Here is a 119799-nt window from a genome sequence, read left to right as displayed (position 1 = left end):
CGTAACCAGCCTAAATATCGGGTAACAGCAAAGCACCCGATGTTTACCTTGGTTACCCGATATTTACCTTGGTTACGGGCCTACACCGCTTAGCGCTGGCTCCTTGCACCGTAACCAGGGTAAATATCGGGTAACCAACCAAAGCTGGTGACGTGTGCAGGGAGCCAGAGAGCATGCGCAGCGAAATCCGACGGATCTCGCTGCTCAAAAAACGTTACATGCTGCGTTCCCCCCGCCCGGCGGTCAGTCGTTCCACGACTGATCAGTCGGGCGGAGGGTGCAACGCAGCATCATCAGTCACAATCCGCTGCTCATACAAGTCTATGGGAGCAGCGGAATCCGCTAAACGGATTCCGTTGTTTACAAGAGCAGCGGATTGTGACTGATAGATTTTAGCGGAAATGTGAACTTAGCCTTAAGCACCCTTTAGACTCTATAGCCGACACTATACAGTAGGTAGTGTAGCTGGAACGAGCCTTTCATCAATATTACTAGCAGCATTATTTAGACACTGATACATTAAAGAGCACTTTTGTATCCAAATCATTGCTTACACTATTATACGGGCACTGTAGCTGACACCTTTGTTTGGGCATTATTGCTGGTGATACTGTTATAGGAAGACTGTACAATATAGCTGACACTGTGATTTGGAGACTATTAATGACAATGCTATTGGAAACTTACTGCTGGTACTATCATATAGGCAGTATGGCTGATATTGATATATAGAGACTATTGCTGCATAGTTACATAGGTTGAAAAATGACCTAGGTCCATGTAGTTCAACCTTCCTCCACCAATTCTACATTTTTGTAATTAAGTCTTTTATAACCAATGTGCCGCCCCCACACCCGCAGCAGCCGGGCTGCTTGGATCCGGACCCGCTGTGTGGCTTGAGGGATCCTCCGGACCCGGGGGTCACGCGGAGACGCCGAATGAAAAGGGGGACGTATTAGTACGGCCTTGGCCGTATTCGGTTTGTGACGCCACCCACGGTGTGTGGTGAAGTGAGACACACCGCTGCTGTTGTGAGATACCCGGGGGAGATGTAGTGGCAGACGGATGTTAACCCCTTCGTGGGTAGGGATGGTTGCCCCAGGACCCAGTGTCTCTGTGCAGGGTATGACGATGACAGGGGATTGCGCGCCCGGACGGACCAGGGGATGTTTGGTTACTCACAATTAAATGAATCACACGAGTATTTTGGGAAACCAAGGTGCTGGTGGCCGGCCACCGCGGCCAGTTGTACTCTGGTCCCCCACCCGAGCTGGTGGTCGCCGTCTTTTCGTCTGCACTAGTTGTGGTTGTGTGTTTAGACTTCCCGGTATGGAACATGGGAGTCCGATCCCGGCTTTCTGTGTGCCTGAGGAGCCGTGCCCGCTGACGCTGACCCGTGGGATCTATGGGCTCTGGCGGTTGCCCTATACCTCTCTATGGGTGGTTGTCTGCTTTTAGGACTTTGGTTGGGACAGGACCTGTAATCCTGCCCTCAATCGGTTGATTAGCTAGGCCATTGGTTCCGGTCCTGGCTTCAATGTCTAAGTACCCCTCTGTGCACGGTTTCCGGTCGGGTCTCCGTGTCGGTACCGGCAGGCTCCAACCCTGTCCCGGTCCACCTCGGATCTGCCGAGCCATATTCCCGATTCCTGCTGACGGAGACCACCATCTGCGACCTAGCCAAGGTACCAGGGCTCCGACCCTGGCACCGTCCAACTTGAACTTCTCCTCCACTGGAGCTACACCTAGCTCCAGCCTCCACTCCTCTCCACTTGAACTACCACTTCAATCCAAAGCTTAACTACTTCTTTTCCCGCCCCGGGCTGTCTAGACCCCTAGGTGGGCGTTTCCTAACCGCCTGGTCGCGCCCACTGGTGTGTCTGTCTTGCCCTAAGGGAGGTGACTAGGGTTTCAGATCGGCTGTATGTGACCTAGGTGAGGGAAGGTGTTTTGCGGGGGCCTAATGTGTGACTACCTGGTTTTGCCAGGGCGTCACACCAACAATGTTATGTGCACTGAGGAAATCATCCAGCCCTTTTTTAAAAGCTGTTATAGTATCTGCTATTACTACTGTAGCACCCACGGGGCAAGGGGTTAACTGTTTACTCGTTGGCGGGCTTGGTGATGTCGGGTCTGGGGATGTCACGGGTGGCCCTGCCCGGCCTCGTGACCCTGAGGCGTACAATAAAATGAAAGGGGGGAATGATGATGGTTCAGGATTTGTCTCGTGACTCCCCCTCCGGTATGCAGCCAGGGAATAGCCACCGCTGCTGTCGCTGTCCTCCGGGGCAGATGGTTTTAGCAGCTAAGATGTTTCTGCTCCCCACAGGTGGAGCGGGCACCGGGGAGGATGTTGAGGGGAGTAGTTATGGCTGGCGCCGAAGCGCGGGGCGCCGGCAAGGACAGGCGGGCACAGTTTCTGCAGTTTTCAAGTTTCTGTACTCACAGTTCCAGTTCGTCCGGGAGATACCAGTCACCGCCATGATGGGCCCAGTCGATCCTGAGCAATTTGAGGTCACCGCCGGTGTTCCCACTGTGAGTCCTTTCTGGTCGGGGTCCCTCCAATCCCAAAGTCTATGTGGAATATGGAACAGGCTGCGGGTGTTTCCTGTACTCTCCGAAAACCCCGGAATCCTGTGTAGCTGTAGAGCTGTCCTATAGCGCTCCCAGAAGTGTGAGGTAAAATAAGATTGGACAGAGGTCCTGACTGTGTCTCTCACTCCAAGCTGTGCCCGGGGTAAACTGCCCAAGTGTGAAGATGCTCCTTCCCTTTTCCCTATGTGGTGCCCGCCCCCCAGGTGATTGTCCTAGTGACCGGGAAAATCCCATGCTTCATGATGGCCACCACCCTATCTACCCCAGACCATCCCCCCAGTGGGAAAGCACCTAACTGTGTTTGGTGTGTGAATGTGAGAAAGACCAGTGATTAACCTGTCCTTACCCGGGATGAGTACTACATCTTAAAGGAGATGCAGTACCCTATGGCTACTGAAGCCTCAGGGGCGCCACACTACCTCTTGTGGTAGGGCATTTCACAGTCTGACTGCTCTAACTGTAAAGAACCCTTTCCTATTTAGCTGCCAGAATCGCTTTTCTTCCACTCACAGTGGAATACCCCCTGGTCCTTAGTATTATCTTTGGAAGGAAAAAGTCATGTGCCAGTCCTTTATATTGACCACACATGTATTTATACATATAAATAAGATCTCCTCTTAGATGTCTTTTTTTCTAAGCTAAACAAATCCAACTTTTACAACCTCTCATCATATAGGAGGCCTTCCCATTCCTTGTAATAATCTAGTTGTCTGCCTTTGAACTGACTGTCTTCTTAATATCCTTTTTAAAATGTGGAGCCCAAAACTGGATCCCTTATCCAGAAGTGATTTATAGAGAGGTAACAATATGTTTGGAGCACAGGATCTAATCTCTTTTTTTATACACCTTAAAATCTTGTTTGCTTTTGCAGCTGCTGCTTTACATTGAGTGCTGCTGCTCAGCTTACTTGTAACCAGAATTCCCCAGTAATTCTCCTGTTCTGTAGTTCTGAGCTTACTTCCATTTAATGTATATGCAGTAATAGGATTGCTCCGTCCTAGCTGCATTACCTTACATCTATCAACATTAAATCTCATTTGCCAAGTATCTGCCCATTCTGACATTTTATCCAAATCGTTTTGTAATATTGTACTCTCAGGGTCTGTTTTTAATATCCTACATAGTTTGGTGTCATCAGCAAAGACTGACACTTTACTATCAATCTCATCCACAAGGTCATTAATAAAGAGATTAAATACTATAAAATGGGTAATTGCTTACATTATTATTTTAAGGCTATTGCTGGTACTATTATATGGGCAGGGTTACTAGTACTGTAATATGGAGACTATTGTGGATATTATTATATGGGCATTGTGGCTGCCACTGTTATTTGGAGAGTATTGCTGGTATTATTATATGGGCAGTTTGACTGGTATTTTAAGGGTACGCTCACATAGCCATCTATAGATTCTCTCATGCGAGAGATTCTTGCCAATTAAGCAAATGACACTCGGTTCAAACTCTGATCAGAGTGTGAGCTGAATGTCATTTACTGTGATCCAATTCTCTCACAGGTAAGAATCGGAGCACAGGTGGGAGAAGATGGAGAACTTAATTTCTCCATCTTCTTCCATTGTCTGTGTTAGTGTATATCAGACGGCATTTATAAAACATCAGCGCAGTCCGATAGTTTGTACTCACTCATGGACTTGAATGGGTGCACGCCGTCTGATATATGCTGCCAATCGCAGCATGCTGCAATTTCTTTCTAATACCGAATCGATGAAGGAAGGCATGAATGCCAGGCTGCATGGGCATCACGCTCATTCGCCAAGGATGTGACGGGTGTGACTTCAACTGGGGTGCACAACACTTACTGGTTTCTTCAGGCTGATGCCCATGGTCCTCGTCTTAGACAAAATATTAACCCAAGGAACAACAGAGTTCACTTGGGAACCAAACTTGTTCAGTTTATTCTACACATTGTTATGACAGACATGACTTTGCTACTTTCTGGTGTACTCTTTCTCAACCTGTCCCCCGATATCTTGGAATTCATCCTCAAGCTGCCGGGTGTTACGGGGGACTGGCAGATTAGGATAAGGTGGTGTATATCTCAATCGCCAGTCGGGGTCCACCGTGCTCCCAGATGATAAAGAAGCTGCTGGCAACCCGTAGGTCAGGCGGATAATACAGAGCTGGGCGGCTCTGAAATAATATGAACCTGATCCAAGTTAGGTGTCATTTGGACCAGGACTATTGAGAACCCTGTTCATGCCACAGAATCCACAAACCCCAGACAGGAACTCCCCGGTTAACACCACAGGGGTCCTTGCTTACACTGTCCGTGCGCATAGGGTGCACACTGAGACAGTCGGCGCCGCAGCCCAGTTAACTCCAATGGACTGCCCAAGCAGGACTGAACAGTAGGACAGTAGCGTGAAAGCTGACTCTGAGTGTGCTGAGCCGCAGGTGTTGGCGCAACAAGCACCAATCGCCTAGCCCTGCCTACCGCTCCTACACGAAGGCTGTAGCCGCAATGGGCTCTAAGCATAAGCATGAGCTCAGAGCATATGTGAAGACTGCGCACCTCCATGCAGTCTCTATGCTCTTTTATCACCTAGGGTCTGCCCCAAACACAGTGTGAACCACAATGGTGCCTCCAGGGGCCAAAAGCGGAGTGCCACATCATCAGTAACATCACCAACGGCCTATCCGGAACCGCCACATCATTGATGACACAATGGCAGCCCTGCCCCAAACACCCTACCAGTCATTGTATGATGACCAATGGTGGAGTGCCAGGTCATAGGGGCGGGCCTCCGCGAGCCAGTCCAAAGTGGCCACATCATCAGTACACTTGACGCTGTCCAGCCTATCAGGGCCTGCCACCTCACGGACATGCCCAGTGAAGCCCTTACCGACTTAGCCTCTGATGCACTAAGTGCCTGAGCATGCTCAGTAGCCTGAACAATCAACTTAGCCTCGGAAATCAGACTATCAGCCTGAGCATGCTCAGTAGGCACAACACAGGACTTGGACACAGAACGAAGTCCAAGTACCTGAGAAAAGAGGCTTTTCGCACTAAGTGTAGGAGCATGCTCTGTAGCCTGAACTGAGGACTTAGGGGCACTTTGCACACTGCGACATCGCAGGTGCGATGTCGGTGGGGTCAAATTGAAAATGACGCACTTCCGGCATCGCATGCGACATCGCAGTGTGTAAAGGCTGGATGATACGATTAACGAGCGCAAAAGCATCGTAATCGTATCATCGGTGCAGCGTCGGCGTAATCCATGATTACGCTGACGCGACGGTCCGATGTTGTTCCTCGCTCCTGCGGCAGCACACATCGCTGTGTGTGAAGTCGCAGGAGCGAGGAACGTCTCCTACCGGCCTCACTGCGGCTTCCGTAGGATATGCGGAAGGAAGGAGGTGTGCAGGATGTTTACATCCCGCTCATCTCCGCCCCTCCGCTCTGATTGGCCGCCTGCCGTGTGACGTCGCAGTGACGCCGCACGACCCGCCCCCTTAACAAGGAGGCGGGTCGCCGGCCACAGGGACGTCGCACGGCAGGTGAGTGTGTGTGTGAAGCTGGCGTAGCGATAACTTTCGCTACGCCAGCTATCACCACATATCGCTGCTGCGACGGGGGCGGGCACTATCGCACTCGGCATCGCAGCATCGGGCTGCGATGTCGTAGTGTGCAAAGCCCGCCTTAGACTCAGAAATGGCACTATCAAGCTGAGCATGCTTCCAAGGCGAAACACTGGACTTTGGCTCTGGCTGGGAAAAATTAGCACGCGCATGCGTCCTAGCCACCTCTCCACACTTACACATGGAGGAATAAGCAGCCAGCTGGACGACCCGAGGCATGGCTAAAAATGGCAGCTGCCACCTGGGCGTAGCAGAAACCACAGCAGGCTGCTTGCAGCTATGGTGGTGCTGATTCGTAACACCAGATCTGCGCCTCAGTTTCCCCTTTTCCTTACACTTTCGTCCGCTTCTGGACCCCGACAGTTTAGTCACACAACTTCCCTGAGCCCGCTAGAGTGAGCCATAGGCTCCAGGCCTCACGTAGCCATCTCAGGGTTCCCTGACTGGCCTTGACACTGTAGCCACATCTACTCTTACTTAAACTGAAACCCACTTGCCATCTGTTACTTCTCCTCTACCTCAACGTAACCCTATGTTATCTAACATCTAATCACCACTGCTCCAGCCCAACCGCAAGGTAGCGCCCGCTGGCAAATGGCCTCGGTTATGCTACATTGAGAACCTACACTCTGCTAGCGGCATTTACATGTTAACACAGATTTATAAAAACATCATATAATACATTTAATAAAAAACACCTTTCGCAGTACAGGTAGACAGCATATAGCATAAAACAGCGTAGGGACTCGACCACCTCTACATCGGCATGAGAAATAAAAGCACTGGTCGGCGCTGCCCCATAGTGTAGCATGGGAGCAATTGCTATCTCATAAAACATTGAATAGCACTTGGCTGTGTTGTACGCTATTGTGAGCACAGTGTAAGATGTAGTCCATGGCTTGAAATATTATTTGGGAAGGTTATGTGCAGACTATTACTGGTTTTATTGTATGCCTATAAATGCACTTTATGAAAAATCTTCATACAATGATCACTCGCACCATTTTATGGATTAGAGTCTCTATAGCAGGGATTGGCTTTGCATTGCTTTCTCCTAGGGTTACAGTGATAACAAGAAACCTTTGTACTGTTATTACTGGTAGACTAATTCCATTGACTGCTGTGGGTGCAGGACGTCTGTGCTAGCTGTGTGTGACTACCGGCTGGAATCCCAATAGTGTGTGTGTGTGTATATAGTATTGATTCAGTCTGCGTGAATGTGGGATGACTATACACTGTGTACACTAAGTGTGAAGATTGCAGGTTTGTGTTGTGTCTCGTAGCTAACTTCCAGTTCTTCGCTGTGTTGCATATCATCCCTAATCATGCTATTTTGGATCTTGCTTGCTCTGTTCTTGTCTATTGTGTTGTTGTATTCTTACTTGCGGCTCTATTATGGATGGGGGAGTATCTTTAAGGAAGAAAGTATCCAGCCCCCAAGACCTCTAGTCATTGACAAGAAAACACGAGACAAGGTTCTTAAACAAGGTAAGTCATTTGTGACATCCCATATTAAATGCATTGTAAGGATATCATATTTATGTTGTTTTTTTACATAAAGTCTTTTTTATTTGTATACAGTTGTGATGTAAATTAAAGTTTAAAAGTAAGAATATACACCATATATGTTATCTAAAGGTTAACCTGTAGTTAAACATGGCATCTGATCTGCTATGTCATATAACAGAAGTAGGTGAGGACTCGGAGTCAGTTTTCTGAGAAAACATTTATTATATTATACTTATTTAAATAACCTGTCTTCTTGGATCAGAGGTCCAGGGGGTCCCAATCATTGATTGCATAAATATCCATATATAGGGAAGTCAGTCCCAGATTAGGATTGCCCACTGGACCTCTACGCCAAGAAAGCAGGAATTCAACTAAATAAATACAAGTGATACTAAATTGTCTCCCACAAAACCTTATATTAATGTTATCACCTACTTTTGCACTATAGCCTGTTTCCAGAATACTAGACAGCATTTTCATGATAACATGTCCCCGTCACAAAACTTTTCTCATTACGGATTATTTAAGGTCGTTTTTCACAAACTAACCGGACTAATGAGTGTTTGTAAGAACACTTGTTCTTGATCATTGGACTGTGTAAATATGGCAAGCAGTCAGTCAACAAACGAACAATTTTAATGCGGCCTACAAATCATCACTGATCGGCAGTGTAGCACATCTTCTGGTTTAAACAAGAGATGCGCTGCCAACAATATGCCAATCACATTAAAGGGGATTTCTGGTTGCAATAAGTCATCTCCTCTCCACAGGAATGAGGATTAATGGGCATCTCAATGGGGAGTTTTATCCGCAACACAAGATGAAGCAGAAGGTCGGATGACTGACCACCACTTCATTAATTCCCTATGGGGCTGCCGGAAACAGCTGTGTGCTGTGCTCGGCAACCACATGAGGAATGAATGGAGCACATGTGATACATAAGCACCGCCACTCCATTATTATGGGAGAAAAGTTCACTATTCTGCCGATCGCGGCAGGTCTGAACTCTTGGAGACTCACCTATCAACAAATAACCTATACTTAGCATAACTTGTTTTAACTGGACAACCTAATCAATGGTGGTATATTATTATACATAATGCATCAACCCATGTATAAAGGCCTCTAAAACAAGTCCCAATTGACTTATTATATTGACTATTCCACGCCAATGGCTAAGAACCTGTCCATGTAATCTTATTTTTACCCAATTACATGGATAGATTTCTCTGAGTCGCTGAGATCAGATGATTATTGCCAGTCTGGCTCTTGATTGATGATAATAGGTGAGTTTGTTGAAGGAAACCGCAGCCAGACCAACATTTGTATGGGCAGAAAGGTCCCCTAGAATTGGATCTGATCTGAGAGGATACTACATGACATGCAGAGTCAAGGAGTACCAAATATACAAGACCCTTTAGACATCCCTAAAAACATTTGTACTAGATATAGATGAGTCCATAATTCCATAATCATGAATTTTGTCAAAGTGGTTCTCAACCCTTATATTTAAAAAAAAAAAAAACAGCTTCAAATGTTCAAGAATAAACTACACTACTCACAAAAGTTAGGGATATTTGGCTTTCAAGTAAAATTTCAGGATGATCTTAAAATGCTCTCTAATCTTTTCAGGTGACCTTAATGTGACCTCTAATCTTATGGATGCACATGTCCAACTGTTCAATGTGTCAGTACTTTTTCCACAACTTTCTGTTGTCTAACAAGGAGCTTAATGGCAAAATTCACAACAGGGAAACACAGACAGAGAGAGAGAGAGACTAACATCGACAGAGAGAGACCGACATTGGCAGAGAGAGAGAGACCGACAGACAGAGAGAGCGACCAACATCGATAGACAGAGACCGACAGAGAGAGAGACCGACAGAGAGAGAGAGACCGATAAATCGCCAAATAAATTTTGGAGTTCAATTAGAATTGGTGTTTAAACAGTCCTCCTCATCATGCTGTTCTCATTTTGACATCATGAGGCCAAGATGACACCTAACAATTGATCCACACTACCTTGACATTGTGAGGCTTCAAGCAGGATATTCTCAGAAAGAAGTGGCCACTGAGCTTAGGGTGCTTTCAGACATCCGGTTTTTGCCGTCAGGCACAATCCGGCGAATACCGGATAAAACGGATCCGGCGCCGGATGTGTTTTTATCCTTATTGAATTATATTAGTGCCAGATTGTGCCTGATGCCCTTGCGTTTCATCTGGCGTGCGCTCGATCCGGCGAAATTTCTGTGTCCAGCTGCCGGAAAGGACGCACAAGGGAACATTTTTGGTCACCAGCAAAAAAAACGCACCGCGCCAGATCCGGCGCCGTGCGTCGTGTTGTAAAATGAAAGCCTATGGGCGCCGGATCCGTCGTAATGCGGTAAAAAACGCATTCCACCGATGGATCCAGTTTTTTTAACTGAGCATGCTCAGATGTGTAAATTCCTTTCTGGTTAAAAAATATCTCTCTCTTTCTCTCTGTCTATCGGTCTCTCTCAGTTGGTCTCTCTCTCTATCTCTCTGTCGGTCTCTCTCTCTCTATCGATGTTGGTCTCTCTGTCTGTCGGTCTCTCTCTCTCTGCCAATGTCGGTCTCTCTCTCTCTCTCTCTGTCGATGTTAGTCTCTCTCTCTCTGTCTGTCAGTTGGTCTCTCCCTCTCACCCCCTCTCTCATACTCACCAATCACCGGAGCGGCGTGGCGCTGCACAGCTGTCACAAAGCTCCCATGGCTTCTCCTGCTTTGAAAATGCCGGCCGCTCATTATTCCATCTCGTATTCCCTGCTTACCCCACCCACCGGCGCCTATGATTGGTTGCAGTCAGACGAGCCCCCATACTGAGTGACAGATGTATCACTGCAACCAATCAATCACAGCTGTTGGTGGGTCTAAATATTGCAGTAAAATAAATAATTAAAAAAAAATGGCGTGCGGTCCCCCCAATTTTGATACCAGCCAAGGTAAATCCACATGGCTGAGGGCTGGTATTCTCAAGATGGGGAGCCCCACGTTATGGGGAGCCCCCCAGCCTAAAAATATCAGCCAGCAGCCACCCAGAAATGCCGCATCCATTAGATCTGACAGTCCCGAGACTCTACCCGGCTCATCACGAATTGCCCTGGTGCGGTGGCAATCGGGGTAATAAGGAGTTAATGGCAGCCCATAGCTGCCACTAAGTCCTTGCTTAGTGATGGCAGGTGTCTATGAGACACCCCTCCATCACTAAACTGTAGTGAAAGTAAATAAATACAAACACTAAAAAATCCTTTATTTGAAATAAAAGACAAAAAAACAAATACTCTCTTTCACCACTTTATTAAAATTCCCAAATACCCCTCCAGGTCCGACTTAATCCACATGAGGTCCCACGACGCGTTCAGCTCTGCTAAATCGGAAGCTGACAGGAGCGGCCGTAGAACACTGCCGCTCACTGTGAGCTCCATGGAGCAACAGAAGTGAGTCACGCTGTCAGCGGTGACGTCACTCAGGTTACCCGCGGCCACAGCTGAATTCTCAGTACAAACTGCTACAATGGATCAGGTTTTGTTACCGGATCTGTCGCATCAGTTTTACTTCAATCTGTGACGGATCCGTTGCATCAGGCACAAACCGGATTGTGCCTGACGGCAAAAACCGAATGTGTGAAAGCACCCTTAGAGTGTCATCAGCAGGTGGCAACAGAGATACAGAGAGACTGGAAGAGTCACAGAAAGGCATAGAAGTAGACTTCCTTTGGCCACGCCCCACACTGATGACCGCTTCATTGTGAACAATGCCCTTCGGAACTGGATGATGAATGCAACCCAACTCCATTCACATTTAAGGTAGGTGAGAGACACCTGAGTGTCACGTCAGACCAGTCAAAACCATTTACATCAGCATGGTCTGCATGCTAGTTGACCTGCAAGAATAGCTGACCACACCACCAGACACAGGAGTCTTTGTCTTGCATGAGCCAGGAAGCATCTATGCTGGATGAGGGACCAGTAGGCCTCAGTGATGTTCATTGATGAAAGCGGATTCACGCAGAGCAAAAATGATGGTCGGCAATGATTTTGGGGACATCAAAGTAGAGTGCTATGCTTCAGACACTGTTGTAACCAGATGAGCCTTAGGTGGTGATGATGCTTCAGTGTGGGCAGGTGTGTTTAGTCAATACAGAACTGCCCTGCACTTTGTGAATGGTACAGTTATAAGCCCCTAGTACTTTTATAACATCATTAATGAAGTTATTGTGCCTCTACATAAAGAGTACAGGCCTAATTTCATCTTCATGGATGACGATGCTCCAGCTCACCAAGGTCGCATCATTAGAGAACGGCTGCTGAAGACTGGAGTACCTCAATCGGCATGGCCTGGACTTTCTCCAGACCTGAACCCCATAGAAAACCTATAGGATCAACTGAGTTGCCATTTAGAGGCTCGTAACTCAGTTGCCTCAATGACCTGAAAGCCGGCCTTCAAGAAGAGTGGGATGCCATGCCTGAGCAGACAATAACTCCACTTGTGAACAGAATGGAGACATCGTTGTCAAGCTGTAATTGATGCTCAAGGCCATATGACAAGTTATTGAGACAGTGACATTTTTATCAATTTTTTACTTTTTTATTTGCTTTTATTTCAATAAATTGTTTGCGATGAGGGAATCACCATTGCATGCTATAATTATATGCCCTACTTTCTTGATAAAATATCACTGTAGTGTGATCTTTATATATTTTCCATAAATTTCACCTGAAAGCCATCTATCCCTAATATTTTGTGTGTAGAGTATGTTCAACTATTCCTTCTTCAGATGATTGCCGGGGAAAGAGGTAAGTTTTGTTTAGTTACTGTAATTATTCTCACAAAGAGTCGTATAGCATAAAGCTGCATCAATTCTAGAGCATAAATTTTCCAGGATGAGTGACTGAAGAAAATATATAAGATGCCAGAATCCCTTGTCTTCCAAGTATTTATTTCATAGTATATTTGTACATTCGGTTCTCTGCTCTGTGTCTAGCACAGGATTCTCCCAGGACAAAATCCCACCCATCCTAGATGCACTGGTTATTGGAAGTGGTGTTGGAGGCCTATCGGCAGCTGCTGTGCTTGCAAAGGCTGGAAAAAGAGTCCTTGTATTGGAGCAACATGATCAAGCAGGGGGCAGTTGTCACACGTTCCAAGAGCATGGCTATGAGTTTGACGTGGGTGAGTACCTTAGTAGTCTAAACACTGGTAAAATTATGCCTTTGTGCTATTTATAATTCCACAAAAGTTCAGAAGTTTTAGCTTTTTTGAGTATCCTTTTGACTTAAAACTTTTAAATTTTGATGGTATATTGAGTTTACTTTTACCAACACTGTCTGACATTGGATAGGTCTCCACTATGTCGGACAGATGCACGAAGGAGGAATGTTGAGGGTGATAATGGACCAGTTAACGGATGGACAACTTCAGTGGAACCGTTTGGGAGATCAGTATGACTCAATTATCATAGGTCATAAGGTGTACCGACTTTATGCAGGAAAACATGAATTTGCAAATACCCTAAAGAAGCAGTTTCCAGGAGAAGAGGAAGCCATTGACAAATTTGTCACTTTGATGAAGGTGAGGATTAATTGATGCTATATTAATGAATATACAGATTTTCACAGATATGATAAGAAACAGCAGTTTCTCAAATTAATCTCTATGCTAAGGAGAAGCTTTTTCCAAACATTAAATTTTGATGGTCATGTTATGCCTTAATGTTATGCCTTAAATTCCTTATGCCATTAGATTAATCAGCAATGAAGATATTTCTTTGATATTATTATTTATAGATTATAGCACCATTTATTCCATGGTACTTTACATGTCAAAAAGGGGTATATATAATAAAAACAAGTACAATACTCATGAACAATACAAGGAACAGACAGGTACAGGAGGAGAGAGGTCCCTGCCCTTGAAAACTCACAGCCTGCAAGATATGGATGAGGATACAGTAAGTGAGAGTAGAGCTGGTTGTGCAACAGGATAGTGGAATTAGGGTTACTGCGGTTGTGGGCTTGTCGGGAGATTTAGATATTCAGGTTCCTTCTGAAGGTTTCTATGTTGGGGTAGAGAGTTCCAGAGTAGGGGAGGATGGACGAAATAAATCTTGTATACAATTGTGGGAAGAGAAGATAAAAGAGGAGAAGAGAAGGAGATCTTGTAAGGATCGGAGGTTGCGTGCAAGTAAGTAACGGGAGACTGGGTCACAAATGTATGAAGGAGACAGGTTGCGGATGGCTTTGTATGCCATGACTAGGGTTTTGAACTGGAGTCTTTGGGCAGTGGGAAGCCAGTGAAAGGATTGGCAGAGAGGAGAGGCTGGGGAATAGCGGGGGACAGATTGATTAGTCAGCCAGGAGAGTTTATGATAGATTGAATGGGTGCTGAGTGCTAGAAGGGAGGCCACAAAGAAAGAGGTTGCAGTAGTCGAGGTAGAAGATGATGACTAGTGTTTGTTCAGATTCTTGGTTAAGGTTTGTATTGATCCAGGAAATATTATTGAGTTAGAGTCAGCATGAGGTGGAAAAGGCTTGTGTCACATGAGAATTTGTCCAAACTTCACCGACTGTCATGGCAGCATTTAGTGCTGTTAAAATTGCAGATTCTGATACTCCATCCAATGGTTTCTCTGGTGTCTGGGAACAACACAGGCAGACTCGGGCATTGACCTGTTGTGTGCTAATTCATAGGCAGGCTAGCAAGAGTTAATCTCTGCTGGTCTGTATGCTCCATTGATTACATGTTGTTGAGAGGCGCATTACATCTGCTCCCCTCCTATTTATGCTGATGGAAACCTTCCACACATGCTAGCTATAGTTTATTCTATGTTGGTCTGTGACTTGTGGTGCTTCAGACTTACTGGTGAAATTTGTGCTCATTGCTTAGTGTAGTTGTGGAGTTTTCCCCTGTTGTTTTGTAGCTTCCTCCCTACTTTTGTGTTTCCTCCTGAACCTCGTATTGTCTTTACCTTTCCGTGTGCATGCTGTGTGAAAGAGTTTTGGTTTTACCTTGTCTGTCTTTATCTGTGAGTTTCATCACACTCCTGTCCCATCCCTCCCTGGGGGATAAGGGGGGGGCAGGGAAAATCAGCTCAGGACTGGTAAAGAGCAGGGCCAGGTAGAAGACTCAGGCTTCTCCACCCCCAGGAGTATTCCTGAGGTTAGGGATAGCATAAGGTCGCCCAGTTTGAGGTACAGCTTATAAGTCCTGGTTTCCCGCTATCCCATTGTCATCATGACAGCTTGGATATGTGGCTTGAAGAAGATAGCATAGTTGAGGGTTACCCTGAGGCAGCAAGCTTGCGTGACTCGGAAGAGTGACTGTCATTGACATAGGTCTGTTGGGGGCATTGCGTGAGATGGGTGAAAGATGATAAATTCTGTTTTGGCCATGTTAATTTTTTAGAAATCAAGCAGGCAAAAAAGATTAAATAGTAGACAGACATTGTGGGATTCTGGTTAGTAAGGAGGTGATCTGTGTGTCATCGGCATAGAGATTATACTGAAAGCCATAGGACTATATGAACTGTCCTAGGCTGAAGGTGTAGATGGAGAAGAGCAGGAGTCAAAGAAATGAACCTTGAGGGACAACGAAAGATAGGGGGTGAGATGAGGAGGTGGTATGTGAGTGGGAGACACTGAATGTCCAGTCTGTTAGGTATGAAGAGATCTAAGCGAGGGCCAAGTGCGTGATACCAAGAGATAAGAGAATCTGTCATAGGAGGGAATGGTCCATTGTGTCCAGGGCAGAGGACAGGTTCAGGAGGAGGAGCACAGAGAAATGTCGCTTGGCTTTGGCAGTTAGTAGGTCATTGGTGACTTTATTTAGGGCAGTTACAGTTGAATGATGAAGTCTTAAGACAAATTGTCAAAGAGGGCACAGGAGGAGAGATTGAAACACATTTCAAGATGAACATGTTTTTTCTGTAGTTGTAAGGCATAGGGGAGAAGTCATATGGGTGATAGCTGGACACAGAGAATTGGTCAAAGAAGGGCTTGAGGATAGGTGAGACCAAGGCATGATTAAATCATGAGGGGAAGACACCAAGAGATGGGTTAGGGTTGGTATGAAGACTGTGGTGAGGTTGGGAATGAGGTGGGATGGGAGTGAGTCAAGTGCATAGGTGGTGAAATGTGGAAAGTAGAGAGGAAAGTTTATCTTTTGTCATGGCAGAAAAGTTGGTTTTGGAGGAAGAGGGCTGAGTGGTTATGAGGAGGGGCTGTAGGGACTGTAGGCCAATGCTTTTTCTGATGTCAATCTTCTGTTTGAAGAATGAGGCAAAGTCTTCAGCTGAAATCAGGAGGTCCTGGGGGCAGAGGAGATAATTGAAAGTATTGAATAGCTGTTTAGGGCTGTGAAATAGGGAAGATATGAGAGATTAAAAGTAGGTATGTTTTGCAGCTGTGAGTTTGGGTTTGAAAGTGGTGAGGAACTGTTTGTATGTGATGAAATGCTCATTGGAAAAGGATCTCTTCCATCTTTGCTCAGCAACGCTGGAAGTCCATTCTTTAGTTAGGCTGGTGTGCCAGAGTTGATTGTTGGTTGTGTGAGTTTTGGTAGCATTCATTAGGTGGGTTGCCGATTTGAGAGCTGCAGTGATTGTGGTATTATATAAACTGGCAGCAGCATCTGCATTGTGTAAGGAACCTGTATCTGCAAGAGTGAAGAGGGACTCAGAGAGAGTGTGAATCAAGGTGTTTGAGATTTATACAAAGAAGTGTAAGATAGTGGGGTGGGGATTGTGCACTTGGAAAGGAGAAAGAATAAAATATGAGTAGGTTGTGATCAAGCGAATGAAGATGAGGTCCAGTATGTGGCCATCTTTGTGGGTGGCAGTAGAGGACCATTGAGTGAGGCCAAAGAAGGAAGATAGTGTTACATGTTTAAAGACAGCTGACTGGGACATATCAATGTTGAAGTCACCCATGATGATAGTATGGATGTTAGTGGAAAGGTGTAATACTTATTCTATGTTCTGAGGATTTCGATAGCGTAGGGCAATGACAATCAGAGACGAGTTCCGGGTACAAGATGTTTTATAGTATGCAACCACGGTAGATACAGAACAACACAGCAACACAATAACACATGCAATACTTTCCGGAATCGACGCGGAGGGAATTCCCGGGGCCACGCACCGGACTCCCCCAGGGAGACCACCAGAGCGAACCCCTATACAGGGACTGTCTGGCAATCTACCCCGGAAGGCCTAAGTGCGCAGCAGCCGGGATAAGGAGCAAGCGGTAAAGTCAATGAGTGTCCGTACGGGAAATGTTTGTCCAGAATGGTTACGAACCAATAGAGAACCAGGCGGAGTGCTGACCGAAGATGGTAAACAGAATCCGGGCACAGCCTTGAAGAGCCGGGTACAGTCCAGAGTCAATCGGTAGGTAGTCTTTTAGGGGAATCCAGAGGCAATCAGGAATAAGCAGCAACACAGCAGGAGCACACAGCAGGCAGTATACTCAGGCACTGGACTGGACTTAGAGGCGGCCTTTTAAGCAGCTGGACAGGAAGTAGGGCAACAGAACGGTAACCTCCATGTTAACCGAGGGCAAGGGCAATCAAAAGAGAACTGGAAAACCTGGAAACCTGACATTACTCCCCCCCCCCAGAGACGGCCTCAGGACGGATCAGGGCCAGGTTTGTCCGGGTACCGTCGATGAAACTGAGCGATCTTCCGGGGTGCCCGAATGTTACCCACCGGTTCCCAGGAATCGTCCTCGGGGGCGTACCCCTGCCAACGTACCAGATACTGAAGCCGACGACGATGGAGCCGGGAGTCAATAATGTCCTCGACGACGAACTGCTCCTCGCCGTCGACCATCACAGGCAGAGGAGGAGGCACGACACGACCATGAAACATATTAGGGGAAACGGGTTTGAGGAGAGACACATGAAAAACCGGGTGTACCTTTAGATGGTGCGGTAACCGTAGCCGACAGGCCACAGGGCTCACGATCCCGGTGATCTTAAATGGACCGATGAATTTCTGTCCCAGCTTCTGCGAAGGAACACCCAATCTAAGGTTTTTGGTGGATAACCATACAGAGTCCCCTACCTTATACATGGGTGCCGGTTTCCGGTGAGCGTCCGCTGACCTCTTGTAACGCTCCTGGGCCGTAGCCACCGTGTCCTTCAGAACCTCCAGATTTTGTCGAAGCTCTGAAACTCTGTCCTCCACCGCCGGTACTGAAACCGCAACCGGGGACCTAGGCAACACATTCGGATGGTAACCCAAGTTGGCAAAAAAGGGAGTTACCTTAGTGGAGCTGCTCTGAGTGTTGTTATAGGAGAACTCCGCCAACGGAAGCATCTTCAACCAATCGTCTTGGAGATGGCTGACGTAACATCGAAGGTATTGTTCCAGGGTTTGATTCGTCCGTTCGGTTTGCCCATTAGTCTGAGGATGGTATGCAGAAGACAAACAGACATCAATCTGGAGTGCCGTACAAAAGCCTTTCCAGAACCTAGACGTAAACTGCACGCCCCGGTCAGAGATGATCTCATCTGGTACCCCATGCAAACGGAATACGTTCTGGATCACTAAATCCACTGTCTCTGCGGCTGAGGGAAGACCGGTACACGGAATGAAGTGAGCAGCTTTAGTTAATCGATCCACCACCACTAAGATGGTATTGTGCCCGCCAGAGACTGGCAACTCTACAATAAAATCCATGGAGATAGACCCCCAAGGGCGAGATGGCACGGGTAACGGTTGGAGGAGTCCCGTAGGAGCCACACGAGGGACCTTGCACCGGGCACAAACCACGCAGGAGTGGACATAGTCCTTCACATCCTTCAAACAGGTAGGCCACCAGAAAAAACGGCTTAGAAATTCCTGCGTCTTCTGTACCCCCCTATGACCAGCCAACACGGAGTCATGGACCAACTTGAGAACCCGAAGTCTTACGGCCTCCGGGACATAAATGCGTCGTTCTCTCAACCACACACCATTCCGAAGAACAAGAGTTACATCATTCGGGGGGGCAGCAAGAAATACATCACCATCATAGGCCAGCTTGATGTCCTTCCATAAGTCCTGATCCTGGATCACTCCAACGAAATTGGCATCCGATAACACGGTCTGAGACGGGGTTCCAGGCACGGAGTCCACGGCATGGATTCGGGACAAGGCATCGGCTTTCCCATTACGTGAACCTGGACGGTATGTAACGACAAAATTGAATTGGTTAAGAAATAGGCTCCAACGGGCTTGCCGTGGAGACAGGCACCTGGCAGACTTAAGAAATTCCAGATTACGATGATCTGTGAGTACTATCACTTGCTGCGCGGCTCCCTGTAAGTGGTGTCTCCATTCCTTGAAAGCGGAAATAATCGCCAATAATTCCTTATCCGCAATGTCGTAGTTCCTTTCTGCAGGGGACAACCAGCGGGAAAAGAAGGCACACGGATGCAGGAGACTCTTGTCCCCGGTCCTTTGAGAAAGAATGGCCCCTAATGCGTAGTCAGAAGCGTCGACCTCCACGATGAAGGGAAGTGCGGGATTCGGATGTACTAGTATGGGTGCTGAGGTAAAACATCCCTTGAGACGATGGAACGCTTCCTGGGCCTGGGCGGACCATACAAACTTCTGTCCTTTCTTAGTCAACAGAGTGATGGGACGAACAATCTCTGAAAAGTTACGGATAAAGCGTCGGTAAAAGTTGGCAAAACCGACAAAGCGTTGTACCTCTTTGATGTTTCCCGGTTCCGGCCAGTCTAGAATTGCTTGTATCTTGCTAGACTCCATGTTCAGCCCCTGAGGAGAGATGACATAACCTAAGAATTGTATTTGTGAGCAGTGGAACTCGCATTTCTCCAGTTTAATGTACAGGTGGTTTTCCCTCAGCCGGGTAAGTACGGTCTTGACGTGCTCCTGGTGTTCCTGGAGAGAATCAGAAAAGATTAGAATATCATCCAGATAGATCACCATGAATTGGTCCATGATATCCCTAAAAATATCATTAACTAGATGTTGAAATGCCGCAGGAGCGTTACAAAGTCCAAAAGGCATCACTAAATACTCAAAATGTCCGTACCGACATCGGAACGCGGTCTTCCACTCGTCTCCGGGACGTATACGAAGCAGATTATATGCCCCACGGAGGTCCAATTTGGTGAATATTTTTGCCTGTTGGACCCTCTCCAATAGCTCCGGAATCAACGGTAACGGATACCGGTTCCGGATGGTTATTTTATTCAGTTCCCGGTAGTCAATACAGGGTCTCATAGTCCCCTCTTTCTTTTTCACGAAAAAGATGGGTGCCCCTGCGGGTGAGGTAGACGGGCGAATAAATCCCTTGGCCAGGCTTTCATCAATATACTCCTTTAGGGCTTCTAGCTCAGGTGCCGCCAACGGGTAAACATGACCAAACGGGATCTCTGCCCCTGGGAGTAAGTCTATGGGGCAATCATACGGTCTATGCGGAGGAAGCCGATCGGCCTTTCTTTTGTCGCATATGTCAGCGAAGTCACGATAAACCGGGGGTAAAACAGGTACCTGTACCGTGCCTTCTGCATGTGGTGTTACCGGAACCGGAACAGTTGGACAAATGGCCGAACCACTCTGCGGTGGGAAGGATATTTCCTTAGTTTCCCAATCGATGACCGGATTTGTAGACCGTAGCCACGGAATACCTAAAATAATCGGAAAATGTGGAGAAGAGATCATCATGAAAATAAGGGTCTCCTGCTGACCTGGTTTCATCACGCATTCTAGTGGTACTGTTTCCCGATCCACTGGTCCAGAGGTTAACGGAGATCCGTCTACCGTCTCCATGGTAACCGGTGAGGATCTTTGCTGAGTTCGGATACCGTGTTTTCTGGCAAAAGAAAAGTCCATGAAATTTCCCCCTGCCCCAGAGTCTATCATTGCAGAGGTAGGAATTAGCTGTCCCTCCCACCGGATCTGAATGGGGAGTGAACAATGGGTATATTTCCCTTCTGAGTCCTTCGGTGAGGTAGACATTACCGTCAAGGGAAATACCGCATCCAAGTGTCCACTTGCCTCAGAGATATCAGACTCTGCGTCCGTGTTGTCACACTCTGCCATGGCTGCCAATACCTTATTTGGGCGATTCGGACGTTTCGGGCAGTCGATTAAGAAATGGTCCGATTGACCGCAGTAGAAACACAAACGCTCACGGAGCCGGTGTTCACGACGTTCGTTGGTCTCTCGTCTTTGCAGAGAGTCCACTTGCATAGGAACGTCCTCGGCCTCCCGTGGCGTCCTGAGAGCGGGTTCTCTGGAAGGAAACGTATTATTATTTACACGGTTTATAGCTGCCCATTTTTCCTGTCTACGTTCCGTCAAACGGGTATCTATGCGCACACAGTGCTGGAGAAACAGGTCAAAATCCCCTGGGGATTCAGAACGGGCTAACTCGTCCTTGATGGTACCGGACAAGCCTTTTCTGAAAACGGACAATAATGCATTGTTTCCCCAGTCGGTGTCTACCACTAACCTCTGGAACTCAGTGGCGTATTCAACGACAGAACGCTTTCCCTGACGTAAGGAAAGGAGAGCCGATTCAGCGGTAGCACGGCGATTCGGAACATCAAACATTTGTGCCATTGCGTTCAGGAAGTCATCTAGGTGATTTAAACGGATGTCCCGGTTCTCTATCATAGGATTAGCCCAAGCCAGTGCTCGTGAGGTTAATAACATGATGATACATAACACCTTTGACCGGTCAGAACGGTAATAATCAGCATGTACATCGAAAAACAGTATACATTGGTTAACAAATCCACGGAACTGACTACGATCACCATTGAAACGGAATGGGGGTAACCTAGGCATACCGGCAGCTGATACGGACGCAGTGGGGACGGCTTCCTGAGCCTCCACTCTGACTTGCAAATCCTGTATAGCCGGACCCAGTACCTGGTGATCATGGCCCAGCTGCGCCTCCACATCTCTAAGCTTAGTCTGCACCACCTCCATCTCCTGCTGCAGGGAGTTAATCATGGAGAACAGCTGATCTACTCGTGTCTCAGTCATTGCCCCAGCGAAATCCTCTAATGGCCTGAGTATAATGTAATACTTATTCTATGTTCTGAGGATTTCGATAGCGTAGGGCAATGACAATCAGAGACGAGTTCCGGGTACAAGATGTTTTATAGTATGCAACCACGGTAGATACAGAACAACACAGCAACACAATAACACATGCAATACTTTCCGGAATCGACGCGGAGGGAATTCCCGGGGCCACGCACCGGACTCCCCCAGGGAGACCACCAGAGCGAACCCCTATACAGGGACTGTCTGGCAATCTACCCCGGAAGGCCTAAGTGCGCAGCAGCCGGGATAAGGAGCAAGCGGTAAAGTCAATGAGTGTCCGTACGGGAAATGTTTGTCCAGAATGGTTACGAACCAATAGAGAACCAGGCGGAGTGCTGACCGAAGATGGTAAACAGAATCCGGGCACAGCCTTGAAGAGCCGGGTACAGTCCAGAGTCAATCGGTAGGTAGTCTTTTAGGGGAATCCAGAGGCAATCAGGAATAAGCAGCAACACAGCAGGAGCACACAGCAGGCAGTATACTCAGGCACTGGACTGGACTTAGAGGCGGCCTTTTAAGCAGCTGGACAGGAAGTAGGGCAACAGAACGGTAACCTCCATGTTAACCGAGGGCAAGGGCAATCAAAAGAGAACTGGAAAACCTGGAAACCTGACAAAAGGAAGTAGACAGGTGGTTAAGTGATCAAAAAGTTGGTGGTTGGCCTTGTAGAGCGCTAAATGACATTTAGTTGGAGTTTGGAGGGGGAGTAGATGCGAACAGAGTGCACCTCAAAAGAAGGGAGTGTAAAGGAGGGTTGCAGTGGAATTAGGGTGAAGGAGCAGTTATCAGACAATAGAAAACCAACTCCTACCACATGCATTTAAGTATTGTCAGGAACGTCCAACTTTCTTCTCATGTCTGCTCACATTGACACATATTATGGCACATTTAGATTATGTGCATTTCTCATAAAGATAGACAATGCAGCTATCAAAAGGCATTTTGTGGGTCTGGGACTTAGATTTTTTCAGGTCTCAAGAGTGGTGTAAACTAAGGCTAAAGCGGGCTTTACACGCTGCGATCTCGCTAGCGAGATCGCAAGTGATCGTACCCGCCACCGTCAGTTGTGCGACACGGGCATATCGCTGCCCGTGTTGCACAACCTCGCTTACCCCGTCACACGCACTTACCTGCCGTGCGACATCGCTCTGGCCGGCGACCCACCTCCTTCCTAAGGGGGCGGGTCGTGCGGCGTAACAGCGACGTCACACGGCAGGCGGCCAATAGAAGCGGAGGGGCGGAGATGAGCGGGATGTAACATCCTGCCCACCTCCTTCCTTCCGCATTGCCGATGGAGGCAGGTAAGGAGATGTTCGTTGCTCCTGCGGTGTCACACATAGCGATGTGTGCTGCCACAGGAACGAGGAACAACATCGCTAACATCCTGATAACGATTTTTTGTTTCAGGATGACCTCTCCACGGCAAACGATTTTGCCCTCTTTTGCGATCGTTTAATGTGTTTAATGTTTAATGTGACCGGATGTGCGTCACAAACAATGTGACCCTGACGATTATTCATTAACGATATCGTAGTGTGTAAAGCCCGCTTATGTTCACACACTGCATCTTTTGCTGCATTTTTGGTGCATTTTTGAGGTCACAAAGATGCACCTAAATGCATGCATTTCCTTCTCCTAGTAAAGTCTATAAGATTTCTATTTTGTTGTCTACATAGTGCATCTTTTTTTGGCTGCATCTTGGCTGCGTTTTTGAAGATGTAGCATGTCAATTCTTTTTGCGTTTTTGCCAGCGCTTTTGAGCCCTTCCAATCAATAGATTTGATTTAAACAATGCATTTGGTAAAATGCGATAAAAACACATTCGGTTTTTGATGCGTTTTTGCCGCAAGTGCGTTTTTTTGGGCCAAAATGTCTGCATCTTTGTAGTTATTATTTGGCCTTCTTAAAACTCCCATATGCATTATATGTATAACTGGCTGTAGTACCCGGGCGTTGCCCGGGATAGTAACTGTCCCTCTGTCTCTCTCCCAGTCTTTGTCTTTCTGTGTCTGTCTGTAATGCTGCCACCAGGGGTAGCCAGAGCTCTGCAGCAGACGACACTACACAGAGCAATGAGAACCAGGAAGGAAATGCACAGCGTTCTCATACACTGCCTAATCAGCACAGCTGAGAGGCAGAACTGCAGGGTATGTGAGGAATAGTCAGACAGGCTGGGTCAAACACCATACGGGCAGAAGCAGGACCGGAGGAGCAAGCAGAAGCGAAGTCAAAGTCAGGCTAAGGTCAGTGCCGGAGGAAGCAACTGAGTGGGGAATAGGAGGGGGGACACAGGACAGGAGGGACAACCAGGGGACAGAACACAGACAAGGGCACGGGGGGCACAGGAACAGACAGATCAGGATATCACTCACAGGACCAGCAATCACAGGCAAAGCAGAGCTAAGCTTATAGCCGGCGCTGGTTCACTGGAAGTGTCAGCTTTTAAGGCATCCAGGGGCTGGAAGTGAGGCCCGAGAGAAGGCTCCGCCCCCTAGCCATGTGGATAGGGAGGCGAATCATGACATGTCTGTGTATGTCTCTTTCTGTCTGTCTCTCGCTATCTCTATTTGTCTCTCTCTATCTGTCTGTCTGTCTCTCTCTATCTCCCCGTCTGTCTCTTTCCCCATTTGTCTTTTTCCCCGTCTGTCTCTCTCCCAGTCTTGTAATGGGGGAGACAAGAAAGGCGCAATAGGGTTTTACCCGGTTTACAGAGTGAAAGAGGATAAAAACAGTGCACTCACCTGGCCGGGTTGTGCCAGTCACAACCCCTTTGTTAGCATGGATGAGCGCTTGGGTGGTTCTGCAGCGGCCCCGTTATAGAGCAGATTTTAAATATGAAGGACTGGAGAAAACGGGTTTATTGCCGCGCTAAAAACCACGAGCATGTATAAGTCAAATTATTCTCTTTATTTAGATCATTCCTACGCGTTTCCGAGGCTCATCTGCCTCCTTCATCAGGGAAAAAGAATCTTACAGACAGAGAGGATTTATCCTTATGAAGCAGCAAACAGAGAAAAAAAAAAAAAAAAAAAAAAAAAAAAAAAAATTGTGAAAGCAACCAATCATGACATCATCATTACATCTGTTCCTGAGCGATGACTCATTGCCTCATGGAATAAGGCTATGTCATAACATATACAACACAAGTTTCAAAAAATTTTTTTCGCATAAGAGGCAATAAACAATAATAAAGGACAAAGAGAAAATGAATAAAAAATTCTTATTTGAATATGCGCTTGTCTGTGTTTCATTTTTAGAAAAATGGTCTTTGAGTGTATATGAAAAGAGGGAGAAGTTTTTATTTGTGATTTATTTATTTGTTTATTTTATTTATTTTATATAATATATATAAGAAAGGGAAAAGTATTTTATTTAAATATGAAAATATATATGTAAAAGCAATGGACAAAGGGAAAGAGGATTAATTCCCGTATCCAAGACAGATTCAAACTCATAGAATTGCGTCTGTGTTCTCATATGCTATTAAGCTACCAATGCTCCATATAAACAGCTTGGTGTTGAAAGCAACCACAGATAAACACCTGGACAATTAGGGGATTAGAAAAAAGGTGTATATTTATAAGACCCATAAAGTATAGAGAGATACAGGTTTGTGATATGCTATTCAGTATATATGAAAATCAATATATATGAAATAGAATATGTGATGATTTTTTATATTGCATTCTAAAAGAGATGCATTTAGTATAATTCTAATTAGTGATATGCGGAGAGAAAAAATATATTTATTTAATGGTGTATTTACAAGTATTCAAGAATGAGTGATATTAACCACAGTGATTTCATTATGAGACATGACATAAAGGAAGGAGGAACATGCAATTTCAGAACTAGAGAAAAAAAAAAAAAAAAAATGAATGAAGAACGAAAAATTATAATGCACATACATGAAGAGACAGTTTCTCTGTCTAGAAAGGTGAAGTGGGTTCAGACCGTGGGAAAGAGATGAACCGCGCATGATCACGATACGTATAAGGAGCAAGTTCCTCACCAAAGGAGGTGATGTGAGGTCAAACTGTGGGGAAAGGAGATGAGTGTGCGAAGTGCCGATTCATGGAGAAACATGAATCACGATATTAGAAACAAAGCAAGAGAAAGAGATGCACGGGGTATTAGCCGACAATAAGAGGTCGGGGAATAAAGTCTGATTGGATTACAAAGATATGTAAATATTGAAATATATGAATAAAGTCTGATTGGATTACAAAGAATATGTGAATATAAATGTAGGTTGTGATACAAAATATTGTGTGTGAGGGTGTGAATTAAACATAACGATCTCTGAGGCAGAATAGTGACATCTATATATACATATATATAAATGCATGCACATATATATACACATACCTGCATACACACATATATATACGTGAAATCAGAATTGAAACAATTGACAAAAATACTGAGGGTCTAAAAGAAAATTCAGAATAAGAAAATATATGGCACAGATATCCTGATAGTGTCACAAAGATATGTGAATGTGTATAAAAATATAACAATACAAGGAAATATCAAAACATATCGAAAAAAACATATTATGCAAGAAAGATAAAATCATGAAGATGTCTGAAAGCAAGGCAAAAATGTATTATCCCAAAAATAAAAAATATATATATATAATATATAATGGATATATATGACATGTGAAAAGTATAAAGAAACTGGGGGTTTTTTTTAAAATGAAAAAGGATAAATTACGGATAAACCTATGAGCACGTTGGAATGTTAAAAAACATATATACTTAAAATTATAATAAAAACATACACTATATACATAATTCATCAAATGAAATAAATTTTGTAAAATTTCTAAGGGAATATGATTATAAATACGACTTTTTACCCCCTTATAAGACGACTTTTTACCCCCTTAAAATAATGGCTACAGTGGGGGGTCGTCTTATACGCCGGATATACGGGGGGGGGGTGTGTATGTACACTGCAGCGTCCAGGGGAGTTGGTGGAAGCAGCTCTGGAGCACAGGGGAACGCTGCGGCCTGCATCCTTTGATCTCCTGCACCCGCTCATATAATATGCACAGCTGCTGTCCATCTCCAATGGTGCTGAAATCGCACGCAGTGAGGGGCTGGAGCAGCGGTGCATATTATATGAGCCTGCGTCCCAGTGTGATCGCACATGTCCCCCATGTGTTAGATTTGGCCCCCAGGCTGCTGCTCATTCTAAAATAAAAAAGCTTTCCTTACCCCTGCAGCGTTTCTCCCCGTGTCCCTGCTTCCACTGTGATCAGGCAGAGAGCTCAGCCTGCTGTGCCGATCACATGACCGCACTGACAACCAGGAAGTGGAAGAACAGAAGCACGGAGCCAGACAGGAGGGAGCTCAGCGCTGGAGGAGATAAGGAAAGAGGGTTTTATTTTACTTTGGGCAGCAGCCTAGGGGCCATATCTGACACAGGGGGACTTGTGCGATCTATAGGGGCCATGGGCAGCACTATGGGGGAGATATCTGACACAGGGGGACTTGTGCCCATTATGGGCCCCAGTGAGCTGCTTCTAACCCCCCAGATGTATGCCCTGCCAATCCCCCCCCCGCCGATGCCGCGGGTGCTGTACCCGCCGAGCCGCGGGTGCAGGCCCCACAGAGCAGCAGAGTTGTGTGTATTTGTCTGTATGTAGCAGAGTTGTATGTGTTTGTCTGTATGTAGCAGAGTTGTATGTGTTTGTCTGTATGTAGCAGAGTTGTGTGTATTTGTCTGTATGTAGCAGAGTTGTACGTGTTTGTCTGTATGTAGCAGAGTTGTACGTGTTTGTCTGTATGTAGCAGAGTTGTATGTGTTTGTCTGTATGTAGCAGAGTTGTATGTGTTTGTCTGTATGTAGCAGAGTTGTACGTGTTTGTCTGCATGTAGCAGAGTTGTACGTGTTTGTCTGTATGTAGCAGAGTTGTATGTGTTTGTCTGTATGTAGCAGAGTTGTATGTGTTTGTCTGTATGTAGCAGAGTTGTGTGTATTTGTCTGTATGTAGCAGAGTTGTACGTGTTTGTCTGTATGTAGCAGAGTTGTACGTGTTTGTCTGTATGTAGCAGAGTTGTACGTGTTTGTCTGTATGTAGCAGAGTTGTATGTGTTTGTCTGTATGTAGCAGAGTTGTATGTGTTTGTCTGTATGTAGCAGAGTTGTACGTGTTTGTCTGCATGTAGCAGAGTTGTACGTGTTTGTCTGTATGTAGCAGAGTTGTATGTGTTTGTCTGTATGTAGCAGAGTTGTATGTGTTTGTCTGTATGTAGCAGAGTTGTGTGTATTTGTCTGTATGTAGCAGAGTTGTATGTGTTTGTCTGTATGTAGCAGAGTTGTATGTGTTTGTCTGTATGTAGCAGAGTTGTACGTGTTTGTCTGTATGTAGCAGAGTTGTATGTGTTTGTCTGTATGTAGCAGAGTTGTACGTGTTTGTCTGTATGTAGCAGAGTTGTATGTGTTTGTCTGTATGTAGCAGAGTTGTACGTGTTTGTCTGTATGTAGCAGAGTTGTATGTGTTTGTCTGTATGTAGCAGAGTTGTATGTGTTTGTCTGTATGTAGCAGAGTTGTGTGTATTTGTCTGTATGTAGCAGAGTTGTATGTGTTTGTCTGTATGTAGCAGAGTTGTATGTGTTTGTCTGTATGTAGCAGAGTTGTACGTGTTTGTCTGTATGTAGCAGAGTTGTATGTGTTTGTCTGTATGTAGCAGAGTTGTATGTGTTTGTCTGTATGTAGCAGAGTTGTGTGTGTTTGTCTGCATGTAGCAGAGTTGTGTGTGTTTGTCTGTTTGTAGCAGAGTTGTGTGTGTTTGTCTGTTTGTAGCAGAGTGTAGTACCATTGTTTCAGTCCAGTTGTGGCTTTATACAGCAGGGAGGAGCATTCCTTGCTGTACTAAGTGAACATTGGAGCGATTGATCTGTCAATGGCCCTTTAAAAACATATTGTACGGCTCTCGCGGAATTAAAATTAACATGTTGCAATCAAAGCAGACTTTTTTTCATTTGGGAGCGGGGTAGTCTTATACAGTGAGTATATCCCAAATTCTATATTTTTAGGGCAGAAGTTGGGGGTCGTCTTATACGCCCAGTCGTCTTATACGCCGGCATATACGGTATACAAAAAATGGGACAATTTTTTTTTTTTTTTTTTTTTAAATCTTTTTTAAAATACTAAAACTTTTTTTTAAAAACCTTTCTTAGAACATGTATATTAGGATTATAACACTAAAAACAAGAGGAAACTGAAAGAATGTGTATCAGTTGGGAATCTAAGCATGACACACAGAATAGATCAGCTGTCAGAAAAATTATGTATAATTATAACAAATCACTAGAATAAAACATAGGGATACGAGGACGGTAGTTAATAGAACAGATCAGTCACTTCATTTAAGCCGAAAGGCTTCAGTGTATTTAACCTATGTATCCAAAACGTTTCTTTTCTGCTGAGGACCTCTGTTCTATCCTTCACACTTGTGGGAATCTGTTCTATAGGTGTTATTTTAAAATCTAAACTTTTGTTATGAAAGATTGTGCAATGTTTGGATAAACCATGTTGTAAAAAACCTGTTCTTATATTGTGGCGATGGGAGTTTAGTCTATTGTGAAGTGCCTGAGATGTCCTACCCACATATTGTTTACCGCATGAACAGTCTACCAGGTATATAACATGGTCAGACTGGCATGTTAGACGATAATTAATTTTAAAATTTTCCGAATTCCCTAGAGAACAAAAAGTAGTCCTCCCATGGCAAATGCTCCTGCAGCATAAGCAATTTTTCGAGCCACATTTATAGGAACCTACTATTGCCATGGGCTTTGGGCTCAATATCTCAGTTCTAAGCCTGCTCGGAGCTCATTCGAGCAGCAGATAAGGGAGGGGGAATAGTCGTGCAGAACAAGGTGGATTACATTAATGAGGCACTCAGGATCCTTTCTGATCCATTGTATTATGAAGTCGTTAGCAATGATAACTATAATGCAGCCATTACAGCTTATAATACTTTGATTCAAAGTGCAGTTGATTCATATATACTTAATTCAACGGAAAAGAAATTTTTACAAATAAAAAATCCAGCAATGGCCTTCTTTTACCATCTCCCAAAAACTCATAAAAATCTGTATAACCCCCCGGGCAGGCCTATCATCTCAGGTATCAATTCCCTTACAGCTAATTTAGCACATTATGTGGACCTGTTGATGCAGCCTCATGTGTTGGCCCTCAACAGTCATCTCAGAGATTCATCTCATCTCATTGAACATTTGCAGAAAATAACATGGAAAAAATCCTATATGTTCGTTACTATAGATGTTTCATCTCTCTACTCGAATATTCAACACCATCTAGGGCTGTTTTCTTTTTCTTTCTTCCTAGCAGATGATAGTAGAATTCCTCCCCTTCAAAAAAAATTTCTTTTAGAAAGCATGAGCTTTATACTGAATAACAATTATTTTACTTTTCTGGAAAAACTTTACCATCAGCGTGTCGGCACAGCAATGGGGTCTAAAGCTGCATGTTCATATGCCAATCTCTTTATGGGATTATTTGAATTGTTGTACATAGAGAGTGGCAGATTCAGTGATAGTCTAGTATTATATAAAAGATTCATCGATGATTTATTCGTAATTTGGGACTGTGATTTTGTAGATATTAACAATTTCCTAGATAACTTGAATGATAATGACTGGGGTTTGTCCTTCACATCAGTAACACACAAGGAAGAAATTAACTTTTTGGACCTAACCATCTTTCATAATAATGGTAAAATCCACACAAAAAATTTTTTCAAACAAGTTGACGCAAATGGGTACATCCACTATGGGAGTGAGCATTATGTGAAGTGGCTATCCAATATCCCCCCAAATCAATATAAGCGCATAAGGCGGAATTGTACTAATGACATTGATTTTAAAGAACAAGTAGGGATTTTAAGGGAGCGGTTCCTAGAAAAAGAATATCCTAAGACGCTGGTCCAGAGAGCTTACAAAGAGACTTTAAAATTTAAACAATCAGATTTGATCAAGAGAGACTCTGACCCTTGCCCTTTGGGGCCATTGAACGGCAAAAGACTGTTGAAACCGGAAAAAGGGAAGCAGGAGTTTACTCTGAATTTTATCACTACCTATAGTGGGGATAATGTCGCTATAAGGGATACCCTCACCAAACATTGGGACATTTTGCTCAACGATCCCATTTTAAAGCCTTTTCTACCCTCTAAACCAGGGGTCACCTTTAGGCGGGCCCCAACGATCAAAACTATAATAGCTCCGAGCAGGCTTAGAACTGAGATATTGAGCCCAAAGCCCATGGCAATAGTAGGTTCCTATAAATGTGGCTCGAAAAATTGCTTATGCTGCAGGAGCATTTGCCATGGGAGGACTACTTTTTGTTCTCTAGGGAATTCGGAAAATTTTAAAATTAATTATCGTCTAACATGCCAGTCTGACCATGTTATATACCTGGTAGACTGTTCATGCGGTAAACAATATGTGGGTAGGACATCTCAGGCACTTCACAATAGACTAAACTCCCATCGCCACAATATAAGAACAGGTTTTTTACAACATGGTTTATCCAAACATTGCACAATCTTTCATAACAAAAGTTTAGATTTTAAAATAACACCTATAGAACAGATTCCCACAAGTGTGAAGGATAGAACAGAGGTCCTCAGCAGAAAAGAAACGTTTTGGATACATAGGTTAAATACACTGAAGCCTTTCGGCTTAAATGAAGTGACTGATCTGTTCTATTAACTACCGTCCTCGTATCCCTATGTTTTATTCTAGTGATTTGTTATAATTATACATAATTTTTCTGACAGCTGATCTATTCTGTGTGTCATGCTTAGATTCCCAACTGATACACATTCTTTCAGTTTCCTCTTGTTTTTAGTGTTATAATCCTAATATATATGTTCTAAGAAAGGTTTTTAAAAAAAAGTTTTAGTATTTTAAAAAAGATTTAAAAAAAAAAAAAAAAAAATTGTCCCATTTTTTGTATATTTATAATCATATTCCCTTAGAAATTTTACAAAATTTATTTCATTTGATGAATTATGTATATAGTGTATGTTTTTATTATAATTTTAAGTATATATGTTTTTTAACATTCCAACGTGCTCATAGGTTTATCCGTAATTTATCCTTTTTCATTTTAAAAAAAACCCCCAGTTTCTTTATACTTTTCACATGTCATATATATCCATTATATATTATATATATATATTTTTTATTTTTGGGATAATACATTTTTGCCTTGCTTTCAGACATCTTCATGATTTTATCTTTCTTGCATAATATGTTTTTTTCGATATGTTTTGATATTTCCTTGTATTGTTATATTTTTATACACATTCACATATCTTTGTGACACTATCAGGATATCTGTGCCATATATTTTCTTATTCTGAATTTTCTTTTAGACCCTCAGTATTTTTGTCAATTGTTTCAATTCTGATTTCACGTATATATATGTGTGTATGCAGGTATGTGTATATATATGTGCATGCATTTATATATATGTATATATAGATGTCACTATTCTGCCTCAGAGATCGTTATGTTTAATTCACACCCTCACACACAATATTTTGTATCACAACCTACATTTATATTCACATATTCTTTGTAATCCAATCAGACTTTATTCATATATTTCAATATTTACATATCTTTGTAATCCAATCAGACTTTATTCCCCGACCTCTTATTGTCGGCTAATACCCCGTGCATCTCTTTCTCTTGCTTTGTTTCTAATATCGTGATTCATGTTTCTCCATGAATCGGCACTTCGCACACTCATCTCCTTTCCCCACAGTTTGACCTCACATCACCTCCTTTGGTGAGGAACTTGCTCCTTATACGTATCGTGATCATGCGCGGTTCATCTCTTTCCCACGGTCTGAACCCACTTCACCTTTCTAGACAGAGAAACTGTCTCTTCATGTATGTGCATTATAATTTTTCGTTCTTCATTCATTTTTTTTTTTTTTTTTTCTCTAGTTCTGAAATTGCATGTTCCTCCTTCCTTTATGTCATGTCTCATAATGAAATCACTGTGGTTAATATCACTCATTCTTGAATACTTGTAAATACACCATTAAATAAATATATTTTTTCTCTCCGCATATCACTAATTAGAATTATACTAAATGCATCTCTTTTAGAATGCAATATAAAAAATCATCACATATTCTATTTCATATATATTGATTTTCATATATACTGAATAGCATATCACAAACCTGTATCTCTCTATACTTTATGGGTCTTATAAATATACACCTTTTTTCTAATCCCCTAATTGTCCAGGTGTTTATCTGTGGTTGCTTTCAACACCAAGCTGTTTATATGGAGCATTGGTAGCTTAATAGCATATGAGAACACAGACGCAATTCTATGAGTTTGAATCTGTCTTGGATACGGGAATTAATCCTCTTTCCCTTTGTCCATTGCTTTTACATATATATTTTCATATTTAAATAAAATACTTTTCCCTTTCTTATATATATTATATAAAATAAATAAAATAAACAAATAAATAAATCACAAATAAAAACTTCTCCCTCTTTTCATATACACTCAAAGACCATTTTTCTAAAAATGAAACACAGACAAGCGCATATTCAAATAAGAATTTTTTATTCATTTTCTCTTTGTCCTTTATTATTGTTTATTGCCTCTTATGCGAAAAAATTTTTTTGAAACTTGTGTTGTATATGTTATGACATAGCCTTATTCCATGAGGCAATGAGTCATCGCTCAGGAACAGATGTAATGATGATGTCATGATTGGTTGCTTTCACAATTTTTTTTTTTTTTCTCTGTTTGCTGCTTCATAAGGATAAATCCTCTCTGTCTGTAAGATTCTTTCTCTCCCAGTCTGTCTCTTTCCAGGTCTGTCTCTTTCCAGGTCTGTCTCTTTCCAGGTCTGTCTCTTTCCCCGTTTCTTTCCCTGTCTGTTTTTCCCTGTCTCTCTGTCTGTCTCTTTCTTTCCCCGTCTGTCTCTTTCCCAGGTCTGTCTCTTTCCCAGGTGTGTCTCTTTCCACGTCTGTCTCTTTCCACGTCTGTCTCTTTCCACGTCTGTCTTTGTCTGTCTCTCTGTCTCTTTTGCTGCCCATCTCTTTCCCTGTCTGCCTGTCTTTGTCTGTCTCTATCTCTATGTCTCTTTCCTTGTCTGTCTCTTTCCAGGTCTGTCTCTTTCCCCATCTGTCTCTCTCCCTGTCTGTCTCTTTCACCATATGTCTCTTTCTCCATCTGTCTCTTTCCTCGTCTCTTTCGTTGTCTGTCTTTCCCTGTCTCTCTGTCTGTCTCTTTTCCTGTCTGCTTATCTCTGTCTGTCTCTTTCCCCGTCTGTTTCTTTCCCCGTCTGTCTATTTCTCCGTCTGTCTCTTTCCCTGTCTGTCTCTGTCTATCTCTGTCTGTCTCTCTGTTTGTTTCTCTGTCTCTCTATCTCTGTCTGTCTCTGTCTCTTTCCCTGTCTGTGTCTGTCTGCCTCTGTCTCTTTGTCTGTCTCTATCTGTCTCCCCACCGATATCATATTACCTCACAGATAAGCTTGTTATACTATGAATGACTTTTGTTCCTATAGCAACCAATCAGAGCTGCTATTAATAACCTGTGGCTTCCAGCTCCATTGATTTTAATGGAGGCAGGTTTATTGGAGAGTAACTGTAAAGTGTGGAGTTAAATTTTCCCGTCAAAACATAGTTTATGACGTTCTCTGAGTTACATGAGGCGTCTGTACAAAACTTTGTGATTGTAAATGCGATGGTGCGGATTCCTTTAGTTGACATATTTACATACATACATACACACATACACACATACATACACACATACACACACACACACACACACACATACACACATACATACACACACACATACACACATAGACACACGCATACATACACACATACACACATACATACACTCAGCTTTATATATTGGATGTTGGAAAAACCTGCTTATATTGACGGGTTCAGCCAACACTCTAATATGTATAGGGGCAATGGCCAACTGATTGTCAGGGGAGATATCGATCAATCATGTCTGATTTCGGACTGTCAATTGCTTTGTTCTAACAGAGTTAAGTAATTGGCAGAGATATCTGCCAGCCATTTCATTATAAAGAACACAAGTGCTCCTGTGTATGGGAAAGATGGGCAAAATGGCTAAATCATCATTCAGCTGACAGCCAGCTAATGTGTTTGCCGGCTTTAGGGGCACTTTGCACACTACGACATCACAGGTGCGATGTCGGTGGGGTCATGTTGAAAGTGACGTGTGACGTCCTGGGCAAGCCAGGGGTCACAGGTCATAACACAACCACACCCTACACCCCAGTTAGGAACACCAAGGCTAACCTAAAATCCTTGTTGCCTTCCTCCAGGGGCTGATGTCCACACCAGGGGGTGGGCCAGGCGGTTGGCTGCGCCCACCGAGGAGTTCACAGCCCTGGAGGCGGGAGAACCAGGCAGTTCAAGCCAGGGGAGTGAAGTGGAAGGAAGTGGTAGAGGAGCAAGGGAGTAGAAAGTGACAGTTTGTAAAGCCTGAAGCTGGTCCGGGTGTGTGCCCCGGACTGAGACAGCAAGGTCAGCAGACGGCGGTGACTGTCTGCAGGGGAGACTGCTTGGAGGTTGCTGGAAGGACCGCGGACGGGTGGTGGCCCGGCGGTACCGGAGCGGTATACGAAGAGCAGTCAGCACCATTGGCAGGGGGCTTTCGGATCCCGGCAAGGCTAGGAGTCGCCGTGAATTTGCCAAATCCGTTAGTGAAGGGGACCTCTGGGTCTCCCAACAAGCAAGTCCCGATTGAAGGCAACAGTCCAACCGTTACAGAGAGACACCGCCACCGCCAGGGCACCAGTTTCTCAGGGCCAGCGCCTGCGGGCAAAGTAGGGCTCCTCCGGCCCATATCCAAGCCGGGGAGTGGGTTACCGGTGGGAACCCATCGAAACCATCATCATCTTAGGTGCAGGAAAAAGGGACCGTCACCGTCAACTACTGGGGAAAGCAAGTGCAGCCGTCCGTGGGAACCGTCTTTCCAGCCGTGTGTTTTACCGAGAACTGTGTCATCGTCTCAGGCTGAGTGAGTACCACAGTGCCGCAAGGCACAGAGCTGCCCCCGCGTCCCTGCACCCCACCAAGTCCTGCATCACCCACCTCATCACTGGGCCCCGGGACAAGTACCCCCTACCCACGGAGGGGAGGACTAACATCTAGCTGCTCCATACCATCACTCCCGGGATCCCCATACAGAGCAGCGGTGGTGTCAACAAATCACCACAACCGTGGGTGGCGTCACGGACAATAAACTATCCCAAATCCCAATCCCCTTTCACTCACGGGCGAGGAGCGCCGCTCGAGTCCCCGGGATCCAGCCCATCGCTCGAGCCACCGAGCAGCAGCAGCAGGCCGCAGCAGCCACAGCGGCAGCCGGACCCGAGCAGTGGGAGAGCGTGGCGTCCCCTCCTCCGCCCGCGACAACTTGGCGTCACGAACAGGATCTTACCGCTCTGCCGTTGGGTAGAGGTGCGCCTTGTGACCGCCGGAGGTATCCGGCCGGAAAATGTCAGAAGTCGCCATCTTTGGCGCGAAAAGTTCCCGCTCGAGCGTCTTCTCGAGTAGTAGAGGTGCGAAGGCCAAAACTCCGCCCCGATAGTGGAGGGGCCGGAAAGAGGCTAAGGGGGACGGAAACAAGATGTCTGCGCCCGACGGAGCCGCTGGAGGAGCGGTGGTCGCAGCCGCAGTGGCACCTGTGGATGGGAATGGGCCTGCCCAGGTCCCGGCCGCGCTGGCGGGAGGTGCTGCGGCCCCCGCGCTCGCTCAGGTGATGCCGTTCTCCTTGCCCTATGCGCCCGGAGCTACCTGGCTACCGCAGTATGACGGGAAACCTGATGCTTTACAGGTCTTCCGGAAAAAGCTTAACCCGTTGCTAGAACTGTACCCCCTGACCGATAAGCAAAGTGCAGCGGTAGTGCTGGGCCAGTTAACCGGCGCGGCTGAGCAGGAGGCGGAGACCTGGGCCGAGGGGGACCGGTTCTCTGTAGCCACCATCTTTGAGAAGCTACAGACTGCCTTTGAGACCCGTACTGAAGCTGAGCTGAGGATGCAGTTTTACCAGTGCCGGCAACGGTCTGTGGATAGCATTCAGGACTATGCTTTACGTCTGCAAACCGCCCTCCGCACGCTAAAGCGGGTGAATCCTATCAATGAGGCAGACAGCAACAAGATGTTAGTAGAGCAATTTGTGCAGGGGATGAGGTCCCCTGAGGATCGCAAACAACTCCGGCTGTGGGCCCTAGAACACCCTGATGTGGACTTTGCCGTGTTAAAGGAACGGGCCATTAAAGCACTGCAGCCCCCAGCTTCAGAAATCTTGGAGCCAACCCCGTGGCCCATTGAGATGGCCCCCGTTGTGGTGGCCCCTGCCCTACCAACCTCTCCAATACCTACAGCCCCAAGCAGCACGATGGAGGAACTGGCAGCCCAGGTCCGTCGCATGGACGGAGACCTCGCCAAGATTCTCGCTGCACTCCAACCTTTGACCAGATCTCAGCCTCCAGCACAGATATAGCTTGCCGACAGCCCTGAGGATGTTCCCTGGATGCAGCGGAGAAGTGCTAACAACCCGCGGAGCAGACCTACAACCTGCTACAAGTGCCATAAGCCTGGGCATTACTTCCGACAGTGCCCGTTAAACGAGCAACCCCTGGGGCCCCGGGCCAATCATCAGGAGTAGAACCCCGTGGCCCCCCAGACTGGCGGGACCGGTATATCGGGGCCCGGCCCATCATCCCCGTGGCTGTGGACGGCATACCGGTGATGGCTCTCTTGGACACTGGATCACAGGTAACCACCATACCATACACATTGTACCAGCGGTATTGGGGGATAGACGAGCTGGCACCCCCAGATACTAGTATAACGCTAATAGCTGCTAATGGACTCCCATTGACCCAAGTGGGGTATAAACAGGTGGCTATGACAGTGGGGCAAGCTGAACTGCAACACCAGGGTATGATTGTGATCATGAATGAACCCAGTGATCATAACCCGAAGATAGTGCTAGGAACCAATGTGATGGAGCACTGTATGGGTGATGTGTTGGCCCTACTGCAACAGCTGGCCGCCACGGCGGTGGGGAGCCGACAGAGAGCTGTGCAGCGTGAGATCCGCGCCTTGATGTACCGCCAGCATGTAAACTCAACAGGAGGAGAGATTGGTGGAGTGAGAGTGATGGATGTTGCTCCGTTGATTGTGCCCCCTAGGAGTGAGATGATGATTTGGTGTAGGGCAGCGGTAGGGCCTCAGGGGCGTGACTACCCTGCCATGATGGAGCACATACCCTCCGAGCACTGGCCCACTGTAATGGCCGCCCGAGGGGTGGTAGACGTAAAGAAGGGGAGAGTGCCCGTGAGGGTACTGAACTGTGGGGAGGAAGAAGTCAGGCTTCCCCGGTATGCCACCATTGCCAAGCTGCTCACCCTGGATCCCCACACCATCCACGAGGCCACTCCCTCAGTTTCCCCACCTACTACCAGCACTCCCCCGCCTCAAGGGGAGGTAAATGAGTGGCACCAACAGCTACACGTGGGCACTGATGATACCCCTACACATCACAAAGCAGGGGTATACAGGGTGGTGCGGGAGTATGAACAAGTTTTCAGCAAACATCCACTAGACTTTGGGCAGATTAAAGGGGTCCAACACCACATCCCCACCGGTGAACACCCCCCTATCAAAGAGAGGTACAGGCCTATTCCCCCTGCACATTACCAGTGTGCCAAAGATATGTTGAGGAACATGAAGGAGGCAGGGGTTATTCGGGACAGCTGTAGTCCCTGGGCCGCTCCGTTGGTACTGGTCAAGAAGAAGGATGGTACCATGCGGATGTGTGTGGACTACCGGAAGATTAATCAGATAACGCATAGCGATGACTACCCACTGCCCCGTATTGAAGAGTCTTTGGCCGCACTGAGAACAGCAAATTACTTCTCTACCCTTGACCTCACCAGTGGGTACTGGCAAGTGGCAGTGGCCCCGGAAGACCGGGAGAAAACCGCCTTCACCACCCCAATGGGGCTCTGTGAATTCAATAGTATGCCGTTTGGGCTGTGCAATGCCCCTGGAACCTTCCAACGGCTGATGGAGTGCTGTCTGGGACATCTAAACTTCGAGACCGTCCTGTTATACCTGGATGATGTGATTGTGTACTCTCAGACGTATGAAGCCCATCTGGAGCACCTAGCCGAGGTGTTCGCGTCCCTTGCCAAATACGGGATGAAGTTGAAGCCCTCCAAGTGCCACCTGCTGAAACCCAGAGTGCAGTACCTGGGGCATGTGGTGAGTGCGGAAGGTGTCGCCCCCGACCCTGAGAAGATCACTGCCATCCAGGACTGGCCAAGACCAACCACCGTGAGGGAAGTAAGGCAGTTTTTGGGTCTGGTGGGGTACTACCGGCGCTTCATCAAGGGGTACACGAAGATGGCTGCTCCCATGCAAGACCTCCTCGTGGGACAGACCAAAGGTGGTAGACCCATCGGAGCCCCACTGGTGTGGGAGGACAGGCATGAGGAGTCCTTCTGTCAGCTGAAAACGGCCTTGACTGGAGAAGAGGTCCTAGCGTACCCTGACTACGGCTGCCCATTCATCCTCTACACAGACGCCAGCAATGTGGGTTTGGGGGCAGTCCTGTCCCAGGTCCAGGAAGGAAAGGAGAAGGTGATTGTCTATGCTAGCCGAAAACTCCGGCCGACTGAAAGGAACCCTGAGAACTACAGCTCCTTCAAGCTCGAGCTCCTGGCACTGGTGTGGGCTATCACCGAGCGGTTCCGCCACTACTTGGCCGCAGCAAAATTCACCGCTTTCACGGATAACAATCCGTTGACTCACCTGGACACAGCCAAGCTGGGCGCGTTGGAGCAGCGGTGGGTGGCCAGACTAGCCAACTATGACTTCACCATCAAATACAGGGCAGGTCGTGTCAACATTAATGCTGATGCCCTCTCTCGGATGCCCCACTTGTCAGAAGGTGGGTGCGAGGATGATGACCTCGAAGAGATCGAGTTGCCTGCATTCCACCGGCCACCAACTGAGAAGGTACATGTCCACCAACAACGGGTGAACCTGGATCCGCTGCCCAGTCAGGAGTGGCAGGAAGCTCAAAATCAGGCGCCCGCTGTCCGCCTAGTCAAGACCCTGGTGGAGCAAGGCACTGCTGGGATGGACCCTGCCACCCCAGCTGAAGCCCAACGCTTGTGGAAGGAACGGACCCGGCTGTGTCTACATCAGGGAAGGTTGTACCGTGAGCTGATCAACCCGAAGACCCATGAGAAGATCCGCCAGTTGGTTATTCCCCAAGCTGATGTACCCACTGTTCTGCAGGCGTACCATGATGGTGCCGGCCACTTCGGATGGAAGAAGCTGGAGATGCTGTTGAGGGAGCGGTTCTATTGGAGTGGGATGCGGGAGTCTGTGGAGGCCTGGTGTCGAGAGTGCGGTCCTTGTACGTTGAGGAGGAAGGATGAAGCCAGCCAGAAGGCTCCCCTACGCCCGATCATTACACACCAACCGCTGGAGCTGGTCGCCTTGGACCATGTAAAGCTCACCCCCAGCCGAAGTGGGTACACTTACGCTCTGACCATAGTAGATCATTACTCCCGGTTCATGGTGGTTGTCCTGGTCAAGGACTTAACCGGCCGTACCACCGCTAGAGCGTTCCAAGCTTACTTCTGTCGACCCCATGGATACCCTGAGAAGGTGCTTACCGACCAAGGTCCAGTCTTTGAGGCGGAGGTGTTCCATGAGTTCTGTCAGCTGTACGGCTGCAAGAAGATCCGGACCACACCTTACCATGCCCAGACCAACGGTATGTGTGAGAAGATGAACCATCTGGTCCTTGGCCTCCTCAAAACGTTGCCGTTGGAGGAGCGGAACCTGTGGCCAGAGAAGCTGCCTGACTTGGTCGATATGTACAACAATATCCCGTCTAGCTCAACGAAGTGCACCCCAGCGTATCTGATGAGGGCTCGGCCCGGCCGACTGCCGGTGGACCTGGAAATGGGACTGGAAGCCCCAGAGACACTCCCCTCAACGGCTGAATGGGACACCCGGCGGAGGGTGCAGTACCGACAGATTCAGGAGTATGTGGAGAAGAGTCTAAGTCGGAGTCGAGAACAACAGGAGCAGCGCTTCAATCAGAAAGCGTCTGCGGGCCCTTTCCAGCCTGGAGATGTGGTGTTAAAGCGGAAGAGGAAGACCCACAAGCTGGATCATCAATGGGAACAAATCCCATACGTCATACAACCCACAGGATGGGAAGATGGAAAGGCCTACCAGATCAGTCGTGACCAAGGGGGCACTTTGGCCACGGTTTCCCGGGACCATCTGAAAAGGTGCCCACCAGCATTGAGGGCGACGGCTGAAGTACCAGTTCCTCCACCAGCAGAGAAGGCAAAAGAGGTGATCCACACTGTGATGGGTGACTTCCCAGCAGACTGGCCTACACAGAACGGCGCGGTGATTCTTCCAGTGATACTGTTCCCACAACCTGTGGATGAAGAAGTGGTGGAAGCGGTCAACCGTGAGCCAGAACCAGTGCCAGTGCCCAGGGATGAACCTGTGCCCTGCTCCCCTATGCCTCCGCCTGCCCCACACGATAGCCGGGAGGAGGAACCGATTGTTCCCTCTGCCCCACTGCCTAGCCCCACTGACACCGGACCCCGGAGGTCCACCTGTCCCAACCTAGGTAGGCCCCCACTTAGGTACAGGGAAACCGTTCTTTAAAAGGGGGGGGGGGGAGGGGGAAGAAAACATATGTGTTTAAAGTGTGTTTGAAAAGGTTTTGCAAAAATGAGAATAATAACCGAAGATAACCTGATTGTCTACCGTGATTGGAAACCGGCCGTTGCCGGCACCATTGTCCCCGTGGGGACCGCTTGAAAAGTTGTTTGCATAGAAACTTCTATGGACAAGCCCGTGAACTTGCAGGGCAACCACAAACGTTAAGTGGGTTGTAAATAAAAATCTGATGTTGTGCAGCTACCGTAACCGCCTCCGGAGAGGCAGGTTGGAGGGAGGGGCCGCAGTGGAGCAGGCTGGGGCCCAGCCACCACAGGAACCGGTGGCTACCCTCTGGAGGGGAAGGACAGATCCCGCTCGGGTAACTTGTGCAGGACTGGGGTCAAGGGGTGCTGCCTTGGTTTTAGGGGCAGCATCAGGGCCAGGTTACTTGGGTGGGAGAGAGCGGCAGCCGCAACTGTTTAAAATGTTTGCAACGTTTAAGTACCAAACCTCCCGATGTGGGATGATGTCATAAGTTGTATTATGTTTACCTTTTTATATCTTTTCAGAAAATAAAACCAGTGTTGGACGGGCAGCCCGCGGACGGTCTGCATTTTGCTAAGGGGGAATGTGACGCCCTGGGCAAGCCAGGGGTCACAGGTCATAACACCACCACACCCTACACTCCAGTTAGGAACACCAAGGCTAACCTAAAATCCTTGTTGCCTTCCTCCAGGGGCTGATGTCCACACCAGGGGGTGGGCCAGGCGGTTGGCTGCGCCCACCGAGGAGTTCACAGCCCTGGAGGCGGGAGAACCAGGCAGTTCAAGCCAGGGGAGTGAAGTAGAAGGAAGTGGTAGAGGAGCAAGGGAGTAGAAAGTGACAGTTTGTAAAGCCTGAAGCTGGTCCGGGTGTGTGCCCCGGACTGAGACAGCAAGGTCAGCAGACGGCGGTGACTGTCTGCAGGGGAGACTGCTTGGAGGTTGCTGGAAGGACCGCGGACGGGTGGTGGCCCGGCGGTACCGGAGCGGTATACGAAGAGCAGTCAGCACCATTGGCAGGGGCCTTTCGGATCCCGGCAAGGCTAGGAGTCGCCGTGAATTTGCCAAATCCGTCAGTGAAGGGGACGTCTGTCTCCCAACAAGCAAGTCCCTATTGAAGGCAACAGTCCAACCGTTACAGAGAGACACCGCCACCGCCAGGGCACCAGTTTCTCAGGGCCAACGCCTGCGGGCAAAGTAGGGCTCCTCCGGCCCATATCCAAGCCGGGGAGCGGGTTACCGGTGGGAACCCATCGAAACCATCATCATCTTAGGTGCAGGAAAAAGGGACCGTCACCGTCAACTACTGGGGAAAGCAAGTGCAGCCGTCCGTGGGAACCGTCTTTCCAGCCGTGTGTTTTACCGAGAACTGTGTCATCGTCTCAGGCTGAGTGAGTACCACAGTGCCGCAAGGCACCGAGCTGCCCCCGCGTCCATGCACCCCACCAAGCCCTGCATCACCCACCTCATCACTGGGCCCCGGGACAACTACCCCCTACCCACGGAGGGGAGGACTAACATCTAGCTGCTCCATACCATCACTCCCGGGATCCCCATACAGAGCAGCGGTGGTGTCAACAAATCACCACAACCGTGGGTGGCGTCACGGACAATAAACTATCCCAAATCCCAATCCCCTTTCACTCACGGGCGAGGAGCGCCGCTCGAGTCCCCGGGATCTGGCCCATCGCTCGAGCCACCGAGCAGCAGCAGCAGGCCGCAGCAGATGCAGCGGCAGCCGGACCCGAGCAGTGGGAGAGCGCGGCGTCCCCTCCTCCGCCCGCGACAGACGCACTTCCTGCATCGCTCTCGACATCGTGTGTAAATCCTAGATGATATGATTAACGAGCGCAAAATCGTTGTAATCGTATCATCAGTGTAGCGTCGGCGAATTCCATAATTACGCTGATGCGACGGTCCGATGTTGTTCCTCGCTCCTGCGACTGCACTCATCGCTGTGTGTGAAGTCGCAGGAGGGAGGAACATCTCCTACCTGCGTCACCGCGGTTCCCCTCGGCTATGCGGAATGAAGGAGGTGAGCGGGATGTTTAAATCCCGCTCATCTCCGCCCCTCTGCTCCTATTGGCCGCCTGCCGTGTGACGTCGTAGTGATGCCGCACGACCCGCCCCCTTAATAAAGAGGTGGTTTGCCGGCCAGAGCGACGTCGAACAGCAGGTGAGTGCATGTAAAGCTGCCGTAGCGATAATATTCGCTACGGCAGCTATCACAAAGATATCGCAGCTGCGACGGGGGCGGAGACTACCGCGCTCGGCACCGCATCATCGGCTTGCGATGTCGTAGTGTGCAAAGCCCGCCTAAAGGGGGCTTTACACACTGCGACATCGCTAATGCGGAGTCGCTGGGGTCACGGAATTTGTGATGCACATCCGGCCGCTTTAGCGATGTTGCTACGTGTGACACCGATGAGCGATTTTGCATCGTTGCAAAAACGTGCAAAATCGCTCATCGGTGACATGGGGGTCCATTCTCGATTATCGTTACTGCAGCAGTAACGATGTAGTTCGTCGCTCCTGCGGCAGCACACATCGCTCCGTGTGACACCGCAGGAACGAGTAAGTTCTCCTTACCTGCCTCCCGGCCGCTATGAGGAAGGAGGGAGGTGGGCGGGATGTTACATCCCGCTCATCTCCGCCCCTCCGCTGCTATTGGGCGGCCGCTTAGTGACGTCGCTGTGACGCCGCACGCACCGCCCCCTTAGAAAGGAGGCGGTTCACCGGTCACAGCGACGTCGCCGTGCAGGTAAGTATGTGTGACGGGTCTGGGCGATGTTGTGCGGCACGGGCAGCGATTTGCCCGTGTCGCGCAACAGATGGGGGCGGGTACCCACACTAGCGATATCGGGACCGATATCGCAGTGTGTAAAGTAGCCTTTAGTCTAAAGACACAATGCATGTACAAGAGGATAACATTTCCCTATGGCTATACTGTCCTTTATAGCACAGCAAGGGAAGGAGAACAAAAGTGCCCCAGCATTTTGTATTATCATGAGTTGCCACCTGGACCATGGTGTTGTTAGTTCTTTTATTTCTTTTTATGGATCTAACCTTTTCCATATAATGCATGTGATTGAGAAAGGGGTACCTCTTTGATGCTATAGTCACCTTTAACCCAGCCACTGATTCCATCATTTAGGCTTTTACTGTGATAAATGCATGCAATTGGCTTAGAATTAAATATAATATACTTTAAAAAAAATAAAAAATAGTGTAACATTACTAGGAGTGCTCATATTTTGTATATCTACAGAATGTGGCTCGTCATGTGCCATTGCTGGCAATTCTGAAGATGATACCGAAGTATCTAGCACTGTTTCTTCTCAAGTCTGGTCTTCTTCACCGACTATCTCCAGTATTTCGACTTGCAGAGTCCAGTCACCAGGATGTGGTGGGAGGCCTAACTAGCAATAAAGAGCTCCAGACCGTGTTCAGCTACCTCTTCTATGGTGAGTGAGCTAAGTCGCACTGACTTATTGAAGTTAATATTGAACTGTATGTAGGGTTCTCAGAAGTTACATAATTACATGTCAGTCTATCTAGATATCTACTAATGTTCTTTGTGGGTGACTCATTAACATATCAGACCTGATGCATTCCCTGTTTGACCCATTACCTCATATTTGACAACAGTTCATCTTTGTGATCATCCACTATTCTTCAGACCGGTTTCAGACATTCACTTTTCACAAAATTAGAACTTAACAGACTCATGTATGCCTATTAGATATTAACACTGATTCTCAGGACTCTGGTCCGGTGACCATGTCATTATTACGAGGCCATCTGCCAAATGCCCTGTGATCCTCCTACTTGATTGCATCCCTGGCACATCTGATTTGTGGACCATGTGTGATGTCAAGCAAGGCCTATGGATCAGAAAAGATACTGGCAGATAGGGAGGAGATCGCAGAACTCTGATCTGGTGGCCAAAAGAATAATGATGTGACTGCTGGACCAGATTCCTGCAAATTGATTTGCTTATCACTAATACCTATGAGAATGTTGAGTTCAGGTCAGGAGAGCTGTGGCTAGCTCATGGACTCTGAAACATAGATGTCTGAAACTTGCGAAATTAGTTTATCGATGCTTGGATAAGATCACTGATAAGACAATTAGTGAAAACTAGAAATGAGACTTTGTGCCTTGACTATAAATTAAACGAATGACACTAGATTATGAATATTATCAGTTCTTAATGTGAAACATGCATGAAGTTCAATCAACAGGAATGTAATATATGGTTTCACTTGGGCATCACCATAATGGTCTACATCATGACCACATAATGCCTTCTCTAACAAAACATAGTTTGGGAAGCAATGTAGATTGTAACAAGGCTTCAACATACCATGTGTTACGGCTGTACACCGGAAGCGTCCTCCCTCTCGGGTCAGAGTCAGCGTGCTTCCTGTCTCGCCACTGCACGAGACCCATTCTGCGGTGATGCTCCACCTCGGCGCCATTCCATAGCGGAAGGCCTAGTCCTCCGCTGTGTTACTGGTGGCTGTTCAGCCGCCAGAATCTAAGTGTGGAAAGTGGGTGAGTGTGTATGCGCATGACGTGGCATCCTCGGATTGGCCGTCGGATGTCAGCTGCTCGGATGACGTGGCCTCTTTGGTTTGGCTGTTGGACATCAGCTACACTGATTGACATTTTTTCCTCGGTGGCACCAGTTTACTACTAGTTGAGCCATACTTTATTATACTATATAGCTACGCTGATTGGACATGAGATGACTGGGCGGTGCTTAGGTTATTTAGGGATGCTGACGACACCGGACGGCGCTCAGACTTTCTTTGTCTTGTAGCGAGAAGTTGTTAGGCTGGTCACTTGAATATTGCGTCGCTTGTCAAATATTACTGGTGTCAGCGCTGGTTAAGCGTACTGAACCCCGCTACTAGGCAGGTCGCTTGAATATTGCGTTACTTATGTAGTTACTACCGGTGACAGCGCTGGTTAAGTGTGCATTTCACCAGAACTATACAGTATTATTTTTAGTAGGTGCACCTGCGTGCTGATTAAAGTCACTGCTGCATCTTTCTCTTTAAGTTTTTATACTTGCTTCTATTTCAACCGTTGTTGACATTAGACGAAGGTGACGCCAAAATGTGCGCGTCGGGGCTGGCGTCACATGTGTATACAGGTCCTCTACTGCACAGGTAAATATTTCTTATCTATCATGTTTATACTTGGGTGGCTCCCCTACATACTTGCTCTGGACATTGGTGAATAACATGATGTATCTGAGTTACCCTAGGCTGTAACTATACTATCTTTTAACAGTTACATTCATCAGCATATTAATACTATATACTACAGCTACAACTGTTATATATACTAATATAAGCATTATTAGCAACATACATAGTTCCGGCCAGCAATAACATTAATAGCCAGCTTCATATCTCTACAACATTATATATTATGGCTATAGCTATTGAATGATTGCTATACATACCACATCTATGAACTCTATGTTCTATTCTAATTTCTAATTCTATTCTTACTGTGTCTTTACCCTTACTAACCCTGTTTTTCACAGCTAAACGTTTTTTCCTATATTTAGGAATTTTTGTATCTAATCTCATACCTCTGCAGAGATACCTGTATTTGACTTTTAAATATTTATACATGTGATGCCCTTGTTCTAGTCATACTGCCAGTTGGCATTCATTAATTTTTAACCATTAATAAAATTTGTTATCTTTGACCAAATCGTTTTTTCTTAGAATTTTTTGTTCTAAGATGTAGTACAGCGTAATCCCCAATAGGTGGCAGAAGAGTAGTGAAGGAGCGACAAAGAAACAAAGAAACGTTGAAGTACAGCAGAGTAACTTCAGCAGGCATTTAACAGGCAAGCCACAAGGGGGCAATAGAGTAGTCAAACAGTCAGGGTCTAGCCAGGAAAGTTGAGTCAATGCAAAGGGAGGATCAATATTAAGTCAGAAAACAGAACGGAGTCGGAAGTCGGGAGATCAGGTATGCAGAGGGAAACACAAACAACAGACAGGAGAGGGAAGTTAGGGGCTGGGACAGGCAGACAAAAGGGGGAGGATACAAGTCAGTAGCATGGAGGTAGGACAGATCGGGAACACTCACCAGAGCCAGTATACAAGCTGCAAGGCAGAAATATCACGGTCACTGAGCCATAGGTAGAAACGCAATATATAGTGCCCTGGGATCCAGAACGAGGCAAGGGAAGTTAATCCCTGACATGACCAGGCCAGAGCTGGGTGTAACCAGCAGCAGGGAAAAGCCTGCCTAAATCATGACACATACAAGCTCTCTTAGAGCCCTAGGCCATGGTTTCATAACTCATCACCTTTGGGGCTTCAAATGCCTGAAATTTAGCATGAAAGATGTTAGATCGACACTTTATTACTCAATTGCCCTTCTTCTTTTGAGATATACCGTATATATCTGAGTGTAGGGTAGGCTGACCACCCAGATGTATCGGTAATAACACCAAATCTTGCAGATCCTTTTCTGGCTTCAGCCCTTACCTTTTAACAAGTGTGCCTTAGGACTCCTTCACACATCTGTATAAAACACTTTCATAAAAAAATGGTGCCGGTGTCAGTCAGTGTTTTATATCAATGCGTCATCTGTGTGTTATTAGAAAATCCGTTTTCTACCATCAGTGTGTCATCCATGTTTTTCACTGATGGCTAAAGAAATAAAGAAATTATAAAGCTTCTCCTATACTTTGCACTGTTAAAGGGGTGGTTCACTACTCTGCAATAGTGGCTACATCTTTGTAAAACTGATAGGGAAGGCTTTTTCTAAATGCCTTATTCAGCCAATTCAGCCTTTGAGTGGCGCTATTGCCTTCATCCCCATGAAGTGATCCCTTGTCTCCGTGACCTCTGAGATTCGGTGATGTCAAGTCAACTTCCAGTTGACCCGACATCACCGAGACTGGCCCCAGTGTCCGTGAGTGACTGGGTTGTGTTCGGAGTTTCCCTGCACATCACAGCCCAGCATTGCTCCTGCTTGCCCCGCTCTGCAGTGGAGAGCACGCACGAGATTCTGAGCTGTGCTAAGCGGTGAAATGCTGCCCACAGCCCAGTGACTCACGGAGACTGGGGCCGGGCTTGGTCATTTCAGGTCAACTGGAAGTTGACATGATATTGTAAGCCGTGCACCGGGGTGGGCTCTTTAGGATACAGCGAAGTAACGAACGAGAAATAAACGGCCCCAGAACTAGATTAACTAACAAAAGTGCTTTACTACAATTTGAATATGAATGCAATCAAAACAGGGAAAATCCACAAACACTCAGCGAAGAGGCTGAGACCCTTGTGCTATACAGGGTGGCGCCTTACAACATGAGACTGCTACAATATATACACTATATGTTACCTACAGGCATGACTGGATATTCCAACCACCAACTACCTATTAATACCCTTAAACATGAAAAAAATTGGATGGGTGTGAAATACAAGCCGACCACAGTATAGCACAACAGTTTACAAACTTAAAATAAATTTACTCTAACCCCCAATTGACTATTCCCCTGCCCCAATATAAATATAGTGCCCTTTAATGGAGGATTTGTCCCACGATTCACCTTGAATAACCAAACAATTTACTATATACAATGACTGCTTAGTAGTGATGAGCGAGCATGCTTGTCACTACTCGGTACTCGCACGAGTATCACTGTACTCGGGCTGCTCGGCGGGGAACGAGTAATCTCGCGATACTCGTGCTTTACTCGTGGTCTTCATTTCTGCATGTTGGCGCTCTTTTGAGAGCCAGCCCTCATGCAGGGATTGGCTGGCAGACCACTGCAATGCCACAGCCCTGTTAGTTGTGGAATTGCAGTGATTGGCCGGCCTGCACAGCGTCACCGAGCCTTTATATCGGCCGGCGCGCTGTGCTCTGCTCACAGCTATTCTGACAGTGAGTGTAGGGAGAGTGTCGCTGATTCAGGGAAAGCTTTGCGGCCCTTTATAGCTTTTTCAGTTGCAGGGCTGCAAACAGTGTGACCAAAAGTCCTTCTCAGGACTATTCTAGTTGTATACAGGCAGGCAGGGTATAGCCAGGTCGGAGTACAGTAGCAGAGTCCTTCTCAGGACTATTGTTGCTATATACAGGCAGGGTATAGCCAGGTCTGAATACAGGCTAGTGACCAAAAGAGTCCTTGTCAGGACTATTGTAGCAGTATACAGGCAGGCAGGCAGGCAGGGTAGTGGTGACCGTATACCAGCCTTCATATCTGGGGCTGGTGTACACAGTGTAAAACAGTCCAGATAGTGTCTGACTTGTCTGTACTGTAATTGTCGCTCCCCAAAAAAACCTGTTAGTAGGTTATTATTGCGTCCGTGCTTGGTTTTTAAAACCGCACGTGTGTGCCTGTTGGTGGCAGCGTACAGGTGCACTGGTGTGCGTTTACCAAACTATTATATAACGCACAAGTGTAGTGTATAATACACGTCAGTCAGCAGTGGCTGATAGTGTCAGAGTTCTTAATTTTTGCTCCTAAAACCTGTGTTAGGTTATTATTGCGTCCGTGCTTGGTTTTTAAAACCGCACGTGTGTGCCTGTTGGTGGCAGCGTACAGGTGCACTGGTGTGCGTTTACCAAACTATTATATAACGCACAAGTGTAGTGTATAATACACGTCAGTCAGCAGTGGCTGATAGTGTCAGAGTTCTTAATTTTTGCTCCTAAAACCTGTGTTAGGTTATTATTGCGTCCGTGCTTGGTTTTTAAAACCGCACGTGTGTGCCTGTTGGTGGCAGCGTACAGGTGCACTGGTGTGCGTTTACCAAACTATTATATAACGCACAAGTGTAGTGTATAATACACGTCAGTCAGCAGTGGCTGATAGTGTCAGAGTTCTTAATTTTTGCTCCTAAAACCTGTGTTAGGTTATTATTGCGTCCGTGCTTGGTTTTTAAAACCGCACGTGTGTGCCTGTTGGTGGCAGCGTACAGGTGCACTGGTGTGCGTTTACCAAACTATTATATAACGCACAAGTGTAGTGTATAATACACGTCAGTCAGCAGTGGCTGATAGTGTCAGAGTTCTTAATTTTTGCTCCTAAAACCTGTGTTAGGTTATTATTGCGTCCGTGCTTGGTTTTTAAAACCGCACGTGTGTGCCTGTTGGTGGCAGCGTACAGGTGCACTGGTGTGCGTTTACCAAACTATTATATAACGCACAAGTGTAGTGTATAATACACGTCAGTCAGCAGTGGCTGATAGTGTCAGAGTTCTTAATTTTTGCTCCTAAAACCTGTGTTAGGTTATTATTGCGTCCGTGCTTGGTTTTTAAAACCGCACGTGTGTGCCTGTTGGTGGCAGCGTACAGGTGCACTGGTGTGCGTTTACCAAACTATTATATAACGCACAAGTGTAGTGTATAATACACGTCAGTCAGCAGTGGCTGATAGTGTCAGAGTTCTTAATTTTTGCTCCTAAAACCTGTGTTAGGTTATTATTGCGTCCGTGCTTGGTTTTTAAAACCGCACGTGTGTGCCTGTTGGTGGCAGCGTACAGGTGCACTGGTGTGCGTTTACCAAACTATTATATAACGCACAAGTGTAGTGTATAATACACGTCAGTCAGCAGTGGCTGATAGTGTCAGAGTTCTTAATTTTTGCTCCTAAAACCTGTGTTAGGTTATTATTGCGTCCGTGCTTGGTTTTTAAAACCGCACGTGTGTGCCTGTTGGTGGCAGCGTACAGGTGCACTGGTGTGCGTTTACCAAACTATTATATAACGCACAAGTGTAGTGTATAATACACGTCAGTCAGCAGTGGCTGATAGTGTCAGAGTTCTTAATTTTTGCTCCTAAAACCTGTGTTAGGTTATTATTGCGTCCGTGCTTGGTTTTTAAAACCGCACGTGTGTGCCTGTTGGTGGCAGCGTACAGGTGCACTGGTGTGCGTTTACCAAACTATTATATAACGCACAAGTGTAGTGTATAATACACGTCAGTCAGCAGTGGCTGATAGTGTCAGAGTTCTTAATTTTTGCTCCTAAAACCTGTGTTAGGTTATTATTGCGTCCGTGCTTGGTTTTTAAAACCGCACGTGTGTGCCTGTTGGTGGCAGCGTACAGGTGCACTGGTGTGCGTTTACCAAACTATTATATAACGCACAAGTGTAGTGTATAATACACGTCAGTCAGCAGTGGCTGATAGTGTCAGAGTTCTTAATTTTTGCTCCTAAAACCTGTGTTAGGTTATTATTGCGTCCGTGCTTGGTTTTTAAAACCGCACGTGTGTGCCTGTTGGTGGCAGCGTACAGGTGCACTGGTGTGCGTTTACCAAACTATTATATAACGCACAAGTGTAGTGTATAATACACGTCAGTCAGCAGTGGCTGATAGTGTCAGAGTTCTTAATTTTTGCTCCTAAAACCTGTGTTAGGTTATTATTGCGTCCGTGCTTGGTTTTTAAAACCGCACGTGTGTGCCTGTTGGTGGCAGCGTACAGGTGCACTGGTGTGCGTTTACCAAACTATTATATAACGCACAAGTGTAGTGTATAATACACGTCAGTCAGCAGTGGCTGATAGTGTCAGAGTTCTTAATTTTTGCTCCTAAAACCTGTTAGGTTATTATTGCGTCCGTGCTTGGTTTTTAAAACCGCACGTGTGTGCCTGTTGGTGGCAGCGTACAGGTGCACTGGTGTGCGTTTACCAAACTATTATATAACGCACAAGTGTAGTGTATAATACACGTCAGTCAGCAGTGGCTGATAGTGTCAGAGTTCTTAATTTTTGCTCCTAAAACCTGTGTTAGGTTATTATTGCGTCCGTGCTTGGTTTTTAAAACCGCACGTGTGTGCCTGTCGGTGGCAGCGTACAGGTGCACTTGTGTGCAATTTCCAGAAACTTTGATATAACGCACAAGTAGTGAATATACACGTCAGCAGTGCACAGCATTGCAAAATGCGCAAGGGCATTGGCAAGGAACAAGGAAGTGGACGTGATGGTGGTGCAGGCAGAGGCCGAGGTCGTGGGCAAGCTCTAATTTCGCCACAACAAAGGGCCACATCTAGTCGCTCGCACGTCCTGTCCCAAATTCTTGGGGACCGCAGCAGTACACCGCTCTTGAACCAAGACCAGTGTCAACAGGTTGTTAGTTGGATAGCGGATAATGCTTCCAGTCAGATTGGCACCACCACAAACACTCTGTCTTCCACACGGTCAAGTGTCAGTAGCCGTGATACTGCACCGCACATTTCTGAACCTGATCCTCCTTCCTACCACCAGGCTGAGTACACGTCCTCCTCGGACATTAATGATCCCACACTTGGACACTCGGAAGAGCTGTTCACGTTTCCATTCACACATTCTGGCCTCTCGCCAGCTCATATTGAAGTGGGTCATGAGGAGATCGTCTGTACAGATGGCCAAATATTTGAGCAGCCACGTTCTCACGAAGTTGGCAACGTGTCTCAACAAGTGGTGGACGATGATGAGACACAATTGTCAGCAAGTCAGGAGGAGGAGCAGGGTGCGGAAGAGGAAGACGACGTGGTGGATGATCCAGTAACTGACCCAACCTGGCAGGAGGATATGCAGAGCGAGGACAGCAGTGCACAGGGGGAGGGAGGCGTAGCATCACAACAGGCAGTAAGAAGCAGGGTGGTGGCCCCAGGCAGAAGTCAGGCAACCGTTCCCCGGAACAACACGACGACACAAGGTGCCTGTCCAAATGTTAGGTCTTCACGAGTCTGGCAGTTTTTTAAGTTGGATCCAGATGATTCAAAAAAGGCCATTTGCAACACCTGCCGTGCCAGCATCAGCAGGGGTACCAAAACTAGCAGCCTGACCACCACCAGCATGATCAGGCACATGTCAGCCAAGCACCCGACTTTGTGGGAAGTACAATAGAGTCGAGGAGCAGTGCTTGCTGATGTCACTGCTACGTCTTCGCTGGTTGTGCATGCGAGCCAATCCTCTGTCCATGCTGCCTGCGAACAAGCCTCCTCCACTCCTGCACCTACAGTTGCCTACGCAGAAAGAACACCATCATCAAGCACGTCCTTGTCCCAGCGCAGCGTTCAGTTATCCATTCAGCAAACCTTTGAACGCAGGCGCAAATACACTGCCAACACCCCACATGCCACAGTTCTAAATGCTAACATTTCGCGACTGCTTGCGCTGGAAATGTTGCCTTTTAGGCTGGTGGAGACAGAAGCATTCCGTGACCTGATGGCGGCAGCTGTCCCACGTTACTCGGTCCCCAGCCGCCACTATTTCTCCCGGTGTGCCGTCCCCGCGTTGCATAACCACGTGTCACAAAACATCACACGTGCCCTGAACAACGCTGTTTCACCCAAGGTCCACCTAACCACAGACACGTGGACAAGTGCTTGTGGGCAAGGCCGCTACATCTCGTTGACGGCACACTGGGTTAATATTGTGGAAGCTGGGACCCAGTCTGAGCGAGGGACGCAACACGTCCTTCCCACACCAAGGTTTGCAGGCCCTACCTCAGTCAGTGTTTCACCCACACTCTACAGCTCCGGAATGTCATGCTCTTCAGCCTCCTCCTCCTCCTGCGCATCCTCATCCACTGTGCCCTCCACACCAGTCACAAGCTGGAAGCACTGCAGCACTGCCTCGGCGAAGCGGCAACAGGCTGTGCTGAAGCTAATCTGCATAGGTGACAAACCCCACAATGCAGAAGAGCTGTGGACAGCTCTGAAACAGCAGGCAGATCACTGGCTCACACCTCTGAACCTAAAGCCAGGAAAGGTCGTTTGTGACAATGGCCGGAACCTGGTGGCGGCTTTGAGGCGAGGCCAGCTGACACATGTTCCATGCGTGGCCCATGTGCTCAACCTCGTGGTTCAGCGGTTTATAAAGTCATACCCAGAGCTGTCTGATCTGCTGGTAAAAGTTCGCCGCCTGTCTGCACATTTTCGAAAGTCACCTACTGCTTCAGCCGGCCTTGCCGGCTTTCAGCGCCGTTTGCATCTTCCGGCTCACAGACTGGTGTGTGATGTCCCCACGCGTTGGAATTCAACTCTGCACATGTTGGTCAGGATATGTGAGCAGAAGAGGGCAGTTGTTGAGTACCTGCATCACCTAAGCCGTCGGGAAATGGGTCAAACTCCACACATAACACCTGAGGAGTGGAGATGGATGTCAGACCTATGTACCATCCTCCAAAACTTTGAGGACTCCACCAAGATGGTGAGTGGTGATGACGCCATTATTAGCGTCACCATACCGCTACTCTGCCTTCTAAAACGGTCCCTGCTGAAAAACAAACATGATGCATTGCAGGCGGAGCGCGATGAGTTGCAGCAAGAAACAGTAGTGGGTGTGGGTGATAACACACAGCCCAGCCTCGTCTCATCACAACGTGCAGTGGAGGACTATGACGAGGAGGAGGATGAAGACATGGAGCAACTCTCCGGCCAAATTGAGGATATGACATGCACACCAGTCATATCCTCGATTCAGCGTGGCTGGCCAGAGGACAGGGTAGATGAGGAGGAGGAGGAGGAGGAGGAGGAGGAGGAGGACAGCATGTTCAGTCATCTTGTTGGTCAGGCTACTGAAGTCCTGGCTGTTAAGAGTCTGGCGCACATGGCTGACTTTATGGTAAGCTGCCTGTCTCGTGACCCTCGCGTTAAGAACATCTTGGCCGACAATCATTACTGGTTGGTAACACTGTTAGACCCACGCTACAAGGAGAACTTTTTGTCTCTTATTCCCGTGGAGGAGAGGTCAACCAAAATGCAGCAGTTTCGGAAGGCCATACTCACGGAAGTAGGCAAAGCATTCCCCTCACAAAACGCTAGCGGCATAGGTCAGGAATCAGTGGACAACCGAGGCGTACAGCCGAGAGAGGCACAAGTCCAATCCGCCAGAGGTAGGGGAACAGTCTTTAAGATGTGGGACAGTTTTCTCAGCCCCTCACGTACCACAGCCCCTGAGGTGCGGGGTAGTGCCACAAGAAATCTTAAGTTTGCCCAGATGCTGAAGGAGTACCTTGCAGATCGAACAACTGTACTCCGACATTCCTCTGTGCCTTACAATTATTGGGTATCCAAGCTGGACACGTGGCATGAATTGGCTCTCTACGCCTTGGAAGTCCTGGCCTGCCCTGCTGCTAGCGTTTTGTCAGAGCGTGTTTTTAGTGCCGCAGGTGGAATCATTACAGATAAACGCACCCGCCTGTCAACTGAAAATGCTGACAGGCTGACTCTGATAAAGATGAACAAGGGTTGGATTGGGCCAGACTTCACCACACCACCAGCAAATGAGAGCGGAATTTAAAGTTTGCCATGTACCTCCACTCACCCATGGGTACACTTCTCGACTTTGGATAATCGCTGGACTGCTCCTCCTTCTCCTCATGCGCCATCATGATGACCGTTACAATAGTTAGGTCTTTGTTTCAGGTATACCCCCAGTGGTAAATTTTTTCGCCCATTCTTTGCAGAATGGACATTACAACGACAGGAGACCCGCTCCTTTGCAATGGGAACAATGTTTTGAGGCCCTCATGCACGTCTCTACCCAGGGACAACGTGTAGCCTCCCAATTTTTGGCTGCCCTGCCTAAGGGCTATACTATAATACACCCACTTCCTTAAAATGGACACTTAATGTTTTGAGGCCCTCATGCACGTCTCTACCCAGGGACAATGTGGAGCCTCCCAATTTTTGGCTGCCCTGGCAAAGGGCTATACTGAAATAGACCCACTTCCTTACAATGGGCACTTCAGGTTTAAAGGCCATCATGCACGTCTCTACCCAGGGACAATGTGGAGCCTCCCAATTTTTGGCTGCCCTGCCTAAGGGCTATACTATAATACACCCACTTCCTGACAATGGACACTTAATGTTTTGAGGCCCTCATGCACGTCTCTACCCAGGGACAATGTGGAGCCTCCCAATTTTTGGCTGCCCTGGCAAAGGGCTATACTGAAATAGACCCACTTCCTTACAATGGGCACTTCAGGTTTAAAGGCCATCATGCACGTCTCTACCCAGGGACAATGTGGAGCCTCCCAATTTTTGGCTGCCCTGCCTAAGGGCTATACTATAATACACCCACTTCCTGACAATGGACACTTAATGTTTTGAGGCCCTCATGCACGTCTGTATGCAGGGGCATTGGTGAACCTCACAATTTAGGACTGCCCTGGCAAAGGAAAATACTACAAAGACTCACTTCCTCAAAATGGGCACATTAGACTCAAGAGGCCTTCATGTACGTCTCTTCTCAGGGACATCGGAGTGCCACACAATGTTTTCACGTAAAATCTTTCATGTATTGATCTCAAAAAGTAACATACACCAGCTCTATCTCACTATTGGGTATGTGCCCTTAACATTTCCGCCATGAAAAATCATTTTGGGGTCATTTTGGAAGGTTTTCTGGTGAGTCCGTAAAAATGGCGTAAAACGCGGACAAAATTGTTCACAGCTGTGACTTTTGAGTGATAAATGCTTCAAGGGGTCTTCCCCATGCTGTTGCCATGTCATTTGAGCACTCTTCTGAGACTTTTGTGACATTTTTAGGGTTTCTCCATGCTGCCGGGAGGTCATTTCACAAAAATACTCGGGTCTCCCATAGGATAACATTGGGCTCGTTGCTCGGGCCGAGTACACGAGTATCTTGGGAGGCTCGGCCCGAGCTTCGAGCACCCGAGCTTTTTAGTACTCGCTCATCACTACTGCTTAGCAAAGAGCATAAAAACATAAATAACAGATATTTTGTTCAACACAAGTTCCCTCCTGGATGAGCTCGATTATGCCCTAAAGTCTGTGACGGGTCTTAGTAACATCCGGGTGTGAGGTAGTTGTGGTCCACAGAGAAACCTCAATGGCAAAGAACTAAATAATGTAGTCTTGGAAACGATGGTACCAAATGGTGATTGTGGCAGTAACTGTGGCCTGACCGTGTTACTATGCCTAACTAAACTAACTACAGGCCCTGCCTCAGTCTCAAATATTCTGGCGCCAAACTGATGTGAGGTGCCTGCACGGTTACCCACTGCGATGGCGCAGTGGGCCTTACTTATCTTACCGACCCGGGTCTGCTCTGGACAACATGTCTGAAGTACAAGGTCAGATGAGAGGCCTCTCCAACAGATGAGCAGTACTGCTGGTCACTGTGGCTTGTCTCCTTGGCAACGTCCTATCAACTTCACAAAAGCGCAAAAGCGTTCTTTCAGCAATCTTCTCCCATCTGGTAAGGATACGGATACAGTGTCACAGCTCTGATCAAGATGATAGATTTCTAGTCGCAAATATTATCTCTTCCCTCTTCTGCACGTCCTCTGTCTCTGTATTCATTCACTGCCAATTGCCAACCGCTTCCAAGATGGCTGCTCCTCTACTTCCTGTGATGTACTTCTTTTTATCAGCCTGTAGCTCCGCCCCCATCTGAGCTACCTATTGCAGTCTTTCATTTGTGCTGAGAAACAGCGTCCTCTTATGGTTGAATAATGACATTTTTGTCCCTTATAAAGTATTATCACATCATTACTGACAGCAAGCAGGTGGTAAAGTTACATACAATAAATACTGTTCACATTTATGAGACACAAATATATACGTCTAAACTATGCTTGTGAGGTGATACAGGGGCTTGCCATGCACATCTTTAACCAGGTACATTTTTCTGGCCATGAACAATGGGAGCTGTTTTACCATCTCACATGCCACCCCACTAGAGGTTGACGTCCTTGGCAACCCTTCCCATACAAATTCTTCTTGCGCATAGCGCTGTGGAGGTACACCAGCATTGGACCTGGTTGTCCTACGCAGGGTCGTAGGATCGGGGACTTCAAGTACATTTATTGGGGGAGGGGATGCCGGTTGCGCAACTCCCTCCCTGGGTAGCAAGCTTATCACAGATGGAACCTCAGTTGTTCCCGGGACAGGGACAACCCACCATTCCTCAACTAAAGGGGTTTCCACTGTACTCAAAGTAGGGATAGGCACCTCCTCTGTTGCCTTGGGCTCTTCAAAGGTGCAGCGTCTCAACATGTTTCGATGAAGGTTCCGCGAGGGTCCCTCATTCCCCACTGGCTCCACCTCATAGACTGGGATAGCAGGATCTACCCTTCTTTTCACCACATATGGGATCACCTCCCACCGCCCATCCAACTTCCCAGTTGGCTTTTTGGCCTTGACCATCACCCGGTCACCCGGAGCATACTCGTCTTTTTGCACGGGTCTCGGATTTGGGTGTACCACTTGTTTGAGGCGCTCCCCCACAACTTTGTGTACTGCTCTCAGCCGACGCCGGTGCTCTTGCGCCCATGCAGTGGTATTTCTCGGAGGTGGCTGCATTGGATCAGGCATGTGGAGATCCTCGATTTCCCGTCCGGCTCTCCCAAACATGAGCATATGTGGTGAGTAACCGGTGGTACTGTGTACCCTGTTGTTATAGGCCCACATCAGTTCAGGTAAGTATTCTGGCCACCGAGCCTTTTGACTGTCCTCCAGAGTCCGCAGCATCTGGAGCAAGGTGCGATTGAATCGCTCGCATGCCCCATTCCCTTGGGGGTGATATGGGGTCGTGCGGGAACGCTCTATGCCATAAAGCTGGTACAGCTCAGTCATCAGGGTGCCCTGGAAGCATGCCCCCTGATCTGGATGAATCCTCTTTGGACACCCAAAGACCTGTATAAAGTGTTTACAGACTGCCTCAGCTGCTGACTCTGCTGTCTGGTCAATGGTGGGTACGGCCACTGCATATTTTGTAAAATGATCTGTCATGACCAGGCAGTATGAGTGTCCTGAGGCAGAATACCCAATCTGTACATAGTCAATCATCAAGATTTCTAGGGGTGCAGACGTGAAGATGGCCTGGACAGGGGCCCGTTGTTCGGGGCTCTTACTCAATCCGCAAGCTCGACACTTCAGACATGCCTCAGTTACCATATCTCCCAGGTCAGGGCAATATACTAGCCGTTGGAGCCACTTGTAGGTTTTATCACTCCCAAAATGGACGCCCCTCTCATGGGCTTCCCGGGCTGCCTCTGATCCCAAAGACATAGGTATAACAATCTGTTGTCGGTACTGCAACTCAGACTTTAAGTATACAGTCCGGCACAGGACTCCCTGGATAACATTTAGTTTATCCCACTGCCTCAGCAACTTCTGGCCTTCTGTGGTCAGGCAGGCCCTCTCTTCTGGCCGTGGCCAGACTTTGGTCCGGACCCACTCTTTCACTCGCCGTAGGTCCGGACAGCCATGCTGGACTCTCCCCCAATCATCCAAAGTCTTCCCTAACACCATGGGCATCCCAGAAGCCACCCCACTTGAATGTGCCAAGTTCTGGAATAGAGGTAATCGACCGAGATTCTGTGTTTCAGTGTCCTCTAGCTCCTCATCAACATTCTGGGTGGGCAATCCTACAGGAACTCAGGAGAGTGCATCAGCATTGCTGTTCTCCCTTCCTGACCGAAACTGGATGTGGTATTGGTACTTGGAAAGACGAGCCATCCACCTCTGTTCAAGAGCTCCTAGTTTGGCATTCCCTAAGTGTGCTAATGGGTTATTATCAGTCATTACAGTCACTTCGGCACCCGTCAGATACTCAGCGAACTTTTCCGTCATGGCCCATACCAGTGATAAAAGTTCCAACTTAAAAGAACTATAGTTGTCGGGGTTGCGCTCTGACTCCCTCAGAGACCTACTGCCATAAGTAATTACTCTCTCACGTCCATCTTGCATTTGAGATAGTACTGCCCCCAGACCATGTAAACTCCCATCAGTATATAACAAGAATGGGGCATCAAACCGCGCATAGGCCAGAATTGGGGCACTCGTTAAAGCCTTTTTCAGTGCCTCAAAGGCTTCTTGCTGACGTGGTCCCCACTCGATGGGCCGAGTTTTGGGTCCCCCAGCCGTGCCCCTCAGCAACCTGTTTATCGGGCCGGCCAGATGAGCAAACTTGGGTATAAACCTTCGATAATACCCGGCCAGTCCCAGAAAGGCCCGCACCTCCCGTAGGGTATTCGGCCGCGGCCACTTCTGGACGGCCTCCACCTTACTGGCGGCTGGCTGTACCCCCTCCGTGGTGACCACATGTCCTAAGTACTCTATCCGATGTTGAAACAGTTGACACTTCCTGGGCTTGATCTTGAGACCATGGTCTCGCAATCGCCCTAAGACCTGCCGCAACTTCTGGAGGTGATCCTCGAATGAAGTTCCAAACACTATCACGTCATCCAGGTATATCAATACTGACTCAAAGTTGAGATCACCCAGACAGGGCTCCATCAACCGCTGAAAGGTCCCCGGGGCATTGGACAGGCCGAATGGCATGCGATTAAACTCGTAGAGTCCCATGGGTAAGATGAAAGCAGTCTTCGCTTTGTACTTCTCGGCCACTGGTACCTGCCAGTACCCGCTGGCCAAATCAAGAGTCGAAAAAAACTTTGCATGACCTAGGGCGGACAATGACTCTTCGATCCGTGGAAGAGGGTAGGCATCCCGGACAGTCTGGGCATTCAGTTTCCGGTAGTCCACACAGAATCGGAGGGATCCGTCTTTCTTCCTCACCAAGACCACTGGCGCTGCCCATGGACTTTGCCCATGGCCACCATATCTTTCACCTCCTGATACATCTTGGGTGGGATTTGCCGATAGCGTTCCCGGATTGGCGCAGCACCCCCGGTAGGAATTTCGTGCTCAATGGCGGAAGTACACCCAAAGTCTTCATCATTTCTTGAGAACGCTTCCTGGTATTCCCAAAGAGTGTCTTCGAGAAGCTTTTGTTGCCCCGGAGTGAGGGTTCGGCGGTCCACTCCCATCAGAGACATGATCACTTGGCCATTCCATTCAGCTGTCGGGGTCGCTCTTTGTTGGACACCTACGGCATAAGTCCAGGCTGACCTCCTATCTGGCTGTAGCGTGAAATCCCTCCGCCGAAGAATTTCCCCATCAAGCACATAGACTTCGGCTAGCAGAGTATTTCCAGGAATGGTTAATTCACTGTCTAGGACATTAATGCATCGTACAGGTGCGCACCCATTCTTTACAGTGACAAGAACCCGGGCTACCAGCGGTCGGGTTAATGCTTCCCCTTGAGTGACAGGCTCAATCAAGACTTCCAGCCCATTCAGTCGTCTCCCAGCTCCCACAGGCAGCATCAATATTTGCTTCTGTTGTGGTGGGATCTTCACCTGAGTCTTCAGCGGCACCCTCACTCGTCCGATTGGCTGACCGCGCCTGGTGCTCTTTTGCAGGCTACAGCTCCTCACCATTTGCTGCAGAACTTTCTGTGTCGGCCGATGCGTGGTAGCCCGTTGCCAATACTTAGGCCCTTCCTTGGCATACATGTGGTGATCTAGATCTCTCAACACGTTCATACCCAGCGTCACGTCCAATCCTCTCCGGGACGGATGGTTCACGAGCACAACTCCCTTCTTGCCAATGCTCTGGTCTAACAATCGGATATGCATCCAGACTATTCCTTGTACATCCAACTCATTGTTATTGTCAGCTGTCAGCCTAATGACACTTCCATCTTCCGGTTCCATCAAGTTCCCAAAATGTCTCTCAAAGAATTCCAGCGGCATAATCGTGCATTCCGACCCAGTATCGACTAGGCAGCGTAACCGTTGACCTTCGAACTCGGCTTCTATTACAGGGCTTCTGGCATATAAGTTGTGTTCTTCATACACTGGACTTGACTGCGGCGGCTGATAGTTTAACGCTGACTCAGCTCCCATCTGTGCAGAGCAGTCTCTGGCGATATGGCCAAATTGTTGACAGCACCAGCATTGGGGCCCACGGTGGGGTTGCGATCCCAATGTGTCATACCTCATGGAATTCCGCCTCCTGGCCGGTGTTGCCATAGAGACTCGGGGTCGCGGAACTATTGGTGGTGCGTGAAGTGGTCAGTCGCACACCTCAGCTACCTTCAGTTGAAGTTCCTGCATTTGTTCTGTTAAAGTCTGGATCACATCCCTCAGGACAGCCGCTTCTCCTGATCCTTTCTGACCCTCTGCAATATGGGCACTGCTCACCCACTTCTTCATCACAGGAATTGACTCCTCCTCCCGTTCTAAAGCGGCTAGATAGCTGTCATTAAATGTCAGAGTTGAGTTGCTCCGAGTCATCTCTCGGAGCTTATCCTGTAAAGACTTATTGGCTATCCCAGCAATGAACTGGTCCCTCAGGATCTTGTCCAGCTCCTGAAAGGCGCCCATGCCCGCTGAGTCACGCCTACGGATTTCTTGCATTGCTTCCTGCAAGGCATTTGCATACCGCATAAGTGTTTCTCCTTCACGCTGTGGCCGATTGAAGAATCCACTTCTCAGCTGCGCCACTTGCACATGGGCCCCATGGACCCTCTCTAACAGGGCAAATACCTTCTCAATGTTGTCTCTCTCGGATTCAGGGCGCACCATCAGTGTCCGTCGGGCATCACCCTCTAGGGCATTCAGAGCTACTTCTGCCTGTAATTCCGGAGTCAGGTTACACATCTTGACTGCACTCCGAACGCTCTCCATCCAATCCTCAAGGCCGATGTCGCTACCATCAAACCTAACCAAGGGAGGGAACAAAGTCCCCGCTGGAAGGTACCCTACCTGGGGTGACATGGCAGATTGCACTGGTGACATTAGGGAAAGCTGGCTTGCCTGTGCTGGGGCCTGGACTGGTGCTGCTAATGCCGGTGAGTTGACTCCCGCCGCATTCCCGTCCATAACGGTCGCTGTATCCTGCCGACTACGCCAGTTGTAACGGTGGGCAGGGGGCGCCTCAGCAGTAGTCGTGGTCCTGTGCCTGGAGGGCACCAAGCGCAACCCAGCCGTGACCGTCACAGAAAACATGGGAGCTCATGGAGCAAGCAGTAAGGGGAATATGGAGAGCTGGGGATCATCCCACAGAGAAATACCTGGTTTCTCCAGCACTTTGGTCCTCTCCTGATCACCGGCACCGTCCTTAGCAACAAGAAATCGTCCAAGATAACCAGGCAACTTAAACAGGTTTTCTTTATTAAAGTCCATCTTACAGCTGTATATTAGCTCCATACTTCTGTCTTTCTCACCTCTGGTATGTGTGTATTGTTAAAGGCTTTGAGACCGGTCACCATGACCTCATACAGGTAGTTCAGGCCGCCACCAAAATGAACTTCTGGATACAGTGTATCGGACACTACTCCACACCACAGTCCCAAAAAGGTGCCCGTAAGGCTTACCCCTATTTGCCGCACTGCTCCCCAGCAAGCCACAATCTTTCCACAGACTTTCTCAGGCCTCCAGCTGCAGGATCCTGTGCCAGCGTCAGGGACTCAGTAGTGTGGTCCAAATTATGTCTCTCTTGGCAGCTCCCTCTCTCCTGTGTCTCCTTCTTTACTCCATCATCAGAGGTGTCCCACTTTCCTTCATTCTGGTTTCTTTCTCGTTCCCTTGCTCCTGCTCTGTCTTGTGTCCCAAACTTAACTAACTTCAACCGTCTCTATCTGCACACCACACCACACTTTTACTCCACTTTCCTTGTTATAAGTTCCACATAGCCAGCGACTTTGCTGCTCCACAGGCCTGAGGCCTGACTCCGACCCAGGCTGGGCCCTAACTCCCGTTTCCACAGAAACAGTCTCTACCTATGCCCTAGCTTCTCCTCTATAGGCTAATTTCAAAATCCCAACTGTCTGTTACCAGGCAGATTTAACCTTCAACTGCATACCTATGCCTGTTCCTAGTGTCAGTGTGCTACTCTTGGGTGACATCTAGTGGTGACCCCATAAAACTACACATTATTGTGACAATACATTAATAACTTTATACAACATATTCAATAAATGCTTCACAACTATGTGATGTCTTCAGGGGGGCATCTTCTCTCTGGGGTTGCGACCACCCTCTTACAATATCACAAGATCTCAGAGGTGACGGAGCCCAGGGGTCACATCATAGGGATGAGCAGATTGGCTGAACAAGGTATTTAGATAAAGCCTTCCCTATCAGTTTTAAAGGGATGTGACCACTATTGTAGCGTTGTGAACCACCCCTTTAAACATGTAAAGCACAGATTATACACGGATGCCACCTGCGCGTTTTTCACAGACCCATAGACTTGTATTGGCTCTTGTCATCCTTGGTATCAAAAAAAAAAGCAGACTTGTGAGCAGCCTCATCGGTTATAATGGGTACGAGTTGTAGCCATGAAAAAAAAGGCTACCACATATAGAGAAATCACGGACATGTGAAGGAAGACTACGGCAGCAACCTACTTGGTCTACCCCAAATTATGACCCTAAACGACACAAGAATCACACTGTAGATTTAGACAATCCTGTATCATTTAATTAAACAATAGCCAATCTTATTTCAATTTAATAACAAAAAATAAAACTACAAAATCTAAGCCTAGAAAACCAGGCATTACACAAAATAACAGATTATAGGACAGTGCAAAAGTAATTAATAAGGTCTTCATAGAACGTGATATAATATTGTGAGGGATAATCAATTAATATTAATTTCATTCCTATCATTTCACACCTATTTCCGCTTCTATTCCCTCTGAATTAATCTTGTGGGTAATCCATTAACTCTCTGTAATTAGTTTATGGATGTGCTGATTACATGTCTGATAAACCAATTAACGATGAACAAGACACATGACCTGCATTACAAAGTACAACACTGGGCAAAGTTTAATATCTAGTTATAGTGTAGTGGAGGTGTTAGTGGGGCATGTGCCTCAGGCGCTAGGTGCCAACAATTCACGCTGACTTGGCAAGGGTATTTACACTGGACAAAAATATAAACGCAACACTTGTTTTTGCTCCCAGTTTTCATGAGCTGAACTCAAAGATGTAAGACTTTTTCTATATACACAAAAGACCTTGTTCTCTCAAATATTGTTTAAAAATGTGTCTATATCAGTGTTAGTGGTCACTTCTCCTTTGCAAAAATAATCCATCCACTTCACAGATGTGGCATATCAAGATGCTGGTTAGACAGCATGATTATTACACAGGTGTGCCTTAGGCTGGCCATAATAAAAGGTCACTCTAAAATGTGCAGTTTTATCACACAGCTCAATGCCACAGATGTTGCAAGTTATAGCCCTGCTCTGCAGCGTGTGCGCCTGGTCCTTGTAAGTGTTCTTGATTCTGCCCGCTACCTCGTCTGACCTTCCTGACCACTATCCTCCACGTCCTGCCCGACCTCCCTGACTTCAGTCCTCCCCGTTCCGTCCGACCTCTCTGAGTCCGGTCCCCTCCATTTTTGTTTTACCTTCTGGTCTTCCTCTCCTGCTATCTATTTGTTGTTCCATCCCTGTGCCCCTCCTCCTTCGGCTTGCTCTCCCGGTTTTCGACCTCTGGCTCGCTCCTGACACTGACTCCGCCGAATCCCTTGCACTGTGTGAATTCCCGGCCCCGACCCTGCTTGTATGATTTCTCTTAGTAATCTATCTGTGATTACTCCTGTGACACCTTGTGGTTCCATAGTCCTGTTACTCACGCCAGTATTCCAGCTCCCCTTAGTGGTGACTGCACAGTTTCAGTCTGCAATCTTTCATTTCTACATTTCTTTATTTTCAGATACCCAGATACGTAGTTTGCAGCTTAATCCAAGTGTCAGGCTTGTGGGAGTGTCTCTCCCAGTAATATAGGCAGAATGTGAGGTTTGTATCTATCCTGGGTACTCCACTTTTCATTACCTCATATCAACACAGCTTCTATCCTGAACTTATTTCCCTTTTGTGTGCTTTCCTACTCTTTTCACTACATTGTTGAAATGTACGGTATATTCCACCTCCTCTTCTCTGCTTCTAATCTCTAATGTGGCGCCCCTGACCTGGTCAGGCACCACTGAGTACTGCTCCCATGCTGGGGACAGTACAATACAGGTAATCCAGAAGGCTGACCGAGGTGTGACTACACAGGCGCATAGTGATCAGGTCTCACACATGTACCTTTGAGAGGACCCCTGGGGATCCCAGGAGGGGGCAAAGCCTTCACCTCCACTGGAATAGTGGAGGGGGCCAAAAGCCTCCATCTCCAATCAAGGGGTGTGGTGGAGAGCCTGGTTGCTAGGTGGCGTAGGCAGGCACAAAAGGGAAAAGAGATGGAGGAGAACACAGTCTGAAGCAGAGTGTGAAGGAGTGAGGAGCATGAAGTGGAGCTCTGACAGGAGCAGCAGTGAAGGTCCCAGGAGTGAGCCGGTTTAGTGCAGAGTCCAGGGAGCTCAGTCAGGAGCAGACCCCTGGGGCTGCTGCAGTCTAACAGCGCCCGCGCAGTGGCTACCGACGGGGGAGAACGGTCACCTAAGAGTGCTACCCGAAATCCATCTTCAGCTAGAGAGAGAGCACGGAGTGGGAAGTAAGGAGACTGCTAGGGAGTACCAGGCCCAAACGGGCGGCAGATCCCGGAGCGGGGATAGATCCACCTTTCCTTGCTAAACCTGCCGGTGTGGGGCCCTCAAAGCCCACACCACAACACCCAAAAGCCGCAGCCACGTAGCCACAGTTAGGGCCCATAGTTCACAGGAGGCAAGCAGCTGGAGTGATCTGGTCCAGGCGACAAGCAAACGGCAACCGAAGGGGAGAGAGGCTTCAGCAACTTCCCTGGGTGACCCCCATAGGGACTAAAAGTCGGGGTTACCCCAAACCACCAAGGGCTAAGGAAGGCGAGTCGGTAGTCACCATCATTAGTCAGCCGGAAGGATACCTGGTTCCAGCCTGGTTCATCCCAGCTACGCCCGGGTTACTCACCCTGCCATCTAAAGTGAGTAAAACCCCTGAAAGACAATCTGCTTGTGTGGAGTTATTCTGCGCCTTGTGGTTCTACACCTCTACACAGGGCCCTGGGGCTTGCCTCACTCTCAGGAGGCTACTACACCCGACTGCACCCACCATCAGCCCCAGGCATCCCTTAACCTGCAGTGGCAGTCCCCACTGACCGCAATTCTGAGAGTGGCGTCACGACAAATAGAAGATTTCCTACCAGTGACAAGATCCAGCCGAGTGGAGTCCCTGAAGGTAATGCACCGACACAACACCTGTGGGGCTTCACATCTGGCGTCACGAACAGGATAAGGACTAGACCTGTTCAGACAGGTGACCATGTGCCTGGGCGGTCCGCTTGAAAAATTGGAAGCGCCGCCATATTGCCACCATGAAAAGCGCGCTGAAAAACAACAGCAGCCCGCGCTGGGAGAAGTTACCGCCCACGAAGAGGTGTGGCTACCCAGAGATCCCCTGCAGAGTTCTGACCTCGCAAGTGAAGAGAGCGGAAGCGTTCAGAGACGTCGGGACAGAAAGGGAGCCAGAAGCCTGCTGTTAGAGAAAATGGCGTCTGAAAACAGAGACCCAGAGCCAGGCTCCGCTGCCTGGTGGTGTCGGGAGCTTGCCGAGTTCTGCGATCAACTGGAAGCCAGGGTCGGAAGGCAGATCCGAGAGGGACGTGCGGAGTTCCTGGGAATGACCGCGGCGGTTCAGGCCTATGAAGAGAGAGCCGCGCGCCGAGTGCCAGACCGGGCGGTGACGACTCAGACCCCGATGCTGCCAACGATGGGTGAGTCCAGTGTTGCCCCTGCCAGCGCGAGTGCCCCGACCCCTGCTGCCATGCCCGCGGTCCCTGAAGAGGCGTCTGGCGCGGCGACTCTGGAGCAGGCCGCAGCCACGCCAGGTGCAGCCCGCCAAGCCCAGGCCGCCGCAGCGATGCCCTGCTCGGCCCACCAAGACCCGGTCCCTGCAGTAACGCCAAGTCCGGCCCGCAAAGAACCGGCTGCCACCGCGACCCTCATCCATGCCGCGGGTGTGACGCTGACCCAGGCCGCCGCCTTGCTAGGCCCGGCCCGCCAAGACCCCACCGCAGCAGCGACGCTCATCCACGCCGCAGGCGAGGTGCTGAACCAGGCCGCAGCCACGCCAGGTGCGGCCCGCCAAGCCCAGATCGCTGCAGCGACGCTCAGCCCAGCCTGCAAAGATCCCATCGCAGCTGCGACGCCAATCCAGGCCGCGACAGCGACGCCGATCCAGGCCGCCGCAGCGATGCCCTGCCCGGCCCGCCAAGACCAGGCCGCCGCCATGTCAGGCGCGGCCCGCCAAGATAAGATTGTATCACCATTTACCCCGGCCTGCAAGGCCAGAGCAGACACCGCTTCCCAGTCCAAGGAGGTCCCTGCTAGGAAGCCCACGCTGGGGGAGGACCCCGAATACTGGAAGCTGAAGGCTGACCTAGAGGCTCAATTCCCACAAGAGTTGGTGGACCAGTATTTGCTTCCTCCGCACACCCCCAAGAGGATTCCGGCAACCCCTGCAGCAACCACGCCAAAGAGTCCCCCGCCTGGGCCTGCGGAAGAAAGTCCATCCCTAGCACTGCCACCAAAGGAGTGCTCAGAAGAACTAAGGGGGAGGGGAGGCCAGGAAACTGAGGAGCTGACTCAGGAGCCACCAGCAGTGGATCCATGCCCAGAGCCGGAGATGTTGCCATATTCCCGCTGGGATGAAGAAGACCTGACACCGTCTGCTGAAGAAGATTTGCCTAAAAGCCTCACCTGGGAGCTTGTAAGCTGTACTCCGCCGAATCCAGCCCGCAAGACACGGCGCCGTAGCAGAACCCAGTCTTTCCCTGCACTGCAGTCCCCAGAGCAGAGAGATGAAATAACGGCCAGAGACCTACAGGAGAAACGGTTCCTGAGAAGAGCCAAAGCCCAGGTCAGAGGACCCCTTTGTAGAGGAGTAGTGGAAGATTTCAGCCTAAAATCAGGATACGGCTTCATAGTAGCACCTGGTATGAAAGAAGGCATTTTTGTCAACAGAAGAGACGTTAGAGCCCATTTGCCCAGAGGACATCCTGGAAGGAACCTAAGGATGGGAGACACAGTGCAATTTACAATGCATCAAGGAGAAAGAGGCTGGTATGCACTAGATGTTACACCATGTCCTAAAGAAAAAGAAACAGACAGAGATAGAGAAAGAAAAGATAAAGAACCCACTGATGAGACCACCACGGATGATGAAAAAGGCCGAGAAAGCAGCAGGTGCCGCAGCCCTACAGGCCCAAGCCCTGGTGAGGAGGAATCTGTGTAAAGCATGTAAAGTAAAGTACAGAAGTTAAAGTTTGAAGTTTTGCAACGTTTACATGTTTAAGAGATGTGCCCACATAAACTAATGTGAGAAATGAACCTTAAGGCTATGAACTGGCTATAGCCACAAACTCTCGCAGTGTAAATAGTTACACCAGAGGCACCACCACCAGAGTCAGCCTGTTTAGGGGCTTGGCTCGTCTGCAACCAGGGAGCACGTCCGTATATAGGGCCTTGGCTTACCTGCAACCAGAGAGCATGCCTGTTTATGGGGCCTGGCTCTCCACCACAAAGAGGGTACCTGGTCAGCACTAACTGTGGAGGCCGCCTCTGCATCCTGCCAGAAGAGGCTGAAGGCGCGGCTCCACCAGGCCAGGTATGCCCTGAAAACCACCAGCCCATGGAAGCCGCCTCTACATCCTGCCAGAAGTGGCTGAAGGCGCGGCCAACGTGAGAGGGTTTAGGGTGGGTTAACGGACTTGTGGGTGGAGGGTGGTGATGTATGGTACCTGATGGTTTTAAAATGTTTTACCATGTTTTAATGTTTTATGCATTTTAAAATGTTGTCTTGCAGCCCGAGGACGTGCTGGTGATAACTAAGGGGGAATGTGGCGCCCCTGACCTGGTCAGGCACCACTGAGTACTGCACCCATGCTGGGGACAGTACAATACAGGTAATCCAGAAGGCTGACCGAGGTGTGACTACACAGGCGCATAGTGATCAGGTCTCACACATGTACCTTTGAGAGGACCCCTGGGGATCCCAGGAGGGGGCAAAGCCTTCACCTCCACTGGAATAGTGGAGGGGGCCAAAAGCCTCCATCTCCAATCAAGGGGTGTGGTGGAGAGCCTGGTTGCTAGGTGGCGTAGGCAGGCACAAAAGGGAAAAGAGAAGGAGGAGAACACAGTCTGAAGCAGAGTGTGAAGGAGTGAGGAGCATGAAGTGGAGCTCTGACAGGAGCAGCAGTGAAGGTCCCAGGAGTGAGCCGGTTTAGTGCAGAGTCCAGGGAGCTCAGTCAGGAGCAGACCCCTGGGGCTGCTGCAGTCTAACAGCGCCCGCGCAGTGGCTACCGACGGGGGAGAACGGTCACCTAGGAGTGCTACCCAAAATCCATCTTCAGCTAGGTAGAGAGCACGGAGTGGGAAGTAAGGAGACTGCTAGGGAGTACCAGGCCCAAACGGGCGGCAGATCCCGGAGCGGGGATAGATCCACCTTTCCTTGCTAAACCTGCCGGTGTGGGGCCCTCAAAGCCCACACCACAACACCCAAAAGCCGCAGCCACGTAGCCACAGTTAGGGCCCATAGTTCACAGGAGGCAAGCAGCTGGAGTGATCTGGTCCAGGCGACAAGCAAACGGCAACCGAAGGGGAGAGAGGCTTCAGCAACTTCCCTGGGTGACCCCCATAGGGACTAAAAGTCGGGGTTACCCCAAACCACCAAGGGCTAAGGAAGGCGAGTCGGTAGTCACCATCATTAGTCAGCCGGAAGGATACCTGGTTCCAGCCTGGTTCATCCCAGCTACGCCCGGGTTACTCACCCTGCCATCTAAAGTGAGTAAAACCCCTGAAAGACAATCTGCTTGTGTGGAGTTATTCTGCGCCTTGTGGTTCTACACCTCTACACAGGGCCCTGGGGCTTGCCTCACTCTCAGGAGGCTACTACACCCGACTGCACCCACCATCAGCCCCAGGCATCCCTTAACCTGCAGTGGCGGTCCCCACTGACCGCAATTCTGAGAGTGGCGTCACGACAAATAGAAGATTTCCTACCAGTGACAAGATCCAGCCGAGTGGAGTCCCTGAAGGTAATGCACCGACACAACACCTGTGGGGCTTCACACTAACACTGAAATAAAGAAGAGGGGGAGCAGACAGCCTGAGAAATAAACAGATTTGTAACATTTTTGCAAAGCTTTAAGCTAGATAGTGTACTTAGAGAAACTCTGCCAAGGCAAAGTGGTAGACTTTTTTTCAGCAAGACTATTTAAAAAGTTGCTTAACTTTGCATTTAGGAAGTAAATGAACAATACAAATATTCAGTACAAAGATGTCCTTATCCTATATTCTCCTCACTTTGTTTTGTAGGAGTCCCTCCAAATGACAGTAGCTTCATGATCAATGCCCTTCTTCTTCATCATTACAAAAGAGGAGCCTGGTATCCTCGAGGAGGGAGCAGTGAAATTGCCTTCCATATGATTCCTGTGATAGAACATGCTGGAGGCAAAGTTCTTGTAAAGGCTCCTGTTACACGGATCTTGTTAAACAATGGCAAAGCCACAGGTGAGCAATGAAGTACAAAAAATGGAGACATAAGCTGGTCCAAAAGTGGTTAAAGGGGTGGTTCACCCATATTTTTTATTGTCTAGTTCGATATTATATTGAGAAACAATGTTTCTCTCAAATACCTTGTGTTGGCAATAGCCTGTGAGAGGCGCTATTGCAGATCGCTCTTCCCGCTCAAGTGACGTCACCGTCAAGTGCCGCACACAACGCATCCGTGCAGCCGGCTGAATTCTTCCAGACTCACTGAGCTGTGGGTGGTGTTTCACCGCTGTCACAGCCAATCTGGTCCCTGCTCCCCGCTCCCCCCTCCCTCCTCCCTTACAGCACAGAGCGTCGCGTCTCTTGCTTGCAGCGTTCTGCTGTGAGGGAGGGGGGAGTAGGGAGCAGATGGGCTGTGACAGCGGTGAAACACCACTCAAAGCTCATTGAGTCTGGAAGAATGCAGCCGGCTGCACCGATGTGACGTGTGCGGCACTTGACGGTGACGTCACTGGAGCGGGGAACAGCGGTCTGCAATAGCGCCTCTCACAGGCACTATTGCCAACACAAGGTATATGAGAGAAACATTGTTTCTCAATATAATATCGAACTAGACAATAAAAAATATGGGTGAACCACCCTTTTAAGCACCTGGAACATGGTATTAGGGATACAATACAATCATGTTTTTTTTTTACAATATGCCTGATAACAGAATCTATATGGTGCAGCTTGAAGTTTCTACATCTTGATTTACAAACTATTACAATAGTTGGACCCTCCACTTAAATACCAATAATGTAATTTGCCATCATAATGGATGACATCATAGTTGGTAAAAATGAAGGATGACCATAGTGAGTCTTTCCATCATGTGGGTATAATGATGATTATAGAGCTGAGGTCTCAAACACACGGCCGCGGGCCGCATTCGGCCCCCGAGGCTGCTTGTTGTGGCCAGCAGACCCCATAACTATCGCAGCTCTATGCCGGGAGACGGCACTGGCAGCACTTTACTACAATTGAATAATTTGTGGTGCCGCGCGGAAGAGCTGTCTGCACTGTACCAATGGCTGCTACCCGTCAATCAGATGCAAGGAAGTGATGTCACTGTATGACGTCACCTCCTGGCATCTGATTGGCCGGCGGTAGCCATTGGTATAATGCAGACAGCTCCTGTGTGCGGCACCGCAGATGATTCAATTATAGCAAAGTCCTGCCGCTGCTGGCCCCCGGTCATAGAGCAGCGATCATCACAGTCCGCAACAAGCAGGTACGTGCTCACGATCAGGACCCGCTGCCTCCCTGGACGCGGCGGGTCCGGACCTACGGGGCCACAAGTCTCTTCCTTAGGAGACCGCATCTGCCCGTGCCCGTGATCTGGGTTCGGGGCGCTGCTGTCTCCTCGCTGTGTTCTCCCTAGGGAGGGCATTCAATTCAGCATAAATTCACATGCTGCGGCCTCTGCAAGCGGCACCGCAGGTCAGTTTTCCCTGCTGGCTGCACAAGCACAGTGGGCATGAGGTTTTTAGAAATCCAATCCACTCTGCTTGTACTGTACATCGCAGCGTTTTGGACGCAGCTGAAACATGCTGCATTCAAAACACTGGAAACACTGATCATGGATACGCAGGGAACGGAGGAATGGTGAGGAGAAATTTTGTTTTGCGTATTACTAAAGGATGAGCATAATACTACAAGGATGAGCACAATACTACATGGAACAAGGATGGGCACAATACTACAGGCACAATACTACAAGGATGGGCACAATACTACAGGGCACAATACTAGAAGGATGGGCAAAATACCACAAGGATGAGCACAATACTACTGGGCATAATACTACAAGGATGGGCACAATACTACTGGACACAATACCACAAGGATGAGCACAATACTACAGGGCACATGGATGAGCACAATACTACAAGGATGAGTACAATACTACTGTGCACAATACTACTAGGCACAATACTACAAGGATGGGCACAATACTACATGGCACAAGGATAGGCACAATACCACTGGGTACAATACTACAATGATGGGCACAATACTACAAGGATGAGCACAATACTACTGGGTACAATACTATAAGGATGGGCATAATACTACTGGGCACAATACCACAAGGATGGGCACAATACTACAGGTCACAAGGATGGCCACAATACTACAGGGCACAAGGATGGGCACAATACTACAAGGATGAGCAGAAAACTACAGGGCATAGTATTACAAGAATAAGCACAATACTACTGGGCACAATACCACAAGGATGGGCATAATACTACTGGGCACAATACTACAGGGCACAATACCACTAGGATGGGCACAGGCTACAAGGATGGGCACAATACTAAAATGATGAGCACAATACTACTGGGCACAATGTTACAAAGATGCGCAGAATACTACCAGGATGGTCACAATACTACTGGGCACAATACTACAAGGATGGTCACAATGCTACTGGGCACAATACTACAAGGATGAGCACAATACCACAAGGATGGGCACAATACTACAAGGATGGGCACAATACCACAAGGATGGGCACAATGCTACAGGGATGAGCACAATACTACAGGGATGAGCACAATACTACTGGGCACAATACTACAAGGATGAGCACAATACTACAAGGATGGGCACAATACCACAAGGATGGGCACAATGCTACAGGGATGGGCACAATACTACAGGGATGAGCACAATACTACTGGGCACAATATTACAAGGATGGGCACAGTTCTACAGGACACAAGGATAGGCAAAATATTACTAAGATGAGTACAAGACTACAGGGCACAATACTGCATGGATGAGCACAATACTACAGGGTACAATACCACAAAGAGGGGTACAATACTAAAATGATGAGCACAATACTACTGGGCACATTGTTACAAAGTTGCGCAGAATACTACCAGGATGGTCACAATACTACTGGGCACAATACTACAAGGATGGGCACAATACTACTGGCCACAATACTACAAGGATGGGTACAATACTAAAATGATGAGCACAATACTACAGGGCACAAGGATGGGCACAATACTGCAGGGCACAATACTACAGGGAATAATACCGCAAGGATGGGCACAATACTACAAGGATGGGCACAATACTACAAGGATGAGCACATTACTACTGGGCACAATACTACAGGGCACAAGGATGGGCACAATACTACAGGGCACAATACTACAGGAAATAATACCACAAGGATGGGCACAATACTACAGGGCACAATACTACAAAGATGGGCACAATACTACAAGGATTGGCACAATACTACAAGGACTGGCACAATACTACAAGGATGAGCACAATACTACAAAGATGAGCAGATTACTACAGGTCACACAGATGGGGACATTACTACAAGATGTTGGCTAAGGCTGCTTTCACACATCCGGCTTGAACTGTGCGGCTCAATCCGGCTGTGCAAGCTATGCAACGGATGCGGTGAAAACACCGCATCCTTTGCATAAGTTTTTCCCATGCGGCCTGTCCGGTTTTTGCCGCTTGCGGCATGCTACTGAGCATGCGCAGTGGCAAAAACCGCATGCGGCGCCTGGATACGGTTTTTGCCTTATCCGGCCGCCATAGGCATGCATTGAAAAATGCGCCGCATCGGCCGAATGCGGCGCTATGCGGGTTTTTTTGCCGCACGAAAAAACGTGTCAGGCAACGTTCCATCCGGCCGCCGCATTGGCTAAATCTGCCGCATGCGGCAAAAACCGGACCGAACGCGAGCCCATGCGGCACAATGCGGCACTAATTAAAGTCTATGCAGAAAAAACCGCAACCGGCAGCAAAAAAAAACGGTTGCGATTTCCCTGCAAAGTGCCGTATTGTGCCGCAATGCAGAAACCGGAGGTGTGAAAGCAGCCTAAGATTACTATGTGATGCTGCTAATTTTAAAATAATTTTACAAGAAGGTGATAAAAGTCAAAATAAAGCATGAATTTTATTTTATTTTTTGCCATTAAAAATGCTATATATATATATATATATATAAAGCATATATAGATATATATATAAAGCATTTTTAATATATATATATATATACTTAACTAAACAAAAAAGTGCAGGTTTGTTATAATAAACAAGCAATAATTCATTAAAAAAATGTCATTTTGTCATGCAAAGAATGTGACCCCTCTCATTTTTTTTTATATGCGGCCCATACACCCAGCTGAGTTTGAGACCCCTGTTGTAGAGGTTAGGGATGAAAACATTGAATGACTTGGACTTTTACAATTTCTCTTTAGGCGTGGTTGTCCAGAGAAAAGACAAGGAGATTTGTATTTTTGCTCCTGTGGTCATATCAGATGCTGGCATCTTCAACACTTATGAGAAACTTCTACCTCCTGTGGTTAAGAACACACCTGGTAAGATGTGACCATGGTAAATAACCATAGGAATTTCCATCAATAACTTCAAGAAATTGAAAGGATATGGAACATTTTTTCTCATAATTGTATAACTCTTCAGAAGACTCAGTTTAATTGAAGTAATATCTAATTATATAAAAGTTTTTAGTTCAATGTCCATGTATTCTTCTCTCTCACTAGAAGTGGAGACTCTCTTGTCTAGTCTTCAGTATGGGATGGGCTGCTTTTTAGTTTTCGTAGGCATATGCGGGACAAGTGATGAGCTGGGGCTGAAGTCTACCAACTTATGGATCTACACGGAGAGTGATCTCAACAGCTTGTGAGTAAACACAAATCTTGATTAAAAAAATTTGACATTCAAAACCGTGACCCACAAAAGCTATAACGAGAACTTGATGGCCAATTGATGAAAACTGCAGAACTTGCCCCATCCATTCTGTTTTGCATCTTCTAGCCACAAACTTAAGAACTTTGCACTTATACTGTGCAAACTCAGTTTTGTTATATCTCTACATAAAAGATATAAGATTGACCATTCAGCTAATATTGATGTTGGCCAAACACTCATTTTGCTGACAGCTACATCCACTGACCAAGCTGTAAACATTTATGTTTGGATTGCCCAAGAGTCCATGTTTATATCAGTAAGGCCGGTGTTACACTTGTGAGTGCCTCGCGAGTGTCGCGTTGCATCACCCGGCACGGACTCACACTCTCCTCACAGGAGCGGGTCGGTTGCATAGAGATGCATGCAACCGACCATCTCCTGTAAGGAGAGTGTGAGTCCGTGCCAGGTGATGCAACGCGAGACTCACGCGAGATACACGCGAGGCACTCATAAGTGTGACACCGGCCTAAGAAGAGGGTAATCTGTCAGTGGCTTGTTTGTTTGGGTTCGGTCATTTGAAAACCCAACCAGCTAAACCTTTTTCTATCATCTTCTGCCTATTTAGCCTCCACTCTAATATTTTATAACAAAATAATACAAGTACATTCACAGTTACTCAAAGAGGTGTGGTGGAATGCTAGACTGTTTGTTTTTCTAATTCAGAATGGAGAAATTCCGTTCTTTGGAATGGGAAGAGGTATGCAAGCAATTACCCTTGATGTTCATCACTTTTCCATCTGCTAAGGATCCTACATACAGTCGGAGGCATCCAGGTCAGGATTATGTCAATTTTAATTTCTTTAAGCAATACAAAGATAGCTGCCGAGTCCAACTGCCCACTGAAAATCAGACTAGACTAGGAAAAGTATCATCATGATGAGACCACCAAGGTTAGCAGAATCACTTGGGGTTGATTATTTATGTTTAAACAAAAAAAAACCAAAACAAATAAAAGAATATAGCAGCATCCCAAGAGCTAAGAATATCTGAAGTTTACACTGTTATAGAAAATATGCTTAGAAATATTAAGTTACTTAGTGCATAAATTGGCCAATTCATGAGAGCCTACCAGCTGCCACAAGGCTAAATTTCCCTGATGGGACCTTATACCTAATATTTGTTAAATTTGCCTCCCCTGGGCCTAAAAGAATGCAAGTTTAAAGGTCAGGTAGGATCCAGCACTAATTAAAAACAGCTTTAGGCCCTGTGCGCATACTGCGTTTTTTGTCGCGTTTTTGCTGCGTTTTTGGTGCAGAATTGGTGCATATTTGTTCCGAAGCTTCATGGAGTCCTTCCCCAGCAAAGTTTATGAGAAATCTAAAATGCTGTGCGCACGTTGCTTCCTTTTTCCTTACAGGTTTTGCTGCATGTGATTTTTTTTTCTGCAGGTCCCAGCGTTATTTATGGCATTAGTTAATGGTAAAAGGCATAAAAAAACGCAGGGACATAATGCACCAAAAAACATAACAAAAATGCACCAAAACGCAGTAAAAACGCATGCATTTTTTTGGGTGCATATTTTTGGCCAGAGGTGCAGTATTCTGCCAGAGAGTGCGTTTTTTGCTGAAGAAACATCTGCAGTGTGCGCACAGGGCCTTAATCTGATAGGAAGACTTCAGTCCAACATGGATGCAGTCACCAACTCCAAAAGTACTGTATACTGTAAAAAATAATCAACACCTTGCAACAAAAGAAACCTGTGTAACACAAAATAAAGCCGTGTAATGTGGCTCGGGGCGGTAGCCATGGATGAGGTACCCGCAACAAAAAGATGGGGTCCTGGGAGTGTGTGTAGTGGTACTGTTGCTGCTGTGGACACCTTTAGGTTCAGCCCTGCTGCGCTCTGTGCAGCACCAGACCCCTTTTACCCCAAGACGAAGAAGCCAGACATGTTTGTAAAACAGAGTCCATTTTACTAAAGAATAAATTTACGTACGAAGGGAATTTTACGTACGAAGGGTATTACACTCGCAGTGTTCTTCTGCACAATACCGAGGCACATGCATAATGGTTCTGGACGGCGGCACAATACTTGTAAACGTTTCAAATGAGCAGCACAGCAATTGTGGTCAATCCTTTCCTTAAGAAACTAATATGGCCTGGATGGCATGTGAAGAAAACGCACTTCATATTGCTCCTCCATGGTATCCTGAGAAATCCTGTGCTACCTTGAGAAATATGCTCTGTCTCTGCCTGAAACGGCTTATCCTGCATCTCATACTTCTTTGCTGTGCAACGGTGGTCCCATTGTTCCAAGAGAAACATGTCAAGAAGTAAGAAATCAGGGGAGAGAGGTGTGCAGCCGAGGGAGGAAATGGTACGTAAATGAAAGTAGTATGAGAGTTATATAGTTTTGAGATGAGAAAAAAAAAAATTCATAACAAGAGAACAGCATTTATCCCGAATCCTTCAAATGATACTGCTCAGGATCTTAAAGAGAACCAAACCAGCAGCATTTTCATATATAAAGTAAAAGCCAGTGCTGTACCGATGCTAGGATGCTGAATGTAAGAATACTTTTGTTCAGAGATTGGAGGTTTTATTTCAGAAATATTTGCAAGTAAAGTTCCAGCAATGCACTGTTATCTGATTGACAGGTGCAACAGGAAAAGAATATGACATGCCCCACCAGGGCCTGGGGGCACTCGTTACAGAGCCGGCTCTGTTCTGCTCGGAGGATGATGTCACGGCGACAGGTCCTGGTCCCGTGACCCCGGCGGTGTCGTTATTTAAATGGCGGTGGTGGTGGGAATTATATTTTCGATGGAGATGTGGAGAGGTGCCGCCGCTGCTGTTCAGTTCCCCTGGGGTCGGTGGTGATGCAGCAGAGTTGGAATAGTTCTCCACAGGTAGAGCTGGGCGCCAGTGCTGTTGGGAGCAGTAGGCTGTAATGGTGGGGCGCAGGGCCGGAGGCGCAGGGAATAACCGGACGACACAGGGATGCAGTCACAAGGTCTTTACTCACAGTTAAGGGTTCCAGATTAACACGTCTGGACGGTCAAATGCTGCCCTTGGGGTGCTGAGGTCTGCTGTGATGAGCCCCAGCCGATCCCAGATAGTTCAGAGGCACAACTCGGTGCACCCTTCTGTGTTCTTTCCTGGTTGTCTTCCTGCGCTGACCTCTTCTGCCTGTCCAGCGCCTAAACACAGAGCCCCAAGCCTGTGTCGGGTGGCTTGCAGCTCTATCCCTTGGTGCTATATGGTCACCTTTTCACTGGATGTGTGTGGATGTGGCTTGGGCACTTACAGTAACCTCAGCCTCCGGTTTGCTAGCTGAGCCTTGTAGTTCTCCACTAGTTGAGGTGTCGGTCCCCTACTGCGGCCAAGTCCCTCCACTCCGGTATGCCGTTTGTGGAACGAGACCACAGTTGTATAGCGCACTTCCCGTGGGCTCTAAGACCCTGTCTGGCTGTGCCTGGGCTGAGCTGCTGCAGCTCCAGGCCCCAGGTCTTCACTCCTCCGCTCCTACTTTCCAACTGGCTAATGTTCCACAGTGTGCTCCCACTAACTAGACTTCACCTCCAACCTGGCTTAGATGATGGTGCTACTTCCAGAGACCATACATACCATAGCTTAGTTGCACTAGGCCCTAACAATGGCCTGATGGAGTGTTGCTAAATGAGAGTGTAGCTGTGTTTGTTGTGTACACCGATTTGTGACCTCCTCCTTACCCAGGAATGGGATACTACACCTTTAGCTGAGGTGCAGTACCTCTATCGCGACTGAAGCCTCAGGGGTGCCACAAATATGTGGGTCAGGTCTTGCTATCTATTTCCGCCCCTGCCTACCTGCCTTGGCCTTCCTCCCCTTGTCTCCGTCATAGACGTTAATTCCGGTGCAGGCAAGCAGACAGGGGCGAGAATAGATAGCAAGACCCCACCCACACATTCCCTTCCTGTTGCATCTGTCACTCAAACAGCAGTGCATTGCTGGACCTTTACTTGCACAAATTTGCTTTGTTTTTTATACTTCATAATATTTGTCTTTGACAAAACTTTATTGATATACTTAGGTACAGATTGTATGCGTTTTTTATGCATTTCCACTGCGGAAAAAATGCACTAAAGTTCCGTTTTTACCTACAGATTTGACATATTTAATACTAGTCTATTGGGAAAATCTGCTCAGAAAACTCAGAATACCCACAAGAGAAATTGACGTGTTGTAGATTTGAAACACCCACCACAGGTCAGGTTACGCTGAGTAAAAATGAAGCCCAGTGGACATGACATTTCTGAATATCCCATCCACTTTCCTGGAACTGTAAGAAGCTGCACATTTGACGCTTTGAAAATAGATAGCGTCCAAAACTCACCAAAAGCTCATTGTGGGAACATAACCTAACACTAGCCACCAGACCTGGTCACTAGTCACTGCTGCTAACGCTTGAAAAACTGGTGCAATCCATGACAGCTGAAGTAAAGGCAAGCAATCTGAGTGGTGAGCCATTTCAAGTGACTAACTACCTCCTCTGTGATACAGGGTGCAGATGGGTCGCCATGTCAGCCAGGGATCTGCTGAAACGCCCCTGGCTGCCATATTGGTACTTTTGGGCGTCATAAGAGACCATAATTTTACCTATATTATGTAGCACTGCATCTAGCGATCAAAAAATTAAAGCAGATTTAAGTCTCCTAAGAGACTTAAAAAGGAAGCAAAAAAAATGTTTTTAAACATAAAAATCACCACATTTCTAACAAATCACCAGCATTTTCCCACTTTAAAAAGAAATAAACATATTGTATATTACCATGTTCAACAAGTCAAGCTATGAAAATATAAAATGATTTAACTAATTTGCCATAAAGTAAAAATAAATGACTAGAATTGCCATATTCTAGTAACCCTCCCTACGAAAAATACAACATAAAGTGCGTAAAGTGATCAAAACATCGTGTAACATAAAATGGTAACAGTTAAATTGGCAGCTGGCCATGCAAAAATCAAGCCCTCATACCTTCTCCATTCACAGATAAATTAAAAGTGTTGGTTCTCACAAAATATTTTTTTTTTTTTACAAATGTCTAATTTTTTTTCATCACTTAAAAAAATGTTTTAAATTTGGTATCGCCATAATCTTTATCATTATTGTTTAACAGCCTTTAGCTCGATCTTGAGCCATGGTGACTTGATGGATGAAAGCTCTGTAGGAAGATCGATGATGTGCAAACCTAGATAGGTCCACCAGAGTCTTTGCCGTTATCTTGATAGTAACAAGCCATCCGGTTGCTGGTCTTCTTCTTCTCCTTGTTCCTGCCATTCTTACGACCATGATGTCCTTCTGTGATTGCTCTCTTCGTATGATGTGTCCAATGTAGGCAAGTTCTAACTTGGTGATCCTTGCTTCTAGTGACATGTCTGGCCTGACTTCTTTTAAAATTGATTTGTTTGTTCTTCTTGCCATCCATGGTATTGATAACATCCTTCTCCAGCACCACATTTTGAAGGCGTTGATTCTTCTGTCTTCTTCTTTTATCGTCTTTTATTCTTCTTTTACCGTTCTGGTTTTCCATCCATATGTTACTACAGAAAAAGACCAGACTATGTTCTAGCTGTGTCTTCGTCACCAGTGAAATGTTCCTCAATTTGAAGACCTTGTCTCCTTGTTGATTTGCCCATAGCTGTTCTCCTATTGACTTTTGGTGTCGTGGCTGCATCTTGAATAATAAATGATTTGAGTAGGTTGAAGTCCTTTACAACTTCCATTTCATCGCCTTCTATCTCTATTCTATGTGTCCTGGTACCTGTCAGTAGTAAATATCTTGGTCTTCTTTGCATTGAGTAGGAGTCCCATGTTTGAGCTTTTCATCTTGACACTCCTTAATAAGTCCTTGATTCCATCTATGCTTATTGCTATCAATGTTGTATTGTCTGCATATATAAGATTGTTGATGATTCGTCCAGCAATTTTGATTCCTTTTTCCTTTTCAGCAAGTCCAGCCTTCCTGAAAATAGTCTCTGAATATAAATTGAAGAGAAATGGTGACAAGATATAGCCTTGTCTGATGCCTTGCTCTACTTTGAACGATGCTGTATCACTGTGTTCCAATCGAACTGTTGCTTCTTGGTTGATGTAAATGTCTCTGATATGGCTGATCAGATGGTTTAACACACCCATATCTTTCATGGTATTCCAATGTTTCTGGTTATCAACATAGTGAAAGACTTTACTGTAATTGATGAAGCAAAAGTAGAGCTCCTTGTTATATTCCTTGGCCTTTTCCACTATCCATTGGATGTTCGTAATTACATCTTGTTTCCCTGCCTTTTCTAAATCCTGCTTGTTCCTCTGGCAGCTCTTTGTCAAAGTAAGGCTGTAGTCGTCTTATTAGGATCTTTAGTAGTATTTTACTGCCATGAGGTATGAGCGCAATAGTTTCCACAGTTCGTACCATCTCCCTTCTTTAGAATACGAATAAACACTGATCTTGTCCAGTCCTTGGGCCATTTACCAGTTGTCCATATCTGTTGACACAGGCGTGTGATGACATCAACTGCTGCTTCAGAAGACTTTATTAGCGCTATTGGATTATTATCTGAAAAATCAGTGAATGAATAAAAAATAATCCACCTTACCCCCCAAAAATCGTGGTATTGCATTTTTTTAATTATTTTACTGCACTTAGCAGGGTTTGGTTTTTTTTTAGCATTTTTCAGTACATTGTATGATAAAATAAATGGTGTCATTCAAAATGACAACTTGTTTAGCAAAAAACAAGCCCTGATGTTGCTAGAAAAAAATAAAAAGTTATAAGCTCTCAGAAGAATGGGAGATAAAACAGAAGTGCACCTTACAAATCCCAGCTTATGTTGCCTCTTTTACAGGTCATTCTTGTATGACTCTGCTGACCATGGCACCTTATGACTGGTTCCATCAATGGAATGACCAAAAACCACGCAACCGTGGAGGAGAGTATCATGGTATGAAGATGAAGTTGGCCAATCATATGGTTGAAAAAGCAATCAAAGAAAATCCACAACTACAAGGAAAGGTAATGCACACAGATATTCACAATTATTTGAGGTTACTTTGAAGGGACTCACAGAGATGAGCAAATCTCCCAAAATTAGTTTCAGACATATTCGCTGAAATTGGCAAATTTGATATGGTCCAAATTACAAAGTGCCCTGATTCCCAATTATGATGATCTGAGGATTCAGGAAACTCCAAATCTTAATAAAAAGAGGGCCAACAAAGGGTTTCAAATAATAAAATATTTTATACATCCATCCTAGACTCACCCCTCCAAGCCCTTTGCTATCTTCAGATCAGTGATCAATGTAGGGTGCTAATTCTCACTTGCTCACGTAGGGAGGAACACACATCATGAATATATGAAACGACGTGCAGGGGTGGGCTGGACCGGGGTGCATATGCCCCCCTTAGACAGCTCCCCACGTAGCTGTGTGGGCCACATAGCCGGCACTGTACCTGTGACTGCAACTTCTGGCATATTGCAGTTTTGCAGTGTGGGCTGTATCTGCTGAAGAGATATCACGTTGCCCGAGCAGAGAGGAGAAGCAGAGGAGGCAAGATGGTGTAGTCAGTGAGAGCTCAGGCTGGTAGCCAACCCGGCTGGGGCCGGATGTTTCTACACTGTCCAGTGACGAGTTGGTAGGACGCTGCTCCCCTCCTGTCAGGTCCTGGTCTAGATTCTAATGTTGTGTCTGTCTCTTTATCTGATGCACGTTACATTTATGGCAGCTGCTTGAACTTTTATTTCAAAATTTCTTTATTGAGCTTTTTACATAACAATCTCATTAATATATGATAAGATTAACAAGCAATTGAAAAAGAAGGGGGATAGGTACGGGTTGTTAAATCAGTGGATTGTAGTAATCGTTGAATTTTATTAATAGGGGAAGGGATTGGGGAAGAATGAGGGGGAGCTGCTTGAACTTTTAAACAGATCAGGTGTCCCTGTTGTTGCGAGTCACCAGAGCATTTAATCCATGCCTGAGATAGAGCGACAGACAAGACTGGTCAGTATTGTGCACCAGACTGATAGACGTGACCCGGCTATGTGCCTACAGGACATCACAGATTATAAGTCTCTTTCACTCACGTTTTCGAAGTTGCTTTCTTAGTCATCTATTTTTTTTGGGGGGGGGGGGCTGAAGTTGGTTTTTCAGTTTTTTTCACAGGTTTAACAACAAAAATCAAAAGTCACAATAATAAACTACAATGCAGAGAGGTGATCTAATGTGAATACACTTAAAAGCATCTACAAAACTTTGGAACAAAAATGGGCATCAAAGGGGGCACCGAAGAGCGTTATTAAGAGGGTTAAATTACATTGGGCCACTGATTTCACAATGCAGATACAGTGACACAGATAGGGATGCCCCGCATCAAACTCAGGTCACTCCAGCCTGGCCCAAACAGGTTCTGAGCATCAGAACTGCCATCAAAGTGGGCAAATATTCACATACTTGAGTAAGTAATTGCTGTTTGATTCCCCCCCATCAAATTCCAGTCACTCCAGCCTAGCCCAAATGGGCTCTGGGCATCAGATCTTGCATCAAAATAGACAAATAGGCAATTTTCCCAAATTTGAATAAGTAATTGGAATTGGTTTTTTCAGGGGTTAAATTACTTTGGGTCACTGACATCACACCACTATTATATAGACAGTGATGCCCCATATCAAATTCAGGTGACTTCAGCGTGGCCCAAATGGGTTCTGGACATCAGAACTAGCATCAAAGTGAGCAAATAGCCAATTTTTCCCACATATGAATAAGTAACTGGTGTATTTAAAGGGTAAAATGACCTTGGGCAACTGGTCTTACAGCACCAGCACAAAAATAGTGATGCCTTGCATCAAATTCCGGTCACTCCTGCCTGGCTCAAATGGCTTCTGGGCATGAGAACTGTCATCAAAGTGGGCAAATAGCCAATTTTCACAGATTTGAATAAGTAACTAGTGTTTTTTAAGGAGGTAAATTACTTTGAGCTTCTGATCTCACATGACCATCACAAAAATAGTAAGGTCCTGCATCGATTTCTGAACACTTCCACCTGGCCCAAATGGATTCTGATTCTGGGCATCAGAACTGGCATCAAAGTGGGCAAATAGCCACTTTTTACAGATTTTAATAAGTATCTGGTGTTTTTTAGGGGTTAAATGACTTAAGGCCACTGATCTTACATTACCAACACAAAAATAGTGATGCCCCGCATCAAATTCAGATCACTTCAGTCTGGCCCAAATGGGTTCTAGGCATCAAAACTGGCATCAAGTGAGCAAATGGCCAGTTTTCACAGATATGAATAATTAACTGGTGTTTTGTTATTAGCTAAATTACTTTGGGCCACTGATCTCACACTAACATTTTATAGATAGTCATGCCCCACATCTAACTCAGGTCACTCTCATACAAATGGGTTTTGGGAATAAGATCTTGCATCAAAGTGGGGACATTTTCACAGATTTGAATAAGTAACTGGGATTTTTAAGGAGTAACATGACTTTGTGCCATTAATTTTACACCACTAGCACATAAGAAATTGTACGCCGTGTCAAATTAATGTCCCTCCAGTCTGACCCAAATGGGTTCTGGACATTAAAACTGGCATAAAAGTGGGCAAACAATAAATTTTCCCAGTCTGAATAACTAACTCGTGATTTTAAGGAGTTAAATTACTGTGGGCCACTGATCTCACACGATCATCACAAAAATTAAGGTCACTCCAGCTTGGTCCAAATGGCTTCTGAGCATCAAAACAGTCATCATAGTGGGCAAATAGCCGATTCTCCCAGATTTGAATAAGTATCTGGTGTTTGTCAGTTTGTCACTGATCTCACACCACCATTTCATAGATTGTGATGCCATGCATCAAATTTATGTCACTGCAGCCTGTCCCGATTGGATTCTGGGTATCACAACTGGCATCAATGTGGGCAAATAGCCAATTTTCACAAATTTGAGGAAGTAACTGGTGTTTTTCAGGATTTAAATGACTTTGGGCCCCTGGTTTTACAGCACAACACAAAGATAGTGATACCCCTCATCAAAATCATTTTTTTTTCAGGCTGACGGAATGGTTACTGATCAAAAAAACTGCATGAAAGTGAACAAATTGCATCTGGTTTGTTTTAAGGGTTACGGTAAATGGGTTGTCCGGTCGTAAGCTACACGTCTACAGTCATTCTACAGGTGCATCTCAATAATTTAGAATATCATCAAAAAGTTAATTTATTTCAATAATTCAATACAAAAAGGGAAACACATACATTATATAGAGTCATTACACACAGAGGGATCTATTTCAAGTGTTTATTTCTGTTAATGTTGATGATTATGGCTTACAGCCAATGAAATCCCAAAAGTCATTATCTCAGAAAATTAGAATACTATATAAGACCAGCTGAAAAAAATATTTTAAACTCAGAAATACACAAAAATTCAAAGATTAGGTAAATCTAAGGCACCAGAGACACTCTGGGTAATAAATATAAATTACGGACCAGAGGTATGCAACGTGCATGAAAACTTTATTAAATAAAGTGGCAGGTCACACTATTAAAAACAATTAAAAACTGAGCAAAAAGCTCATGTTTACAACATATTGCAACCTCCCCTGGGTTCCCTATAATGAGGCTATAATATGACCATACAATACAGTCTCTGGTGTAACACAAATGGCCAGGTTACAGAAGCCTGTGTAGGGGGGTTAGGGTCATGCCCACCCCTGCAGAAGTAGTCAGCACCTTCAAGGTTACGTATAATATTGTTTAATATATACGGTATGTTGGATGGTATGTTACATCAATGGCCACCAGGTGGCAGTGTGGTAGTACAGCTGTCCTAGCACCTGGGTGAGCAGAGAAAGAGTTAAGTAAGGGGAGGAGAAGCTAGCTTATAAAAGAACGGGTGATAGAGAGGAGCGCAGGAGAGTCCCCCAGTAGTAGTGACAGATGTAGCCCAAAATTATTGATTCTGACCCTAAAGGCCACTTTACACGCAGAGATAAATCTTTGGCAGATCTGTGGTTGCAGTGAAATCATGGACATATTGTTCCATTTGTACACAGCCACAAACCTGGCACTGATTGTCCACAATTTCACTGCAACCACAGATCTGCCACAGATTTATCTCTGTGTGTGACAGGGCCTTAAGGGTCGCCCCTACGATCGTGGACATGCGGGATCCTGTATGGAAAGGATTGGCTAACTGCGTCCCCAGAAGCGGGGTATACTCCGGTCAGTCAGGGGAAGGCATCCGTTTTTTCTGGATCAAAAACCCGAACATTCCCCCTGCAGGACCGAAGGTCAGTTGTGCCCTCTCGAGTAGGGTATGTCTGGTTCCTAGCCTGAGCACGGACGGGAGAACGCTGTTATGCGTGGTCCTTCATATTCGAAAGCGGTCCCTGTGGGTGGGATGGAGCGACCTAAAAGACTTTATGATACAGTCCGTGCCAGTGTGACGTTAAACAGAGTTGAGGGGCCTAGCGGTGTCAGATGGAACCCAGGTACCAGGTCGCCCGTTAAATTTAATGCTGAGGCGGAGTTGAAACAGACCCTGAACGGTGCCCGTGTGATGTGATTAGAAGTTACTCTTGAGGTTAAGAACAATAAAGTCTGGTTGCTTGCAAGAATAAGAAACCATGTCTCTGATTTATTGGCTGTGAGCAAGAGTGAAGTGTTGCTTGGGCGGAGGCTGAGTCCTTCTTTAACTGGTGTGGCGACAGGAAGGCATGGGGTTAACCAGCGGCTGCGCCCGTTGACCCCTGAACACACGGCTACCACTGCCTGCCCCGTGCCCGCTACACCTGCATACTGCAGACAGTCCTGCTTCTTCAGCTCTTTTGCCAGTTGACCAAACTGTTCACTGGCTTCTCCCACATTATGTTTCTGCAGAAATCGTCTAATTATAAGACCCTGGTACCATACAGTGAATATTGGGAATTATAAAGAGCGATTCCACAGACCCTGCAGGGCTCAGTGCCGTACTGATGACTCCCACAGTAGGGCGCACCGCGCGGACACAGATGAGCATCACAAATGATGTCTATTTGTGATGCTGATTCTCAATGTCTAAGAAACTAACTATAAGGTTAGTGTGTCAGTTAATACTGCACGTCTAAAGGATTGTCCTGTTCAAGACAACTCAACACATCTGGGAATACATAAGCTTGTGTGATCCCATCATCTCACCATCTTACACCTATTTAAAGTCTTGTCACCTCCTTTGACTTTATGAATCAGCCAGAGATAAAGACAACAATGATGGGCCGCTATTTCTGGGCCATTGCTTTATACTTGCCCACCAGGCTAAAATTCGCCAGCCAGCTCATCAACATGACATCATAGGGCGGCGTAATCAGCATTGGAAGACCAATCACCTATCCAAAGCTGAGAGCTGCAGCAGCAGGACAGGTGAAGAGCGGGCGTATGACAGGTGAGTATAATACTTTATTGATTTTTTTAACCCCTTTCCTGCCCCACAAATATTCATTTTGCTAGTTTTGAGCAAATTGAATCTCGGAAAGCTTGCGACAAAGTCAGTAAATTATAAATAAATTCACTTGTCTCTGCCACTGGGCAAAACTGATATATTGTGGTTAGTGCTGACCCATAAGTTGTGGTCTCTTTGAGGTTCTTTGGATCTCTTTTCTGTGCACTGCCCCGTCATGCTATGTACCAGGGATGTCTTTTTTTAAAAAATTACCTGTGGCAGACCTTAATTATGAGTTCTTAGTAGTTCCAATCATGTTTTATAACCACTTCTGTATAATCACTCACTTTTTGCATTTTCCTTGAACATAGATCGAATATGTTGAAGCTGCCACCCCAGTGAGTAATGAATATTATCTACGAGCACCAAAGGGGTCCATGTATGGTGCCGAGCAGAACTGCAGTAGATACCAGTGTGACATTATCACCCGAATGAGGTCTCAGACTGCAGTGCCGGGACTATACCTGACAGGTGAGAGATGTTTAATGTGGAGAAGCCATATCTATAGAGCTGCTTCTATCCAACAACAAAAAAAACTGTTACCATGTGCAAACAGAGGTTTTTAGATTGTCAGTCTTGAGAAATGAGACCTCAAGACTAGTCCCTTCTGGCTGCAGCAAGGGGTGCTGATGAGAGTAGACCACCCTACATTAACTCTTTAAATCTTTAGTGTTTTCAGACTTTAAAAGGTTTCCCAGAATCACAACTGTTTACATATACACAGGATAGATGCCATTTGTCTAATCCATGGAAGTCAAGACCCCCATCAATCATAAGAATCATGGTCTTGTGTCCCTCATTTGAATAGAGTTTCAGATATACTTAAGTGGAGCTGCTAGAATCAAAGCCTAAGGAACTCTTGGATCTCCATCAGTCCCATAGGCCTTGATGCATATAGCAACCATTCACAGCACATCTGTCATTGTATAGATCACTTTAGAGCAATGAAAGCTGCGCTATGATTGGTTGCTTCGCATACAGTTATAAGTAATCCTTTATCCATAGGTTTGGATGAAGGATAGGGAGTAGCTGCTGGAACACCAGGTCTCTGAGAAGCTCTGCCTTAACCTTTGTCAGGCTGCATAATTTTGCCAAAATTTCTCGACCCCTTATCTCGGAAGGGAGTGGAGATATTTTATTGAAATTTGGCCAATATATTCTGGACCAAAACTGCTGAGATGTCACGAAATTTCAGCCCTCTACGGCTTTTCTAAAAAAAAAAATTATTGCAATTTAAAAAGGAATAGTTAGAATTGTACCTATTCAGCCGGACAAAGGTTAAGAGAAGCGAAAGTGAGCATGCGCTACCTCTCCTCCATTCATAGTCAAAGGGAATGCTGGAGAAAGCACACTATACAGCGCTGCTATTTCTACCAGTCTCCATTCAATCCAGAGCCCCATTTTAAAGACTATTTGATTATCGACCTTTTGATTGTTGATCGCTATCACAGCAGTTGGACCCCCAACAATCAACAAGTTACTCTTATTAGAATTGTGAATACAGCCCTTTTCCTAAGGCTACTTTCACACTTGCGTTGAACGGTATCCGTTGCATTGCGTTGTGTAACGGATGCAACGGATGTGTTGCATATAGTGACACAACGGATGCAACGGATGCTGCAAAACAACGCAATTCGTTTTGATTTTTTTTTTTTTTTTTTTCCCGGTTTTACCAGCGGCAGACTATAGTGAACGATCAGCTGATCGTTCCCTGCAGCCGGCCGCTGGGTGATCAGCTGATTGCTCCCAGTAGCCGGCCGCCGGGTGATCAGCTGATCGCTGTCACTTGCCGGCGCCCGGGCATGCCGGCGGGCGGGCGCTCAGCTGAGCGCTGTGACTTGCCGGCGGCCGGGCATGCTGGTGGCCGGTCATTCAGCTGAGCGCTGTCGCTTGCCGACGGCCGGGCGCTCAGCTGAACGTTCGGCCACCGCGAGCCAAAATAAAGTTTGATTTAAAAAAAAAAAAAAAAAAAAAAAAAAGAGCATGCGCAGTGAAATCCAGAGGATTCCGCTGCTCAAAATAACGTTACATGCTGCGTTCCTCCCGCTGGGCGGAAGCAACGGAGCGTCGCCCAGCGGAAGCAACGCAGCTCCTTTTGGTACAATCCGTCAACCATACAAGTCTATGGGAAACAGCGGAATCCGTTAACGGATTCCGCTGTTTCCCAAAAGGGCGGATTGTAACGGAAGGAAAATAACGCAAGTGTGAAAGTACCCTAAGACAGTGGTCCCAGAGAATTGGATTCCCAGTTAGTAAATGGTTTCTCTGTGTGACCGCTGCAGAGTAAATGTTGTATTATATGTTGGACTTAGATATGGGCGCGGTGGATCTGTAACATTGTATATGGATGACCGGGGTGAATATTGTTTGAATATTATGTGTCTTCTACTTTTTTCCAGGGCAGGATGTCTTCAGCGGTGGGGTGGCAGGTGCAGTACATGGAGGATTACTTTGTGCCTGCGCTGTCCTCAATAAGATCCTTTACATTGATCTCATAATGCTGAAAAAAAGGCTTAAAAAACGGATAAAACAGAGGCGCTCGTGAAAGTGGAGCTGATCTCATCCATCAGAAGTCTTATTGGAACTGTAAACTGAAACATTACATGTTTTTGTGGTACAAAATATCATTCCTGCTGTATTTCTGACATAGACAATAAAGAGGAGCGATAAATGACAGATTAAATACAAGTTTTCACAGGCACGCATACATATATACAGCATATACCTTCCTCTAATCCACTTTAATTTAAAAAAAAAAAAAAAAAGCAAGAAAACAGTTTATTTAGATCATGAGTATCACAATGATGACCATACACACCCAAAATAAGATACTTTAAATAAAATTATTGTCTTCTTTCATTCCATAACATATCATCTAGTATTACTTCTGTATCTCACAATATATACATATTTTTGTTTTTTATAAGTTAATATATTAGCTCCAAAATCCATACAAACGTGACCTTTTTTGGCTTTCTACAACTCCCCCTATAGATCCATTTATCCTCTTATATATCTCATCATATTAAACCATATAATCATCCTGTATCTCCTCATAATACTCCATATATTCTCCCTATATCTCCACCTAATACTCCACATAACCTCCACTATATATTACTCCATATAACCTCCCCTATATCTCCTCCTAATACTCCATATAACCTCCCTACATCTCCTTCTAATCTCCCCTACATCTCCTTTTATTACTCCATATAATCTCCCCTATATCTCATCCTATTATTCCACATAATCTCCCTATATCTCCTCCTATTACTCCATATAACCTCCCTATATCTCCTCCTATTACTCCATATAACCTCCCTATATCTCCTCCTATTACTCCATATAACCCCTATATCTCCTCCTATTACTCCATAAAACCCTCCCTATATCTCCTCCTATTACTCCATTTAACCCCCCTATATCTCCTCCTATTACTCCATATAACCTCCCTATATCTCCTCCTATTACTCCATAAAACCCTCCCTATATCTCCCCCTATTACTCCATGTTACCTCCCCTATATCTCCTCCTATTACTCCATATAACCCCCCTATATTTCCTCCTATTACTCCATATATCCCTCCCTATATCTACTCCTATTACTCCATATAACCTCCCTATATGTCCTCCTATTACTCCATATAACCTCCCTATATCTCCTCCAATTACTCCATATAACCTCCCTATATCTACTCCTATTACTCCATATAACCTCCCCTATATCTCCTCATATTACTCTATATAACCTACCCTATATCTCCTCCTATTACTCCATATAACCTCCCTATATCTCCTCCTATTACTCCATATAACCTCCCTATATCTCCTCCCATTACTCCATATAACTTCCCCTATATCTCCTCCTATTACTCCATATAACCTCTCCTATATCTCCCCCTATTACTGCATAAAACCCTCCCTATATCTCCCCCTATTACTCCATGTTACCTCCCCTATATCTCCTCCTATTACTCCATATACCCATCCCCTATATTTCCTCCTATTACTCAAAATAACCTCCCTTTATTTCCTCCTATTACTCCATATAACCTCCCTATATCTCCTCCTATTACTCCATATAACCTCCCTATATCTCCTCGTATTACTCCATATAACCTCCCTATATCTCCTCCTATTACTCCATATAACCTCCCTATATCTCCTCCTATTACTCCATATAACCTCCCTATATCTCCTCCTATTACTCCATATAACCTCCCTATATCTCCCCCTATTACTCTATATATCCTCCCTATATCTCCCCCTATTACTCCATGTTACCTCCCCTATATCTCCTCCTATTACTCCATATACCCATCCCCTATATTTCCTCCTATTAGTCCATATATCCTTCCCTATATCTCCTCCTATTACTCCATATAACCTCCCTATATCTCCTCCTATTACTCCATATAACCTCCCTATATCTCTTCCTATTACTCCATATAACCTCCCTATATCTCTCTGGTTACTATGTACACATGTTCATAACTCATAGCCATCATCTCCCCCTACAGATTTTCTTCTCATTGCTATAAGTAAACTCGTTTGCTCTCTAGGTTCCTCCTTATGACCTCCACGTGGTCTTCTTCATTCTGCGATGCTCCATATACACAGTCCTCTTAATGATCTGTGTGACATTGAAGAGTAAACATAAGTGGGTTTCAAGTGTCTGTGTTGTCATCGTCCCAATACAGGGGGTGCAGGATCCGGGCTGTTTAATATCACACTGGTGTAAGATGGCGGACTGGAGGAACTGGGAGGGTAAAGGAATGGCTTGGCTGTAACCTACAGAGGATGAAAAAAGTTGTGGTGCTGAGACACATTTACATACATACATACTAAAAAATAGTAAATCATTTTCAGTTGACAATTTTGATTAATTTTGAAGGTAGAGATCTGTCGCGGGCGGAGGAGGGGACGCCGTGCTCTCCCACTGCTCGGGTCCGGCTGCCGCTGCTGCTGTGGCCTGCTGCTGCTCGGTGGCTCGAGCGATGGGCCGGATCCCGGGGACTCGAGCAGCGCTCCTCGCCCGTGAGTAAAATGGGGTTTGGTTTTTGGGATTGTTTATTGTCCGTGACGCCACCCACGGTTGTGGTGATTGTGTGGACACCACCGCTGCTCTGTATGGGGATCCCGGGAGTGGTGACAGGGAGCAGCAAAGTTGTTGGTTCTCCCCTCCGTGGGTAGGGGGTAGTTGTCCCGGGGCCCAGTGATGAGGTGGGTGATGAGGGATGTCGGGGCCGGTGCAGGGCTTGATGGGGCGCAGGGACGCGGGGGGCAGCGCTGTGCCTCACGGCACTGTGGTACTCACTCAGCCTGAGACGGGGACACAGTTCTCGGTAAAACACACGGCTGGAAAGACGGTTCCCACGGACGGCTGCTGTTGCTTTTCCCCAGTAGTTGACGGTGACGGTCCCTTTTCCTGCACCTAAGATTATGTTGGTAGCGATGGGTTCCCACCGGTAACCCGCTCCCCGGCTTGGATATGTGCCGGAGGAGCCCCTCTTTGCCCGCAGGCGCTGGCCCTGAGAAACTGGTGCCTTGGCGGTGGCGGTGTCTCTCTCTAACGGTTGGACTGTTGCCTTCAATCTGGACTTGGTTGTTGGGAGACCCAGAGGTCCCCTTCACTGACGGATTTGGCAAATTCACGGCGACTCCTAGCCTTGCCGGGATCCGAAAGGCCCCTGCCAATGGTGCTGACTGCTCTTTGTATACCGCTCCGGTACCGCCGGGCCATCACCCGTCCACGGTCCTTTCGGCAACCTCCAAGCAGCCTCTCCTGCAGACAGTCACCGCCGTCTGCTGACCTTGCTGTCTCAGTCCGGGGTACACACCCGGACCAACTTCAGGCTTCCTCAACTGTCACTTTTTCTGCCACTACTCTCACTGTCCTCCTTTATCACTTCACTTCCACTTCACTCCTGTTCTCACAAAACTCTAACTTCATCTGCCTGGTTCTCCCGCCTCCAGGGCTGTGTACTCCTCGGTGGGCGGAGCCAACCGCCTGGCTCACCCCCTGGTGTGGACATCAGCCCCTGGAGGAAGGCAACAAGGATTTTTGGTTAGCTTTGGTGTACCTATCTGGGGTGTAGGGTGTGGTGGTGTCATGACCTGAGACCCCTGGCTTGCCCAGGGCGTCACATTCCCCCTTAGCAAAATGCAGACCGTCCGCGGGCTGCCCGTCCAACACCGGTTTTATTTTCTGAAAAGATATAAAAGGTAAACATACAAATAAAATAACTTCATCCCACATCGGGAGGTTCATTTCTTAAACGTTACGTAACATTTCAAACGGTTGCGGCTGCCGCTCTCTCCCACCCAAGTAACCTGGCCCTGATGCTGCCCCTAAAACCCAGGCAGCACCCCTTGACCCTAGTCCTGAACCAGTTACCCGAGCGGGATCTGTCCTTCCCCTCCAGAGGGTAGCCACCATTTCCTGTGGTGGCTGGGCCCCAGCCTGCTCCACTGCGGGCCCTCCCTCCAACCTGCCTCTCCGGAGGCGGTAACGGTTAGCTGCAACAAAACATTTTTATTTACATGCCACTAACGTTTGTGGTTGCCCTGCAAGTTCTCGGGCCTGTTCATAGAGAGTTCCCTATGCAACTTTTCAAGCGGTCCCCACGGGGACAACAATGCTGGCAACGGCCGGTTCCAATCACGGTGCTGACAATCAGGTTACTCCATCAGTTGATCACTTTCATTTTTCTCTTTCAAAACTTTTAAACTTTAAACACATATAGGTGGTCCCAACGGGGACAACTGCAGCGGGCCTCCGCTGACCTTGAGGCGGCTACCACCGCAGGGGGTCGGCCCACTCAGGGACCGAACGGTACATGGGGTTCTCCCTCCATCGGCAGTTCAACCCCGAACCACTGACAGCCGTTAGGAACGGCGGCGGAGGCGGCACACTTGGGACCTCTTCTTCCATCAACGGCATTCTCTCCGGACCCCCGGCCGCGGCGCTGATGTCCGTCTCCCACTCAATCAGGGCTGGTTCTGGGGTTTGGGTGGACTGATCGCGACGCGGCACGGCCGCAGCGGCCCCTTGCTCACGGGCCCCCACTACGGCAACCATTCTGCGCATCTCCGCCTTCCAATCCATCAACTGCTGCAGGCTCTGCGCCCTCACCTTCAAGCAGAACTGACCCAATTCTCGCTCCAGCCACTCAGCGGTCCCGGCGGGGAGCTCACCCGGGCCGCAGTCTTCAAAGGCTACTCCTCCTCTTTTTCCCCAGAGCTTAGATGCCCCGGTAGCGGGTATTCCCGCGCTCCAATTCGAGGACGCAGCCATTCCTCCATCCGCGTCCCCCTTAGCCTCTTTCCGGCCCCTCCTCTAGCAGGGCGGGGTTTTGGCCTTCGCGCCTCCGCTACTCGAGAAGACGCTCGAGCGGGAACTCTTCGCGCCAAAGATGGCGACTTCTGAAATTTTCCGGCCGGACACCTCCGGCGGTCACAAGGCGCACCTCTACCCAATGGCAGAGCGGTAAGATCCTGTTCGTGACGCCAAGTTGTCGCGGGTGGAGGAGGGGACGCCGCGCTCTCCCACTGCTCGGGTCCGGCTGCCGCTGCTGCTGCGGCCTGCTGCTGCTCGGTGGCTCGAGCGATGGGCCGGATCCCGGGGACTCGAGCGGCGCTCCTCGCCCGTGAGTGAAAAGGGGTTTGATTTTTGGGATTGTTTATTGTCCGTGACGCCACCCACGGTTGTGGGGATTGTGTGGACACCACCGCTGCTCTGTATGGGGATCCCGGGAGCGGTGACAGGGAGCAGCAAAGTTGTTGGTTCTCCCCTCCGTGGGTAGGGGGTAGTTGTCCCGGGGCCCAGTGATGAGGTGGGTGATGAGGGATGTCGGGGCCGGTGCAGGGCTTGATGGGGTGCAGGGACGCGGGGGCAGCGCTGTGCCTCACGGCACTGTGGTACTCACTCAGCCTGAGACGGGGACACAGTTCTCGGTAAAACACACGGCTGGAAAGACGGTTCCCATGGACGGCTGCTGTTGCTTTTCCCCAGTAGTTGACGGAGACGGTCCCTTTTCCTGCACCTAAGATGATGTTGGTAGCGATGGGTTCCCACCGGTAACCCGCTCCCCGGCTTGGATATGTGCCGGAGGTGCCCCTCTTTGCCCGCAGGCGCTGGCCCTGAGAAACTGGTGCCTTGGCGGTGGCGGTGTCTCTCTCTAACGGTTGGACTGTTGCCTTCAATCGGGACTTGGTTGTTGGGAGACCTAGAGGTCCCCTTCACTGACGGGTTTGGCAAATTCACGGTGACTCCTAGCCTTGCCGGGATACGAAAGGCCCCTGCCAATGGTGCTGACTGCTCTTTGTATACCGCTCCGGTACCGCCGGGCCACCACCCGTCCACGGTCCTTTCGGCAACCTCCAAGCAGCCTCTCCTGCAGACAGTCACCGCCGTCTGCTGACCTTGCTGTCTCAGTCCGGGGCACACACCCGGACCAACTTCAGGCTTCCTCAACTGTCACTTTTTCTGCCACTACTCTCACTGTCCTCCTTTACCAATTCACTTCCACTTCACTCCTGTTCTCACTAAACTCTAACTTCATCTGCCTGGTTCTCCCGCCTCCAGGGCTGTGTACTCCTCGGTGGGCGGAGCCAACCGCCTGGCCCACCCCCTGGTGTGGACATCAGCCCCTGGAGGAAGGCAACAAGGATTTTTGGTTAGCTTTGGTGTACCTATCTGGGGTGTAGGGTGTGGTGGTGTCATGACCTGTGACCCCTGGCTTGCCCAGGGCGTCACAGATCTCGTTTAGCAATGTATAGACTGTATACTGATTAGCGTCTTCTGGTAAATCCCTACACTCATATTACAAATCCTTACACACTATTCAGATTGCATGGGAAGAGTTGTTGCTTACATGAGTCCCATAAAATTAGAAAACACAAGGCTGCATTCTTCCAAAAACAGCGCCACACCTGCCCATGGGTGTGTTTGGTATTGAAGTGAACGGACTAAGCTGCAATACCACACACAACCTGCTGGCTGGTGTGGCGCTGAAAACAACCCTATTTTTCTAATTCTTGATAACTCCTCTAAGGCACAGGAGACTTACCTCCTCATATGGTGGTGGTGCACCCATGTTTATAAGAGGTGTCTCCCGTGGTGATGGGGGTGTAGATCGAGTTCGGAAACGGCAGACATTATTACATATACCACAAAGACACAGGACTGAGAACACAATCAGCATACAGATGAAGAGAGGCCTGCAGAAAGAAAGGATAAGGATTGTCATCATCAAATAATATACACATGCAGTTTGAACTGGGCAATTTTCCTTAAATTAAAAATGTGGATTTTTGCAAAGTTAACTCCAATTTAATTCTCAATTTGAATTATTTTTTTAAGAAAACCAAAAAACAAACAAAACACCAATGGACATTTTTTACAAAAGGAAATTGCTTACAGAGAAGTTCTTAAAAGGAGCGGTCCACTACAGACAACCCATCCTTAATAGCCGAGTTTGCTACACAAAACAAAAAAGTTCATACTTCCCGCCACGAACGGTTCTACTCCGGTGATCTTCCCTATGTCTTACGGCAGTCATGTAGCATTCTTACATCATGTGAATGCTACAGCTAATTAGTGGTCAATGATGGGCAGTAGCCTAAGGCCACGTGCACACGTTGAGTATTTGGTGAGTTTTTACTTCAGTATTTGTAAGCCAAAACGAGTAGTAAAACAATCAGAGGCAGTGGTGTACCGCCAATGACAGCAGACCACATGGCCGCTATCGGACCTCTGAGACGGGGGGCCGGTGCTAGCACCAACACCAGCCCTCCCACCTGGTATCAAACTCTCAATTGTATCGGATGACAGAGAGAACGCTTCACTGTTCACACTCTCTCATCATTCTCATGCTGTGTCTGAAATCTGATATCTCAGGGCAGAGACGCAATAACTTTACTTCATCGCACCCGCTGTGCAGAGCAGTGAACACACAACTTCAGAAGGATCCATGCTGAGACTTGAGCAGCGGAGGACCAGTGACCATAATCTTACATGGATGACTATGGGTTGTGCATTATAAATGGAAGTGCATTATACTATATAGAGGACTATGGAGGGTATATTATATTACATGGAGGACTATGGGATGCATTATACAATATGGAAGACTATGGGAATGCATTATACTATATCGAGGACTATAGAGGGTATATTATATTATATGGAGGACTATGGGATGCATTATACAATATGGAGGACTATGGGGGATGCATTATACTATATAGAGGACTATGGCGGGTGCATTATATTATATGGAGGACTATGGGATGCATTATACAATATGGAGGACTATGAGGAATGCATTATACTATATAGAGGACTATGACAGGTGCATTATATTATATAGAAGACTATGGGATGCATTATACAATATGGAGGACTATGGGGGATGCATTATACTATATATAGGACTATGGCGGGTGCATTATATTATATGGTGTACTATGAGAAGTGCATTAAACTATATGATTGACTGTGTTTGGTCTCATTATACCATATGTAGGACTATGGGGGATTCATTATACTATGTGGAAAGCAATGTGGGGCCCATTACACTATAGGCTATATGGGGGCAATTATAATACTTGGAGGAGTATTTGGAGGCCATTATACTATTTGGAGGGTTCTGGGGGCCTATTATACTATTTTGAGGGCTATGAGGGAACCTTTATATGTTATGCAGGACTATTTGAGGGCCATTATATTGTATGCAAATAGTTATACAGTGTGAAGAATTGTGTGAAGTCCATCATATTGTGTGGATGGCTGTCTTGTGCCATTATACTGTTTGGGCGGCTAGTGGGGGCCCTTATACAGTGTGAAGAGGTGTGTCAACTATTATACTATATATAGGCCCATTATACTGTATGTAGGCTAGGTGGGGGTCACAGTTGGGGATTATACTGTGTTGAGATCACCATACTGTACCCCACTCTACAGTGTGTGTGGAGGATACTGTGGAGGAATTCACTGTTGGGGGTATCATACAATGTTTTTGAGGCCCTTTTCTTGGCATCATACTTTAGGGGTGGGTCCAATAAAAAGGGAATCTAGGAGCTTAAATAGGAGGAGAATTACTTTGAAAAAGCTGTAAAGTTGTGAGATATGCTATTATGTGACCCAGTTTAATATTTTTTTTTCGGGGGGGGGGGCGAATTAAAACTTATAAAATCCTATGGGTCACCATAATTTCTATGTACCACCATGTTCAGAGAGAAAGTATAAAAGTATAACAGTGTCACGGGCACCACTTTTGCATTATTATCCACTCCTGGTTTTGGATGTGGTAGCAAGATCAACACCCCCCAAACCGCATACATGGGCATGCAGGTCTTTGAAGATATGTAGGTGTTGATGCAATTACATTTCAATCTGTTGCTGAAGTCCCATGGTGAATAATATAGAGGAGTGCAATGTGAGAAAACATCTCATTGTGCTCTGACCACTGCTTTTCAATAAGGCAGAGCAGATATGCAATTTTTTTCTCACGCAGATTCAGCATGTGAATAAGAAAATATATGCAGAATGCTGCGATTGGCAGCTTATATCGGACGGCGTGCACCTATACAAGTCTATGGGTGAGTGTGAAATATCGGACAGCACTGAGTCTATCCGAGTGCAGTCGATATATGCCGAGACTGACAATAGAGAAGATGGAGTAATGGATCTCTCCATCTTCTCCGCTCCTATTCCTCCATATGAGAGCACAGTGAATGACTCTCGGCTCACGCTCGCAGCAGAGCCTAAGCTGTCGGCAGCTTATTGCATCCAATTCTATATGCCAGCGTGACCCTAAGGCACACTCAATAACGGAGAGAAACTGGACCAATGCCTTCTAGGGAACACGAAGGGATCTGCAAGGGAAAACGCAAAAACAAGACAAGCAATTATGGAAGAAAATAGTGAATCATTTACATTCCGTTCTCATATTAACTTTTTACATACTAGACACGAAAACTGGAGCCTGGACAGAAACAGTTTTATTAAAAAGACTTAGCACCCAATTCATTATGGCACTTACACCTATTTGTCTTTTTTCTCAGTCTGTTTTTTTTAACAAATTCTTCTTTTAAGGGCAGAGTCACACTTGTGTATCGCCTCTAATGCGTGTGCATCGGGTGTGATATGCTAATGACCCTTGGCTCCCGTTCTGCTGCGAGTGTCAGCCGAGTGTCCTGCGACTGTGATCTGATCTTGTGATCGGATCACAGCTGTGGAGGAAAGGGAGAAATTAATCTATCCATCTCTTCCATTGTCAGCCTGGGTGTATATGGCACTGCACTTGGATGTCATCTGAGTGCAGTCCAATGTTTCACTCGCACCCACAGACTTGTATGGGTGCGAGTGACACAGCTCTTGCAGATAATCGAAACATGCTTCAATTTTTTCCTCAGTCCATTTAGGGCTTAGGAAAAACTCGCAGATCTAAGCTGCAGCATTGTCTTACATGAGATTCTCCCATTGCCCTCGTGCGACTCACACACCAGCATGACTCTGCCCTAAGGCCAGAATCACACTTGCTAGTGCCTCGCATGTAACTCACGCGAGTCTCTCATAGAATCACCCGGCATGGCGGCACACTATGCGTCTGAGCAGCATAGAGATACATGCAACCGACCCGCTCCTGTCAGGGGAGTGTGCGGCCAAGCCGGGTTCTACCATGAGAGACTTGCGCGAGTTACACGCGAGGCACTAGCAAGTGTGATTCTGGCCTAAGTTGTATTTTGAAGTCTATTTTTTATGTCTACGTGATGGTCGCCATTATGGGACATGCTTTTATTAATACTGATGTTTCATTACTGGCGCATGAAGCATGTTTCCTATTTTGAAGAATTTGGTCCAAAAAACAATAATTAATAAAAGTGACTTAAAAAAATGCAATTGATAAATCTGCCCCTGTTTTACATGAGGTTTACAGAAGCAATATGGAGGCTTATACTCCCGGCGGCAGCAGTATCCACTTTCCTCCTCACCAGCCTCTGGCTCCATAGTTGTGAAATTACAACACTCATCATGACCTGACAAGACGCAGCTGCCCTGGAAGGCTGAGAGTAGTAGTTTCATGGCAGCTAAGGAGCACGGGGCGGGGACCGATCCCTGGTAGCATGTGCCGGCTCGTTTAGACAGATACCAATTACCATGCCAGGCTCTACTAATGTCATTGTGAATCACAAGGAAGCAGGAATTGACCTATTTGACTTATAGAATAAAGACCTCACCGCTGGCGGCACAACACTGGCACGATTGTGTCACGTTATTTATCAGGCCTCCGGTACCCGCACATGGCGATGTTGCCAATCATTGTCCTGTGAATACAAACCGCTGTGTATTTGTAGTTGGTGCTGCGCCAGGCTCTCTACGTGTGTTGATACTTTCTCTCCATGGCCCTGGTATAATAAAGTCCCAGTTGACAATATACAGTGACCACTATTCATTATCTTGTATGCACACTGGCAGCTACAAATGCAGTCACGTCCTATTAGCTGCCCATTCTGTTTCACTAGGGGGGAACAGCTTGGCATAAATCTGCTATGTCCTTAGCGGTTATTGGTGCCACCCAATGGACGTTACGTGACTTTCTACGTTTACCCCAAGGTCATCTCTAAGGTTATGTGCGCACTTACCGGATTTTGCCGCGGATTTTCCGCGGATTTGCTGCATGTTTCGCTGCAGAAAATGTTCATAACATCTCTGCAGTGAATCACCAGCAAATCCTATGGAGAAAAAAAATCCTGTGCGCACTGGGCGGAATTTGACAGCTGCATGTTTTGCTGCGGGAATCCCGCAGCAAAAACAAGTGCATGTCACTTCTTTTCCGCACATCGCTGCGGGATTTCACTCCATTGACTCAATGTTAATCATGAAATCCCGCAGGGAATAACGCAGGCAGCAAATTCTGTGCGGTTCACTGCGTTTTCCTGCGTTATTCCCTGCGGTATTTCGCGGTTTACCTCCGGTAATGTACATCGCTTGTCTGCGGTTTTGCAGGGAAGTGATGTCATTACAGGAAGAGGAAGCCGTGCAGAGTAAACACACAGATCACACTCACACACACAAGACATCACAGACACATAGAACACATAGACACAGACACATAGAACACACATAGAAAGAAACCGGAAATATAGAAAACAAAGAACGTGGGCTCCGCTGCATATTTACCGTCCAGCCGAGGTAAGCACACAGCGGCGGCCCGGTATTCTCAGGCTGGGGAGGGAGAGGGGCAGGGTTAATGTCCCCTGCCTCACTCCCCCTCCTGCAGCCGAGAATATCAGCCGCAGCTGTCCCGGCACTGTCGCATGCATTATGCGACAATACCGGCGTGTCCTCGGCTCTTCTTGCCACCGTGTAGCAGTGGTGGCAAGGTAATACAAGGGGTTAATGGTGGTGAGGGACCACCGCCATTAACTCCAGGCTTGATCATGGCAGCGTCTATGTGACAGCTGACATGATCAACCCGTAAGTAAAGTGAATAAAACACAGACACCAAAAATCCTTTATTTTAAATAAAACCAACAAGCCTCGTTCACCATTTTATTAACCCCTCCCAAACAAAGCTCCGGCGTAGTCCAGCGCTCCGACATAATCCACAGCTCCGGCTCCGGCGTCCTGCACTGCTGACATCCAGCCGCGACTGTCACAGACACAGGCTGAATGCAGCAGACAGCAGAGGTAATTACCGGTCATTTCCCACGGCCGGTAATGTGAACTCACTGCCGACCGTGGGAAATGTAGCGATCTGTCCTCTATCTATCTATCTATCTATCTATCCCTCTATCTATCCCTCTGTCTGTCTATCTATCTATCCCTCTATCTATTCTTCTGTCTATCCACTATCAGAATTAAATGTATTTTTTTTTTTTTTTTTCAATGTGCTTTATTGCATTGAATGCAATAAAGCACAACCCAACCCGCACGCGGCAAAACCGCGGCAATACCGCGAATAATACCGCGGTAAAACCGCAGCAAACCGCATGCGGTTTTCGGGTGCGGTTTCCCGCGGTTTTTTACCGCGGGTGCGGTAATCTTTGAGGGCATGCGGAATTTTCTCAAGAAAACTCCATTTCCCAGTGCGCACAGAGCCTAAGTCCAGGTAGATGGAACAGCCATCTGCAGCTCCAGCTCTCGGCAGCTTATACAGGCAGATATGACAGACGTTGGGGCCCAACCTCACAAAGATGGCTCAAAGATTACAGTTGAAGAACATGACGAGGGTTTTCAGTTTGGAATTACTATTTGGTCACTATATAGTGGTATTTTATATTTGGTCAGTGTACGATGGGATTATTTTTGCAGTCTCTGTATTTTTTGGGTCATTGTATGCTGATATGTTTTTGGGGGACTATACAGTGGTACTAAATATTTAGCTACAGTGTGGCAATATTATTTATATGGTTACGGTATATTTTTTATTTTGGCACTACTTAGCAATAGTATTTATTTGATCACTATGCTGGTATTATTTATTTGGTCACTGTATGGAAGATTTATTTTTTCTCACTGTATGTTGAAATAATTTCTTTACTTAATGCAGTGTTTATTTATCACTCTAGGGCGGTATTGTTTTTTGGCTCTAGTATGGCAATATGATTTATTTGGTTATTTTAGGAGGACATGTTTTATTTTGTTACAGTTTAGCAGTATTGTTTATTTGAGCACTTTAAGTTGGTATAATGTATTTGATGTTATTGTTTTTTGGGTCCAGTATGGCAATATTATTTATTTGCTAATTTTATGATCATTTGTTTTATTTTCTTACTGCTTAGCACTGCAGTGTTATTTATTTGATCATTTTAAGGTGGTATAATGTAATTGGCCACTGTATGGAAGATTTATTTTTTGTCATTGTATGTTGAAATTATTTCTTCACTTAATGCAGTGTTTTATTGGTCCCCTGTATGGCAATAAAATGTATTTGGTTATTTTATGATGACATTTTTTTTTTGTTACTGCTTAGCAGTATTATTTATTTGATACCTTTAAGGTAGTATCATTTATTTTGTCACTACATGGAAGATTTGTTTTTTGTCACTGTGGAAATTATTTTTTTCTTCCCTGAATGCAGTACTATTTTTGTTAATGTATGGTGGTATTATTTATTTGGTCACTTAAAATTGGTATCTCTTATTTGGTCACTACATCGCGATATTATTTATTCTGTCATGTGGTAGTCTTATTATTGGCAGAAAATTTTTTGTCACTGTCTACTGTTATATGGAGACTGTATAATCATACTATTTATTTTGTCATGGTAAGATAGTATTATTTATTTGGTCACTCTATGATGTTTTATTTAGCCTCTACTTATTGGTGTTATTTTGGTGGGTTCTATATGGTGTTATTGTTTACTTGGGTATAAAAAATTTACAGTATTTATTTTTGTCACTCTTTGGTAGTATTATTTATTTGGCCAAAGTATGCATTATTATTGAGTTACTCTATGATGGTAGTTTTTATTTTGCCACTACACGGCATGATGGATGGCAGTAATATGAAATCAGAAAAAAGTCGGTGCTATTATATTTGTGACATTATGGGAGAATTATTTTTTGGTCACTCTATGACCATATAATTTTATTAAATCACTTTATATAGCTTTATTGGTAACTACATATTTATTTATTTTTTAAATGACGCTGTGTACCCTTTTAATTCTCTTTTAATTTTTTTTTCAGTGGCTTGTAAGTAGGTGGTTGTAACTTAGACCAAGTATAATTTTCAGACCAAAACACTGCAACTGGTGAGTATATATACTGGCGTCATTACTAACCAAAGCAAATAAAGTACTGTTTGCTGTCAGTATCAGTGCTTTCCAAGTATCGCAAAGTTATCAGATAAGGAAAGCTTCTGGCACATATTAGACCCTTAAGAAAGAGGCAGAAGCACATGGCAGCATTAATGTAGAGGCGCTGCCAGAGGAATAATTTGCGTGCCATTAAAATGACCTGATATTACATATTATTATGAATGAATGTTTATGTGACGTCTTTTTTTCTTGACCTGTCATTATGACACACAGAAGGAGACCTACCCATACCAGCTGTAGTCCAGGTAGACTTTGCCCTGAGCATCACAACAGGAAGAGCCATCCAGACACCTACAAAAGACACAATCTGTGAGACACGCATCTAGGGTGAATGACATCATAAGGTTACTGGGTACTCCATTACAGCAACTTACAATGTGTCAAAGCAGATATCAAGATATCACTAGTACTAAACAGACAGCAACACATTATACACAACAGTACATATGAAATATAGAATACAAGTTATAGATAAGTTATATGGAGCAATAGGAGGAGATATAGGGAGGTTATATGGAGTAATAAGAGGAGATATAGGGAGCTTATATGGAGTAATAGGAGGAGATATAGGGAGGTTATATAGAGTAATAGGAGGAGATATAGGGAGGCTATATGGAGCAATAGGGGGAGATATAGGGAGGTTATATGGAATAATAGGAGGAGATATAGGGAGGTTATATGGAGTAATAGGAGTGGATATAGGGGGGTTATATGGAGTAATAGGAGGAGATATAGGGAGGTTATATAGAGTAATAGGAGGAGATATAGGGAGGCTATATGGAGCAATAGGGGGAGATATAGGGAGGTTATATGGAGTAATAGGAGGAGATATAGGGAGGTTATATGGAGTAATAGGAGTGGATATAGGGGGGTTATATGGAGTAATAGGAGGAGATATAGGGGGGTTATATGGAGTAATAGGAGATATAGGGAGGTTATATGGAGTAATAGGAGGAGATATAGGGAGGTTATATGGAGTAATAGGAGGAGATATAGGGAGGTTATATGGAGTAATAGGAGGAGATATAGGGAGGTTATATGGAGTAATAGGAGGAGATATAGGGAGATTATATGGAGTAATAGGAGGACATATAGGGAGATTATATGGAGTAATAGGAGGAGATATAGGGATGTTATATGGAGTAATAGGAGGAGATATAGGGAGGTTATATAGAGTAATAGGAGGAGATATAGGGAGGTTATATGGCGTAATAGAAATAGATATAGGGGGGGTTATATGGAATAATAGGAGGAGATATAGGGAGGTTATATGGAATAATAGGAGGAGATATAGGGAGGTTATATGGAGTAATAGGGGGAGATATAGGGAGGTTATATGGAGTAATAGGAGGAGATATAGGGAGGTTATATGGAGTAATAAGAGGAGATATAGGGAGCTTATATGGAGTAATAGGAGGAGATATAGGGAGGTTATATGGAGTAATAGGGGGAGATATAGGGAGGTTATATGGAGTAATAAGAGGAGATATAGGGAGGTTATATGGAGTAATAGGAGGAGATATAGGGAGGTTATATGGAGTAATAGGAGGGGATATAGGGAGGATATATGGAATAATAGGAGGAGATATAGGGAGGTTATATGGAGTAATAGGAGGGGATATAGGGAGGATATATGGAATAATAGGAGGAGATATAGGGAGGTTATATGGAGTAATAGGAGGAGATATAGGGGGGTTATATGGAGCAATAGGGGGAGATATAGGGAGGTTATATGGAGTAATAGGAGGAGATATAGGGAGGTTATATGGAGTAATAGGAGGAGATATAGGGAGGTTATATGGAGTAATAGGAGGAGATATAGGGAGGTTATATGGAGTAATAAGAGGAGATATAGGGAGGTTATATGGAGTAATAGGAGGAGATATAGGGAGGTTATATGGAGTAATAGGAGGGGATATAGGGAGGATATATGGAATAATAGGAGGAGATATAGGGAGGTTATATGGAGTAATAGGAGGAGATATAGGGAGGTTATATGGAGTAATAAGAGGAGATATAGGGAGGCTATATGGAGTAATAGGAGGAGATATAGGACAGGTTATATGGAGTAATAGGAGGAGATATAGGGAGGTTATATGGAGTAATAGGAGGAGATATAGGGAGGTTATATGGAGTAATAGGAGGCGATATAGGGAGGATATATAGAGTAATAGGGGGAGATATAGGGAGGTTATATGGAGTAATAGGAGGGGATATAGGGAGGATATATGGAATAATAGGAGGAGATATAGGGAGGTTATATGGAGTAATAGGAGGGGATATAGGGAGGATATATGGAATAATAGGAGGAGATATAGGGAGGTTATATGGAGTAATAGGAGGAGATATAGGGGGGTTATATGGAGCAATAGGGGGAGATATAGGGAGGTTATATGGAGTAATAGGAGGAGATATAGGGAGGTTATATGGAGTAATAGGAGGAGATATAGGGAGGTTATATGGAGTAATAGGAGGAGATATAGGGAGGTTATATGGAGTAATAAGAGGAGATATAGGGAGGTTATATGGAGTAATAGGAGGAGATATAGGGAGGTTATATGGAGTAATAGGAGGGGATATAGGGAGGATATATGGAATAATAGGAGGAGATATAGGGAGGTTATATGGAGTAATAGGAGGAGATATAGGGAGGTTATATGGAGTAATAAGAGGAGATATAGGGAGGCTATATGGAGTAATAGGAGGAGATATAGGACAGGTTATATGGAGTAATAGGAGGAGATATAGGGAGGTTATATGGAGTAATAGGAGGAGATATAGGGAGGTTATATGGAGTAATAGGAGGCGATATAGGGAGGATATATAGAGTAATAGGGGGAGATATAGGGGCTATATGGAGTAATAGGGGGAGATATAGGGGCTATATGGAGTAATAGGAGGAGATATAGGGAGGTAACATGGAGTAATAGGGGGAGATATAGGGAGGATATATAGAGTAATAGGGGGAGATATAGGGAGGTTATATGGAGTAATAGGCGAAGATATAGTGGAGGATATATGGAGTAATAGGAGGAGATATAGCGATGATATATGGAGTAATAGGAGGAGATATAGGGGGGTTATATGGAGTAATAGGAGGAGATATAGGGGCTATATGGAGTAATAGGAGGAGATATAGGGAGGTTATATGGAGTAATAGGAGGAGATATAGGGAGGTTATATGGAGTAATAAGAGGAGATATAGGGAAGCTATATGGAGTAATAGGAGGAGATATAGGACAGGTTATATGGAGTAATAGGAGGAGATATAGGGAGGTTATATGGAGTAATAGGAGGAGATATAGGGAGGTTATATGGAGTAATAGGAGGCGATATAGGGGAGGTAACATGGAGTAATAGGGGGAGATATAGGGAGGATATATAGAGTAATAGGGGGAGATATAGGGAGGTTATATGGAGTAATAGGCGAAGATATAGTGGAGGATATATGGAGTAATAGGAGGAGATATAGCGATGATATATGGAGTAATAGGAGGAGATATAGGGGGGTTATATGGAGTAATAGGAGGAGATATAGGGGCTATATGGAGTAATAGGAGGAGATATAGGGAGGTTATATGGAGTAATAGGAGGAGATATAGGGAGGTTATATGGAGTAATAAGAGGAGATATAGGGAGGTTATATGGAATAATAGGAGGAGATATAGGGAGGTTATATGGAGTAATAGGAGGAGATATAGGACAGGTTATGTCGCGGGCGGAGGAGGGGACGCCGCGCTCTCCTCACTGCTCGGGTCCGGCTGCCGCGGCTGCTGTGGCCTGCTGCTGCTCGGTAGCTCGAGCGATGGGCCAGATCCTGGGGACTCTAGCGGCGCTCCTCACCCGTGAGTGAAAGGGGTTTTGGGTGTGGGGATTGTTTATTGTCAGTGACGCCACCCACGGTTGTGGTGATTTGTTGACACCACCGCTGCTCTGTATGGGGATCCCGGGAGGGATGGTATGGAGCAGCCAGTTGTTGTGTTGCCCCTCCGTGGGTAGGGGTTGGTGATCCCGGGGCCCAGTGATGAGGTGGGGGATGCAGGGCTTGGTGGGCGCAGGGACGCGGGGGCAGCGCTGTGCCTTGTGGCACTGTGGTACTCACTCAGCCTGAGACGATGACACAGTTCTAGGTAAAACACACGGCTGGAAAGACGGTTCCCACGGACGGCTGCACTTGCTTTTCCCCAGTAGTTGACGGTGACGGTCCCTTTTCCTGCACCTAAGATGATGATGGTTGCGATGGGTTCCCACCGGTAACCCGCTCCCCGGCTTGGATATGGGCCGGAGGAGCCCTACTTTGCCCGCAGGCGCTGGCCCTGAGAAACTGGTGCCCTGGCGGTGGCGGTGTCTCTCTGTAACGGTTGGACTGTTGCCTTCAATCGGGACTTGGTTGTTGGGAGACAGTCGTCCCCTTCACTGACGGATTTGGCAAATTCACGGCGACTCCTAGCCTTGCCGGGATCCGAAAGGCCCCTGCCCTGGTGCTGGCTGTTCTTCGTATACTGCTCCAGACCGCCGGGTCACCACCCGTCCGCGGTCCTTCCAGCAACCTCCGAGAAGTCCCCCTGCGGACTATCACCACCGTCTGCTGACCTTGCTGTCACAGTCCGGGACACACACCCGGACCAACTTCAGGCTTTCTTAACTGTCACTTTTTACTCCTTCTCTCAAGCTCCTCTACCACTTTCTTCTACTTCACTCCCCTGGCTTGAACTGCCTGGTTCTTCCCACCTCCAGGGCTGTGAACTCCTCGGTGGGCGCAGCCAACCGCCTGGCCCACCCCCTGGTGTGAACACCAGCTTCTGGAGGAAGGCAACAAGGATTTTAGGTTAGCTTTGGTGTTCCTAACTGGGGTGTAGGGTGTGGTGGTGTTTTGACCTGTGACCCCTGGCTTGCCCAGGGCGTCACAGTTATATGGAGTAATAGGAGATATAGGGGTTATATGGAGTAATAGGAGGAGATATAGGAAGGTTATATGGAGTAATAGGAGGAGATATAGGGAGGTTATATGGAGTAATAGGAGGAGATATAGGGAGGTTATATGGAGTAATAGGAGGAGATATAAAGAGGTTATATGGAGTAATAGGAGGAGATATAGGGAGGTTATATGGAGTAATAGGAGGAGATATAGGGAGGTTATATGGAGTAATAGGAGGAGATATAGGGAGGTTATATGGAGTAATAGGAGGAGATATAGGACAGGTTTTATGGAGTAATGGAGGAGATATAGGGAGGTTATATGGAGTAATAGGAGGACATATAGGGAGGTTATATGGAGTAATAGGAGGAGATATAGGAGAGGTTATATGGAGTAATAGGAGGAGATATAGAGGTTATATGGAGTAATAGGAGGAGATATAGGGAGGTTATATGGAGTAATAGGAGGAGCTATAGGGGAGGTTATATGGAGTATTAGAGGAGATTTAGGGAGGTTATGTGACGCCCTGGCAAAACCAGGTAGTCACAAATAGGCCCCCTCATTACACCGTTCCCTCACTAGGAAACATACAGCCAACCAGAAAACCCTAGTCACCCCCCCTTAGGGAAAGATAGACACACCAGTGGGCGTGACCAGGCGGTTGGAACACACCCACCCAGGGGTCCACACAGCCCGAGGCGGGAAAAACAGTTAGTTAAGCTGAGAGTTGAGTTTGGAGACGAGTGTGGGCTGGAGCTAAGTGTAGCTCCAGCAGGAAGTTCAAGTTGAACGGTACCAGTGTAGGAGCCCTGGTGCCACTGGCTAGGAGGCAGACGGTGGTCTCCGTCAGCAGGAGACGGGAAGATGGCTCGGCAGAACCGAGGTGCACTGGGACAGGGTTGTAGCCCGCCGGTACCAACAAAGGGAACCGACCCGGAAACCGTAGCACAAAGGGGGGTACTCGGACCCTGAAGCCAGAACCCGGAACCAAGCGAACTGGTTAATTCACCGATTGAGGCCAGGACTAGAGGTCCTGTCCCACCCAAAGTCCCTCATAGAAGACAACAGCCCACCGATAGGGATAAGAGGTCACCGCCAGGGCCCATAGATCCCACGGGCCAGCGTCTGCGGGCACAGCTCCTTAGGCCACATCCAGCCGGGAGCGGACTCCTACGTTTCACACTAGGAAAGTCCACCGTACACAAACAGTGCAGAGGAAAAGGATAGAGACCACCAGCCGGGTGGGGGACCCGAATGCAACCGGCCGCGGCACTGACCACCATCACCTTGGTTTACCAGAGACTTGTGTGGTTTATTAACATTGAGTACACCAACACTCCCTGCGGTCGCTATCCCCTGCACCGAGCCACCGGGTCCCGGGGCCACCATCCGTGCCCACGGAGGGGTTAACAACTTGCTGCACAACATCTCCCCCGGGTGCCCCATAACAGCAGCGGTGGTGTCCCACCTCACCACACACCGTGGTTGGCGTCATGAACTTATTACGGCCTAGCCCATATGTGGCGCCCCTGAGGCTTCCGTTGCCACAGAGATATTGCACCTCAGCCAGAGGTGTGATGTCCCATCCTGGGTAAGAATGAGGTCATATGCCAGTCCATAGACTAAAACTTGCACACACCAATTAGTAGGCATACACTGGGTCAGGGATAGTGGCAGAAACCCCCATAGATGTATTCATGGGGCCATAAGTCCCATTTCTGGTCTCAATAGTGTGGGTTCTAGTCAGAGGGTGTGTGGGAGGAGTCAGAAAGTGTGAGTAGAAAGGGAACCAGGAAGTTCAAGTTCAGTCAGACAGTCTGTGAAGGAGAAGGAGTGAGGAGGTGGGCTGTCAGGAAAGGACAGCAGATAGAGAAGAAAGTGACAGCAAGAAGTTCCTGGTGGAGATCCTGGGGTCTAGTCAGGCCCAGGTGACATCTAAAGAAGGCAAGAAAGGATTCCAGGGCCACGGAAGGGCATATTGGCTCGTGGCCTGTTCCACTGGAAGATCGGGTGGAGGGATCTGGCTGCATTCGGGGCCGGTCCCCAGACAGAGGGAAGAAAGACAGTTCCTCAAAAAAGTAACACCGAAGGCCGAGGGTGATTGCAAGCGCCCAGGGCCACAGCCTGCCACAGACCCCCTGTGAGGAGGGCAAGATACAACTGCGGTTAGCCCTCTTTGTTCAGGCCCTGTGGTGGAGGCCAAGACCAGCACAGCTATCACGGTCAAGGCTAGGAAGTCAGTCAGGAAAGAGACACAGGAGGGGTGCACCGGTATTGACCTCTGAACTACCCGGGATCGGCGGAGGCACTGGACAGTGGATACCAGCATAACGTGGGCAACCGGTTGTCTGCAGCAACTGAAAAAGTGACTAAAAGACCTAAACTGCAAGCTCTGTGTCGTCTAATTCATTCTGCACCTCGTCCACAAACACCATAGACTTTACAAAGTACCAAAGGTTGCCCCGGGGAACTCGCTCTACTTCTGGAGAGCAAGAAACACCTTAGCTGCCATAACATCAGCCCCAGAGGTCCCTTCCAGCAGCTGCGGCTCCATAGCTGCAAATTACCACAGGTGGCGTCACGAATCTTATATAAACATTTTCACCATCTACCCCAATACCGCCACATTAATTGACTCCACCAGGGTCACGGAATCGGGCCCCGCCACCGCTGACTACCCCGGACTAGTCCGGCCCGACACCGAGTCACCTAAGGCCCTGGGGTGGGCGAGTCACGTACTCTACGTCCCCCCATTTATTCAGCATGTCCACGAGACCCCAGGGTCCAGAGACCCTCGAGCCACCACCCCTGAAGGCCCGGATCCGAGCAGCGCCGGCTGCTGGCACGGGGGCGGCACAGTTATATGGAGTAATAGGAGGAGATATAGGAAAGGTTATATGTAGTAATAGGAAGAGATATAGGGAGATTATATGGAGTAATAGGAAGAGATATAGGGAGGATATATGGAGTAATAGGGGGAGATATAGGGAGGTTATATGGAGTAATAGGAGGAGATATATGGAGGTTATATGGAGTAATAGGAGGAGATATAGGGAGGTTATAGGGAGCAATAGGAGGAGATATAGGGAGGTTATATGGAGCAATAGGAGGAGATATAGGGAGGTTATATGGAGTAATAGGAGGAGATATAGGGAGGTTATATGGAATAATAGGAGATATAGGGAGGTTATAGGGAGTAATGGGAGGAGATATAGAGGAGGATATATGGAGTAATAGGAGGAGATATAGGGGAGGTTATAGGGAGTAATAGGAGGAGATATAGGGAGGTTCTATGGAGTAATAGGAGGAGATATAGGGAGGTTATATGGTGTAATAGGAGGAGAATATAGGGAAGGATATATGGAGTAATAGGAGGAGATATAGGGAGGTTATATGGAGTAATAGGGGGAGATATAGGGAGGTTATATGGAGTAATAGGAGGAGATATAGGGAGGTTATATGAAATAATAGGAGGAGATATAGGGAGGTTATATAGAGTAATAGGAGGAGATATATGGAGGTTATATAGAGTAATAGGAGGAGATATAGGGAGGTTATATGAAATAATAGGAGGAGATATAGGGAGGTTATATGGAGTAATAGGAGGAGATATAGGGAGGGTATATGGAGTAATAGGAGGAGATATAGGGAGGTTATATGGAGTAATAGGAGGAGATATAGGGAGGTTATATGGAGTAATAGGAGGAGATATAGGGAGGTTATATGGAATAATAGGAGGAGATATAGGGAGGTTATATGGAATAAGGAGATATAGGGAGGTTATATGGAGTAATAGGAGGAGATATAGGGATGTTATATGGAGTAATAGGAGGAGATATAGAGGAGGATATATGGAGTAATAGGAGGAGATATAGGGGAGGTTATAGGGAGTAATAGGAGGAGATATAGGGAGGTTCTATGGAGTAATAGGAGGAGATATAGGGAGGTTATATGGAGTAATAGGGGGAGATATAGGGAGGTTATATGGAGTAATAGGAGGAGATATAGGGAGGTTATATGGAATAATAGGAGATATAGGGAGGTTATATAGAGTAATAGGAGGAGATATATGGAGGTTATATAGAGTAATAGGAGGAGATATAGGGAGGTTATATGGAATAATAGGAGGAGATATAGGGAGGTTATATGGAGTAATAGGAGGAGATATAGGGAGGGTATATGGAGTAATAGGAGGAGATATAGGGAGGTTATATGGAGTAATAGGAGGAGATATATGGAGGTTATATGGAGTAATAGGAGGAGATATAGGGAGGTTATAGGGAGCAATAGGAGGAGATATAGGGAGGTTATATGGAGCAATAGGAGGAGATATAGGGAGGTTATATGGAGTAATAGGAGGAGATATAGGGAGGTTATATGGAATAATAGGAGGAGATATAGGGAGGTTATAGGGAGTAATAGGAGGAGATATAGAGGAGGATATATGGAGTAATAGGAGGAGATATAGGGGAGGTTATAGGGAGTAATAGGAGGAGATATAGGGAGGTTCTATGGAGTAATAGGAGGAGATATAGGGAGGTTATATGGTGTAATAGGAGGAGAATATAGGGAAGGATATATGGAGTAATAGGAGGAGATATAGGGAGGTTATATGGAGTAATAGGGGGAGATATAGGGAGGTTATATGGAGTAATAGGAGGAGATATAGGGAGGTTATATGGAGTAATAGGAGGAGATATAGGGAGGTTATATGGAGTAATAGGAGGAGATATAGGGATGTTATATGGAGTAATAGGAGGAGATATAGGGAGGTTATATGGAATAATAGGAAGAGATATAGGGAGGTTATATGGAGTAATAGGAGAAGATATAGGGGAGGTTATATGGAGCAATAGGAGGAGATATAGGGGAGGTTATATGGAGTAATAGGAGGAGATATAGGCAGGTTATATGGAGTAATACGAGGAGATATAGGGAGGTTATGTGGAGTAATAGGAGGAGATATAGGGAGGTTATATGGAGTAATAGGAGGAGATATCGGGAGGGTATATGGAGTAATAGGAGGAGATATAGAGAGGTTATATGGAATAAGAGGAAGAGATATAGGGAGGTTATAGGGAGCAATAGGAGGAGATATAGGGAGGGTATATGGAGTAATAGGAGGAGATATAGGGAGATTATATGGAGTAATAGGAGGAGATATAGGGAGGGTATATGGAGTAATAGGAGGAGATATAGAGAGGTTATATGGAATAAGAGGAAGAGATATAGGGAGGTTATAGGGAGCAATAGGAGGAGATATAGGGAGGTTATATGGAGTAATAGGAGGAGATATAGGAGAGGTTATATGGAGTAATAGGAGGAGATATAGGGGAAGTTATATGGAGTAATAGGAGGAGATATAGGGAGGTTATATGGAATAATAGGAGGAGATATAGGGAGGTTATATGGAGTAATAGGAGGAGATATAGGAAGGATATATGGAGTAATAGGAGGAGATATAGGGAGGTTATATGGAGTAATAAGAGGAGATATAGGAAGGCTATATGGAGTAATAGGAGGAGATATAGGGAGGTTATATGGAGTAATAGGAGGAGATATGGGGGAGATTATATGGAGTAATAGGATGAGATATAGGGAGGTTATATGGAGTAATAGGAGGAGATATAGGGAGGTTATATAGAGTAATAGGAGGAGATATAGGGAGGTTATAGGGAGCAATAGGAGGAGATATAGGGAGGTTATATGGAGTAAAAGGAGGAGATATAGGGAGGTTATATGGAATAATAGGAGGAGATATAGGGAGGTTATATGGAGTAATAGGAGGAGATATAGGGAGGTTATATGGAATAATAGGAGGAGATATAGGGGAGGTTATATGGAATAATAGGAGGAGATATAGGGGAGGTTATAGGGAGTAATAGGAGGAGATATAGGGAGGTTATATGGTGTAATAGGAGGAGAATATAGGGAAGGATATATGGAGTAATAGGAGGAGATATAGGGAGGTTATATAGAGTAATAGGAGGAGATATAGGGAGGTTATATGGAATAATAGGAGAAGATATAGGGAGGTTATATGGAGTAATAGGAGGAGATATAGGGAGGGTATATGGAGTAATAGGAGGAGATATAGGGAGGTTATATGGAGTAATAGGAGGAGATATAGGGAGGTTATATGGAGTAATAGGAGGAGATATAGGGAGGTTATATGGAGTAATAGGAGGAGATATAGGGAGGTTATATGGAGTAATAGGAGGAGATATAGGGAGGTTATATGGGGTAATAGGAGGAGATATAGGGAGGTTATATGGAGTAATAGGAGGAGATATAGGGAGGTTATATGGAGTAATAGGAGGAGATATAGGGAGGTTATAGGGAGTAATAGGAGGAGATATAGAGGAGGATATATGGAGTAATAGGAGGAGATATAGGGGAGGTTATAGGGAGTAATAGGAGGAGATATAGGGAGGTTCTATGGAGTAATAGGAGGAGATATAGGGAGGTTATATGGAGTAATAGGAGGAGATATAGGGAGGTTATATGGAGTAATAGGAGGAGATATAGGGAGGTTATATGGAGTAATAGGAGGAGATATAGGGAGGTTATATGGAGTAATAGGAGGAGATATAGGGAGGTTATATAGAGTAATAGGAGGAGATATAGGGAGGTTATAGGGAGCAATAGGAGGAGATATAGGGAGGTTATATGGAGCAATAGGAGGAGATATAGGGAGGTTATATGGAGTAATAGGAGGAGATATAGGGAGGTTATATGGAATAATAGGAGGAGATATAGGGAGGTTATATGGAGTAATAGGAGGAGATATAGGGAGGTTATATGGAGTAATAGGAGGAGATATAGGGAGGTTATATGGAATAATAGGAGGAGATATAGGGGAGGTTATAGGGAGTAATAGGAGGAGATATAGGGAGGTTATATGGTGTAATAGGAGGAGAATATAGGGAAGGATATATGGAGTAATAGGAGGAGATATAGGGAGGTTATATAGAGTAATAGGAGGAGATATAGAGACGTTATATGGAATAATAGGAGAAGATATAGGGAGGTTATATGGAGTAATAGGAGGAGATATAGGGAGGGTATATGGAGTAATAGGAGGAGATATATGGAAGTTATATGGAGTAATAGGAGGAGATATAGGGAGGTTATATGGAGTAATAGGAGGAGATATAGGGAGGTTATATGGAGTAATAGGAGGAGATATAGGGAGGTTATAGGGAGTAATAGGAGGAGATATAGAGGAGGATATATGGAGTAATAGGAGGAGATATAGGGGAGGTTATAGGGAGTAATAGGAGGAGATATAGGGAGGTTCTATGGAGTAATAGGAGGAGATATAGGGAGGTTATATGGAGTAATAGGAGGAGATATAGGGAGGTTATATGGAGTAATAGGAGGAGATATAGGGAGGTTATATGGAGTAATAGGAGGAGATATAGGGAGGTTATATGGAGTAATAGGAGGAGACATAGGGAGGTTATATGGAGTAATAGGAGGAGATATAGGGAGGTTATATGGAGAGATAGAAGGAGATATAGGGAGGTTATATGGAGTAATAGGAGGAAATATAGGGAGGTTATATGGAGTAATAGGGGGAGATATAGGGAGGTTATATGGAGTAATAGGAGGAGATATAGGGAGGTTATATGGAGTAATAGGAGGAGATATAGGGAGGTTATATGGAGTAATAGGAGGAGATATAGGGAGATTATATGGAGTAATAGGAGGAGATATGGGGAGGTTATATGGAGTAATAAGAGGAGATATAGGGAGGTTATATGGAATAATAGGAGGAGATATAGGAAGGTTATATGGAGTAATAGGAGGAGATATAGGGAGGTTATATGGAGTAATAGGGGGAGATATAGGAAGGTTATATGGAGTAATAGGAGGAGATATAGGGAGGTTATATGGAGTAATAGGGGGAGATATAGGGGGTTATATGGAGTAATAGGAGGAGATATAGGGAGGTTATATGGAGTAATAGGGGGAGATATAGGGAAGGGTATATGGAGTAATAGGAGGAGATATAGGGAGGTTATATGGAGTAATAGGGGGAGATATAGGGAAGGGTATATGGAGTAATAGGAGGAGATATAGGGAGGTTATATGGAATAATAGGAGGAGATATAGGAAGGTTATATGGAGTAATAGGAGGAGATATAGGGAGGTTATATGGAGTAATAGGGGGAGATATAGGAAGGTTATATGGAGTAATAAGAGGAGATATAGGGAGGTTATATGGAGTAATAGGAGGAGATATAGGGAGGTTATATGGAGTAATAGGGGGAGATATAGGGGGATATATGGAGTAATAGGAGGAGATATAGGGAGGTTATATGGAGTAATAGGAGGAGATATAGGGAGGTTATATGGAGTAATAGGAGGAGATATAGGGAGGTTATATGGGGTAATAGGAGGAGATATAGGGAGGTTATATGGAGTAATAGGAGGAGATATAGGGAGGTTATATGGAGTAATAGGAGGAGATATAGGGAGGTTATAGGGAGTAATAGGAGGAGATATAGAGGAGGATATATGGAGTAATAGGAGGAGATATAGGGGAGGTTATAGGGAGTAATAGGAGGAGATATAGGGAGGTTCTATGGAGTAATAGGAGGAGATATAGGGAGGTTATATGGAGTAATAGGAGGAGATATAGGGAGGTTATATGGAGTAATAGGAGGAGATATAGGGAGGTTATATGGAGTAATAGGAGGAGATATAGGGAGGTTATATGGAGTAATAGGAGGAGATATAGGGAGGTTATATGGAGTAATAGGAGGAGATATAGGGAGGTTATATAGAGTAATAGGAGGAGATATAGGGACGTTATATGGAATAATAGGAGAAGATATAGGGAGGTTATATGGAGTAATAGGAGGAGATATAGGGAGGGTATATGGAGTAATAGG

General features: G+C 46.5%; 1 protein-coding gene across 1 annotated transcript; it reads left to right on the top strand.

Annotated features, from left to right (window-relative positions):
* The first annotated feature begins 7336 nt into the window (after positions 1 to 7336).
* LOC142311643 (all-trans-retinol 13,14-reductase-like) lies at positions 7337 to 92009 on the top strand. The gene is made up of 11 exons (XM_075350210.1): positions 7337 to 7683; positions 12713 to 12895; positions 13065 to 13294; positions 44884 to 45079; positions 71711 to 71905; positions 76174 to 76293; positions 76477 to 76615; positions 77348 to 77457; positions 83510 to 83676; positions 89458 to 89617; positions 91546 to 92009. The coding sequence occupies exons 1-11, from the start codon at positions 7521 to 7523 to the stop codon at positions 91689 to 91691; spliced, it is 1809 nt and encodes a 602-aa protein (XP_075206325.1). The 5' UTR covers positions 7337 to 7520; the 3' UTR covers positions 91692 to 92009.
* The last annotated feature ends 27790 nt before the right edge of the window (positions 92010 to 119799 follow it).

The sequence above is a fragment of the Anomaloglossus baeobatrachus genome, chromosome 5, assembly GCF_048569485.1.
Source record: "Anomaloglossus baeobatrachus isolate aAnoBae1 chromosome 5, aAnoBae1.hap1, whole genome shotgun sequence".
NCBI classification, from domain to species: domain Eukaryota; kingdom Metazoa; phylum Chordata; class Amphibia; order Anura; family Aromobatidae; genus Anomaloglossus; species Anomaloglossus baeobatrachus.
The sequence above is the reverse complement of the archived record's forward strand: the minus strand, read 5'-3'. Positions and strand labels throughout refer to the sequence as shown.

Excerpts from the sequence above, each read along its gene's own strand:
- LOC142311643 (XM_075350210.1), top strand. The coding sequence starts at position 7,521 with ATGCTATTTTGGATCTTGCTTGCTCTGTTCTTGTCTATTGTGTTGTTG. Across the intron at positions 7,684-12,712 it reads AGACAAGGTTCTTAAACAAG|GATTCTCCCAGGACAAAATC; the intron begins GTAAGTCATTTG and ends TGTCTAGCACAG. Across the intron at positions 76,616-77,347 it reads GAGAGTGATCTCAACAGCTT|AATGGAGAAATTCCGTTCTT; the intron begins GTGAGTAAACAC and ends TTTCTAATTCAG.